This window comes from Spermophilus citellus (genome assembly GCF_964194105.1).
Source record: "Spermophilus citellus genome assembly, chromosome: 3".
Lineage (NCBI taxonomy): Eukaryota > Metazoa > Chordata > Mammalia > Rodentia > Sciuridae > Spermophilus > Spermophilus citellus.
Window position 1 is genome coordinate 150,966,489 of NC_138184.1, and position 144,179 is coordinate 151,110,667.

Consider the following 144,179-nt stretch of genomic DNA (forward strand, 5'->3'; position numbering starts at 1 on the left):
TTGCACTTCTCGGACTATTCCCTGAGGACCTTAAAAGAGCGCACTATAGGGATACGGCTGCATCAATGATTATAGCGGCACAATTCACAATAGCTAGACTGTGGAACCAACCTAGATGCCCTTCAATAGATGAATGGATAAAGAAAATGTGGCATCTATACACAATGGAATATTATGCAGCACTAAGAAATGACAAAATCATAGAATTTGCAGGGAAATGGATGGCATTAGAGCAGATTATGCTAAGTGAAGCTAGCCAAGCCCTAAAAAACAAATGCCAAATGTCTGCTTTGATATAAAGAGAACAACTAAGAACAGAACAGGAAGGAAGAACATGTGGAAAAGACTACAGTAAACAAAGACGAATGGGGGGAGAGAAACGGAGAGAGAAGGGAAAGCATATGGAAATGGTAGGAGACCTTCAAGGATACATAAAATTACAAGAGGCTATGAGGGGCAAGGGGGAGGGAAAAAAAAGGGAGAGAATTGAACAACAGCAGGGGAGATAGAGAGGGAAGATGGGAGGGGAGGGGAGGGGAGGGGGGATAGTAGGGGTTAGGAAAGGTAGCAGAATACAACAGACACTAATATGGCATTATGTAAAAATGTGAATATGTAACAGATGTGATTCTGCAATCTATATTTGGGGTGAAAATGGGAGTTCAAAACACAATTTGAGTCTAATGTATGAAAGATGATATATCATGAGCTATGTAATGCTTTAAATAATCAATAAAAAATTAAAAAAAGAAAAAAAAAATTCTTTTTACCCTGAAATATATATGTTAAGATTGTTGCTTTTGGTAATGGTATAATTCTGTTTTGCTTTTAAGATTCAATTAAAAGCCTACATTGTAAAAAAAAAAAAAAAAAAAAAAAAAAAAAAAAATGATAGTGTAAAAGCTTTGACATCCTTAACCTAAGGGTTTCTTTAAACAACACTATCTCAATCTCCAATTTCCCTATAAAATCACTGGTAGACATAATAATAGAGAATAAGAAACAGAAAAGAAAGGGCACAGATGAACTTGGAAGGGTCCTTAGAACATGATGTGATTTCCATTTACAACACTGAAATGGATTCTGACACTAACTAGGTCAAACTTCACAGATTATGGGCAGTTCTCCACAAATCTACTTTCATTTCAAACATGAGCTGCAATTTCAGGGAACCTCAGGATGCCCTTATTTTGGTTATAAATTCAGAGTTTTCACTACCCACTCAAGTGTAAAAATTTACTAGAATGACCCAAAGAACTCAAGGAAGCACTATACTTAAGATTATAGTTTTATTATAGCAAAAGGATATAAACCAAAGACACCCAAAGGGAAAGATGCAGAGGGCAAGTCTGGGCAGGGTCTCCTACCCAAAGCTTTGTGTATACTTTCTCTATGGGTCAGGATATATTACCTTCTGGCACATCAAGATGTTCCATTAAAATGTGTTAAAATACATATTAAATTAATTAAAATATGTTAACATACATATTGCTAAGCAGAAAAGCGCACTCAAACTTTGGTGTTCTTAGTGTACTGAAGTCTCATTAAATAGGCTGATTGAATGATTGGCCATATTTGTTTAACTCAGTCTCTACCCCTCCTTCTCCTTCAAAGTTGGGCTGATTAATACTTAGTTCAAAGCTACAACCCTCTAACCATATGTTTGGTCTTCCTTTCTATCTGCTACAGCTGCATCCTGAAACATCTCATTAACATAAGCTATCCAAGAACCTGTCTTGAGTCTACCTCATTAGCCTAAACCAGGTCTGGTCCCAGGGACCCCAAGGCAATAACAAAGAAATTCCTATTACTGCGGAAATTTCAAGAGTTTAGAAGATAGCTTCTAGTAACCAGAAACCAAGGCCAGTATAACTCTTCATTATGTAAAAGGGAACCAAACTATGACAGAGTTGCCACAAGAATAAAAGACCATCAAAGTTTGATATACCATTAAATTTTAGATTATTTTTGTAATTATATTTTCATAAATTATTACAATGCTGTTGGTGTTTAATAAGTAAGACTTCAAGGTGAAGGTATAGCTAAGCATTCATTGCAGTTTCTAGTAACAAAAATGCATTTTAAAAAGCTTTCATATTTTTGAGAGTTTCAAGTGTCCAATATTCATCTAATTATATGGAGTAGCCTGAAATACCAGGACAGCACAAATTATGGAAGGTGTTAGATGATTTTATGGGATAGAGCATGTGACAATTTTTAAAATAAAATATAAAAACTTTTATTTTGATTCAGAATCTGCCTTTTTGTATACATTAATCAGATTTTTTAAAAGTAAATCAAGATTAAAATTCTGACCTCTGACCTATTCTGTGTTAATTGAATTCTTGCACAAGAACCATGCTCCACTGAAAGACACTCAAACATTAATATTTTCCAATCTATGATTAACGCAGTCATATTATTCACTGAGTTTTGTATTTAAATGACTATAATTAAATATGTATGTTTAATATATATAATTATATATACATATATAATTAAATATATATAATAAATTATATATACAAATATATATAATTAAATATATGCTACCTAATTTCTTTATTTTAGTAGTATGCTCTACAATACATGGAACTTTTAAGGGTTGACCGAGCAGAATAAGAAAACCCCAGATGGTGTTCACTTGGTTCCAATTAAGAGATATGTTTCTAGTTTTATATTTTAGGATTTTCATTTCTCTGCCTGAAGATTTTCAGAACATTAGAACATGTTAATTTTATTTCATTTACCAAAAAAAGATAATCACAAAAGCTATTCCTGAATGATTTTGTAAAGTCTTAACTCCCTGGGGCTGAATGCAAGTTTTGAGCTTTAGTCTAAATTCTTTCTAAAGGTAATATACTTGGCAGCTTTTTCTGAGTTTCGAGAGGAACTTCCATCTGAAGAACCCCTGAAAAGGTTTTCCTCAAATATCTTAAAGAAAATGGCTTGCAGAAGAGTGTACTGATTAAAGAAAGTAAAAAATAAAATACAGAAGTGAAAATTAGATATGATTGGAAAAATCACTTAAATTAATGGTTATGTAAGAGTATCTTCTACTTTTTCATTTTCTTTGCTTATTCTCCCTCTCCTTCCTTTTTTTCCTTATTTTCAACCACATAATACTTGAAAGAAATTTTGAGTTTGCCGATTGTAGACGTACTTCTTCCATGTCTACATGGAAGAGTTCTTTAAAATGCTCCTAATCCTCTATCTGAAGTCATTTTCTTGTTCTGCTAAATTAAAGCACTTTTTGAATAACATTTAATGTCTGGAGCAGTTAGAATAAAAACTAATGAAGCTCTTTCTTTTGTATATGCTAATTTTGAGAAACTTAAAATAATGCTTTATAATCCAGTTGTACAGTAATCAGATCCAGAATATTCTACTATTCATGTGCTAAGCATGCAGCCGCAGTTGGTTCAAGAAATGTGTGGGTATTGGTCCAAGCTCCTTGTAAAAGCATTTCTCACTCAGTTCTTTCTTGTCATCAAGTGGAGTGGAGACAGTAGCCAGATCCAGGCCTGGGAAGAGTCCAGCTCCAAGAATGAAAGTTCACTTGAGATCAGGTCTTTCTGATTATCAGCACTGCAAAAGAAGGACACTCTTGGGCGTTTCCCCAGCCAACCTTAGCAGTTTTCATATTCTATCTTCACACACCTAGAAGCAACTCTTCACTTTCTCTTTCTCACAACAATTCTCTCCTCTCTCTGCTAAGTCATCTTAGTTAAATGCCCTCCTGGAAAGATTCTGATGAGTGAATTTGCACTATTAAGTGAAGGGTGAGTGATAAAAGCCCAAAACATCTCCACCCTAGCAAAGGTGGAGATGGTGCCTCAGGGATGATACTTTGGTTCAAAGAAATATATAATAATGATAGAATTTTATAAAGGCAGGAGAGGCAATGGTCATTTTTTTCAGGTGATTAGATTATAACCTATTCAGCACAAGAAAATAAGAAAAAAGTAAGAATGTAAAAAAAATAGATTGGATATAAGAGAAATGTATAAAAATTGTGACATTCTTAAAATTCAATTTGTATCTAGCTAGAAGATATATTAATAAATTGAGTTGGGGATATTCTTCATGAAATAGCAAAAAGGAAAAGCTTATAGTATACCCAACCATAATCTTCCAAAATATATGCATTGTCTATGAATAAAGCCACAACAATGCATTCAGAGTTGAAGATTGAATACAGAATTATGAGCAGAGATTTATATTAAAATACTGCTCTTGCTTTTACCCAGATCAATGCTTGCTAAATTATTATTTTTTGTAATCTTAAAATAATTACCAATAGAATGAATATCTTTTTGAGGTAGATACTAGACTCGATGAAAAATTCTGAAATGAATTGCATCTGTAAGAATGAGACAAGGTAAAAACATTCTTAAGAAATGTAAAAAACAGAGATTTGTCTTAAAATGTCTAACTACCATGATTAAAATGTGGCAGTTGTGCAAGAGCAGACTGACAAGAAAAGTCACCCTAGAGGAAATAGAATAGGTAGAGCAGAATAGATAGATCACTGTAGTAGGTATTCACATTTGACACAGCAATCAGTAGGGACTTTTCCTAAAGACTTCTATTTTAGTCAGCTTTTTTGCTTTTGTGACCAAAAGACCTGACAACAATTTGAGAGGAGGAAAAGTTGATTTGGAGCTCACAGTTTCAGAGGTATCAGTCCATAGGTAACTGACTCCATTTTTCTGGGCCTGAGGTGAGGCAGCATATCATGACTGACTGGCATGGAGAAGGAAAGCAGCTCAGGATATGGCAATTGGGAAGAAGAGAGAGTGCTGCTTGATCTTAAAAGCATGTCCCCAGTGATAGGCCTCTTCTAGCCACTCCCCACCTGCCTACAGTTAGTTCCCTCCCAGATAATCTCTATCAAGGGATCAATGCACTGATCAGGTGAAAACTCTCACAACCCCATCATTTCACCTACATTGTCTTACACTTGAGCTTTTGGGGAATGTCTTATATCTCAAGAGCTTCCCATAATTCAACAATTTATTCAAGATATTCTTCTATTTTTCAAATGGAACAGAAGCTGTCATTCCCATCCCAATCCTAAGGTCTCAATGTTACAGCAGGCACCTCTGGGCTGCCTCCCTCTGATGGGAGTTGCTACATAAAATCTCCAGTTCCTTTACATTACTAGTTGACAGTGCTCAGGAGCCAGGTCCACACTGGTGCCTAGAGAGCTCCCAGCAAGCAGTCCAGCTATCAAGCAGTGGAGGGTTGGTAATGCACTCTTTAGTGGTTGTTTTCTGTTTTCTCTTTTAATTCCCCATATCCCTACCAGAGATTCCTGAGATCACCTCTCAAACTACTTCTAACCCAATCTTTGGTGAGGAAAACTTTTTAAAGTACAAACTGACATACTAGCCAAAATTAGAGTTGCTGGTTGCAGGGCCAGGGCTGTGGAGACCAAGAACCTCATTCAACAGGATATATAATGTTGTGCTACAGGTACCACGATGGCATTGTTCAACAAAGTGATGGGGTTGTCCCTTTTTGGTATGGCAATATTCTTGAGAGATTTTTTTTTTCTATTGGAGTGTAAATACTTTTGTTTCTCACAGAGTGATGCTTTACCAACATTATCATAGTAGAATGTTTCCAAATTCCCATAATTCCAATTTATAGACAAGAATGCAACTTTAGTCTGTGTGATTTAAAGTAAATTCCATATTAGTGAAAGAAAGATATGCAATAATGGATGCTAGGATGATTAATTGCTTAATTGGGGCAAAAACAAGTTACTTCCAATTTTATATTCAGAAAGGAAAATACCAAATTTATCAATGAATTCAATAGGAAAAAATACTCTATATATTAATTCTTTTTTAAAAAAATTTTGTATTAGTTGCTCAAAACATTACAATGATCTTGACATATCATACATTTGATTCAAATGATGAATTTCTAGAAATAAAACATTTACTAAGAAAAAAACCCCCAAAACCCCCCAAAATTAACTAAATATTAACTAAAATATTAACCAAATATTAAACTATTAATGTTTAGTTTATTTTGGAAGTGGAAAATGACTATCAGGATAAAGGCAATAAAACTACAAGGCATTGTTGATTTCAGTATCATAATTAATAGAACAAAACCAAAAGTTTAAATGAAGAGTAGACTGTGTTTTAAGAAGTTTTGAGAAAGGGCACACAATCATAATTTTAACATTATGGACTTTGGAGACATAAATAGATAAATATATTGACTTAAGATCTGACTACTTCTTCTGGCTGTGTGATTTTTGGGAAATTATATTCATGTTAAGTCTTTATTTCTTATCTGTGAATTGGGGATAATAATAACTTACTCATAAGATTTTTTGGAGTATTAAGTGCTATTATCTAGGTAAATTACTTTGCAGAATACCTAAAATATTAAGAATATTTTATAAATTAGCCCATATTATAGTAGTATAATATTTATTTATTTATTAAGGAGTTTCAGTGAGTATCAAAAAATATACTTTGAAAATTCCTTTGTATATAACAAAGTACCCAAAGTTTTCTACTATGATTATGATTACTTAATTGTTAATAATAAATTATTAAATGTGTTCTGGTGAAATTGATTAAATACTTACTCTCAAGCTAACAAGACTTGGTTGTGGTATAAAAATTAAACTTGTTTGAGTGAATTGAGTCATCATATTTTATCTAATTTCTCCTGACACTCAAGAAACTAAAAACATTTAACATTTGTGGAGAAGGGACTGGATGACTGTGGATACAAGAGGGAGAAATACTTTGAAGAATTTTGAAATGTCTTTCCAATAATGGCCTAATGTAGCTGAATTTATTTTTTATTTTTAATTAATTTTTAAAATTTGTTTTAATTAGTTATACATGACAGTATAATACATTTATGCACTTTGATATAATATATGGGATATAGTTTCTAATTTTTCTGAGTATACATGTTGTAGAATCACATTCGTCATGCAGATATATCTATATATCTCTCTATATAGATATAGTAATAATGTCTATTTCATTATACTATCCTTCCTATCCCCATATCTCTTTCCCTTCCCTCCTTTCCCTTCCCTCTACCTACTCTTTGGTAACTATCCTTATTTGGTTCCCCCTTCCCATTGTTGCTGAATTTTTAAATGATAAGAATAGTAAAATGGGAGTGAAAAACAAGCTTATTTTTTATTTACAACCAGCTTCTTATTTATGTATAAAAAGGAATAAAATCCATTTGTGAAGTCCAGTTTACTGTTTAGAGCAAGAGAATGTTCCATTTATTCCACTCCTAATGTTTATGACTCAAAAGATCCATAACATACAAAATTGTAAAACCAGTTTATAGGTGATATGCCATTCTTTTCCCTAACAGAGGAAAATATTTCTAAACTGAATTATATTTAGAAATATTATGTAGCAAGAATCACTTGCCTTTCTTTTCCTTTGTTGGTTACAAAAATTTGCTTCTAATGAACTAATTGTACTCAGCAAGTGACACTGATAAAAATGTGGAGCAAAAAAAAATGCTCTCTTAAAAATCGAAAAGTAAAAATAAAATGTGTTCACTCTTTGTCATATTCTTTTATTACAGAGCTAACACTTTAATATTCCATTAATAATTTGGGTTTCATAATGGTAAAACAAGCCAAAAATAAGTAAGCAGAGAAGCAGACAAAAACAGTAATAAAATGGAAAACTGGCAATGTGAAGATTATAAAAGCAAGGGCGATTATGTAAGGAACATTAGCCAACTCCTATAAAAAAGGTTCATGTATGGGGAGAAACTTCATGGTGTGGTCATCAGTGTGGGGAGCTCAATAGTATCATCTGGAGTTTTCTGGAATCCTTAAATACCTTTCATTGCCCCAATCAAGGCAGCAAGGCCAAGCGACACTGGGCATGAATGATAGTGTGCCCAGTGGAAGCAACCAAGATGCAATGGTAGCCTTTAGGACACAACCAGGCAAGCTATCCCAGAGGTCACAGGACACAAAGACTCAGACTAAACAAAAATTCTCCAAGCTCATGATTTGCTGAGTCAATGTAAAAGAGAAGCACGAGAAAGAGATGGGGTCAGTTAATAGAGAGGGTGGAGGCTCAGGATCATGCTCACATAATACTTCTGTCTCATCGTTCTCTCTACCTTTTGACCATTTTCATTGTATGGTTACTAGAATCAGGGTTGAGGGTGGTCTAGGGACTCAGCAGATGGTAGGTGTCAAGAGTCAATAAATACTAGAGCTGTAGAAGAGAAACGGGGCTAGGTGGATTCTGGTCTCAATTGTAGCTCTCCCATTATATTATGGAGCAACTCTGGATTCTGTTTCTGTGTCTCAGGTAGAGGACATCGGAGCCAGAATGAATGTCATCCATGGGTGGGAGTCATTTAAGGTCTCATGAGTATTCAGTTTCTCATTAATATTATATTTGGTATCAGTTTTGCCTCATTAACATTTAGTAGACCATGAATTTTTGGTGCCTTCCCGTCTTTCCATTCCTGTGTTACGTTTGTCACACTCATGCTCTTCTTCACCTGTATCCGACGTGTCTCACAGGTCAATAACTTTGTGTCTAAACATCACACAAGTTTCTCCTGTGTCTCTCAAGCTACTTTTGTACTTACTATTTACATTTAATGTTTCTTATAAGTTTTTTTTCAGTCCTATTTGCTTTTCTTATATTCTGTAGGAGAATTGGATCTACTCAAATAATATAGCAAACTACCTTACAAAGAGGATGATGATGGAAAGACGAGAGATGGAAAGGGCGTAGGGAGTAAGAGAGGGTCGTTTTCTATGGGTGTGTGGAGATTGGATCCAGGTGTGGAATGGCTCAGCAGGGGCTGGCATAGGGTATGCCTGGTCGTCTTCCCTCCACTCTGCCTACATTCCCTCCTGGCTCTAATACACTGAACTGTCCCCACTGTTTTATGAGTGGTTTGTAGGCACATGGCTATGTGCCTTTTGTAAACCATATAATGATGTTTATTATTCTACCATTATATATTCTCTAGAGCTAATACATTATTTACTTAAAATTAACCACTCTAAACCAGAAAAAAAAATAACTTACCAAAAATAAGAGATTCAGAGGATCAAAGGAAGGGGAATACATAGTTTTTCTCAGGCTATGTCTTATCTGTTGTTCAAGATAGAATTAGGTTGTGTGTAATGCAGCACTGGGGTCCCTCGGGAGTGAAATTCTGTAATTTCTACTGTAGAGGACTAATGCTTTCTGTTTAAGCTCTACATTTCACTCTAGCCATGCAGTGCTTTATATTCCAGTTGGACTTTAGTTAGCTGAATTCTAACATAAGGGAGAAAAATCCCCATGATCACTGACAGTGTAAGACTTTATTCTTTGTTATTCATCTTGGATCATGGAAATCACCAAAGTTTCACAGTTGTATCTTAGGATTCGGATCTGAGGGTAGAAGTAATGCTAATCCAATGTTTGGCAATTTCTCTTTTCCCAGGCAGTTACTCTGTGGTATGTCTGCCACATGAACAAATAAATTTTAAAAAGAAATATTTAGCAGTTTGAAATTCCTTACCCAGGTAATTTAATAATCATCTGCAGACTGTTACTAAGGTCAACGCTGAAGACATCTAAAAACATAGATGGCTAAACCCTTCCACAGTGCTGCCAGTTTTGTCACAGAAGTCCTAATGCTCCCCAAAGCTGCCCTGTCAAAAGCTCCCACACTGTGTTAATTCTCAACATTGGTTTTAAGCAAGATGCTTTTTATCTTTAATTTTTAATGAAAACCAGTTTTTGATAATGAAAGTTGATTTTCTATTTAAAGAGTATGAGAGAATATTCCATAATTTAACAAAGGGTTGCATTTCATGATTGTTTGATAATGAAACTGGTGGTGTCAAACTATGTTAATGTGCTTATGTGACCAAATACTTTAGTACTTGTAAATTGAATCACACTTTTTCATGTGGAGAAACAACCTGAGTGCGTTTTTGGAATTGGGAACTAGAAAGGAGTAAGAATTTCAACACAAAGAATAAGTATACACAGTTCATTGTGTGTAACAAATTCAGAGATGTCAAAAGAATTTCATTTTTTACATCTTGTATAAAGCTTAGCAAAGTGTCTCATATAAGATGCTGCTGAGCATTTGTTGAATAAGTAACATTTTACCTTATTCTTGAATTGGTAGTTTTACAAAATATTTTGGAAGAAACAGCAGGTTCTGTTTATCTCTCCTGTTCCACAAAAAGAAAAGGATTACAGATTTCCAGATTACAGCTCCAAGAGCAGTAAGGGTGGGAGGAAGATGATTTGTGATCATAAATAGCATGACTGGAATCTCCCCGGAACTAAAACAAGCAATTGCCTGTATTGGATTAGGAGAAAAATACCCACGGTGGAACTTAAATATCTGCCCTGCCTCCCCGGTGCTCTTCCCACTGCCTCTTGCCTTCACTCCCACGTTCCTGCAATCCCTTGCCCTGGCAATATCTCCTTCTTCCTCATGTGACTTTTTGCAAATAAAAAATAAATTGGAAGAAAAATCATGTCCGAATGATCGGCCCATGGAGGTGAGAGTTAAGAGACTGGAGAAGCCAATGGAGGAGATGGAAGTAAAATTCCATCTTGAAGTGAGATAGGGATCCCAAAAATGAAGGGGGAGAAGTACTGAAGTTTAAGAGATAAGCACCAGCCAGGCTGAAGAGTGAGGAACCACAGCTCAGGGCTTGTGACTGTGCCTCCTATGAAACCTGGTGGAATGTGTAAAGTTATAATATGGAGGGCTGTACAAGCAGATGGACTGATTCAAACTTCCAAAAAAATCAATAAATATAAATCACCATATTAACATGCTAGAAAAAAAAAAGCAATACAAGTATGATCATGTTGTTAGAGGTAGTAAAAAGCATCTGACCGAATTCAACATCTGTTGTGAAAGACCTCTCAGTAAATTAGCAACAGAAGGGAATTTCCTCAACTTGACACAGGGAGCATAAAACAAAAGCCCACAGCTAGTATTTTCATTAATAATGACAGACACAATGCTTTAACCCAAAGCTGACGACAATGCAAAACATCTTTTCTTATCATTCCCACTCAACATTGTCCTGGAGGTCCTGCCCCAGATGATGTAATCATCTGCACTTAAAATACTAAAAAATCTCCAAAACAGCTACTAAAACTAACAAGTCAATTTAGCAATGCCATAGGAGAAAAGGTCAATACCCCCAAATCAGTTTTATTTATTTACACTAACAATGAAAAATTAAAATTGAAATTTATAAAACAGTACTATTAAAAGATCATTAAGGTATAAATACTGAGAGATAATTCTAACAAAATATGTGTAAAATCTCTATGTTTATGTAACGAATGAGAAAAATAAAAGAACAGCTAGGTAAATGGAGAAATATAGTATGTACATGCATCAGAGGAATCAATATTAAGATGCTATTCTCCCTTTATTGATGGATGTATTCAACAATCTCAATCTCAACCTCAGCAATCTTTTAAAATGGAAACTGAAAAATATATTTCTAAATACATATGGAAAAGAAAAATAGCTGAAATAGTCAAAGATGTTTTGAAAAGGAAGAATGCAGTTGGATGATTTAGATATTGAGATTTACTAGAAAGCTGGAGTAATCTAGGCAACAAATGTCATTGAAGGATAGACATATGAATCAATGGAACTGAACAGAATCTAGAAAGCCATACACATATATTCAGTCAATTTTTTGACAAAGGTGCCCACGTTATTTAATGGAAAAATAATAGGCTTCTGAGTATAATGCTGGGAGGATTAGATAACTAAAAATTGAACACACACTATGTAAGGAAAAAAACCTCAAAATGGATCACATATCTAAATGTAAAAACCTAAATTTATAAAACTTTTGCAAGAAAATGTAGAAAAAAAAAACTGTGACTTTTCATTTGGCAAAGATGTCTCAGATATGACACCAAAAAGCATGACCACATAAAAGAGAAAAACAAATTGGTTTTCTTCAAATTACCTACCTTCTTTTCTAGAAAGATGCTGTTAAGAAAATTAAAATACAAAAAACAAAAGAGAAGAAAGCAGAAAACTGATAAACATATTTACAGAACACAGATCTTAGAGAAGACTTATATCCAAAGCATAAAGAACTCTTTTAATTCAAATAATAAGAGAGTGAATAACCAAATTTTAAAGTTAGACTGAAGGCTTTGACAGACATTTTTTCCAAAGAAGATATGAATGGGGTGTTAGTTTTACTATAGCACAGCAATTAAGCTGCAAAGCTTGATGGCATAACATAAAAATAAGCACTTAATATCGCACAGGAAAATAAGGAATAATAATAAGAAGCACTTAATATCTCTCAGGGAAGAGATGCAGTTCGAGTTCAAAGACAAGATGCTGGAGAATTCCCTCTGCCTTGGTGACATCAGCCTTTTGTTCTAGTCAGGTGGTCAACTCACATGATGAGACTGTTGGTATTACAGAGGGCAATCTGTTTTACCTGGAGGGCACAGATTCAAAGGTAAATCTGACCCGAAAAACACCTTCACAGAAATATCTTGAATAATATTGAATCAAATCTGATCCTATGACCCAGTCAAGTTCACCCATAAAATTAACCATCACAGCAGGAAAGTAATTGACAGGAAAGGGGCATAAAGAGCACTCTAAAGAGAGAGCAATGTTCTTTATCTTAATTGAATGACACTTTCCTGGCTGTAAATCATTTATCAAAATGCATGCAATACTAAGCTTAGGATCTATGTAGTATGTTAGGTATAAATCATATATAAAGAGGCCCTAGGAAGCTGTGCCATGACTAATGTGATAGCTCATATGCATGTGTGTGTATGTTTATAAGTGGCATATGTGTGTATAAGCATGCATGTTTATCTACACTGTGTATATAAGCATGTATGTGTGTGTGTGTGTGTGTGTGTGTGTGTGTGTGTGTGTGTGTGTGTATGGGTCAGGTCTGGTAGTTAAATGATGTAGCTTTTTCCTCCTGTGACATTTCTGTACATTTGTCTCCCTTATTCTTGAGACACCCACGCCGATCTTGAAAATTCTCTGCCACCTTCACTCACCACCATTTTAAAGACAGCAGTTATTTTCTCCCCAACTCTTTGGAAGTGTGTGGGTTTCTTCTATTCTGCTCTTGTTTTCAAGTGATTACTGACTAATTAGGCCATTATATCCCCTCACCAGAATAGAGAGATAAGACTTATGCTTATTCTTACCAAATGACTAAGGAGGTGGAGGAGGCTTAAAATGTGTGTGTGTCTTATTAATAGGGGAAATTGAAAAGATGGCATATATAGTTACCATTCTACTCAGAGTTCTACATAATTGTCTTCCCATTACAGTTCCTGTCATCAAAGGAAAAGGTAATGAAGCATTATGCTTAATCATTGGTCTTTTTTACGGTTTATCCAAGGACAAAAGGAGAGCATGGCAGTCATTTTAAATACTCAGAAACATTTTGAATTTCTTTCTTTTTTTTTCAAAGGGCTTAGTCTTAAACAAAAAAGAATATGAAATTGCCAAAGGAAAAATAATCAATATTTGAAAAACCAATCTATGTTAAGGCAAATCTTTTATGCAAAGTAATCTCATAAATGGAATTTCTATAAAATATAAATGGTAATGGATTTTAGAAAATAATAATTTTATTGAAAAATATTTCAACCAATGTTTTTTGTTCGTTTCAGATTCTTTAGTCAGGGTAGGGGATTGTAAATTATATAGAACATCATTCCTGAAAAGAATGTGATGTTATCATTTTAATATTTGAAAGGAAAAAGATGGCACTTCTTTATTCTGTTTCAAATGGTAAACTTATCTATAGAAGGGGAAGAGACATTTAAATAGAATCAGGAAAAACACAAAAGTAGTAGCAGTCATTTGTGCCTTTGATTTTCCTGGAGGAGTGAGGAGACAGCCGTGTATGTTGTCAGTACTTGTCTATGAGTAATACTTTCTCTAGCATGAATCAGGCAGCAGACTTCTCTAAATCTTAACTATAGGAATTCATTTCAAATTTTCTATCAGTTCCTTTGAAGCCCCACAAGGCTGGTGGTTGGAAGGAATATATCTCACTCCATCCTCAAAGAGAGGTAGAGCAGAGACTCATAGCAGTGATATATGTATATTATATATAAACATAAAATATTTATACAAAGTAATTAAATATACAATATATATACTATATGTATGTACATATATTATATATATTTAATCTATCTCCTTCCTTCCATCTCTTTTCCTTTTCTCTCTTTATATTCTCCATGGCCTGAGGGGCATCAATTCCCAGAGCAGTCTCTCAATACCATTCCTTTTGAAAATCTTATTTTTTTTCCAGTACTGGGGATTGAACCCAGGGCTTCATGCATGCAAGTGATTTACTGAGCCACATCCTGGCCCATGAAAGTCTGAAAATGCTGGATGGGGTTCTCACTCACTTTGACACCCAAATAACCTTAGTAGGTGCCCAGTCCAAACCTATACATGTAGATTCCATTGCTTACATCCTGTGCCTTCATTTGTCTCTCTCATTACTGATGGAGACTCAAAGTAAATTTTTATAGCAACTGCCTACCCTTCTAAGTTTTTTTTTTTCTGACCGATTAAATAGGACATCAAAATTATACAAGAAATTATATTTCCTAAAAAATAAGAACTTTGTGAGAAACTTCAAACAAATTCTTGTTCTTTATAACAAATATTCTAGGCAGAGACCAAACAAATTAATAAATTAGCAGTGTATTATTAAGATAAAGAAGGGAGGAAAATTTGATTTGTCATTCATAATTACTCTATTATCCTTGATAAAACCAATAATCTTCAGAAAGAATAGACAGCATCTTTCCCTTTATCATCAGTGGGTTATTAGTTGACAGTATTTAAAATGGCACTCCTGGTCTTTGATTCTTTTTGCCATAATACTCTTGAAGGTGAAGTCCTAAGCTAACTTTGTAGCCCTCTCTAACCATCAAGCTAACGTAGATTCTTGTCCAAAATGAAAGCTACTCTCTCCAGCTAAATAGTAAACACTTGTAGGATGGAGTCTTTCACTTATATGTGCTGGGTCCTGCATCCATTTAGTATGTTGCTAGAAAAATGGAATATGCAAAAGCCTAACACAGCAGTTCAGCAGTTTCCTAGACACTAAACTTCAAGTTGGAGTGTCAGTAAAATAAAGTGGACAAACGTACAGGTTTTATTTTATTTTATTTTTTTCACATCTTCATACATATATTTTGTACAACCATGAAGGTCTCTGTATAATTCACATCAACCAAGTCCTCTTTCTTCCTTCCTTTCCCCACATGTTGATAGATGACCTCCCAATTATTATTCTGTCTTCATTTTTCCAAAGATGAGAAACACACCATTTTTTCCCCATTATAGTTCATTTATTCTTTGGTTTTGACTGACCCTTACATATATACATACACAATTTTTTTCTTTACCTTTTGCTATTCATTGGTACCCTTAGAAAATTTTTCCCTTTTTCAAGGCTCACAGTAAAGTAGATATGCTAACAATTTAAGAGCAAACTTTAGTGGGATAGAGAAAAATTTGAATGCTTGCTTGTAGATACTTTTATTTTCTCCAACTCTGGTAAAACTCTCTCTATACCTTAAGGATTCCTGATGCCAGTGTTTCTTCTTTATGAAAGTTGTTCTCAAACTTTGATGGGCATTAGAAACCACTTCGAAAGCTTGTTAAAACCCTTTTCTGGGCTTCATTCCCAGAGTTTCTGATTCAGAAATTGAGCTGGTGAACAAAAATCTGTATTTCCAATAGGTTTTCAGGTGATGCTGATGTTGCTGGTCTGGAAACAACCCTTGAACAGTTGTAAACTCATAAACTCATTATCCTTTTTTTTTCCCATAGGGGAAAAATTTTTAAAAATCATTAAGTAAAATTATTCCTTGTGACTTTAAATGGTGATAAAAGTGATTTTTTTAAAATTAGAACAAAGAAAAAATATAGAGCATGCCAAAGCCCAGTAAAGAAAGAGTTTTTCTCTAACCAGTCCAGTCTGAAGATATTTTCAGATCTTAAGACAATTCTCTGTAAGAATTCTGAAGAACACTGTATTCTTCCTTCCAAATAACACACCAGCTGAAATAAGTGCCAAAGGATTATAGCTTTGAAACCCAAGGTGACATTTATTTTTCTCAAAATGCTGTCCATGCTGCTTCCCATTATGACTACAATATTCATACATAAACAATTACATTAAATGAGATATTGCTTATCTTTCAGTTAGGTTTATTTTAATAATATTTGAAAGTATGATCATTGACACAGTTTAACAATTTCCAGTTTTAGTTTTGTCTGGCCAAATATTTTGATAAAGTGAGAATTTAGTCTAAAAGTGGATTGGCAAGAAGCACGATTTGTGAGACCAGATTGGGAGTTTTATCCAGTTTGGATAGAAGCCCATCATGACTTTTGAAGCTGGCATTAGAATTCTCTTTGACTAACTCCTTCCTTCATCACCTATAATCTAGCCAACTGCTAAAAGGAAGATTTGAAGTCCCACCAGCAATGTGCAAGTGTACCTTTTCCCCACATCCTCGCCAGCACTTGTTGTTGTTTGACTTCAGAATGGCTGCCAATCTTACTGGAGTGAGATGGTATCTTAGGGTGGTTTTGATTTGCATTTCTCTGACTGCTAGAGATGGTGAGCATTTTTTCATGTACTTGTTGACTGATTGTATGTCCTCCTCTGAGGAGCGTCTGTTCAGGTCCTTGGCCCATTTGTTGATTGGGTTATTTGTTTTCTTATTGTTTAATTTTTTGAGTTCTTTGTATACTCTGGATATTAGGGCTCTATCTGAAGTGTGAGGAGTAAAGATTTGTTCCCAGGATGTAGGCTCCCTATTTACCTCTCGTATTGTTTCTTTTGCTGAGAAAAACTTTTTAGTTTGAGTAAGTCCCATTTGTTGATTCTAGTTGTTAACTCTTGTGCTATGGGTGTCCGATTGAGGAATTTGGAGCCCGACCCCATAGTATGTAGATCATAGCCAACTTTTTCTTGTATCAGACGCCGTGTCTCTGATTTGATATCAAGCTCCTTGATCCATTTTGAGTTAACTTTTGTGCATGGCGAGAGAAAGGTGCAGCCAATTTGGAAAGCAGTATGGAGATTTCTTGGAAAGCTGGGAATGGAGCCACCATTTGACCCAGCTATTCCCCTTCTCGATCTATTCCCTAAAGACCTAAAAAGAGCATGCTACAGGGACACTGCTACATCGATGTTCATAGCAGCACAATTCACAATAGCAATTAAAATGAATTTAATAATATTAAATACTTAATAGTGTTTAAAGTATTTACATCTAGTATTAGAGAGTATAAAATTAAAGCTTAAAATTATATTATGTAGGTATATACCAACCATATTTAATTTCAATAACATCACTTTCTATGCAAAAACTTCAGAGTTTTCTCCTTCCTAGTAACCAAAGCTTGATCTTCTTAGCCTCAAATCAAAGTCTCTATAACCTAGGATCTGTAGTTACTGGTTCCCATGCTGTCTCATCAGAATTTCAATGTTCTTGGATGGAGTCCCTATTTTCTGAGTGTACTTAACATTTCATTTGTTATTTTGAAGGCCTGATTGCTTTTTCCTGTGTAGAATTTGTGCACATAATCTGCTGAACTTTATTTATCACATCTGACTTGTGAGACATAGGGATAAAAGTGATGAACTAGTAAACTATTCTCAAAATGAAATATGGTCAGTCATTTATGGAAAGAAAAATGGATCTGGGTAGAATCCTGCCTTGGTCATTTATTGGCTGCTTGCATTTATGTAAGATCCTCTGTCTTATTTTCCTTATTTAGAAAGTTAAGGAAAATGGTATTTGTGTTGCTGAGGATTCCGTGAGATAATTGCATAAATAATACATCATTAGAGTACAAATGATCCACTATAACATCAACTGCAGTGGTTTGGCTAAGATAGTCCACCTACCAGGTATTAGCTTTGAAGAAACATCTATAGATAAGGAGTAACTGACCACCCTAGCACAGACTTCCTTTGCTAATGCAGTGGCTCCATTTGTTCCATCCAACAAAAAAGGGGGAGAGGAAGTAAGACCCAAAGTTGCACCTATCACTTCCTCTTCTATCTCATTGTATCCACACATAGCTGCAAAGGAGTCTAGGCATTTGAGTCTATGGTGTGCTTGGCTGAAACTCAGGAGGTAAATACCTTTACTAAAGGAGGAAGGGAAGAACAGGAAACAGTAGTCATAACAAAATTAAACATTTTTGGAGTGAGTACTGGGAATTGAATCCAGAGGTACTTTCCCACTGAGCCACACTCCCAGCTCTTTTTATCCTTTATTTTGAGACAGGGTCTTGCTAAGGTGCTCAGGGCTTTGCTGAACTGCTGAGTCTGGCTTTGGACTTGGGAGTCTCCTGCCTCAGCCTCCTGAGCCACTGGGCTTATAGGCGTGTATCACTATGCCTAGCTACAAAATCAAGATTCTAAGCCTGAAAGACTGTAGTCCAGACAGAACTGGTATGAGTTCTCAAAAATAAACATCTGTGAGACCTTCTGATAGCTTCTGTCTGACCTCTCCAGCAAAACCTTCTATCTAAATGTGTGTTACACTGTTAAAAGCTCCTTAAGGACTGGGAGTCTGTGTATATGTTTTATTTAATGTTTAATGTGTCTCCTATACTTTTCCTTTATTCTCTTCCCTAGGATGAAGAGAGGAAAAGCACAATACAACAGAACTCAATAAATTTCAGTTGTTGAAGTATGATTCTCTAAAAGGCACAATTGAAGTTCATGTTATATATGTATTATGATTTATAACATATATTTAATGGCACAAACCCCTTGCAGGTAGAAAAATCTTGTTTTAACATCTAGCTAATTTCTCTTTCTTTGCCATAAGGAAGTCCCCCCTGTTTCCACCATTGGGCAGCTATCCAAAGGGAAAAGGGCAGTCAGGACGGCCCCACTTCTTCACCATTGGCCCCACAATAGTCTAAAAGTAGTAGTTTCTATACATGAGGAAGTGGCCTCTGCCAGTGATGGTGTGTGGTCATTACTACACATTCTTAAGTGACAATGTGCTGCTGTCTAGCAACTTTGAGGGTCATAGGACACGTGGTAAATAAAGAAGCATTCTGTGTATTCTTAGCCTTTACATTTTATTTTAAAACAGAAAATTTCATGTCATTTATCACCTACTTTTAAACAGAATGGTGCATTAATTGAATGCCTTGTCATAACTCCTATAAGATCTGTTAGAAAAATAAACATCTCACAACAATCTACAGTGTCAGCTCTTTAATAAATACATAAAACAGAAGTTAGTAGTCAGAGTTACATGAACAGGTTCATAGCATATTACGTGAAATTAAAACCTCAATCTTTTGTATCATTTAAGGCAACTTAACTTTATGTATAATCCAAAGCCAGAAATAATATGAAACATGTTCAGTAAGAATTTGTTTCTTTCTTAGAGCTATTTAATACACAAAAATTTTAATTTAAAAATACATCTATATTAAATTTCTTTTTTTACAAAGGCAGTACATGTTAAGTGAAACAAAATAAGGTTATGTTACTGATAATTTAAAAAACATTTCTAATTTTCTTGCAGAGGTTTAAAAAACCTTAATAAAGTAGCTGATAAATGTAAAATAGTTTAAATGTATGTTAAATATACACAAAATGAATTTCTATATTAATATGTGCAAATTTGTATTTTCTTATAATTTAGAATTAAAATATTTTATACTAAGTATTTTTAATAAAATCTATGTACCATACTTGTCATTGTGTGGAATTCATCAGAATCACATTTGTCTGTGGCATAGTGTAAAGTTAGTCAAAGATCTTTACACGTGTCACACATTTTCCATCCTTGATTGCAGTGGTTATTTTATTGTGTTAGACAATTTTAACTGAAGTTGATCATAAAGACTAGATATCTCATTAATAGAGTTAGCTTCCAAAGATAAATTTTAAGCAGAAAAATATTTCAGGTAGATACAAGAGTAGTGTCATTACTCTCAGGTATTTCAAAAAAAGCTGCCCAGAGAGCTGAACAATTGTTTCACATAATCAAAATAATTTAAATATGCAGTTTTAAAACAGTCATTACATGGGCTTGAAGGTAAATGTATCAGAACCAAGGAAAACATCAAAAGAACAAAAAGTATAAAGAAAAGTTTAAAAAAAGTAGGAGGACCCAAGAGCAAAGTTGTTTTCCACAAGACTGGTTGTTTCATATTTTCTTCCATTGATAAAAGACAAACAAGATGCTACAAAATCTAATTACGATGGTTTCATGGAATATTTTTCCAGTTAGTTTTGTTTACAAGTGAGATGATCATATACAAAGGATCCCTTTAGAAAGGAATAAAAAAAAAAGTTAAGTAAAATAAACTTACCCATTCTAGTCAGTTAGTGAGGATTGCTGAATTAATCATTACTTAGCATAGAACATAAAGGGGAGCCTGAAGGAGCTTTTGCAACTTAAAGATCTGCAGAAGCTGACTTGATAATCAGACAGTTAGGCTCCCTATTGATTTGTGATTCAGTTGTATTGAAAATTGGCTTCAGATGTTATCAGACATTAATTCATAAACATTTAAAAGAAAAGGATTATCCCATACCTATGAATGTTTATTTAAAGGTGAATTAGTGTAATATTTATTCAAGCACACTTTTCAACACTGCACCTAAGATGCCAACAATTTTAGAAGACATGACAATTTTGGAGAGGTTAATTGAAAAACTGTCTTAGAATCAATGAGACACATATAGATGTGTATGATCAGTTAGACATAATAAATTGCTATGGAGGAATTTTAAAAGAAGATGCAAATGATCCAAAAGAACGTTCTGTATTCATTTGAAAAGGTTTGCGATGGATGAAATGGAGTTCTTAAGGTCAATATAGATAAGAATAGCCATAAATTGGATATTAAGAGTAAACAAAAGAGAGTGCAATATGCACATGAATAGGTCTGTCTTTGTTCAGGAGCATAAATTCAAAGGAGTGTTAAAATCAAGAGGTGTTTGGAAATGAAGAATTTAATTATGCCATTAAATTCCATTATTTTTCACAATTAGACTATTTGAGCCTGAAGCTTTAAGGAAATCTTGGAAAAATCGAATGGAAAAAAAATAGGATTTAGGATAACAGGAACAATTTATAATTTGATGGAGAGAAGCAATCTAATTTTATAGCTCATCCTGAAATATTTCAGTATCTCATGGATGCCTTTTGTTACACATCATAATATCTTCTGGGGAGGTTAAGTGAATGCTAAAAAAAGAAAAAAATAAGGAATTTATTTTTTAGTGAAGTGTTGAATGTGATGCACCCACTAATGTTAGTATTTTGAGTTTTTTTTTAAATGCCTCCAGAGATATCTAGTATTGTTCTTGGTGTGGTGGTGGTTGTTATTTTTATAAATCAAAGCTAAAATGAACATTTAGAACATAATCTGATTTCTAGTAAATTTTTATGTCTTCCAGAGAATGTCCATGGCTTAATAAATACTAGCAAATTTCAAAGAATATGTTGAACACTTATGAGCACATGTGCACTGCAGTGTAAAGATGCCCTAGAGAAATAAGTTGCATCCAGTTGTGTCATAGTGTACATGGGGCACATTTTCATAATCATTACATACTTGAGGGCACAAAATTGTTGCCGTACCAAGACATGTTGTTCAAGTTCTAAGTTTTGTTAATAATTTAAAATTGTATTTAATATCAATGAATACAAAAGGCTCCTGTGGTCATAGTAGTTGAAAATAGGCTCTATTTACATAAATTATTTAATCTAAGAATACCCTGTTTCCCCTTATCTTTTAATTAATTCTAACTAGTCAAATATTAATTCACTTCTCAGAAACCATTACACAGAAAAACATCAATTATTCAAGTAAAGTATAAGCCCTAAAACCTTTAAGAATTAGCTCTTTAAGTAGGAAAAAAGAAAAAAAAAAAAGAAAACAGGAAAAAAAAGCATATGACATTCAGAAACAGCTACAGTCATCACTTAGCTTTAAATTGCCTACAAGGAAGTTTGTCTCTTCCTATGTTAACAGCTTGGTCCATTTTAAAGTTAGTGCAAACTAGTGAGATTAAAAAAAAAATCCTTGATTTTTAAGGACTTCATTTTCTTAAGCTCTTTTGCTCATTTCCATATGGAAATTAGTTTGTAGCTCATAAACACTGAACTATTAATTTTTAAATTGCCAGCCTTTTAATTAAAGGATGTCTCCCACTTTTTTCATTTTGGGAGGTTGTCAGACATACATTTATTTATATATTTATGAAAAGATATTATATTTGATAGGCTTAAAATTACAAATTTTACATTATCTTTAGTTACCAAAGTTTTCTTACATGAGTCCCAGTATTGAATTATGTCAATGTTCCCAAGTTTCTCACTTGGAATGCATTCATTTTAGTATTATAATTGCTTGGCTGCAGAGAACAGCTCATGGAGCTGCTGTCCGCTGGCTCCAGAAAAACTAAACATGTTTTTCAGTTCTCTTTAGGGTTGAATATAGGATGGAGGTAAGTCTTCATCTAGAACTTTCACTGAAGTTCTGGAAGACAGAAAATCTGGGAATTACAAGAAGATGTTTTAAATATATTGTTTGGCTGTCAGAGGTAAAATTCTGGACTACTCAGATGATAGTGGGACAGCTAGTCTATGATTCAGACTGAGTAAGTCTGTAGGGATATGGTAATTGTGAAGAAGTTTCCATTGGGGAAGGTAGAGATGTATTCAGGTCTTGAGTTGAGTAGGGTACAACCCCAGAGGGTGCTGTTCGTACAGATTTATAATGTGAAGGATTTCCCCATATTTCCACCACATTGCTGTCCCTTCTCAGAAGCTGATTAGCAGGAAAGACTAGAACCCATTATGGACAACTCAATTGGAATTACTCTTCTCTACTTCTGAAAATTTCTCAGGAGCATATAATTAAGACTTCAGTAAATCACATTTAAAAATATTTGCCAATTGAATATTTTAAAGGTCGAGAGGTAGCATAACATCATGCAATGAACACTGGCCTGCAATTAGAAGTCAGGACTCCTTCTCTAATGCTGCCACTTTTATCTCCTGGGTGGTTTTTAAGTAACCACTTAAACTTTGTAAGCCTCAATTCCCTGGCTAACTAAAATGGAGAATTATCTTATTTTTAAGATATTACCTTCCCTCTTCCAATTTTATATTCTTATGAATCCTAGTGAATAGGTTTGGGGCAATTTAGGGAAAGAATGTCCTTAGGCTGCACTGAAGGGCAAAAATAATATAGTTTTTCATCTGAAAAATGTTGATATCAACTTGGACTCAAAATCTAAGAAAACTCATTCAAAAGTGTAGTACATTGCTGAGGCAGAGTTTCTAAATACCTTGTGAATTCCAACCTACAGATCAGGCAAATGAAATAGTGAAACAATCCATCCAGTTTACCAGGTAAGAAGATACCACATCTTCAAACAATGAAGCTATTCAGGTTTACATGCTACTTTACAGTGTCCCTTATTAACATTCAGCTTTTAAAACCAGTATTCTAATAAAGTGACATTGTATTACAGGTTTTTTATGGCAGTAGTAACTTAGCACTTATTTAATCCAGTCATCTGCAATATATATAAACTTATCCTGGAAGGAGGAAAAACAAAATATAAATGCAAAGAAGAAAGAACATTGGCATTAGTATCCATTTTGTGAAAAGAAGGAAACAAACACACATGCATCAAACTACAACAGTCTCAAAATAGTATCCCTTATGATTAAGGTTCTATGCTGTTCACCTCCTGAATGAATGAAACACCAATTGCTGAAGCATTTGGCCACTTCGGTATGTAACTACCATATGTTTTTTATCCATATGTTCTGGCAGGAATGACTTGCACCCTTGTAGGGACACGAGGCTTGCCTGTCTCACAGCATCGTGTCTCTCTGGGACGTGTAGGAATGGCAGGTACCTGTAAAGTGTAATCAGTGCTCTTCAGAGGATCTACATTCTATGCTGATCTAAATAAGTTATATATTACAGTAAAGTGCTACAACGACACTAGTCTCAAACAGTAGTAAGACACATTTTTCTCTGAAAAGTTCAGCAGCTGTGTGAGTCACATGACAATGAGGATGCTTGTCAGTCTTCATTTGAGTATACAACCAGGAACTGGCATGACCTTGAACAATTTTTCTCCTCCTGTGACTTTTAAAATTTTACTTTTTTAGGAGCAATTATTTTAAAAATCCAGTTTTCCATAAAGTTTTCTTGTATCTTTGTTTAGAAGTTACACCTGAAATTCTCATGAGCATTTAGTTTGCTGATATCCAATTTTATTTCTTCAGGTTTCTCACGGCGGTAGGTTACTGTTCTTGTGCAAACACTTTGCAGAAGCAACTTATCCTTGATGGAGAAGAAATATTGTTATCAGTTAAAGACCTAAGTACTGCAACTAGACAATAAAATACTGATAATTACATTTTAAAAATTCACTGACCTTTTTTGAGGCAGACACTCTGTAATCTGATGAGGACTTAATTTTATTACTGTTCCATTGTAGTATCGCCTGCCTAATGATAAGGACTTTAAGCAGCCCAATCAAGAATGTAACTATGAATATGATGAAAAATATTCTTAAGTAGCTTGGGCTAGATAAACATTCTGTAATAAAGTAAACAAGTTAACATTAAACAAAGCCAGTCAATCAAAGAATTCTAGCAAGTAAACAGTGTTCACATCTTATAATTAATAGAACCAGAGACTTGTACAAATTTGCATTTTCAAAACAAAGGACTGACATTACTGTTGACTCAGAAAAGTAAAGTAATTTTTATTGCACATTTATTATTAAAATATTTTCAAAAGAAAACTTCCCTTTGGGAACAGACACAATGAAAATATTTAATAACATCATTTCTTTCCAGCCTGATTCTATAATTGTCTTAGCTGGAATATGTCCAAGTCCCTTACCCAGATATAATTATATCCATGACAGAGAGAGGGGCAGCTTTTGTGATGTGTACTTTTGAACACCAAGTGGAAAATCAGATTTTAAGAACTGCTCAACAGCTCTGGGCATCAGCATGTGTTCCTCTTGTTATGCTTTCTCTTCATTTGTTGCACACCAGTAATGGAAAATAAAGTAAACATTTGCAGAAGCTGAAATCAGTACTACTCTAATAGATGAATAAATATTGCCTCTGAAATTGCAGTGTAAGGTTTCATTATTATTATGCATGGCTTCAGCAGGAAATAGGAGTGTCCAATTTGGGATAATACACAAATCTTTTGCTTTAATTTTACTTCATTTACTTTTTACTTCTCTGTTAACTAAATCCGTTTGCCTTTAAAAATTCATTATGTGCTTTTCCAAAGACAAATCATTAATTATTCTCTGGGGAAAGAAATGCCCTGTTAAGATGAGGGCCATGCTGGATCTCTCTTTTAGCACCAGGCCTTTGGCAAACTCTCATTGGAAAACCTGCAGCCTCTGTTGTTGCCAGAGGCATCCCCCTTATCGTAGAGGAACATGGTTGCATAACAGCAAGTATTCCACAGAACTCAACAGCTACCCCAGATTCATAAAATTACTTCCGGGCTGGAAAAGACATTGTGTTCCTCTGCCCATTTTACAGACTTTGGGGGACCTTATGTTAATTTTAGAGTCTCCCTGGAGAAGGCCACTAAGAAGAAGACCTGCCAATGCATTATGGAATCGTGGGTGATTTGGACTCAATTTTTAGCAGTGACCAAGAATGCTCGCAAATAAGGCCAGAACTCTATGACAAGGGCCTCTCTGAATGAGAAAACTTAATGAAGCCCCAATTCTTTTGGTCAGTAATAAGGGGTCTTGAACAAAAGGTCAGAGGCAGACCCCAGGGCTACTCATCAAGTGGAAACACCAGATTCCAAAGCAAGTCTTCCATTGTCACAGACCTCAGGGAGACAGAATCCAAAATGCTGTGTTGGAAGGTGGCACCTTTGAGTCTTCCACAGGAGAATGATCCCCAAATCTTTCTCCCCCAACAGATTGCCATTTCCCTTAGATGATCTGACTACTCAAACCAGCTAAGGCAGGTCCTCAGAGGGAACACGTGGCTTGATTCCACTTACTGGCTTCTTGCCTGGTGGGCACTTAGCCAGAGGGACTGAAAGAAGTGTGATTGAGAGGATAGATAATAAAGGTGCCTAACCAATGCCCTTTCCCTGTCCTTGCACAACAGAGGTTAAGGGGAGGGGAAACCCTCTAGCTCCTCATCAAGTTCAGAAGTATTCCTAATAAGTTAGCAGTTGTAGGGCAATTGTAGGGCTCAACTCTGCCTGTATTTTGAAAGGTTGCTGCAGATGGTCAAACATCTACCCCCAGCCTATGCTTTTCTTAGTTGAGATTGGGTCAGAGCTTTTCCTAGGAGCTTTAAGGGGATACTATTTGTAACCACCCTTCAGTCACAGTAGTGTTTACTTAACATAATAAATGACATGTTGATAGGAAGGGCCCTATTTATTAGAAAGGCACTTAACTTTTGGGAGTGATTGCTGTAGCCCCAGCTGGCAGCACATGGGACTCTGTTTGGAGCCAAATTCATCATGAGCTAAGATCAGTGCAGATGTGAAACCAAAAGGAAACAAAGCTCTGGAGAATGTTTATTCTTCTCGGCAGTCTCTAAGGGCTGGGATTTTTTCTTACAGGTTGGAGGAGAAACTTGAAATAATAGAAGCAATGGAAATGTTTCCTATAAAGATCTAATTTTTAGCTCTTATGGAGTTAGGAATTCATTTCTAACTCCTTTGAACACCTGTGCAAAAATGGGGTTCCAGCTTTTTGAGTTCTAATGAACTTTCATTTAAAAACAGACTTTGCTCATAACTCTCACATGGTTTTCCATTTATGAATCATCTTTTGCTTTAGATACTTGTTTCACGTTCACTGGCTCATTAAGGTCACAACAACCCTTTGAGGTGGATACTATTTATATCTCTATTTAACAGATGAGGAAACTGAAGCTCAGGAAACTTTTCAGGAGGACTGCTATTTCTTAACAAGTAATGCTTAGGGCTCAAGCCAAGGTCTTCAGACTAAAAGTTCCATATTGTTTTCATTGTGCTACATTTATCATCATTCCCCCACTAAACTACATGCTATCAGAATGAGAAGTACAAGGAATGACCCTTTGGATGTTACACAGATTACAAAAGCAGTTCATTGCTCCTTGAAATTTTATAGCTTCACCTGAAACACGAGAGTAAGTGTGAGTTAAAGGAAATAGGAGTGTCCAATTTGGGATAATACACAAATCTCTTGATTTAGTTTTACTTCATTTACTTTTTACTTCTTTGTTAACCAAATCTATTTGCCTTTAAAAATTCATTATGTGCTTTTCCAAAGACAAATAATTGATTATTCTCTGGGGAAAGAAATGCCCTGTTAAGATGAGGGCCATGCTGGATCTCTCTTTCAGCAGTTCTGAACTGGAAGCAACTTTGGATAATGAAATAAAATTACGGCTCCACAATCTTTATCTCTCAGTGAAGGGCTCCTCTGTAGGGAACCTGTATTTTTTGGCTCATGGAAATCTTTCTAGCCAATTTATTTGGATGCCCTTCCATGGAGGTACACGGCATGGAAATAGAGCGGTGAAGCAGAGGTGTAAAACATTAACTACTCAAGAACATCATCTCTGGGAGATTTCAAAAAGCAAATCACAAACTCATTACATTTTGTCCACGAATGTATGCAGACTTATTTATTGTATTTCCATGTTGCCTCAATAAAATTGTATTAAAAAATAAAGAAGTGTTTTATATTGAAACCAAAATTGAAGTTCTTAGTCTTTTCCTTAGCATGGTTAATTATGAGAACTTTGGGGGAATGTGGTCCTCCACAGATACACTATAGTGCTTTGATTATGAGTCTTTCATTTACCTGATGTTTGATGCCCATAATGCTGGTCCATGAGAGCACATGAGGTTTTGCACTGATCAAGTATAGCTTGAGATAGATTGTGAGGGTGAAGGCATTGCATACAATTCCTGTGAGAGGAACTTAAAACATTAGTTCTTTTAAAAAGAGATAGACTATAATATTTTCTAGGAAAAATAAAATAACAACTTAACAACAAATAGATACTGAAAATTTAGATTAGTTCCATTTGAAATAACTCTATCATTATGTTGAAGTATTGCATTTCCAAATAATTTAAATAAGTGACTATGCATAATAGAATTACAGATTTGAGAGAGAAATCATTTTAAAAATCTGAATTATGCAAACTGGAAGGTACACTGATGTTTAGATTGGTGGTCTGTGAGCAGGTCTCAGACTGCCATTGGAAAATTAATTACTAACACAAAACAATTATGTCACTTTCATTTAGCATGTCACCTTTTGTTTATTTATCACTTATTTCTAGAGTAAGTCACAGCCACCATCATTCTTTATCATGAAAATATTAAAAGTAAAGCACAATGATAACTTAGTCAACATTTATTCTACAACCATCAGGCACCAAATACAAAGGTGTGCTTTTATTCTGCTTTTCACATTTAATTTAATTTAATAATTCTTCCACAGAATTTTAACATTATTATTTTTATTCATCATCATCCTTACTTTCAAACTCAGGAAACTGAGACATAGAGGATTTTTAACAACTTGTCTTACACAATTAATTAGTCATCAGCTTTGTAGCAGACAGCCTCTATTTTCTAAAACTTATTAAAAAAAAAAACTAAGGTAGTGAGTGTCTGGATTTATTGTGATGCTCTACAGCTAGTTATTGGGCTGAGATTGGAATTCAAGTCCCCTAATTTCTAAAATGTCTGCATTCACTTCTTTTTTAGCATGAAGGTAACAATTTGTCTGGCAACTCTGAGATTAAGAAAGGCAGAACCAACAAAAACAGCAGCTGCAGGGCTGCTTTATGACTGTGGAAGTCAGAGAGCTCATACCAGTTTTCACTGCAGGCTGTGTGACAAGTGGGACAATGCTCACAGAAGCGGCCAATGCTCCGGGGATCTGTGCACTCACACCTGCCGCACACACACGTGCCTCTGCCGCTGCACACCTGGCCTTTTGAATTGACACAGTGCTGAGATGATGCTGAGGGGCACTGGCACCGATCCCCTTCCCAGCCACTGAAGCACTGGCATCTGCCTGCTTCACACTCTCCATGCCCTGCAACCAAGACACACCAGGACCCACATTAGAGACGCCACTGACTTGTGAAGAGTTTCCACGTGTGGATTCACTTCCCACCTCCACAGAAATGAACAGGCAGTCAAGTGAATGGAAACAGCATCATTTTCTATTCATCTGACCTAAAGAGTGCCAGAATTTAGGAAAGATGTCCTATTGTAGATAATCTCTTGTACTAATATTCTGTGCTAACAAATGTGAAGGAAGTCCCTCCTGTGGTGGCTGCTCAACTCTCTTAAGTGTCATACGTTCAGTTTTAAATTAAGACACAGAAATATAAAGAAGTTACAAAAGCTAAAGTAATGTTATGTGACATGAGATCAGAAAATAAGAGTATTTGATTAATGACTTCCATAATCTATTCTCATAGTTGCACTATTGCTAAGGGCTGGGAATGACTTGGAAGGACTAGGAGGCAAACCCTCTTAGTGCTTCAGTGTGGTGAAGGCTATGTTTAAAGATAAGATTTTCTGAGGAGTTGAAATAATTCTCTCATATCCTCAGAATAGTATTTAGTAGATTATCAGTGCTGTTCTCATCTCTGTTGCGAGCTATGATTAGGTGGCAAATGGCAAGAAGAAAGGAAGATGGTGTGTGTTGGGGCTGGGGAGTGTGCAGTGCACAAGGGGCCTTTATGCACACAAGCTGAGGAAACATTGGTTATACATAATTAAATGAATTTTTGATTGCTGAAAGTGTCCAAAATTTAATCTGCCAATGAGAATTAGAAATCTTCAAGAAGGGGTACATTTTATAGGATTGTGCAGTATTTCTCAAGCTTTTTTAGCTACAAGTCAATTAATCTTCCCTTTCTCCTTCCTTCCCTCCCTTCTGTTCCTTGCCTTCTTTTCCTCATTTCCTTTCTCTCTTTTATTGCTGAGCACCTTACAAGTTAACTGTCCCACAGGGTCCACTGCTGGATCAGCTCAGCTTGTTAAGTGTAAAACTAATGAAGTCCAGGCCAAACAGATGTCCTCCAGACCCTGCTCCCCCATACAGCCTGCAAGTCGAGTCCTCGCCAGCCGACCTGGGAACATGTGCTTTTATTCCTCGGGGAGACTAGATGATGCATGTCAGCCCTACAGTTTTCTCTTACATACAACCATTCAAAGCAGATTCTCAAGTGCTTGAGGGTCAGTAGTATCATAGTCACAAGGAAGGGTCAGTACATGATTTTTGGATATTTTGCAGCAGAGAATAGGAATCTCAATGTATTTGAAATGTCTTTGAGGAACTGACAGCTGTGGAGAAAGTCTTTCTGTTCCCTGTAAAATAGCATTTCCTTTCCCTATAAAATATAGTAAACAACTGCTGATTTATTCTAGTTATCTATAATCCATCTTCTGTATGATTCCAGCTACAGTTGAATAAATGTTTGAAATACAAAACATTCCGTGTATATAATAGAATAAAAAGATAATTTGCCATCACACATTTAGGTAACATATTTTGAATTTTTAGCTTTTGCAACAATATAAAATTTATTTTTATAGGCTGTTACTTTCCTTAGCCTTACAGTAATGAAATATTTTCATTCATCAACAACTTAACAGATATTTATCTACTACAATGCAAATGCTAAAAAGGCATTTTCACAGTAAGTGAAATTATTCTATGAACTCAGATGGCAGAGAGTTTAATATATTTAACAATAATATTTTAATATTCAAGTGTTGCACAGTTATTGGACTCTAACCTGTAGGTGGCAGTAAACTGAATTAGACACAAAGTAACCTTGATATTTTTATTTTAATTCATTTCATTTTAAAAATGTGGTCTGTGTGTGGCCACAAAGACTAATCTTCTAGATTGCTTAATAATCCAGTATTTTCTTGAAGAATGCTGTCCTCTGGCAATTCTGTTGCTGGTGGTGGTCCAAAAATAAACTGCTGAGGTTTAAATTACCACAAACTTACAATACCATCTATAATGATGCTTTAAGAATTTTCCAATGAATGAAAAGTATATTTTTATAGCTCACTCCCCCCTCATCCTGACAGAAATAAAATCCTCTGAGCAATCTGGAGTGAGTAACCTTTTGCCAGAATGAATCAGACCCTGTGGAAGAATACCCTCATTCTTTTGGAAAACGTGTCAGCCATCATCAGTAATTTCCCCTTCTGGGATGTTCTTTCCAAGATCAAAGAATATTTGAGAATTACAATTAATTTTAGGTTTTTATTTAGAAGTATATCCTGTATACTTTAAGCATAAATATTAAAACCCCTGCTGTGACTATTGTGGTGACCTAATTTTGCAGATTATGAAACTGTGAGTATTAAATTCAGATTCAGTGATGGCAATTTGTAACATATTTTTAAAGATACATGAGACTATATGCTACCAGGATAGTGGTTAGTAAAAATTACCTGTATGTATTTATACTCACCAGCACACAGATTTCCATGGTGATATGGACAAGAAAAATCATCCTTTTCACAGTATTTTCCATACACTTTTCCAAGCTTAATTTTGTGACATACACATTTCCCACAAATACAGACTCCTCGACCACTGCAAACAGGTTGATCCTTGTGTAACCTGCAACTCTCAGATGGAAATGCATCTTCATCAAAATGGCATTTACTCTCGTCACATTGCAAACACTTGGAGTCCAGGAAAGTTTCATCCTCACACTTTCCTTTAGGTCCTCTGTGGTCCTCACACTGACAGCTGCAGCGCCTGTGTATGTGAATTTTAGTGGTTTCATTGAAACCAATAGGTTTGATTTTTGCATAGTTTTTTCCTCCTGTGACATCACATTTTTTCATTGTAACTGTTACATTGAAAAGAACCTAAATTTAGGAAGAAAAAGGAAATATAATTACATCCTTTGATATTTTTATTGCCAATATTTTATGTGTCCGTATATTTCAATCAATAATACAATAGCATCTTAGAGTAATTGTTTATAAAATACCCAGGCAAGTTTTTTCACATGAAGATGCAAAATCCCTTTTAGTGTCTTTTATTTTCTGATTAATAAACTAAAGAATTAGAGGAACCAATGATTGCTAATTGCCTATAATACACCAGTAAACAGACTTGATCCTGCTTATATGAACTGCCTACTCCACCTTCCTATTTTCAAGTTGGACTAAAATCATTACAATTTAAAAATAATCTGTGTTTTTGGTTGGAAATTATGTTATATATGATGATACAAAAAGAACTAAACTTAGGCTTCAACATGTATTAAGAGTTTGACTCAGTCTTATTATAAAGTTGGTGTTGGTGCTTAAGAATGTTAAGGATTAACAGATGTGTAGGATAACGTGGTCATTGCCATTATTAATCATAGAGCAAAACTTGGGGTTTATATAATTAAGAGGTCAGATGACTATTCCTTAGAGTCACGTTGTTTATACAACTTGGTTGAAAGTCAAGGGGGAAAAGAAATGTAGGAAAAAAAGAAAGAAAGAAAAAACCCTAAGATATAAGAAAACTATTGCTCCAAAATTGAGATTTTTGAAAGAATTACTTCATTCTTCAGTAAGTAACTAAGTGTTATCTTATGATAGAAAAAAATTTCTTTATATTTAATGAAAATCAAATGTGTATTTTGTAAACTGCTGTATGATGGCTTTTGAACAAAATCCAAGGACTGATTATAGAGGAAACTACAGAATTAGAAACTTGCAGTAATTAATTTAAAATGTACAGCTTGTAGGCACAATTATACTACCCACAGATTCTAAAATTCTCAAGAGGGAAAATATATTCTAACTACAGAAAAGTCTCCTTTTATTGAGAATGTTCTACCTCTTTCCATCACTTTTTCTCTCTAGGACCTGACATGTAAGCGATTAATAAAATTATAGAGGAGGATAGGGATGTGGCTCACGGGTAAAGCACTTGCCTGGCCTAAGTGAGGTCCTGAGTTCAATCTCCAGCACCACAAAAAATTACTACTACTACTACCAATAATAATAATAAATAAAACAAATACAATTATAGAACTTTGGAGTTAGCAGGGAGATGAGAAGTCTTCTAGTCTAAGCCATCTGTTTAAAAATTAGATAAGTCATGCCCCTAGAGGAAAATGACTCACTGGAGATATCTTTACCCCACAAGGATCCCTGTGTGTGACTCTCTGCTGTGCCTCTCTACTGTGCCAATTCTTGGAGAATCCTCTGGTCCTGTTTCCTGATGCTACTGTGATTTATACCTCTTTTCTTTACATCTCATTTCAACTCCTCCTTTTTTATTGTTCTCAGTCAATTTCCCTACCTGATTATGAATGGACTGAGGCAAACACAAAGTGAAAGATTTTGAAATTCTTAGACTTTATCAATTGTGTCATTCTTCCCTATAGCTTATTACTTTCAATATCACATTTACCCTTGAGAATAAGCAGATTTGAATCCAAAAGTAGATGTGATTTCCTCTTCTATACCAATTAGGTCACCTATGTTGGAAGTTACTGTTATTAAACAAATGTTCAACATAATACATATTTATTTATTTTAACTTGAGGGTTCAAGAGAATAGTTAATTGAGTTAAAACAAGAAGGTAACTTTGAGAAGAGACAATGAAAGTTACTTTGAAGTATAAATAAAATTCCTGGAGTCAGCAGTTAAGTAAAATTATTCAGAATGGTTTAGTTTTTCTGTGAGGAAAGCGTGCCAAACAAATTTAGCTTATTTTAAATAAGAAAAATGCACACCCACATACTTCATCATTGCTTGTCACATTTCCACATCCAATGGTGCCTGGCTTTCTGGCCCCATCTGGACAAATGGCTGTGATGTTGAAATAGACACCTTGTACCTGGTTTTCCACCTGCACTTTCACTTCTGAAATGAGTTTCTGTGGAGACATCATCTTTTAATTAAATGCTGTAATGGTTTCAAATATGAGCAATGAAGCAGAGTCAAGCTTATACAATTACTCTAGGTTTAATTTTTTACTAAGTCAAAGAGTCTGTCTCTGTAAAAGGATGAATAAATACAGTGTTTCCACATAAAGACCCATTAAGTTTGAAATATGTAAGAAATACTGAAAGATTAGATTTTCTGCATTTAAATGGTTCTGTTTTCCCCATTGTGCATTTTGATTACTTCAAAACGATTTCTCACTCAACCTGTTATGAAAATTATCTTTCAAAATCCAGTGCTACTTACATATTATGATACAGTTTAAGTAAAACATTGAGACCATATATCACAAAGGGTGAATTTCCATAGCTAAAAACATGAAACATGCTTTTGACAGATAACAGCTATTAAAAAAAATTTCAATTTCAAACACTTTATACTATCATGAAAGCTAAAATGCCTTATTGATACAGAGTTGAAAGGTACAGTTCCTTTAAGAATGGCTTATAAATTGTGTTAAGACCTGAGGGCTTGCTTTTGTTAGTCAAATTTGTACCAAGCCTTCATTCCAAACTAGGGCTTCTAAACTAGACATAAAAAAATTCATTGATTTACTCACTCATTTATATGCTCATTCAGTATATGATTTAGTGGCTATCATGTATTAGATATATAGTAATTTCTTCTATCTCAATCTCTTAAGTTCCAAAGGATCTAGCTACTTTAATTATGTCTTTCAGATCTGTGTGCATTTTATCCCATAAAATAAAGAGTCAACTAAATGCAAAAACTCATAGCTTATACTTGTAAACAGAGGAAGAAAAGTGGCAGTGTAGGAAGAAAAAAATACTTTCAGAGGATTCTAATCCTTTACGGGAATAATTTTTCTTTTCCAACGGTATAATCAATAAAGGTACATGGGCTTACTGATTAATAATTGAGCATGGAATTCTGGTAGCATATCTTTAGAACAAAATATTTTCCTCAAATTCATGAGTATTATTTGGATTAAAAAAGACCATCTCAGCCCCATTTTGAGGCAGGGTCTTACTATGTTGCACAGACCGGCCTCCCACTCGCAATCCTCCTGAGCAGCTAGAATTACAGGCCCGTACCACCATGTTAGAGAAGTCCCACACTGCAACTGTTAATTGAATGATTTTGGCAACCCAAAAAGAACTTTCAAGGATATGCAAAGATGGATATGCAATAATATGTCAGATCAGAAGGAAATACTTAATTCAAGGAGTGTGCTCAGTTTACCCTTCAGAAATTCTGTTTTAAGACTTTAAGCCAGTTAGGCCCATGTTTTTCAAGCAATGTGTAAAGATAGATCTCTAAAATATTTCCCAGTTTTAGGATGTAGGAATTAATCTCCTGACACAATCTGAAGCTTCTCCTTTAATATCTAATCAGTAATGAGACAGATTATTTTTTCTGTTTTAAGATTCTTCAATGAATTGGGAATTGTTTCTGTTGTTTCTGTTGGACGGTGAAGACAAGATAAAATTTCAGAAGAATTTTGAAAATATAGACACATAAAAAATGACAGAATCTCAACCTAAGGTAGTTAGCCAGAGTTGAGTTTGTTTTGCTTTTTAATTGATGTCACTGTAAGATCAGTCAGAACCACAGTGGGATCAGACATCCCATATCTGTTCTAGACAAATAAAGAAATTAAAGCAGATACTTTGGTCTCCTTTCCTTGGATACTGTATGACACATAGGTGAAAAGTTGTCAGTTTATGCTCCTTGCTTGGGGTAATAAATGGTCTCATACTATAGCAATTCAGTCCTAACAGTATAAATTCCTTTCTTATTTGGATTCTTCTCAGAAACACACTCTTGATGGGAAAAAATTATATGCACATTTGATTTTTCTTGATAAAAATCCCTAGTCATAGCACTCTTCTGTAAGTGAGAGATGTCATTTAAGATGTTCTTCCTTATTTCATTCTACACAGTTTCAGACACAAAATAAAAGTTCTCGGCAAAAATAATCTAGCAAGGTTTATTTTCCTTTTAAAGAATAACTTTCAATAATTCTTCATTGTATATCCAGTGTCTACTTTCTGCCTTTCCCTTTTGTACTCATGTTGAAGGCAGGTGCTCCTTGAAGATGATTAGAGAAATCTGAGATTTTTCTCCACGTTTTGGCTGTTCTTTACACTATTCAACTCTTACATGTTTGGGAAGGGAATCAGAGAATTTGGGAAAATGAGACTTTATAACTGGCCCATAAATTCAAGGTCTAATCGAGCAAGCTTGATACTACATAAAAATGACAAAAGAAAAATAGGTGATATCACAAAGCAGGAAACACCTGGGGCATGACGCTGAACACCTGGATTCTGATCCTGATTCTTCTGATTAGCTGTGTGACCTTTGGTTAATTTGCTTCACTTCTTTGTTTCTACAAATATACAATGAGAGTAGTAACACCTGCCTAGGTGAGGATTAAACGAAGTCATGTGTGAAAAGTGTCTGGTTCTTAGTGGTATTACAACATTACAGCACATATGACATGAAGCCATGACCCAGTTTGAGAGAACAGATGTTTCTTTAAATTCTTTGCATTCAGTTGCCCATTCTTCACAGGATTGATGAGAGCATATGACCATAAATAACAGACCATACTTGTCAAGGTGATTCTTTTACTCAAACTGTTTTGATGAATGTGCTCAAATAATTGACTGAACAATCAAATAATTGATCATAGAGAACAAAATCATCTTAGTAATCTCTATGTCGCAGATAATTCATTTCCCCTGGCAGGTTGTTTCTTTAAATAACAGTGTGGATTTCATAATTCATGAAAAAGGGAAATTATGCAATTTCTTGGTAACAAAATGCTTTCTGTAGCCATGAGTAGGTAACTCATTGAGCATTGGATTTGGAAGGAAACTGAGAAAGTCTCAGGCCCAGTGTTGGATGGCTATCAACGAGACCACATAGTCTCCCAAGGGACCATGGTAGTTTGTGCTAACACCAGGCCTAAATGCCAGATTCCCTGTTCCTAATTTTATGTTCTTTCTACCACTCCTCTCAGGATGATATAGCACTAGTTGGTATGTTGTCACAGAAATGTTTATTTGGAAAGTTAAAGTTTATTTGGCAAAAATCGTATATGATATATGCATACCTTGTAGGCTTCTACTACCAAATTGTTGAGGTTAGCAGCCTTCGATTCTATCTCACCAGCAATGGTGCCAGGCAAAAGGGGTAGAAGGTCCTAGAAAACACATCAGTTGAATTTACGTAATGGCAAACTCTGCAGTGGTTCAGTGATCAACAAATATTTAATATTTTTCCATTACCAATGGAAGATGAGACATTATATGCAGGAAAAATATAAAACATGAAAAATATAAGCAACCTGGTAGGATTGCAAGCCCTTATACTCATGAAAAGGTAGGGTGTATGTGTGTGTGTGTGTGTGTGTGTGTGTGTGTGTGTGTGTGTACAAATGCAAATAAATATGCATGAGCATGGGTGTGTGCATCCTGAATTACATGATGACCTAAAAATATCATCAGAATTATATCAGAATTTCCAAAGCATCTTCCATGGAACACAGCCCTAAGAGACTTAGAACATGAAAAATGTTCTAAGGGCAAATAAGTTTGGGAAGTTCTGCATATCTTTATTCTATCCAGAGATCCAAATTGCACATTTTCAAACTAAAACGTTGAGCAGTCCTGTAATTTGTAAATAATTCGACTCAGTTTAATGCAGCATTCCCCAATGCTTCTTTAAATGCCAAACTCTTTTCTTACATAATATATATATATATATTTTATAGAACTGCTGATCCATGAAATGACCTTTGGGGCATGTTGTATCAGACAGTAGGAAAAATCAGAGTTACAGGTGGAGCTTCAAAGAACAGGAGTTTGTGATGGGTAATGCTTACTAATTTTGGAGGAGATGTATTACCAGGGAGAATGTGAGAATGAGCAAAGGCTTAGAGGGCTACAAGAGGAAGAAAAGCAGTTGGACTAGAATAAAGGTGCATATTTATAAGAATTCAGATTATGAAAGTCTTGAAATCCACTTATTCATTCATTTTTTTTTCAGTTCACAAGCATCATTAACTTTCTTCCATATACTATCCATATTTAAACACCAACAATTTGTTATCTCAAGTCATGGGGAAAAATGTATCACAGATTTTTAAAATTCATTTATTAACAGATGCCTTTATTGAGCATCTATTATAATACTACTTTGGAAATGCTAACTTACTAAACCATATAGTTTCTGTCCTTAAGGATCTCACAGGTCTATAAATGATAATTCCACAAAATATAAGCCACATGAAGCATTTGTGCACAGAAGCTATTAAGCAGGATGCCTGGCAAGGACTGCAGAGCTGGGGAAAGTTATCAGGGGCCGTTTCCTTAAGGAGCTGACTTATAAGCTCTTCGTAGAGGATGCTGAGTGGGAGTGAACCCAGTCATGAGAGAGAATGACTTCCACATATGGGTGTGCAGTGGGGGCAGCAAGAACAAAAGCACAAAGAAAGAAGCAGGTTGGTGAGTGTGTGTGTGTGTGCAGGGGAAGATCAGGCACATTGCCAGAGGGACAAGGGCAAGTTAGGGAAAAGAGGCCCCAGAGAGAGGTAGATAGAACCAGGTGCCAAATTAGAAACTCAGTCCTCTAAGTCATAGGGAGCCCCTAGGATATTTTGCTCCAGAAGGTACTGTGGACATACTTGTGATTTCAACACATCATCTTGCACCATGTGGAGAATGGATTTAGGAGATGAGTTTCAATGCTGTTAGGGTGATAGAAAAATGAAAAAAAATGAAAGATGGGTGATAGAAAAAGATCCATGAGCAGCTAAAGTAGGTGCCTACAAGGGCGCGCATGGGACTCAGCAGGGCTCATATCCGGCTTTTGGAGCCTGATGATGTTTACTTTGCTTACAATTCAGTTAATAATAAACCCGGTTTATGGTTTATCAGTCAGTGGCAAATTTATAAAGGACAAGGGAGAATGTGGGAGAACCAATAACACTCTGAACAATAGGCAAAGAGGAAGCAAAAGCTATCCAAAGCTACATGGTATTCCAAAGTCAACTATTCAGCTTACAGGTTAAGATCACAAGATTTGAGTTGTTAGAGAACTCTGGGCAAGTATTTATCCTCTCAAAATGTTTCCCCATCTTAAAATGAGCAGACTGATAAAACTGCCCTCACTCAGTGAGATGGTAAGATCTCAGATGCATTGGTGTTTCTGAACTCAGTACCTGGCAATAGTTAAGTACTCAGTCAGTAGACACTGTTTCTCTTGTTATTAAAATGGTTAAAGTCATTTTATTTGGGTCAGAGCCCTACTTCTGTGGATGTTAATTTGTTATCACCTTAAAACTTGGCTTCATGGTATATGGAAATCAGGGAGGGACTAAAGTTTCACTACATATTTCTAAAGGAATAAGTGATATGATTAAAGTGGCACTTTCAGATGACAAATGTGGCTGTTAGGTGTTAGGTAAATCAGAGAATGTAACACCAGTTTGTGGACGATGAAAATGATTTTAAGTATCCGTTGAAACCAAAAGATAATGCAGTTTCTCTAAAGTTTTAAAAAGTAAGTAAGGGTGCTTGCAGCTAGCCAGTGAGAGAAGTTTGCAGTTGGAAAGTAGAAGGAAGAAATAAAGATAGTAAAGAGATGAAGATCTGGTGGATAGCGATGCATGTTGGAAACAAGGACACCACAGCATTACAGAAATGAAGAAAAGAGATTCTAGAAGACAGACCCTAAAAAAAACAAAAGACAATTATAGTAAGGCACAGAAGAGGAATTCTATGTTGAGCAACTGCCCCGGAGGATTCAGGACACCACTGAAACCACACCTGCATAGGGAATTTGGCTGGCTCAGTCACTTCTTAGGCTCTTCCTGGTCCTTTAGTAGAAAATATACACCAAAGCTAGATGTCCTGGTGTTATGGAAAATCAAGCAGATAATTCTTTAACTTTAGCCTATGGTAAGAATATGTCCGTGGCTAGATTATAAGCAGGAATCTGGACATGAAAGGTATAGATATGAAGTGTGAAGTACTTTCACCTGATAAGAATCTTTCTTGTTATTGTCACATCCATCATGTCCTTCAGTGTTAGGCTATGCCTATGTATATTAGATATAATTCTCAAACAGCATTTAGTGCATGACTTGTTTCTATGTGTTACAAACCTAGGTCGAATTTGTACTTAAATGCTAATTTAAGATACAATAAAATGTACTTTAGTTAATACATTATTAAATTCAGATTATATAATTTCAAATTCTTATCTCTGGTTCCAAGAAGTGCCCTAATTTCGACTACTAATATAAACATTCTAATTCGCATGTTTAGGAATTGACATACCTTATACCAATGAAATTGTTTTCCTTGAACTGCAAAAATGACATTAATGTTGTTGTCTATTAGTTTTTCCGAAAGTTGGCCTAGCGAGGGATGTTCCTGCAATGGATAATGAAATAAAGAAAGGAATGAAAATTTGTAGCTCAGCCCCACACACATCCAAACAGCTACTATGAAGAAAGCCTTGTGACTTATGCAACAACATACACTAGGGAAAGGTTATGGTTTTACTAGAGATATTTAAATTCTTTTCATATATAACATCAATTTGTGCTCTATATGTGTTATATGAATTGTGATGCATTCTGTTGTCATATATAACAAATTAAAATAAAAAAGAATAAGCTAACATGCTAAAAAATATTAATGCGTTAGGGACAATTTATAGGAAAAAGCTCCCTAAAAACCTCATTCAGCGTAGTACAAAAAATGACCAGGACCTCTTCTGATTAACACTGGATTCAAAGTGATATAATTGAAACATAATTTAATATTCAGAAATAGAGACACATTAGTGACAACCATATTCTGAGGCAAAATTCAGCAGCATGTGTTGAAATGCAAAATGCTGTGTACATGTATATGCCTGTAAACACATGTGTGCAGGTGTACACACACACACACACACACATATTTGATTTGTAACCTGATTCAAATAAATTCTCTTTAGAAGCCTAAAATTCTGTGCTCAAATCACAGGTTTGTCACTTTATGACAAAAGGTCTCACTTCCGTCCTCTGTATCATGTGACTGTTATCTGCCTTCTATGACTACTGGCAAGATTAAAGAGATAACAATAATATGTGAACTATTTAGTGTAGCTTCTTGCATCTAGTAGGTACTCAAAACTAATAGCCATTGTGACTTTTCATTTCTAACTTCTCATACAAAGTGTAGATTAAAGATCTTTTAATTTATTATCATACTTAATTTTTCTTGTCAGATGATATATATCATAAACCTGTTTTACTTAGGTGAATAAAACATAATGCAGAGCTGTTTGTGGCATTCCTTGTGGTGATGAGAAAGCTAGGGTTGAGGAGGAGGAAGGGAATAAAATTTATTTTAGAAAATATGAGAAATTGACAACCATAGAAATTGCCATGCAATGTTATACAGTTAGACTTAGTAGCTTTTTTTCTTTTTATAAATTCTCTTCTAGGAATAAAAGTGATAATCTCAACTTATAAGTTCGTACTAGACATCTCTCAGAGAGATGGTGTCAAACTCCACTTGCAGTAGCCTTGCCTATTTGTTGGTGCTGATTGCATGAACCAAGGGTTTTGTGACTAAACCTAACCAGTATTATATAATTCAAGTTCAAATTACTCCAAGGTTTTGCTCCAGGTTGCACTATCCAATATTAACTGTTTGCTTTAAGAGAAAATTTCACTAAATCAACTTGGTGAATATCTCTGTATTTTTGTAATGACACAAACTTTGTACAAAAGCTAAATTAACTACTTTTGCTTATAATCCAAGTTCTGTGACCCACATATTAAATTTATGTATATAGACCTAAGAAGTAGTGTTCAAAAAATCCTATCAGGGCTTGGGGTAGCTCAATGGTACATCATGTACATAGCATGCATGAGCCCTGGGTTCAAATCCAGGAGAAATCATAACAAATATACTTTCATTTCTATATTGTCTACTGTGATAGAGGCAACCCAAATTTTCATGAGTTGCGTTTAAATGTGATACGAAACTAATTTATAACGAGCTTAGCATACCACATGGTTTGCATAAGAAAAATTCTACCCAGAAAAATTCTTAAAAATGTAATTTTTAAAGCAATAGAAAAAGAAATTCATCACATATAAATTCTGCCAGCTAAATTCTCATTCCTTTTCCTAACAAAATGTATAATCTTAAAATAGATTTATGATACTTTGCATAATGCTTAGTAAATTAAAGAGAACAAGTAAATGCAAGGTAAGTGTTGATGTATGGGATTTTTGTCTTGATGGTAAAAACTACTTTTCAAATATTTTTGCTTTCAGAAAAATAATTGCAACTCGTCAAGTACTTACTCCTCTTAATTTATAAAACCATTCATATTTTGAGAAAAATTTAACCCATATAATTTTAATCAGTTTATATTTAAATCACATAAAATCAACATTTAAAGAACAGTCATGAGTGTATGCAGCTTTTGGAGCCTTCTTAATCTCCTTCCTTCCATAAACAGGAAGTCACATTGACCAAAAGTACACAAAATTTAAATCGAGAATGTTCTAGTTTGGTCAGAAGCTCATTAAAAAGTCAGATTTTTAAAGTTTGAAAGAACATGTTTTTTGAACCCTGAAGCTAAATCAGTTTGAAAAGAAAATTCCAAGTACCTTGAGGCAGATTTTTTTTATTACAAATGTATAACAGATGCTTAAATAAACCACTGCTGACAAGAGACCTCAGAATGAATAGACCTTTCCAAAGTCCCTTCCCCTTTCCTCAATGAAGCATATCCTTTAAGTATCTTATCTCCTATGTCTTTTACTTTGCTGGCAGGAGAACACACTCCCTTCTAGCCAGCTGTGCTGTTCGATGATGTCACTGCTCCTCAAGTCTCACTCCCCCTCTGTCTAACCTGGTTCACATTGTTTCTCCAAACTCTGAGAATAATTAATAGAGATAACAGGCATTTCAGGGGCAAAAGGGAGAAGGCAAAGCAATATGCCAAAACAGCTACTAGATAGTGAAGGCAGTGGGAAGTGACTCATAAATTTCAGAAGGCAAGAGGGGCATGAAAGGTTCATTAGGAGCAAGTTCAGTTACAGAGCTAACTGTGGAGATGTGGTAGAATTTTAAAAAATGTGTATACCTGGGGGATGAAAGGGAAATGTTTAAGAAACCTTTAACCTTCAACAAAATTAATAATTAAAAGTTTATAAAATAATTTCAAATTTGTAGTATTGGATATTGTAATATTTTAACAACTTAGTTAAATAAAATATTTAATTATCTGGTTTATTTTTTAGAGTTCACTTTTTAGAGAAGAGAGACAAATAATATGCAAGCAGTCTGATAGCAGAGATTTATTTGGAGATAAAAAGTTTGAAGCATACATTTTCAGTTCACATCCATTGCCTTAGCCTGTGTCCTCTTTGAGTGGCAGCATAGTGCTAACTGCACAGACCAGGGTTTCTCAGTAACAGTGCTGCTGACATTTGGGGCTGGATATTTTCTAGTTTGGGGATTGTCCTCTGCAGTATAGGATGTCTAGCAGCAACCCTAGAATCTACCCAGTAGAACGTAGCACCTCCATTACCTGATTGCAACCACCAAAATGTGTCTGGATATGGAAAAGGTCCTATGAAGGGTCAAACCTGCAACAGGTGGGGCCTTTTGATAGATCGTTGAGGTGTGTTCACTCTTTTGATCCCTGACCACAAGGTGAGAGGTTATGTTTCACCACTTGCTGACACCATTATGTGCCACCACCGGTCCAAAGCAATGTGAGCAACTTATCATGGACTAGAACCCCCAAAACTAGGAGCTAAAATAATCCTTTGTCTTTATAATTTGATTATTTCAGTATTTGTTATAGTGACAGAAAGGTGACTAATATACTATGTTACTGGGCATCTACACTTTTCTGGAATCCAGTTTCCATGTGCATAAACTGATAGAAATAGCAGTAGCTGCCTCTCACACTGACAGTGGGGATAAGTGGGTGAATGCATAAAGGCTTTCACCTGTCTTTCCATAATTACCAAGCCCAAACTAAAGTTGAGTGTGTGGGGGGGGTTCTATCCTTTTGTCACTTTGCTTGGCATCCACAGCTATGTAGGGGAGTGACTACAGGTGAGGGACTGATTCCTTAGTACCTCCATTTTCTCATTTTTAAGACACAAGTAAAGCAGTAGCTCCAACTCAGTGGGTGCTGAGTGCTGTTACATGAAAGTTAAGGGACAGACATCACACACTGATCAATAAAAGACATGTTTTAACAAGAGACGCTAAATAAGAGACATTTCTACATATGCTAGATATGGTCCTTGGATTTGCCTTAATGGACCCATCTCACTTATTAACTCTTCATAACTGATCCCTCAGGTGTTTGAATTTGTGGTACTTGCCCCAAGTGTAGCCATATACTCTACTTAATGAAGTAAGTAGACATCACAGTAGGAAATATTTGGTTTAATGCTGTCTATTGTTTGCATTAGTTGTTATTATTATTTGTCTCCCCCTAAACAGTGAGGTACTGGAAATCTTCAGGGACACTATAAGTCCCCAATGTAGAAACTCTACTTCTTCAGATCCATACTGTGAGATGGCTGAACCCACAAATAACATGAAAAAGCAAGGGAATAAATTTTCCCAAACAAATCAAGATACTCCAATAACAGAATCCATTGGACAACACAGTGGAAGAAATGTCACAGAGGGAGTTTAGAATGTACATAGTTAAATTAATCTGAGAAGTAAAGGATGGTATAAAAAATAAAATCAGAGAAAAAATAGGAAGTGAAAGATTACTTCAATAAAGAGGCAGAGTTTCGGGGGGGGGGCGGGGAAGCATAAATCCTTGAAATGAAAAAAAACAATAAATCAAATTAAAATTTCAACGGAAAGCATCATCAACAGACTAGACCACTTGGAAGACAGAATCTCAAGCAATGAGGACAAAATACATAATCTTAAGAACAGAGTTAATCACATAGAGAACATGTTAAGAAACCATGAACAGAAGTTGCAAGAACTATGGGATAACATGAAAATACCAAATTTAAGATTTATAGGGGTAAATGAAGGCACAGAGATATTAACCAAAGGAATGCACAATCTTTTCAATGAAATAATATCAGAAAACTTCCCAAACCTAAAGAATAAAATGGAAAATCAAATACAACAGACTTACAAGACCCCATATGTACAAAATTACAATAGATCCATACCAAGGCACATTATAATGAAAATGCCTAACATATAGAATAAGGATAGATTTTAAAGGCTTCTAGAGAAAAATATAGATTATGTATAGTGGGAAAACAATTTATGTCTCAGCTAATTTTTCAACTCAGACTCTCAAAGCTAGGAGGTCCTGGAATAACCTATACTAAGCTCTGAAAGAAAATAGATGCCAACCAAGAATCCCATATTGAACAAAATTAAGTTTCAGATTTTAAGATGAAATAAAAACCTTCCATGATAAACAAAAGTTAAAAAATTGCAACTAAAAAGCTTGCCCTACAGAACACTCTCAACAAAAAAATATTCAATGAAGAAGAAATAAAAAAAGTGAGAACTAGCAAAGGGAGGAATAACACTAAAGGAATAGTTAATAAAGGAGAAACTAATTCAAATAAAAAACTGGAAATAAGCCCAAATGACCAGGAATACAAATCATATCTCAATAATAACCTTGAACATTAATGGCCTAAATTAATCAATCAAAGCACACAGACTGGCAGACTGAATTAAAAACAAGACCCACCAATATGCTTTCTCTAAGAGAGTCACCTCATAGGCAAAGGTGTCCGCAAATTGAATGTGAAAGGATGGGAAAAAACATATCACTCACATGGACAGTTAAACAGGGGTTTCTACCCTCATATCAGATAAAGTGGACTTCAAGCCAAGGTTAATTAGAAGGGACAAAGAAGGACATTTCATACATGCTTAAGGGAATTGTATGTCAACAAAGCATAACAATTGTAAATATTTATGCCCCCAAAAATGCAGTATCTGTGTACATCATACAAACCCTTATCAATTTCAAGAATCAAATAGACCACAATACAATAATGCTGGGTAACTTTAACATGCCTCTATCACCACCAGATAAATCCTCCAAACAAAAACTAAACAAAGAAACTATAGAAGTCAAAAATATAATTGATAATTTAGACTTAACATATATAGAATATTTCATCCATTAATGACTGAATACACTTCCTTCTCAGCAGCACACAGATCCTTCTCTAATATAGACCATGTTATGTAAGCTATCACATATGTTGCCATACATTTGTAATATTACCTTAAAATACTTTTAGCATCTGTTGGGTTATTTTGATAGCTTCCTTTCCATTGATATTAATTTTTGTGTTCTTTCTATTTTCTTGATTAGACTTTTTTATTTTTATCAAATTTCACCTGTATTATTTCTTTCTATTTCATATATTTCTGATCCTACTCTTATTTTTTCTTCCTACTACATAATTTGATTGAAAATAATTTGATTGTTATTCTAGCTTCCTTCTAATACAAGTACTTTAAGTTATAAATGTTCATCTGAGTACTGTTTCATCCCACAGATCCTGATACTTTAGGCTCGTATTATCACTTACTTCAAAGCATTTTTAATTTTCTTTTCTTGTGCTTTCTTCCTTGACCTTTGAGAGACTTATAAGTGTGTCATTTAATTTTGAAATAGTCGACATGTGGGGATGGGGTTTTATATATCTTATGGTGATTGATTTCTTTCTTTTCTTTTCTTTTCTTTTTTTTTTTTTTTGTGCTAGGAATTAACTCAGGGGCACTCAACCACTGAAACACACCCAGATCCCTATTTTGTATTTTATTTAGAGGAAGGGTCTTACTGTGTTGCTTAGCGCTTCACTATTGCTAAGGCTGGCTTAAAATTTGCGGTCCTCCTGCCTCAGCCTCCCAAACTGCTGGGATTACAGGCACACACCACCACGCCCAGCTAAGGTGGTTGATTTCTAGTGTAATAAGTCATTCAGGAAACACAATCTGCATGATTTCAAATTAAAAATAAAAAGCAATGAAATGCTTTTTATGTTGATTGTATTGCTTACATTACATGTCGAACTGATTAAATTGCATACTTCAAATGTGTGTATCTTATTGTACTTTAATTTTCCCTCAATAAAGCTATGACAAAAAATTTAAAAATAAGTAAGTATAGTATCTTAAGAGAGAGATAATAACATGCAAGCAATCTGATAGTACAGATTTAGTTAGAGCTGAAAAGTTTAAAGCAAACAATTTTCTGGGTAAATATGATTTAATCAGAACACCTGAATTAATTAGAATATTTCTTTCCATAAATTTTCAAGTCAAATTTGGATTTTATTGGGCTACCTTTTCGAACTTTCATATTATCCTATTTCAGAGGTGCACTAAAAATCGTCAGGCTCCTCTGAGCCTGTGATAAGAAATTTCTGCCTATAACCTTTGCATTCCATGAAAAAGAAATCCAGATGAATATTGTTTGCAGAGATCATTTCCTGGCTACTCTTCTGAGGACATGAAAAGCATTCAAATTAGGTTTCAAAAAAATAAAGGTAGAAATATTCTCATGGCATTTACGATTTCAAATAGCAAATTCAGCAAGCTGAAGTCAGACATTTCGCTAGTCTTGCTGTTGCTGTTACTATTGTTACTGGGGATTAAATATGGGGGATTCTACCATCAAGCTGTAGCCTCAACCCTTTTTAAAATTTTTAAGAAATTTTGAGACAGAGTCTCACTAAGTAGCTGAGGATGGCCTTGAACTTGTGATCCTCCTGCCTTATCCTCTCCAATAGCTAGTCTTATATATTTTAAGTGCCTGGCTCAACACAAATGCTCAGTGAATTAGCATTTTTATAGTATGTGTTCAAGACACAAAAGCTCAGAAACAGGAAAAGAGAGAGCAGAGATTTAGTTAGAGCTGAAAAGTTTAAAGCAAACAGTTTTTTTTTAACACTTTCTGAAATTAAAGAAGCTATTCTTGGTCAAGGAGCTACAAAACGTTAACACATTTCTTTACTAAAAGATTACAATTATCCCCTTAAGTGGAACTCTGTCTGATATCAATATTAGTTATAAATATCATAGACAACGTCAAAAATGTCTCTATCAGATGAAAAACATCCCCTGAAATAAATATAATAACTTTATAAATGTTTGTTAACTCACATAGCAAAGTTATGGATAAAATTAGTTCAATATGTTCCCAAACTCTCTTTAGCAGCAATTCTAGAAAAACTGTGTATAATTCATGGTAAAAGAAAAGTTCCCTAAACAAGTATACTAAAAGTCCAGCACATCTTCAAAAAACTGCTGGAAAAGAGGCACAGTGTTGACTATTGCAAGGAAATGTAAGTGTACAACAATGCCTAACATGCCCTCTGCCGACCTGCCTCATCATCTAAGATGCTGATCCACTTGGCAACTAGTCTATCCCAACACACTGTAAGGAGAGGCATGAGCTCTGGAGCCAGCAGTAGGGAATTATAAGGAGGTATGTGGGAGAAAATGAAGACCCATTGATCATAGAGTGATGGGGCACAGGAGAAGCCTTGTGGAAAATGAAACATTAGGCCTAATCTATGGAGTACGAGTGAATACATTGTATGCACTTGTACATACCATAAGGATAAGGTAGGCTCTTGCCTATTTGAATCCCTCTATTCAGTACCAAGAGTCATATCAACATCTGAAAATCCCATTGATGAGGTTCGCTGGATAACCCCCACATTCTTGCTCCCTGGTCTCTTTTCAGTGTAACTGAAGGTCATTGTGCTATTCTTGGTTTCTACCAAGGGTGGGGTGAATGGTTTCTGGGAGGGCTCTGACAAAGGATGGGAATAACCCTGGAGGAGCTGGGTGGGGAGACAGGATGAAATTCTAGGCCCTTAGTTTCTACACTATTAACAATTTTAAATTAACATCTACCATCTCAGAAGCAATGCCGTACTTGAAACTGTCATTTTAATCAGGCAAATTATAGAACTACATTATTACTCAAGCTTTATATTCTGGCATTTAATCTTGCAGAAAAAGCAGTGGGAAATATAATTTATTCAATGGTGTAAAACCATTTGCCAATAACCATGTACAAATATGAAAAAGGTGTAAACAGAAGTTACTTTAAATTATATCTTGTTATGTAATTTACATCAGCCAAATCATCTGATTTATAGTTCCATGAGTCAAGAGTTTAAGAGTGGACACTAGAATTTAGAAGTGACTCCAAAGACATCGTTTCCCTATTTCTTCTTCTTTTTGGTTGAGACATTGACAAAGTGGTTAAGAGTAAAGATTTTAAAATAAAATTTGAGATGGACCCCGCCCCAGATTTGCAATTACTAAGTTTTAAGCTCTCTGTCCTCAGGCAACTTTTACTTAACTTTTCTGACCCTCAATAATTCTGTTTGTAAAAAGATGATAATATGACCACCCTATAGAGTTGTTCAGATAAATTTAACACTATATGAAAAAAGTTTGCTATGGTGCTTTCAATTAATACATACTCAAAAGTAATTTCTGTTACTCTGGGATTCACATTGATCTTCATGAAATAGCTATGTGTTCAAGACTAGAATTCTAGCCCCTATATTTTAGACATACAAAAGATATTTTATTAATTATTTCGCCTCAGAAATCAAAGAACCAGAATGTTGGACCAAGAAGCTTGGATTCTGCTCAACACTACTGGTATTGGCTTGGAGATAAAGCCAGGAATCAAAGTGTTTGATTACTTGTTTAACTAATAAGAAGTTTGACATTTCTTCAGAATAGACAAACAGGAAAGAAATAGGGTCATTTCAAAACAAGTAGGTAACTATGCCTAGAGTCAGGATCAAGGTAGCTTTAGATACAGGGGCTATAGAGAAGTTGCACATATTGTATGTATAAATAAATGCATGGCCAAGGGATCCATCAAAATGTTTTAGCTTCTTTTGGTTTAGGGATGCATCCCTAGAAAAGAGAGGAATGAGAATTCTTAGGAAGAGAATCCTTTAAAACACAGACCTGAGATAACTGAAATAAGAAGATTCCATGTTATTAACAAGCACATTCCTTTTTGGATTCCTCAATCTCACCAGTGAGTGACATGTGGAAAGGTCATTTCCTAAACAGGTGAAAAGATGACGAAGAAGGTAAAAGAAGTTCACAGTAGTTGGTTCAATTTCCTGACATGGAAAACCCCAAACACTGTCTAAAATTCCACCAGAATTGCAATTTACTTCTTTAAGGTTATCTATGACGTGAGATAAATCTAAACTTACGACATCAGTTTTTCTTTTCTCTTTCCCTCACTGCCTATCTTTTTCTTTTTTCTTTTCCCTCCCTCCCTCCCTCCCTCCCTCCCTCCCTCCCTCTCTCTCTCTCTCTCTCTCTCTCTCTCTTTCTTTCTTTCTTTCTTTCTCTCTTTCTTTCTTTCTTTCCTTAAGCAATCCTCCCTAGAGAGGCATCACCATCCTTTCAAATACACTTATGAAGAGATGACTTCAGTAACTTGGCAAAACTTCAAAAGAGTATTGCAATTTGAGAATAATGCCATTGTTACTTCTCCTTTTCTTAAAAAAAAAAAGCTTCTCTTTTTCTCAATAGAATGGCTCCTCCTGTCTCCTTCTCTACTCCCAATAAGTAAATAAGAATTCTACCTCAGATGAAAAGAGGTTAAACAGGAGAAAAGATAGATAAGAAGTGACTACAAAGAAGTAGGCAGGTCTGCCAAAGTGAAAGGAGCCTGGGTAGAAGAGAATTTGCAAAGGGAAAGGCTGTGTTGGGATAACTCCAAATTCCAAATTTTAGATACGCTATCCAAGGGTCGGACTTGTTTTGTCTGGTCATACATTCGTACCCCTTGACTTTCAACATGTCTGGTAGAACGTTCTAGATTAACTAATGACCTATTTAAAGTTTATATATGGGAACCCCACAAATTTAAACATAGTTCATATGCTTCTACTACTGCATTTCCCAAAGTATGGGCAAGGTGTCTTCAAGCACCACAGCATACCCATAGAAGAAGACAAAATGTTTCAAAATTACAAGGGCATCAATATAGTGGTGGCATCTGTCAAGTAGACATACACTACTACCTGGAAGTAGGTCACAATTTATCAGACCTTACATCAGACCTTAGCCAAGGTGGTCAACACAAATATCAACATGGAACTGGAAATTAGTGTGGCAATATCCATTCTGATGACAAAGTTTAGGAAATTCCTGTTCATGGGTAACTTGTTAAAAATGACATAAATATAGATCTATATATTCTATTCAATCAAGTGTAATGTTTTTAACTGATTGCTAAGTTGTCAGGCACAAATAGGTAAGGTATTTATATCTAGGTTCTTAACGAAGCTTCTTTCGGCCTAAGGGTACTGTAGGAAAAACCTCCCAGACATCAGTACCCATGAACTGGACAATTTTACAATTTCTGTTATAACATTTTCAAGAATGTATAAAATAGGTGTCAACATCAGAAATAAATGATGCTTTGTTGTCCATTTTTTATATATATAATAGACTAATGCTGGGGAAGTTGTGGCACTAAAAGACTGCACTTAAACATAGGATTCAAAGCTTATACTACCCCTCAGGAAGCAACTTAGGCACCTGCTGATCTAAGAAGCGGCCCTACACAAAGATGAGTGTCAGAGGGAGGAAGTGACATACCGACTAGACTAATCTCCTTGTTTAGTTAGCTGTTTCATTTTCCTGGTTTCTGTTTAGCTTCTACCTATTGTACTATGAAGATTCCTTCAGCCAACCACATTTCATGAGCACTCCTTAGTATGTTTGTAGATAGCAAACATGTATCACCAGTAAGAAGTAAAGGCATGTGTTTTTTACTTTAAATAAATTACATGAAAAGGAAACTCTTGTATCCCTTTTATTCTAAAGTATTATACAGTGGCTTGCAGCTCATCAAAGACTCACTACTAGATGCTGTCAAAATAATTAAGCCATATATTTAATTGGGCAACATTTATAGACTATATGGTTTCATACGTCCTCTTTCCTGGCTTATCTTGGTTCTGTGTCTTGCTTCTTTATTTGCTGGCACAAGAACAGCTGAGTTGCCAATTTAAACTTGTACTTTAATCCAAAGAGTCATAGCTGCGGAGGAGCTCTTGCTACATTACCATGGTTGTCGATTTGACGTAGACATTGTTTTTCAGATGGCAGTTTCCGTCATTCGGCACCACGATGCCTGCCAATTTGCTATCAAGAGCAAGATGAGATGTCTGATCTGTCATCACCAGCAGCAATCTTTTAGCTTCTTTTCGCCATCCAATGTGACTCTTAAAATAAACATGTAATTAGATCTTGTACAATAACATGGATCTGGACTGTGGTCTTTGCCTCAAGTAAAGGATACGTTTGAGTTGACAAACATGAAGTCAGGCTAGAATGATGTGCCCATGTACAATGCTGCTTCATCAATAGCATTCACGTTTATTTCTCTAGCCTCTGTGTCACCACAGTCATTGGACCACACTTAGTTCCTGGCTAGAGACTGCTAGTTTCCACTGGAGAAAGAAAAAGCCAAGTTACAAGGCAGGGCCATAGCGTCGTGTGAATGGGACCACAGGCCATTTATGATTTCTTAGAGTGTGAAGCAGGGAAAAGCAGCTTAATCAGAAAGGCCTGAGCCATGTACGCAAGTTACTCTTTCCTTTGTATATGCATGTCCCTCTCCCAATTTAGCCCCTCTGTAACACTGAGTAACAATGAGTTACACTGGGGACCATAAGAGGAGAAAGTATTCTTCTGTACTATGTTTTCACTCCATAAATCAAAGACAAAATAAAAACGTTGATTCTTGGAACATGTGGCATCTGAGCACTAAAACACACAACAACGATGCAGCTTCTCACCTCACAGACAGCTGCCTGAAGCATGGCGTCAAACCCTCCTTCAGGGGTGTCTATGTTTCCAGAGATCTTTTGTCTGTGAACTGCTTTTTCAAACTCAGTGATGTTTTCTGTCAAAGACAGCACATGGATGTACCCATGGGGAGGCATACAGTCCAAATTGTAGTCACTATATGGGAAAAGAAGAAGTGCAAAGTCTGTTTTGCTTTGCTTCATAAAGTTTCAGAATACTAATAACAGTAAAATTTGTGGAGATGGTAGGAGATGGAAGTAGAATCTTTTTGCCAGAGAAATTTTAAAACTCAAAAATCTATCAAATTAGATAGAAGTTTAACATTGGTGAACATTTCCTTGTGAGCAGGAAATAGAGTTATAAGGTTTGATGTTCAAAAAAACAAAAAGGTTTAATTTTTTTTAAATGTAGGACAACTAAGGGCTTTTGATATGCTGTGAATTCCTAAGAGGAGCATAAGAATTTGCAGTAATTTCCTATCAGAATTTGCCACTGATAACTTTGCAAACATCAGTGACAAGGAAGAGAGAGGAGGAGAATACATTCTTCTATAATATGTTCTCACTTGAGAAATCAAAGAAAATGTAAAAATCTTAAATTCTTTGAGAGTGCTGAGAAATATGTTTGGGGAAATATTTTTGGAAATTTAGTTGAAATATCATATTTTTTAATTTCTAAAAATACAGCATTGCACTAATTTTTAAAGTGGTGCTTGTTGTTGATTATTGATGAGCTATCAAAATTCATTAAAACTGTTTTGACAATCCCATGATATCTCAGAAAGTAAGAACCACTCCTCAGGGTTATTCACCTTCAAGGAGAGACTCAGGAAGCTTCATTAGGAGATAAATCAGCCCTCCTCTGGTCAAACAGATAACAGAGTTATTTTGGTACATTGGAATGTGCAGTGTACGATGAGTTGAGCAATTATAAAAATAGGACATGTATCAAAATAAAATGACTTTTGAAACCAGAACTATACAGATTTATTTCTCTGAATACTCAGCAGGCCATAGGTATTATGTATGAGAAATTGTAACTTAGGTAAGTTCTCTTTTCACGCTAAGCATGTACTCTGTAGAATCCAAATTGCAAAATGATAAGAAAAAAGTCTCAGACATCAATTCCATCCTTTGACACCTTTCTGTGGGATAACTGAACTTTCTTTGAGGTCATGTAAGAAGGAACATAATTAAACCCAATCACGACAGCAATAGTCAGATAAATGAACTACTGGCAAGAAAAAGACTATAAATGTGTCAAACCTTAATTTCACCAATGTGGAACAGTCAGAAAGGAGAAATATAGAATATCCAGACAAGTAATCTATATGTGACAGCATGATTATTGGAAATTAATGCAAAGTGACTAATAAAAAGTAAGGTTTTTTTTTGTGGTGATAAATACTGGATAAATAATATTTGAAGAAATAACAAATTTAAAACCCAAGGTACAAATAAAAGTTTCATATAGGAACAAACTTCTTCCTGAAAATTTTTTTATTCTTACTTAATAAGAAAAAAATATAAATTTTGCCAAGTTCTTCATATAGAAACAAACAAATGAGATTTTACAGGGAAAAATACATTTACTATTAACAGCATCAAGCATTAGATACCTGCATTGATTATGAATCCTTTCAGGGTGGACACTAATGTATGGTGAAACAGTTTTGTCCACATATGAGCCAAATCCAAGGCGGAAGTCACGGGAGAAAAATGCCATTTTTCTAGATAAATCATTTCCAACGGAGTTTAATTTTTCTATGTTATTGTGCATCGATGCTGATACATCAACTAGATAATAAAGATCCACAGGATATTTCTTCAGAGGATGAATTTTCAGCATAAAATTAGCTTCAGCTCCTAATTCAAAGAAAGAAAATGATGATATAGTCTTCATTTTACATATCACAGGATATGCTGTCAATAATTTAGTTGCATTTTAGCACCATGAACAATTATCACAAATTTGCATATTATGAAGTTTAGAATATGCTTGAATAGTTATAAGGCACTTCAAAAATCAATCTATTAGACTCCAAATTCTACAATGCATTTCTCACAGTTCTATAGGCTTGACAAAGATGATAACAAATAGACCAGCTCCATATAATGTAACAAGATACCACCACACAAACCTGTGTGGCCTATTGCCCTCAGTAGCTAAAAAAGCACAGTGTCTCAAAAGGGTATAGATGGTATGCTTATGGAATGATTTGAGGCAAACCAGAAAGATAACTTAAGATGATTGAATGATGCAGGTGTAAATTCATTCTTTTGAGTTAAGGCATATTTATATATGAGATGAGAAACTCTTGTATGAACAGTATGTTAAACTTTTCAAAATAATAAGCATTTCATCAATGAATTAAGTGATAAAGTTCTTCTCATCAGTTATCGAATGAGACAGTGACCTAAAGAATCATACCCAGTGGTACCATGTTGAAGACCTGGAAGATGTCCACCTAACACATAATGGGGATTAAATAAATGCATACTGGAGAGGGATCACTGAGGTGAGGCTTTGGCCTTGATATAAATATAAGTGGATGTGAAAGAGAGTCACCCCAAGGAGAAATGGGGAGTGATTCCCAAGGACAACTGTCTGTAATGTTTAATTTAGTTCTCTGTTATGTCATTTGATTCAAGGACTTGGACCATTCCCCTAGAGTTGGCAGGTCTGCTTTTAATTTAAAATATATTGGGAAAAGTAATTGTTTATAGTTTTAAACAATAAAGGAAATACTTTTAATTGATTAATTGTTCCTGGAGATTATTTTGAGTGGAAAGCATTTTTTTAAACATAAATTTGAATTTGTATACATAATTGATAGACAGGTATTATTATTAAAGGAATCCCCAGATTGACCAAATCTTAATGAATTTAAAGTAGCAGTATTTTCTTTTAAATCATTTCATGAATCAAATGTTTTCAAAGGAATTCCAAATAGTAAGGTTTACCGGCATATAATAATAATTATGGGAAAAGGGGACAATTGATTCATTCCTGATTTTCTGTATGTACAGGAAACCCCTTTAGTACAATGCTCCTAGGGTTGTAGCTCAAGAGTTTGGAAGGAGAAATCAGGTTTGTTTAGTCCAGCCCAGCCCATTCCCTCACCGATTCCCTTTAGATTCTGAGCTGTCTCCAGAGATTTATTTTGTTTAGTTTTGGGACTTCTTATGAACAATCCTGTTCCTGTGAAGTGTTCTGCAATTTGGGTGGATAAATTAAATTTAGGAGAATATTAGAAACTGGTATTCAGGGCCAGATTAATGAGAAATAGCACAACTGTGAAGCGTAGTTTGTGGGACTTGAACTTGAATATGTAATAAAGGGACTTGCACTTTAATGTGTAGTCAGGATTTATTCTTAAATTTTTTAAATTTATTTATTTTTATATTGGGGATTATATCACTTAACCACCAAGCCATGTCCCCAGCCTTTTCTATTTTTATTTTTTAATTTTGAGACAGGGCCTCCCTAAGTTGCTGAGTCTGGCTTTGAACTTTTGATTCTTCTGCCTCAGCCTCCTTATCAGCTGGGATTACAGGCATGCACCACCATGCGTGGTGTATGGTCAGGATTTTTCAAAAAGGTAGAAATGGTTTAGTTGATTTTTTTAACTGTTGGTTTAGGTGTCTTGCTGAAGGCCTGAGGCACTGGCCACGTGGTAATTTTATCTTGGTGAATCACTGCAGTTTATGGTGACTGCCTAAACATGAATGGCTGTTTGTTATTAAAGAGGTGTTACTACATGCAACAGATATTCATCATATTGCACAGGGGTCTCTAAGGTGTGGGTTGGTGACTTTAGCAGAAAGGAGGAGTCTATGTAGTCCCAGCAAAGGGACAGTCCTTGGAGTCCTGTGCTATTCAGAGCATTCCAACCAAATACTAGCCACATGGGGACCTCAGCAAATGCCATCTGTTAATGGTCTAGGAAGCAAAACCTGTCTTTTTGGCCTCGGGAAAGAAGAAGCTATAAGGAAGTCTTATCAAATGCTCAGGATTTAAGGGTGTTGGTTTCTGTGGCTTGATTTTAGATTACATAGATGCTAGCCTTCACATAGGTGCCCTGGTCAGCCAAACTCTTCAGTGTGGACTGAAAGCTCAATAAGATGAGCTTTCAAGATAAGAATGAGAAAAGAGAATCTTTCCATACACAGTCCTTTTAGTCATTGCTAGAGAGAGCAATAATTGCTACTTTTACATGGCAAAGCCCCTGAGTTTCCTGTAACATTCTGGCTTTAAGTGGTCAGCTTAAGATAGTTAGCTCTAGATAGGTTGACCCCAAATCCCACTTTGTTTGTTAAGAAGGAAATTGAAGAGGTCAAACTTGGATTACCACATCTTGCCCGAGAGCTTAAAACATTCCCCACAATGTGCTCTCAAGCTGGCCTTAGATTGTATAATTATATATGAGGGAGAAAAGTCTTGAAGACATGTTTTGTAGGCATTAGTATTCCACTGTAAGAGGCAGCAGAAGTACCTATTCATGGCAGGGTGAGTACTGTGGCCCTATGTAAAACACCAACATAGTTCATACCGGGGTACTACCAACACAGGGATCAAAGACCAGGTGACATTAGAGAAGGATTTAACATATTGGCACAGAAAGAAACATACCTAAAAATATGGCAATGTCTGACTACCATCATCATGAGGCTATTAAAGAAGACAGCAGTGCCTTAGATGCTACTCCGAGAGAGGAGCTATGCAGAGCTGGACTGTGCTTGTGTATTCCACAAAACTGGCATAGATTAGTTGATAAAAACAAGAAAAAAAATTTACTATCCAGCTTCAAAACTACTGAGTTTCTGCCAAAGTCTTTGGGAACTGCCTTTGAATTGGAATATGCACTCAATTCTGAGAATATAATTTAGTTTATGGAAACTACAAAATGGCTTGGAATTGACTTGTTTTTGAATTGGGGTTGGTAAGGGCCAGTGATATGATAGGTAAATGTTAAAAATCTATTTGGGTGTGTGTTTATGCGTATGTCTTTAAGTTATCATCAGATTCTCCTAGATGCAGCACTATCTATTTTCCTTTTTTCCCCCATGGGATTTAAATCACAGTTTCTCACCAATTTTAGGACTTTGTTTTTCCATCATTAAACAGCCCATTCTTACCACTAAACATAGCTGAAGACTGGCTAAAGCCAACTATGAAGAAAGTAGTTATACCTGACTATAATTTGGGGCTAACCATGACATTTCCTCCTTGGTTTTTTTTGTGTAATTTTTTTTTCTTTTATGGATCTAGACTTCTAAATACAAGGTGGAATCAGGTTATTTATAATCTTTTAGCATAAACTCATACTGCTGACACATTTAGGGGCGTTAGAGTAGAAATCTTGTAGCTTATTCTTGAGTCAATTTCCTTATTATTCATTGAGTTAAATATTTGAAATGAATTCCTACAGTATATCACAACATGAGAAGAGATTCCTATCCATTCCAGCCTTTCTTGGATTTTGCCTGGATTATTTCCCATAGTCTCTTCATTTGTCTTCCTCTAGCATGTCACGTTCATGCAGTCACAACACCAATGAGTCCATCTTTTTAAAACTGAAAATTGCTCTGTCATTCCCTGCTTAAAATTTTTCAGTAGCTCTCCATCAGATGGTTAATGTCCAAATGGCTAAACATGGTGTATTAAAGTGCCTCTGTAATTTTGATTCTATCTACATCTTTAGCAAAACAGAACTGCTTATAAGTGCCCACATACACACCACAAATATATATTCCTATTCCCTGTTTATGTTACTTCTTTTGCCTGTGGTGTCCTACCCTCCCTCTTTTTATGTAATTACTGCTTGGAGACACTGCTCAGTAATCTGCTCCTCCCTGGATTGGGGTTATCCCTCCCTGTGTTTCCATAACAACCAGATCATACAACCATTATAATGTTTACCATATAATTATGAGATTCCATACAGAACATCTTTATCTTCTTTAGTAGCTAAGAGCTACTGAACAAGATAGCTTGCGTAGAATATTTAACAGTATTTGGTACCTGGTAAATACACATGTGTAAGTAGTTATTACCATTACTACTACTAGATTCTAAACAACAACATTGGGGTAAGAAGTGTTTTTGTCTCTGAAGTCTTTGTGTTTGGCACATGCATAGTCTGTAACTGTACAATATAAAAGTCTTTTCCATGTTCTATGACTACATTGTGTTTGAAGTACTTTGGGGACACCATATCTAAAGGACGAGAAAGAAGCTAGTATCTAGAACTTCTTTCCCATAATGTAGGAAGAGTTTGGAGTTTCTTTAAGAGGAAAAATATCACCTGGCCCCAAAATGTTCACACTGCCACCTTTATTATTGCCAGGGATGCTCACTCCTCATCTCTTTTGAGATTTTAAAGGATCAAATCCTTATTTTCTTCAATGAACTTCAAAGGGGAGAAGTGAGTCTGTGACACAGAATGAGAAAAAGGACTTGGAGGAAAGTTGATGACCTACTTAGACATATTGCCAGTGACTAGTTTGAATAGCCCCAAGAAACAAAAGAGGTTAGAATGTGTTCTAAACTACTCAATAATAATGTGAGCATCTCTGATGTTCTGGCTACAATAAACATGGCTGGCACTAAGAAAAGACAACTGAAAAAAAATGTTCTGCATAAGATGAAATTGAAAAATCACAAGAAAATGTGGAAAACTGTAGGAGGAAGAAGAAGCCAAAGTTTACTCATTACATTTGAGCAGAGGAAGGAGAAGTCCTCTTGACACAGGATTGGATTTAAAACAGAAAGACACAGACTGGAGCACATTTCTGAATTTGGGGGAGGGGGAAGTAAATGGGGATATGTGCCAGGGTCGGGGAAATGTATGAGTCTCTGTTTTTTGTGGGGAGGGAGGTTAACTTTGAAATTAAGAAAGAATAAAACATTCCAGATTTTTTTTAAATTAAATTTCCCTAAATTACAGGAATTTTCCCCTTATAATATTAAAATAAATCAAGGTTGAAATTTTTCTTAAATCAGTAGAAGTCTAATCTTTATCACGTACAAGTATTATTTCCAAATTAAAATTAGAGAATTCCCTTCTCTCATTTTTCCTAAAGTTTGAATCTCATTGTCCTTAGAGAACAACAACTAGAATCAATAGTTTATTTTTGTTATTATTTTTACATAAGATTGATATGTAAAAATAAGGTAAAGTTGAAGGAATGAAAAGTAAAAGAAAATGTCATTTTTTCAACCTCATTTAAAATACTCAATTTTAAATATAGTCCTATAAACTATAGATTCTTTAAGGACTCTAGTCAGTGTGTTATAATAAAAATATCCATAAAAATTTTATAATAATAACTGTGCTTCAGGTTTTGAATTTTTATTAGATAAGAAGAAAGTGATAATCTATAAACAAATCAAAGTTAATACTGTGATAAACATTTTACATTTAGGTGTGTGTTATATCAAGTCTTCAACTCTTATATGTCTCATGGTGGAAAAGACTTTTACATTGTACAGTTACATTTCTATCTGTAGGTAGTAAACTACAACTATCTATGCTACACCCCAAATCTGGTATGTCTCTGATGATAAGACTCATTATTTATACAAACATATTTCAACTTAATAAATACCTGTTATATATGAAGATTTTAATGTATAGTTCTGCTTTAAGGAGCTCAGAGCTTTGTTGGATAAATGATTTATACATATTAGACAATTAGGCTAATTTGTACACAGAAATTCAAATAGTAGTGGTTCATGGAATAAAATCAAGCTTCATAGTGATTAGAATGGAATGGATGCCTATCTCCCCTTTTGTTCCCTTACTCCCCTGATCTCATCCATATTTCCTCCACTTGCCATCTCCCATGGATGTCTCTGACACTTTTCTATCTCTAACCCATTTCTCCTCCCTGAGCTTCAGCCTCACATGGTCCCAACTGAACTCAACACCAGGCCCTCCATATGGGGCTACATATCCTACCTCACCTATTTGCTTGAGCCTGATCCCTGGAGTCCTTCACAGCTTAACAATCACCAAACCTGTGGATTCCACTCTCCATCCTCCCTCAAGTCCATCCAGCTTTCTCCTATCTCATTCTTATTATCATTATTTCTGTACAGCACTGAAGCCATTTCCCAACTTTTCAACTGGTAATCTATAGTCTGAGAAAAACTCAGACACCTTTATATCTTCAAAAGGGAAAAAGCCAAATTCATTACAGTGTATAAATTTAATGTAACACACAAGTAGAAAAATGCAATTTAATTTTAAAATCTCATATTTTCCAAAGAGCAAGCCATTTTAAGGATTTGGTTACATTCATTAGAGGCAAATAATAAATAAACTTCATATATGATAGCTTGCTAAAAATTAGTATTTAATTAGAAAAATAATAATAATAAAAATTCTATAGAGAGGTAGATCACATCAAACACACACACACACACACACACACACACACACACAGAGAGAGAGAGAGAGAGAGAGAGAGAGAGAGAGAGAGAGAGAGAATAAGCTTAGGAAAGGTATTTGGAATTTTTAGTACTAGGAGAAAGGCAACAACAACAACAACAACAAAAAACAGATAACGAGACAAGTAATATCTAATAAACTGAAGACATTAAAAAAATTGAAGAGGAAATGCTCACTCATGAACGTCCAAACTAGAGTTCAAATATTCTTGTGAATCATATGATAATATACATTAAAAACCTAAATAAATTTACATACATTTGACTTAGTGTTATGGTTTGGATCTTAAATGTCCCCTAAAAGCCCACATGCTAAAGGCAGCCTGTGGTGCTATTGGGAGGTGGGGAAGCCTTGGCCTAGATGGAGGAAGTTAGGTCAGGGAGTATGCTCTTGAAGGAGACTGGGATTCCCTGCTCTTTCTTCTTTTTCTCTTTACTCTGTGGCCATTTGATGTGACCAGGTTTTGTGCAACATGTTCTTCTGTCATAATGTTCTGCTTTGACCAAAAGCCACAGAGTGACCATGAACTGATATTTCCGACACCATGAACCAAAATAAATTTTTCCTCACTTTAACTCATATTGTCCTTAGTCTCAGAGGTGAAACATGTATAAAAATGTAAATATAGTATATAAAATATAATTAAATAATAATGAGAATATAGTTATAATGTAACCATTATAATTATATTAATATTAGTAGATATAATATATAAACTCTTGGTTTTATTTCCAACATATTTTAATGCATGTGTGTCAATTTCATTAAAGTAGTCACAAAACTGAAAATTTGGGGTCTACTGGGTTAAGTCAATTATCTCAGGTACTTCTTGAGAGTGATGGAAAACTGATTGATACACCCACCAAATGTATTTCTATAAATGTATTCAGAAGAAATATGCTGTTATGTATCAAAACACACTAATAATGTTTCAATAAATATTTGTTTAAAATACATTTGAATTTGATTGAAATTGTCTGATATTTATGGATTTCCTTGAATTTTTTTTCGTACCAGGGATTGAACTCAGGGACACTCACCACTGAGTCACATCCCACCCCTATTTTGTATTTTATTTAGAGACAGGGTCTCATTGAGTTGCTTAGTGCCTCACTTTTGCTGAGGCTGGCTGTGAACCCTTGATCCTCCTGCCTTAGCCTCCCAGCCATTGAGATTATAGGCATGCACTACCATGCCTGGCATTGAATTTTGTTATATTTATGGAATATGTTTTTGAAGAACTGCCTTGGTTATGATATTATCTTCCTATTTAAGTATATAAAATTCTTTTCTATTTATTCATAACTTGCTTTACATAGTACAATGGATTCTGCCATATTTTTTTTTAAAGTTTGTTCCTAGATAATTCATATTTAAAGGTTTTTCCTATGAGTTCATCTTTTATCATAATTGATACTGCATAGCAAATTGAGTTTGAATATTGTAAAAAACAACATGCCACAATAAAAAAAAAGTTAATAGTTTTAGTTGATTTGTTTGGATTTTTCAGGTAGATACATAATGATAAGTTTGCTTGATTTTCACAAAATGCTTAAAATTCCTATTTGGTTTTCATATCTAATTATGTCTATGTACAACTTCTAGAATAAATATAAATATATATAATATAAATATATATTCCTTAATATACATTAAGTAAGTATTCTTTAATTTAAGTGCCAGGAATGGGCACTAAATTTTATTAAATGATTTTTCAGTAACTAAAGAGATAACAATACATTTTATCTATTTTTACCAGACTGAGATTGCAAAAATACATCAATTCCAAGAATCAATTATCTTTGGTTTATTACCTTAAGCTTATTTGTTTGATGATATTATTTTTAGCATATGTAGTCTAATTTATTTGCTAAAATTCCATTATAACCTTGATAGTGGGATAATACTAATCTTATAACAATTGAGAAGCCTCCAGGATATACCTAAATTTACCTGTTTATACGAAATAGGATGATATATTTCTTGAAAATTTGAATGTACATGAAACATTTATTACCATAAAAACATTCAGGCCTAATATATATATATATATATATATATATATATATATATATATATATATATAAATATATACAGGCATATATATTATATAAAATATGCTATAATAAATATAAGTAAATAATTATGTATTTATTGAAAAATGTTAACATTTTTTAAAAATTTAAAAATTTTTACCATATATTTTATGCTTAATATTTTATTGTTCTCTTTTTAAATATTTGTTTCTGTGACTATAGTTTACATAAATAGATTATTCATTTTTTGTTGTCTTAATTAGATTTGCCAATAATTTACTTATTTTATTATTGGGCTTTAGCTGTTGGATTATACATCCATTTTGTATTTTTCTTTTTCTTTTACATTTCATTACTTTTTTAAAATTTATGACTTCCTTACTCTTTTTTTATGGCTATTTTGTTTCTTGCTGTTTTTCTATCTTTGTTTGAATACAAGTTCATCTTTACTTATTCTTTTTAAAAATTAGAGTATTTAATGTTTTGAATTTTCCTGACAACAATTTTAGTCACATCCATATATTTTAATGTTTTTGTTACTGTTATTATTAGTCTATAACTAGAGTTTTGATTTATTCTGTAGTTGGGATTATTTAGAAGAAGTTTTTCTTAATTTTTATGTTATTTAATATTTATTTATCTTTTTGTATTGATTTCAAATTTTATTGCAGTGTGCTCAAAGATGTTGGCCTATAAAAATAGTTTTTGTTTTTTGGAACTGAGTTTTCTTGTTTAAAATATGATTAATGTCTAAAAATATTCCATGGACTTTATAAAATAATATTCTATATATCAAGTGTTACAGACTGAATTGTATTTGCACCAAATATATATGGTAAAGCTCTAATCCCCAATGTGATGATATTTGGAGACGGGCCTTTGGAAGATAATTAGGTTTAGTTAGGTGAGGTCATGACAGCGACCTTCTAAGAAGAGAAACTAGATATTCTCTCTCCCTCTTTCTGACATGTGCCATGTGACACATCAAAAAGGTGGCCCACTGTAAGCCCTCTCCAGGAACCAAATCTGCTACATTTGTAGCCAATCTAGAACTCTGAGACAATAAATTTCTATTGTTTGTGCCACTCAGTATATGGTATTGTTATGACAGCCAAATAAAGTGTCAAGTTTATTGATTATGTTTAATTGTTGAGCTGTATTATATAGTTCCTATGTACTTTATCTGCAAATATTACCAGTTGTATTTTAAAATTCCCTTAAAATGAGCACCTATTGAAAGAAAACGAAGAGTGGAAAGGCTAGAGGCTAGAATACTGGGAGAAAGATTTGTAATAGAGATAAATATCAACAACTTGTCCTCAAATTCAAGTATGCTCTGGGGAACATGCCCAGACACACATCAGAAAGTCAAAATATAACTGAATGAAGTGGATGTTACTGTTTGTTGTTGATACATACAGTCTGAAAAAGGCAACTCCCTGGATTAAGACCCTGAAGTCTTTTATGAACAGTAGAAAAGCCACCAGATGAGAGTATTACTGGGGATATGGAAATGTTTAAGAAATTGGGGATTTTGGAAGGAGTTTAGGGGAAAACCTAGGTCAGTTTATATAGATTAGAAAACTGGGCGGATGAACCTTAGAATAACAGGAAGAAAAAAAAAATCACTAAAGACCATCGAGCAACCATAGCATTAAAAGGATGTATGTCAATAGAGCTCCATGTGAATATCTAAGGGAAGATTTTAATGAATATATTGAGTTAAAAAGAGCACATCATTTTTGTTTCTCTCCCTCTCTCTTTCTAAGAACTCAACCACACTTTTTTTTTTCAATTAAAGGTGGCAAGAGCTGCAATCTCTCTAACCTAATTACTTTCCTTTTTGTGTACACCCTTCTACCTTTCCAACTGTTGCTCATGTATGTCCATCCTGGGCTATGTCATTGCTTTATCTGATGAAGAGCACAGTTTTAATTGAAAGCTGGGAACATGCCTAGGGCCAAGAGAGAAGTGGACTTTGTTTTTCTGGTAACCAAAGAGTCAGGAAGAAATATTGAGCTTTTGGAATGGGATATGGAGTGTTTCAAGAATGATTATTCAAAAAAATTAATGACAAGATATGACCACGCACACCAAAATAATGAAGGCTTGAAAGTAATTTCATACTGAGCTAAACCAATTTATCTAATTGAATGATGCATACTCGTGTACCTTGACGTATCTGCTGTATGTAGTTTGTATAGTGGAATTATCTGGAGGAAATGAATACTTTCCAGAAGCCTACAACACATGCAAACTGTGGTAAACTCTGTGATGGAAGGGGAAGTCCTGCAGAAGTATAGGAGCAAAGGTATACATTAATGTCAAGGTTATTACAAAGCTGGTCAAGGTAATAATGATAATCATGACTTCATGTTTTGTGTTGAAAAATTCATCCCAAAGGTTTTAAGTACTTAGTTTAACATCTGCTAATTAATCAATCAATCAATCCAGTAAACATTTATAGATTTTTTTTTACTATATACCAGCTCTCAGCTAAGAATGGAAGAATGAGTACAAATATATTTCCTTCTTGCAGGGGAGAAGGAACACAATTACACCACAATGTGATTGAATTATAGGATCAGAACACATAGTTATTATATGTGTGGGTCAGGTTTGCATGGTGTCTAAAGTCACAGAGCTAGCTAGAAGCATAATAAAACCCAGAATTCTAATTTCTTGATTCTGAGCTCACTGTGGTCTCTACAATAATACTGCCTGCCACATAATGTTAAATGCAAGCAAATTATTATGAATTGCAATTTCAATCATTATAGGTTTATTTGAAAAAAATCACCAAACCTGGACGCAGCTGAATTGACACTTCTCCTGGTGTCACTTGAGTGTTAATTTCATTTTCACTTGGTATGATTACACGCACAGATGGGTATTCTATCGAATCAACCGAACAGCCTTTGCTTATTAAATTGGAAACAATATCACAACGTTCGATTCTTGATCCACCTGAAATAAAATCCTGTTTAAAAAAAAGAAAATCACTGATGTTTTCAGTTTATATCATCTCAGTTATAACCAAAGAAAGTATATACATAGCAAATATTTAAAATAAGCCATTTTCAGGGCAGAACAAATTATGCAACTGTTTAAATTAGTTGCATGTTTCCAATAAGAACAGTGGCATATTTGTCATAAATAAAACTTTAATTTCTAAATCTCATTTTAAAAGAATAAAATGAATTATTAAAGAGGAGATTGAACTCAAGCACTTTAAATGTTGTTAACTGATCACTGTAAAGTTATACTGTCTTGATTCTTTCTAAATATTTTACTTTGGAAAGACAGATCCAGAAGAAAATTCAGCCAAAATAGACCACTCATTGGTTCCAAATGTGAGTCTCAGTTCTCAAAGGACTCAACTGGTGTGTTTATTATATACTGTTATGTTTGGAATATGAAAGCAAGTCCTTAGAAATACATGCCTAATTAAATGCCAAAAATTCATAAAAGAATAAATTGGAAATCTAATTTCTTAGACCATAAAGTTGTCTAGCCTCTTATACACACAACAGCCTAAAAGCAATTCAGTAAACTAATGGAGATGTTCATGATGACGTGGAGAGATATAATATTGCAGATCAAATTCTCCTGACTTTGCAACTGAATCTAAAATTTTCACTACTTAGCCTTGAGTAGTTGAGAGTTATCTAAGAGACATGCAATAAACTTGGAATTAATGCAATAACCTTATTAATTTATCCTTAGGGAAAAAAATTTATATATTTATTTTTCATGTAAACATTTGGGATTTTTTCCTAAGAATGGAAAGTGTATTGAAAATATGAAAATATATTTTATTATGCATAACATTGGCCTGAGTTATTTGGGGTATTTGATTACAAATGAGCTGGGTATTTGCTCAGCAATATTCCTAGCAATGGCTATATAGATTCATCATTCAATCATTTCTCCTTTAATTAAGATGATATAAAGAATTGGATTTTTAATATATTCATAACTAAATTAAAGAATGTTGATTGAATATGTGCTGAAGGACAATAATTTGGTAGGTGCTGGGGTAATGAAATGGATAGAGAATGGCAGATAGAGCTCTTATCGTCAAAATCAACAGACTATGGGTGAATTCACACATTAAGAAAGTAAATATAACTGTTATGGGAATTAAATTTAGGGGGAACACAGAATATCACAGGGCATGGAAGAAGGGGATTATCAAGTTGAGTGTTGAATATGAGGTCACTAATTATAACCAGGGACAGCCATGGCACATTCATACAAAATCTTCATTCTTTTCTCAAATAGAGCAGGGTATGGCAAACTAGGGTCAGTGAGATGATCCAGACTTCAGCTTATTTTTCTATGGTTTAAGTGCCAAAAAATTATTTATACATTTTAAAAGCCTGTAACATAACAACAAAAGAAAACTGTGTGATAGGGATGGTGTGTGACCCACAGAGTCTAAATGAATTATGTAGTCCTTTATAGTGCTCGTCCTGAATTAGAGCCTGCCTCATCCTGTAATACATGCATTAACTAAAAGGCAAAAGGGAACATGTCTTTCTTTCCAATCAAAATCTCCAGGTGACATTTGATAAGTTCATTATGGAAACAGAAACATTCAGTTTGCTTTGTTGATTAATCATATTCCAGAAATTGAAAATAGCCAAAGCCTTAGTTTCTTTTATCTGAATTTATTCTATGTACTCTTAAAACATTCTATGCATATGTGATAGAATTTATAAACAACATGGAGTTCCCTGGAGGGAGGTAGCAAATAACTGCTATAGTATGTGTCACATTCTTCCCCACAGGCTAAGTGGGGGACCTCATTTCTCCCAAGTAGGGGATACTTATAGTACACAAAGCTTGGTACATGTGTGCTTGATCATGTGTCAGATGACATGTTACAAAGACCACATGCATTTTACAGATGTAAAAACCTAGGACTTCAAGGCATGGAAAGGAGATAAAGTACAAATAGCTTTATTTTCTTCTTTTCAGCCGGTCAGAGACTGTTATTTGTGCATACAGAATGGAGAAGAAAGGAGGGGTGTCATTTACTGTAACTATACATCAGTTTATGCCATGTGACCTTTAAATGTCAAATAGTTTTGCTGAAATCGGCAAAATGTTCTCTATTATTTTGCAATATCTGAATCAGCACAGCTGTTTTTATCCCATTGTAAAAACTAAGTCAGAAAAACATTGCCAATTGGCCAATTAGGTTTGAAAAGGGAAGAAAAGACTGTGGCATCATACTCAAGAATGGAATGTTGCTCCTGCCCATTGTGGCCTACTTTTCACTTTGTACAAAAGAAAAGCAATTTGAAACCACACCCTTTTAATTTTTGATATTTTGTGTCATTTTAACTTATTCTAATCTTTATGCTTTGTTTTTTTCCTACAAGAAGAACAAAAGCAAATTCATAGTCTAAGTTTCTACATCTAAAATGTCTCTGAGAATGAAAAGGTCAGGTTGAAGTTACCCTGTCAAGTTTTTTTTATCAGTTGTTACTTTTATCTGTTTTCATATAGTATTCTGGTGATATAAATAGCTCAAGTTTTCCCCCTACTAATGTCTGAGTCTTTTTGACTGTCAAGCATGGCAACCTGAACAGAAATGGAAAAATTCTATCATCTTCCTTTTGACAGTGAATGTCCTTCACATCATAGTTTAGAATAACTATGCTCCTCTAAGCTTCTGGCTGTGCTGTGACACTCTATATCAGAGTGGCAGCCAGGGGAGGAGGATAATTCTTCAAAACTTAACATGTCTTTCCTAGACATTAATTAACAAGACACATAAGGTATTAAACCTAATACTGATGAGGTCCTTTGTATCCCAATTGTTTTCTGATTACTTCCATGTATCATGGAAGAAAAGAGAAAGTAAAAGACATGGAATGGCGGATAAAAATGCTACATAAGAAAACAATCTAAGGGAGTATCCACTGTCTAATTATTTTGTTATTTTTAATTTCTACCAGCCTTGAAAATGATATAAGCCAGGCTTATTTTATTATTGTTTATGTTCTCATCATGAATAGGGGAAAAACAAAACCTCATCCTTCCCTTTCCCTTCAGCTTACTGGCTGAAAAATCAGAGACACCAGTTGCATCTGTGCCTAAATGATGGGTGATCTTCCAAAATTCAACAATGCTTTCTGTCTCCCGATGATGTCAGGTAAGCCTGAAGGGAGTGGACAGCTCCTCTCAAAAATATTGCCAACACTGGCCAGAGCCCTAAGACTGGGTGCTTGCTCTGAGGTAGTTATCAACACAGGCCATCATCTACATTTTCTAAGCCTCACCAGAGCTCTATAGAATTATGACTCCTACTCTTAATTATGACTCCTATTTCTTAAGCAGTCCCTATATGCCACATGTTGCTTTATTATGTCTTCAAAGACTGTGAGGCAGGTGCAGATAGTAATCCCATTTCGGAGGTAGGGAAAACTGAGGTTCAAAGCGATGAACATATCCAAGTTCACAGAGTTAGAAACTGGTGGAACTGGGATTTGAATCCAATTCAGTCTCTCTTTAGGGCCTGTTTTTCAATATATAAATCAGACTATACCACGTTGTACAGAAGAAAATTTAGTGACATGAACAGTCAAGTTAATTTCTTAACATGTTTCCCTGAGTAGTCTATCTGAGGGTTTGCCCACTGTGGACAAAGGACCTGCCCCCCACCATCCCTCACTGGGTGGGTAGCCACCTTTCTCTCCCTTAGCCCTCCCTCCACCTGATTACTGATCCTTCTAAATACCCCAGATCCTTCCTTCTGTGTCAGGACTGATTGTTTTCACGGAGTTGTGGCTTTTCTGATGCTCTGTGTCAGTCAGAACTGTGAGATGGAATGGGGCTTCCTCTGGAATCTGCTGTTCCAGTTGGCTGACAACTGGGCTTCAGAACCATCTTTGAAAGTTTCTCCAAATACCCTCCCCAAAGCACTGCAGGTCAGGTGGGCAAGTTTCAGGGCTCTAAGGATCTTTCTTAGTGAGGAAGTAAGAATCTAAAATAGCATGATGTTGCTTAGGTCAGAAACATTCTTAACAGAGAGAATAAGTAAACTCCAAGTTCAAGGTTTTACAGATGAAGACAGACTCAGAGAATGGAATGAAGTCTGCTGGTCTTTGGCTCATAAGAAGTCATGAGATTGTACCCTAAGACTCAAATTTTCTTGTCTGTCACATTGCTTGACTCCATGGGTTGTGTAAAGCCCTTCTGAACTCAGGAAAGGATCTCATCTTTTTGCTGGTGGAGCCCAGAGTGCAGGTGGGGAGCTTCAGGCTGTCAGGCAGAAATCTGTTGATTTACAGATGTGGCTCTGTCTTGTGTACCCCACCCCTGCCTCTCCCCTGACTTGTTTCATCGAGAATAGTTATGCCTACTATCCTTGATTAATTTTTCCTGCTGGGGGCTGCCTCAGAACAAGCAGTAACAAGAGAAGGTGGAAAGATGATGGTACTTGTAGTTGCTGAGTTAAGTCAGAGGAGATCAAAGCCACAGTTTTATCTCCATATCAAGCAAAAGGCCCTTAAAACCCTATCTGTTCCAATTCCCAGGAGCTTCATAAGTAAATATAAAATTGCCTAGACAATCTCACAACAAAAGAAACCCCAATGTAAAAGACAATTTCTTTAGTGCAACTTATTATATATAGATAGTTTTGATTGAATATAATTGACAAAGGAAAAAAGAACTTTCAAAACAACTTTAGAGCCAAGAAAGAAGAAATACATTATAATTATTACACTAAGAATTTTGTCATTAGGATTTTTTTCTCTTATAGAATGCAAAGATACTAATTTTGAAAAATAACATTTTCTGGATTATTCTCTATTCCATAGAACATAGTATATAATATTTCATGAACAAGTCACATGTTAAAAGCATCATATTTTCCATATGTAACCAATAAATTGATGTACAATGTCAGGAAATGAAGTAAATAATTTATCTTCAAGTAGTTCAAATAAAAAAAAAATAAAATGGACCAATAAATTAGCTTGCTTTTCTTTAATTTGGAAGCATAAGCTAACACTCCAACTTGAGTATACGACCTTGTGCCTCAAGCTGCAGCAAGAATTTCACACGGAATCCTACGGAACTATCAAAAGTTATTATCAGTGTTTGCCATTTCTTTCTATAGAACAGATGGAAAACATGAAATGGTTTTCACTTCATTTCAAAATTACCACAATTTTCCCAATAAAAAGTTATATTTGATTTTATATTCAGCCAAATATGCCATTTCCAAGCATAAAACCAAATAAAAAATTCCTGTCAGCATTATCTTTTTTTTTCCTGATACACCTTCAAGGCACAAAATAGTCAGGCAATGAAATCATCCTAGAGAGAAAGTCAACTGTGATGAAAAGAAAAACAAGGAAGAAAAAGAAGAAAAATGGCACACCTCTTGAACACACCATCCACATTCTGGACCCAGCTCAAGGCACCTGGCGCAGGACACTGCGTCTGAAGATGTGCATCTATTGTCTTCTGTAATGAAGGATAAAATGAGCTGTTATGGTTGATCTCATATTAGGAAGTGTAAGCAATTCTAACCAGAATGCTTTTTAAAAAATATTTTTAAAATTGTCAATGGACCTTCATTTTATTTATTTATATTTGGTGCTGAGAATCAAACACAGTGCCTCACATAGGCTAGGCAAGTACTCTACCACTGAGCCACAGCCCCAACCCTAACCAGAATGGTTTTGAAAACTTAAATAAGATGACCTTTTGTTTTAAATACATAACATCAAATAATGTATATTTTCTTTAGGAACAGTCAACTTAATTGTAACTATCAGATACCCAGATAGGTATTACTTAGTTTTATATGGGAGAAAGGAGATGATGGAAATTGATTTTAGATTTTGTAGTTTGGCTTGAAGTCACTGCAGTAAGAGGGGATCCTCCAAATTATTTAGCATGTTCAAGTCTCATTGTATTTCCTATTCTCTGAACCAAGTAGTTTTGGGTGGAGAGATTCTAGAGTTATTCTTATAAAAATTAGCATATGCAGACATCATTCTCCACGTGAAAAGCATGTTGAGTCATAGTGAATGAAGCGTCAGAGAAATAATCTTGATGGACATTTAACATAGTTAAAATGGAAATTCCGATTGTGTCAGTATTGATTATTTTGGTGTGAGAAATATCAGGGCCAGACACAATGGCATGACTCAGTAGTTTATAAGTGGTCAAAAAAATTTTAAAAAGTAAGGTGGTCAAAAGTAAAGTGGTCTAATTGAATGAATGAGTTGTTTTAGTTAATTCAATTTTTCAGATTGGATCACTTGAAGATCATGTACGATTCACTTTTCCACATGTGGGCAGGGCTGGGGAGTAGGACACCCTTAAGAATGGCTTCTGGAGGCAGTGACATCTGGTACCACTTTGCCATCTCATTTTGTTTCTTCTAAACTGTGTTTCTCTTTAACAACTCTAATAGGAATTAAAGAAAACTCACATGCACCCAGATGTGTGGTTCTGTGTACATAACCACACATTGACATGTAGTTTTAAAAGGGATAGGGACAATTCCAATTGGTTTCTTTTTACTTTCTCTTTCTCAACTTCCCCAATATTCTGGAATCCAGGGTAAAACAGTCCTGCCTTGGATGTGGCTCAGCATGGGTGCTGGCAGTGTCAGCAGAGGTGATAACTGGGCAACAGTACCCTACCCTGTATGTCCCAGGCCTGGTTTGGGTTAAATGAAACATCCTTCTCTAGAACCCCTGCTAATTTGTTATTTACTCTCCGAGTCTCCTTATACCATTTGTACTTGGCTTTATAACATCATTTTAAACACATTATCTGAAAGTCCTTCACTGGTCTTTCCAGATGTGGTCTAGAATTCCAAGAACTAAAATTTACTAATGTTTTAGTTAATTCACTACAATCATGGCCACCTAAGTGTGAAGGCTCCTTAGACTAAAAATCTTCCATCTGGTTTAACTACAAAATGTGAAATCTGCTTACCCCTAAACATATTCAGAAGAGTGAAAAACCTTTCCAGTTTTGTTCTCTGAAAGAAAATTGATATAGGTCTAGAAATCAAGCACACTGGCAGAGTCTTATGATCTCAGTGTGTACCCAAAATTTGTAAGTTAAAACTCAGTCTCCAGTTCAGTAGTTAAGAGGTGGGACCTGGAGGAGGTGATTAGACCTGAGGCTCCTCCTTGGTAAATAGGACTAGGCCCCTGAGACAAGAGGCCTCACACCTGTTCAGCCTTTTCCACCCACTGCTTTTTTTTTTTCCTGTGTGAGGCAGAAAGCCTTCATCAGACTCTGAATGAGAGTCTTTATCTTGGACTTCCCAGCCTCTATAAGAAATTAATTCCTGTGAAGTTTGGCAATGTAGCTCAGTGGTAAAGCACTTGCCTACCATGCATGAGGCCCTGGGATCCGTCCTCAATACCACACACACACACACACACACACACTAAAATAAAAATAAATTTCTGTGGTTTATAAATTACCCAGTGTATAGTATTATGCTAGAGCAACATGAAAGGATTGAGACTTAGATGTAACTTGATTTTTACAAGCTGTTGGCCTTGAAATAAGTAGATCATGGAGTAAGAGCTATTTCAGTTCACCCTTGACCAAGTTTCTTACTCAACAGGTAGAGCTTTCTTGTCAGTAGTGAAAACAGCATTCTCATGGAAAGGAAGCCGCTAACTCTAAGACTCTAGTCTTTTTTTTTAAAGAGAGAGTGAGAGAGGAGAGAGAGAGAGAGAGAATTTTTTTTAAAATATTTATTTTTTAGTTCTCGGCGGACACAACACCTTTGTTGGTATGTGGTGCTGAGGATCGAACCCGGGCCGCACGCATGCCAGGCAAGCGCGCTACCGCTTGAGCCACATCCCCAGCCCCAAGACTGTAGTCTTAATTCTAATGGTTGTAGGATTTTGTCCCAAGTTAATCCAAATTCAAACTCAGATTGGGCTCCTACTCCTGTAGCACACATGATACATAACAAATTTACAAGGAAAAAAATCTCTCTTTTCTTTAAAAAGTTCCAGTGCCAACTTCTGTTTTAAACTTCAGACAACTAAGGATGTTGACTGAGAGGGATAGACACTTTGGTCCTGTCAATACTTCCCAGGTTCCGGGGCTGACATTTCTCAGACTCTACGTAACTACAGGGGGGAAAAAATCCCATAAATGGACCTGGAGGAGGCAGATCATATGGTTCTGCAGAACTGGAGGGAAGCCATAAATTGAACTCCATGGGAACTGTGTCAAACATTATTTCTGGAGAGTGTCATGGTTATACTTCACAGAAGACAAGCTAAATACAATTTGACAGGCAGAATTTTAAAGGTTTTCTTTTTAATTTTAAAATGTGCAAGTTAGTAAAATACCTAACATGCAAATATCACATCAATTATAGCAATTCTTGTCACTGAATGGGCAAAGTATTATAAATGCTACCAGTTAGCATATACTAGGAATCTCTCTCTCCCTCCCTCCTTCTCTCTCTCTCTGTCTCTCTCTCTCTCTCTCTCCCACTCACACACATGTGAACACTCACACACCTTTCTGTGAGAATAGAATCTAAGCACACGCATCAACTTCAAGGCACAATTGCTGTTTACAGACACTGGCAATTTGTCATCAGCCTTTGGGTTTGCCCAGCTCATTTGCCCTCTCATCTCTGACGCAAGAACACAGCAGGAAGGCTGCTTTCCTGTGGTGGTTTCTAGAAGCCCTGGGCACTGCCCTGACACCTCATCAGAGCATGTGCCTGACTGGTTCTGCTTCCCACTCTGTGATTGGGGTGGCTACGTGCTCAGATATTAGTCCCGGAATGGCACACTAAGCACCCTATTCTCCATATTCTAGCATTGAATTTTTATGAAGGAACTTTTTATGGATCCTTATGAAAACTCATAAGGACTGGAAGCAGAATGACATTGTTTAAAACTAACTATCATAGAATTCTTCATTTTGTGTTCATTTGTTTTAGCCCTCAGTGCCTCGGGAACTCCATGTTATTAAAAAATGTGCTGCCTTGGCACAGTGGTAAAGGATTTGACAGTCTATTGACAACAAGTGCATACATTCTAAATAATTCTATTGCTTGGTCTACGAGTGTGGGAGCATGGACAGGAGGCTTGTTTTTTCTCATTATGTGACTACTGCAGGTAACAGACTGATGAGGCAGCATTGCTAACAGACTAACTGGGAAGGAACCTCCAAACCTCCATCGCACTGCTGCTTATCAGCCATGTGCCCTTAGGTTAGCTACTTCAAGTCTCTAAGCCATCATTTCCTACACTGCAACACAGGGCTAAGTACATCCACATCAAGCTGCTGATATGAAGATGAAGTGAGACAAAACATGAGAAGCGTAGTGCTCAGGGCACAGAGGGCATTCAGTAAAGAAGCTGTTATAATCTCATTGTAATAAATCACATGTACATATACATACACTTATGTATGTATTACCTATTTGTGTGACTATGTGTGCATGTATTAGGTTCTAGGCTCAGAAAAAAGGATGATGTTATATGTCTTTACATTTGTAGTAAATATAATTTGCTGTCCTTAATGTGAAAATCCCTTGGATCAAAAAGACCAAGTTTGAAATACATAGCTAGTATATAAAAATTGCTATTAAATAAAAAGTTATTGTGTTTTGTTTAATTATTTAAAATGACTCTTAAAATCAAGAAATTTAAATATAGACAAATCAGGCTGATTTATTACAAATACACTTTTTGTCATGACCCTGAAATGCTCTTAGAATGCTTTAATTTTATTTCTATTTGGAAGGTAAACATTGATTGAAATCAAGCAATTTTTAAATTATTTCCCAGAATTAAATGTGTGTGACACATGTGAAATGACCTAACTGCCAGTCAAAAATATTATAAATACCCATCATCAAAAGGATAGAGTACCCAAATATCAGAAACTACATATTTATGATCTATGCTTAATTATTTTTTGTTTTGGATGATGCAATTTTTTCATATTACTTTGCAAATATTTAATCTACAGAAGTGAGAAAGAGAAACAAATACACAAAAACAAAAATCTCCAAAACAAAACAAAACAAAACAAAAAAAGACAATGGAAACTTCAATGTTTGCATTGGGATCTTTCCATAAATCAATGATGAGATAATCGAAAATTACAAAGAAACATTCCTTGTTTTGTGTTGTTGTTAATCTTTATAACAATCTTTCAGTATAACATAAAGAATATCTACAGTTATCTGGAAGAAGGGACATATAAAGGCTGATAAAGATTGTAGTCCATGATATTTAGAACCAATTAGAGTCTCCTATCATGCCTAGACAGAATTATTTGTGAGAAATGTTTTTTTTTCCCCAGGCAGTATCCCTTTCTTAGTTGATCTTACTAAACAAATTAAATTAATCTCGATAATTGCATAAAGCTACTTCATTTTAAAAAAGCAAATATTTACAAAGAATACATATTCTACTTTGATAACAGTTGAAACTAGACAAACTGGCCACATTCAAGTGTAAGGTTCAAACTATAACTCTGAATTTTTTGTTTTATACATTATATACATATCTATATAATTATGATGTTACAGAATATGTTTATATATTGATTATGTTATACATATGTGTGTATATATTATATATAAATAAAATCATGGTCCTCTAAATGTTACCAGTACCTTCAAAAATATAGTACCTGATCATTGAAGTTCTCTTTTATGCAGAAATTTAATGCATGCTATTATTTGATATAAAAATTAAGACAAAGAAATACATTCAAATTCTAATTATTTTCCATTAGCAAAAAACTCTCCAAGTTTTGGATTGAAGTTTCCTAAAGTTTCTTACAAAAGAAACTGTATCTCCAAACAAGGGAACAAAAAATCTACACAACTTCTAGTTTTCCTTTTTCTCTGGGTGTTCTTGTGTTTTATAAATACATAACACAAACCATGTTATTTCATAGCATTTTCTTTTGCCATTTTATTTAGTATTTAGAATATATGAGACGAAATTTTACTGGCAAAGAAGAAGAGTTTAAAAATTGCATAATGTCTGTGGTGAAACTTTAGCTACTAAAATGATTTCTGTGCAATAAATGTGTATTTCAACTGTGCCCATAGAGAAGTGGTTGGAAAATTCATCTTGATATTTGTAGTTATGGTCCTAAGTAATGGGTTTAGAAACCACTACCCTCTATAGTATCATCCAACAAATTACTACTGTTTGATTAGTTTCAAATTTGTAGAAAGTGGCCATTCAGCCCATAATAATGAAAATGAGTATCTTACTGGGGAAAATTATTTTTTTTTTTGAAATAATTTCCACTCTTCTTTGATTTGAAAAAAACATATAACAGTATGTATGTTGAGTGAAAGCACAATTTGGGGTTCTGGTGATTAGGTTTGGCAGTTCGAAGGTTCATTTAAAGGAAAGGAGATGGCATAATGATGTTGCAGTTTAAGAGAAATGTGAAGGAATGATAAAACTGTAAGAAAAAATAATTATCAGAGGAAAACCTAGATAGAGATCCTTGAAAAGTGATTTATTGAGAAAGGAAGTGAGGTAAGTGGTCAGGAGAGGACAAGGCACTAAGCAAAGTACAACTGAAGTCTGCTACCAGACTGATCCTACCCAGGGCTCTAAGGATAAAAGATGCCACAGTGTTTTCCTGTCCTGAGGCAAGGAGGCCTGGCTTTAAACCCTGAGCTGAGTGTTACTAGGCAGCCTGGTGAAGGGTAGAGCAGGGTTGACCTCCCAGACACTTCTAAGCAATGTGGCTTCTTTTGGTGGAGGGCAATTCTTCTGAGAAGGCGGCAGCTGTTAGCCATCAACAGCCATAACTTAGAGCAGCTGGGGATGGGTGTGCCTGCCCTATAAAATAAGTCCCAGTGGGCTCCAACAACATCTACTACAATGCTCTACCCCATAAAGTGATAAACAACCAAAGTATTGAGGTAGAAAATTGCTATTTGCCTGCCTGTGCTATTTTTTTTTTCACTGACAGTGTCCTATATTTATTGAAGATGGCACTAAGAAGAACTGAAATGCCACAATCCCCAGCTTCTCTTGCAACAATGCTGGTTGTATGACTAGTTCTACTGATTGGGATGAAGCCGGAAGCTGCTTAATGAGGCTTCTGTGAAAGCTCCTCAAAAAAAGAGTGTTGCCCTTTGCCTGTCTTCTTTCTTTCTGCCTGGAACATAGATGTGGTGTTTTGACCTGCAGCACCATATTTAGAGGGAAGTTGTCTTAGGGAAGCCACTGCTAAAGATGCAGTGTACCGGCCTCTCCCGGTACACTAAGTCTGTCGCTCAGAACTGTCTGATGGGAAGAAGACATTTTACCCCAATCCTATTTAATGTACTGCTTTTAAGGGCTCTCTCTTTAAAAAAAATATTAAATTGATTAATTTATTTTAATTAGCTATATATGACAGAAGACTGCATTTTGATTCATCATATGCAATTGCAGCACAACTTTTCATTTCTCTGGTTGTACATGATGTAGCATCACACCATATGTGCAGTCATACATGTACCCACAGTAATGATGTCCATCTCATTCCACCATCTTTCCTGCTCCCATGAACCCTCTCACTTTCTTGATATTGTCCTTTTTTAAATGTTTTTATTTGTTTTGTTTTAATTAGTTATACATGACAGTAGAATGCATGGGAAATAATTTCTCATTTTTCTGAGTGTACATGTTGCAGGATCATATTGGTCACACAGTCACATATATACATAGATTAATAATATCTGTTTCATTCTATTATCTTTCCTATCTCAACATCCCCTCGCCTTCTCTCCCTTCACTTCCCTCTACCTGATCTAAGGTAAGGCTATTCTAAGAGCTCTCTTAAATTTAACAGATTAAAACAATGTCTAACCCATGAATTTTCATCTGAGTTTGGAAAGATAAGAAGAGAGTGACAAACAGAATTCAGCTTAATAGTTTTTTAAAAACTTGTTAAGCCTAACTTTACTCTATGTGAAGCAGACCCCTCATATTGAAGAGATGTAATTTTTCATGTTTCGTTAGTCTGTTTTCCCTTGGAAAACTGAGATTACTAGGCTCTCAGTTTCTGGCCTCACAAAGGCTTAAACTCATTTTCTTTATATTCCCAGTACATGAGTCTCACACCTGGATCACACTCAGAAAAAAATGTAATGAATAAATGGAATTCTATGTTGAGGTTAATTTAGCAATTTAATTACTGAGATTTTTCTAATTTTTGACTACTCGTGTTTTTAAATAACCTTCATTTCCAAAAGCAATTTATTTCAAAAGGCGACATTACTATGTTTACTTAATGATATACATCTGGATGAATTTATCTTGATTCTTCCAAATCTTGAAAACAAATTTACCTATAGTGACACTTTTTTGTTTGTTTGTTTGTTTGTTTATATTTGGTATTCTGATATTGTTCAGTTCTGCTGATTTATTTTAAGACAATCAAATTTCTTTCTAAAGAACTTTGGATATTTAATAAAATGATATCAAATTGAAATAACTACTACATTCCTTTACATTTTGTTGTTGCTTAGATCTAAACCAAATTTTGGTTCAGCAAATGTCCCTTTTCCCTCTATGTTTAAATAATTTGTTACTGAGCAGAACTTCCTCATAATGCCAGTATTAGGAAATACCAGTAATATCTTTGCTTCTCTAAATTTGAGTTTTTCAGGCTTTGATTATATGCAACCTGTATGTTCCAGAGACAAATTTCAACCTTTCCTGTTACACAGCAAATAATTCATGTGATTATAATAATGTTTATGCTGGCATAAAATCGTTGGAGAGCAAAAAAGAAAAAAAAAAGTCCCTTTTGATCCTGGGCAGATTAGGGAAGGATGGAGCAATGCTACACATTCCACTAGTCTGCCCTGCCTTCTTTGGGGCAATCCCAATGTGAGTCAGAGCTTAAAGGGCTGGGACGGCATCAATCATAACTCTAATTCATGATGGAATTTACAAGAAGAACCACTGTATAGCCACTAATGACACTCATTGGTATTGAAATCCATTATCATAAGAAGCTTGGTCAGATGGGACCATAACAGAATTTTGTGTTGTAATCCACTTATACACATTGTAATCAATTTTGCTCTGAAAATGCTCCAATTGTTGCACATAGTGGGTGACTGTACATTTTATCGTTTTATGCTCTACCCTAAATATCTTTTTTTTTTCTTGAAAGGAAAAAAAGTTCTACAGGAACAACAAATGTAAATTGTTGTTTCTGAGGTAAGTGGAAGATTAAGGTCACCCTAAATTCTTAGTAGTTTTGGTGTTGTGGAATGAAAAGCAAAAATAACCAAGACACTTTATTCAAAGATTAGAAAGAACATGAAAAGAGAAAAATAACCCCAAGTGTTAGCCATGAAGGACTGTCAATATAAACATGTTGGCCTGGAGCTGGTTTTGAAGAATAAGTAAAATGCAGAAATCTGATTGAAAGTTGATTATGTTTAGATCACATCCTATGTACATCTTGACATATATTATTTGATGTGCGAAGCAGATGAAGGAAAATAAAGAAAGTTTGTCATTTGCATTTGAAAATGACTTGGCAGTTCTTATTTTTTCCTAGGCCATGACATTTCTTTGGTGGGCCAAATGGTCACTCAGCATAGAAGAGTAGCTCCTGAAGAGCATCCCATTCAGTTTTGCAGTTGGCTGTTTATCTAAGCACAGCAGTTTGTCCTCTGACACCTGGTGGGAATCTGTGAGAAAGTAAAGTGAGAGAAACTTAAGTGGAAAGATGGGGGTTCTGGGCTCTCCACATGTCCTTCCTAATTCAGACCTGGAACTTCAAAAAGCCTCAGCATCTCAAGACTCAAGGAGGGTTCCAGAGGCCCTCGAGGTAAATTCTGGTTAAAGCTGTATTTGTCTAACTTGGAAAAGCAATATTAGTCATGTGCTTTGTTTCTTGTTTTAACTGGAACTTTTCCATACATTCCAACTGTCCTGTTTATGAGGCACACTCCCTTTCTATAAAAGCCAAAGTATTCACCGTTTCCCACTCTGTTCCTCTAAATAATGTTTTCAATTTAACATACTAGATTGAAAGAGTTCCAGGGGCTCTTCCTATTCTCCTTTCCTCTCCAACTCTTGGCAGGTATGAATTTCCTTTCTTCCACTTTAAAAACAAAACAAACAGAACAACAAAAACAACAACAACAACTGTTTTTCATGTCGAATTTAAGTGCCTTGGTTAAAAAAAGATTAAAAATAACAGCTCTTGGATAGTAGGAATGCATTTACTAGGAAGTATCTTTAAAATCTGACGTCCCATTGCAGGTGTGCATTTGATTAGAGCCACCCTAAACTGTAAGGAATTTTGTTTCAAGTAAAATAAACATATAAAACTCAAAGTGAATTTTAGTTCACTTATGATTTGGTTTTCTTTGTGTTATATTGCAAAATTCAAACAAGTTAAAAAAATTGGACACTGCCACCTTGAAAAATGAAATCCATATATACAATAGGAGAAAATCAGAGAATATTAAAAAATGGGTCATATATCAAGCATTTTGTAAATTTATAAAAATCCAATGAGGAAAGCACTAATGCCCATTTTGCCGAAGGGAAACTAAACTTCAGAGAGGCTAAACTGCATCCCAAAGTCACACAGCTAACAAGTACAGGGAATGCGTTTAACTGTAGAGCCTTTCCTTCTGAACACTGTCCAAAAAGGGAATAACATAAAGACAGCTATTCCAAATTAAGACTGGAAACCCTTTGGTATTACTATTATTAGTCCTTAAGTGATCACTCAATAATAATAATAATGATAATTCCTGTGTACCTCAAGATAATTCTTGAATGTTGTTATTTTTCCAATGATCCATACCAAGGCAATCTCATTTTCCCACTCTAAAAACAGGGATGTTAGGTTCTCCTCAGCAGGATTATGTTACCCCCACAGTGCCAAAGACCTCCCCAAATACTTCAGTGCCCTTTTCAAAAATTCATTTTTTTACTATGCACAGGGAAACTCTGAGTTTTTAGCATAAAAGTCCCAGCCTGAACGTCTCCCTGAGCGCATGAATCAGATTGGCTGGTGCTTGTTCAGCATGGGAGAGCAGCTCCTTTTACAACTGTGTTTCCCCATCTCCTGCCAGGGGATGTCTCTGAGCTGCATGCAAATTAGGCAGAAGCACATGAAATGGTGTTCACAGTTGCTGTTTCCATTTATGAATTTCCAGTTCTGCCCTGGAAGCCAAATCTGGAACAGGGAAGAAGGCAACTTGTTCTCGTCCTAACCCTGTAGTCTCCTGACCTTGGTTTGACAATTTAACTCTGCTGAGACTGTGCCTGCCAGCTGATGAAGTGGGGAAACTGATCCCCACCCCTCATTCTGTGCTGCATTCATCCACTGTGCCATGAAAACACTGAAAAAGTAGAGTATGAGTTAAAATGATTGGTGGGGAACTCCGACTTTACAGCACATACAATTCTGTTAGTTTATGGATTATTTTAAGGATACTTGTACAAATAGAAAAGATTTATTTTAAAAGGTCACCAAAATCCTTATACTTCAGATTTAACAGTTGCCCACAATGCAAAATGATGATTCACGGTTTCATGTTCAACATTGTCAGCAAAGTGATATGAGCAAATTTTGGGGGGTTCTACATATTGACTGCAGCAAGAGTTTCACAGGCCTATGTGTCTGTCAAACCCTATACATCAATATTTAAACTGATGAAGTTTATTGGTTAAATTATATCAGTACAAGCTATTTAAAATAACATCATAAATAAACTTAGATGGAATCCTATATGTACAATCTGTGCATAGTGAAGAAACATGCTTTTTCTGAGGCTACAGAGAAAACATTAAATTACATTATATAGCTTTTAAAAAGTAAACCAATGACACATTATATAAGTCTTTTGGCTTACAGATTGCTTAATGGTTAATTAAAGTTATTCATCCCTATACAGTATTTGATTGATTTACAAATTTTCTTCTGTGAAGATTAAGAGGTAAATTATTTAAATGTTTTTTTCATATGGATTAAGCTCAATTGAGATGATAAAAATATTTTCAAATTCAAAAATTTATTTCTTATATTCTACTTGAATTTTTTGTAAACTCTCAGCAGCATGAGAAATTAACAGAACATGTAGTGATACCAGTGTAAGATCATCATAGTAATTACTGCTATTATTAATAGAAATGTAGTAATACCAATGTAAGATCACCATAGTAATTAATGCTATTACTATCACTATAATACTAATGTGATTTGAACTACACAAACAATAATATAGTTTATATCATATTCTCTAAAGTAAAATTTCTTCTATCCACAATTTCAAGAATGATTCTAAATATTTATATCTATTCTACGTTTTATTTTATTTAGGTATTCAGGCAAAAGAAAATTCTGAATTATAATCAAAAGATTTTAACCTAATTGTACCTTATAGGATAGATACTGAATCTATTATAATAATTAAATTATCTTCAACTATTCCAATTAATATTTGTCCTATTTAATTTTGCTGGAATTTGAAAACATACACATGGTAGAGCTAGTATACATAGGAAATTTTATATTAATGCCATATTATCCATATTGTCCTTTAAAATTCTTGTTTCATAGTCCCCATAATCCTAAAATAATCCAGCTATGGCTTCCCCTTCATCATAACTCATCTTTGCCTGGAGTCCATCATTACTTAGAGAAATTTTCAAACAGTTTTAATGCTCTCCTTGCTCTGACTACTACTGTTGGGATGCTGCCCCAACCCTCATCTGAAAACTTATCCACTTTTTTTTCTTTCTAAATTCACAGTTTTGATTTAATAGACCCTATTTTGCTATCATCACCAGACACATTTAATGTGTTCTAACTTTTACAATGGATTTATCACTTTGCTCCAGGATTTTCAGCCTCACCCAATTCACTCCCACACCTCACTGCTTCCACCATGGACAGAGCTACTAAGAATCCCCGAGGCCAGTGGCTTCCACAGGAATTCTCACAGGCCATTAAGAGGACCACTGGATCATAAAACCGCGTAGGAGAATTTAGGCTCAAGTAACCAAAGAGAAGCTAAATAGTGACAAATTCAAGAAGAATCAGAGAATGAAACAGAAAGCATGCTACTGCGCCAAGAACTCTAAAATATAAAGTTGAAAGTACACAGAAGTAGGTCAGACACAAATGGGATAACAAGCAACAGCTCAAATCTGTTTGAAGTCGCCTTGAGGTGCCTTGGGGAACATAGCCATTAGCCAGATAAGGACGAAAGAGACCCTTTTAAAATTTCTTTCTCATCTCATTTGGCTCCTAAACCCTACTTTTACTCAACATGTTTTTTTTTTTCACATTCACTATTCTAATTCTTTCTTCTGAATCATTCAAGAAATTTTAGCATATCTTCCGACTTAGATATGACCTTAGATTTACTTTATATTACAGAGAATACCTAAGTGATCTTCATTCTTTTCAACTCAAAATTATCTTTGTTCTCTGTTTGGAAAAGGAGATTTCTCTTCCTTGCCAAGATCATTTCCTCTTTGCCTTTGAATGAATTGCTCACTCAAAGGCAAACAATAATTTCCTAATTATATTTAGCAACTAGGTTTTAGCAATGTTTAAATGTCCTCTGCCTTTTAACAGTGAGTGGGCACTCTATTACTTCAGCCACTCTCACACTACTCCCCTATTCATCTCTTTGGCTATTTTTACATCCTCTTCCTCACCTTCACACCTCCAGGTTTCATGAGCTAACAAAACTTTAAGACTCAGCTCCTCACACATGACTACCAAATTAGTATCTTTAGTTCCAAACTAGCACCCAAGTCTGTCCAGAATTTTCAGCAATCTTTTGGACATCCCCCTTAGATTCCTGATGCATCTTCAAAATCCACAGGTTTCAAATAAAAGTCATGTTCCTCTTCCTAATTTGAATGACCTATTTCTGTTAACTAACATTATTTTCCCATTTACACTCATCTCAATCTTTGTGGTCAAACAGATTTCTCCCCCTCAGGGTACCCAAAACCTGTGAGTTGCTAGGACTCTACCTCTACTTCTGTGTCTTCAGCATTCAGGTCTCCCATTTCTATTTCCACTGATTGCATTCTAGTATAGATCCTCATTTGTCATTTGCTTTATTGCAACAACCTTCTTAGAATCTCTCACAATCAGCATTACCACTAAAAATCATTATATGCGTGGTTGCCAGTTCTACTCGCTGATTCAGTGTGATCACATTATTATACTACTGATACAGAAAAAAAAAAAAAAAAAACCCTTGGGTGATTGTCCACCACTGGAGAAATAGAAAAGTATATGAAATTGTTCTGTGGGCAAAATATCTTAGACTGAGTGATTTATTAGGAACAGAATTTATTGCTCACTGTTCTGGAGACTGGAAAGTCCAAGATCTAGGTGCCAACAGATTTGGTGTCTCATGAGGGCCCCTTCCTAATAGATGATGGCTTCTTGCTGTTTCCTCACATGGCAGAAAGACAAAAGGTACAAACACACTTCTTCAGGCCTCCTTTATAAGGACAGTAATCCCATTCATAAAGACTCTGCCATCATGTCCTAGGCAGCTCCAAAGTCCCTTCTCTTTAATACTACCATATGGAGAATTCGATTTTAATATATGAATTTTGGAGGAACACGAACATTCAGACCACAGCAAAATGTTCTTTTAAAAAATCTACTATTTTGAAGTCTACAGTCTCTTCTTCCATGGTTCTCTTGATGCCCTGTGCCATAGTCAAGTTTCCTCCCTGCCAGCAGAGGCACCTTGTGCATTTCCCTGTTACAGTTCTGCTAATAGATACTTATGCCACTTACACAATATTTCTGCCACCAAATCCTCCTTCCTCTCTTCTGGTAGAGTTGATCTCTTCACTATCAAATCCTTACATGATTTGTATTTTGACACTTCTGCAAAGTTATTTGTATGTGTTATTTATTTGTATATTGAGCATGCTTCTGTAATTTACATATTATACATATGCAAGTATATATATCAAGAATCGAAATCCTCAAAGAGGTAATAATAATAGGTAATTTGGAAAGTATTCCCTAGACCAGTTCACTGTGGAAGCTTTGTTGGTCTGTATGACCTTCAGGTATAACCACAGGTCCTGTGCCTCTTTACAGGGGATCAGTTTCATCACCTGGAGTTAAGAGTAGCTAAAGGCATCTGTAGAAAGCCCATCTCCTCATTGGGAAGAGACAGAGTGAGTCTTTCATGCTGGAGGCCAAAAAGGCTTCCTAAGACTTCTTTCCTTTCTTGCACAGGAATTGACAGCGAGCCCCAGAGCCTCCCCTCTCCCTCACCACTATCTACCTTGAGTTCCTAATCTCACTGATGTTGTTTAATCAGTCTCTACAAGATGCCCCAAACTCCCAGGCTTGCCTTCATCTCCCCGCATGTCCTAATCCTTCTAAGCTTCTGCAAAACCCTCTTTGCACATCTCCTTTACAGCTCCAAAATCCCACCCTAGTGCCCCCTGAAATTCATGGTGCATTTCCAAAAGAACAGCCTCTCAGTCACTTCTCTGAATGTTCCCTTTCCCTTTTAACAGAATGATGCCTCACTTTGACTCCTCCTATTAAAGGCCTCTCACGGCTCTTGGCATCCCTTTTTTCTAGCCTCCTGTATTCATGGGCTCATCACCCAGTGCCTTCAGGTCCTCATTCAAGCTTCGCCATTGCTAACAAAAATGGGAACCCCTGAATTTGCCTCTGATATCCCCACTCTCCAAAAAATGAACCTCCAACCCTCCTCTATTTTTTCCCATTGCACTTATGACCTTCGAACACACTAGATAATTGCTTACAACCATGTATCCATTATTTATTTTGTCTCCACTCTCCCAGAATTTAAGACTCATGAGCACAAGGACTTTTGTCCTTTTGTTCCCTAATCTTTAAATGCACCTTGAACAGTGCTTGCCACACAATAATTATCAAATTATCAACTCATGAATTAGATTTTAGTGGAAATTGGAGTATCTTCTAAATGGTATGTATGTTTGAGTGCCGGTTTCCTCCTTTAGAGTGATGTATTGAGATGGAGACCATTCTGTTCGTATGTGCCCCTGAGGCCCAGGGACTTGGCTCAGATATCACCTTCTCAGTGACAGCCTCACTGTCACCTCCCTTGCCAGTACTGCTTGCTGCCCATCGAGGGGTGCTCTCTATAGATGGTGGAAGGCACAGAGCACTGGCTAGTATGCTGTACACTCTATGTCTTTGTCTATTGTCTCTCTCCTGTCATTAAAATGTAAGCTCCAAGAGTGCAGATATTTTGACCATTTTGTTTACTTCCATCCCCCAGGGCTTAGAGAAATATCAGGTACATTGTAAAGACTCAGTGTGACTTTATTGAATATGATAAATGATGTCTCCTCTGCAGTGATCAAAATGCCCTATGTGCACACTCTGTCTCTGATATGATGTGTTTATTTCCAGGTTATTTACTTAACTTTCTCCCCACCGTGTTCCCCTTCTCTCAGTCAGCTCAGGAACTCAGGACATGTGCCTTGGAGAAGCTCTGCTTGGACCCTACTCTCACTCCTCGAGCTGTTCTGCACTGCTTCTCTGCACACATGGTAGTATTTCTTTTTTTCCTAAATTTGCCTCTGATATCCCCACTCTCCAAAAAATGAATACTCACACATTTGTTCTTCCTGTCTTTACACGCACATTTCACAGTGTATACAAATAGCTAAAAACAACGCAAGTTTTCATAAGTACCATTAGGGTGCAGAATGCATATCCTGGGATCCACTTTATATTGATGGGTTTTATGGTGTCTCTAAGGACATGCTGTACTTACAAAGGCAGACCATATGTACTGTAAAATCAAAGTTGCTGGAACCTTCCATTAACCAGGGCTCTGCCCTCTAATTCTTAGCTGAAGGAGAAAAAAAAGCTTAGAAATTAAGTATTAATATTTATAAGAGACTTTGAGGTTCTGTCTTGCATCAGAACACATCTGTCCTATATCCTGTCTGATTGAGAAATCTACAGCACTGGTAGCCAAAAACTCCTCCCAGACTACGTCACTCTCCTGTAGTGTGTACCCACACAGTTCCTCAGAAGAAATTACACTGTCCACAAGAAATCCTCTTTGTCTCCACAGCAGCTGGTCAATGCCAAGTACTCTGAGTAGGTGCTCATGCAATACTTTCTGATTTATTGAGTAAGTGGTAACTGTGAGGTTTTGCAAATCTGATCAAATGATAACTGTGAGGATATTCTCAAATATCAAGGAAATTTAAATAATGTGCTTGCCAAGACATGAGAATGAGCATATTCATCTTAAAAAGATTTGAAAAGAGTCAGAATATGAATGATCATAGAATTTAATTAATTATAACTCTACCTTTCACACATACTGTAGGCAACCAGAATTTTACTTTGTTCTTCACCTTCTTATGGGAAGCTCTGTTTGTATTATTAAAAATTGCTGGATTAGGGGCTGGGGTGCGGGTCAGTGGTAGGACACTGGCCTAGCATGTGTGAGGCACTGGGTTCGATTCTCAGCACCACATAAAAATAAATAAATTAAATAAAGGTCCATCAACAACTAAAAAAAATTATAAAAAAAGGAAGACACATTAAAAAAAACTGCTGGGTTAGAATGAAGAGAAGGATAAAGAATTACTCAAAAGAGAAATAATGATTATTTGGGAGCACAAAGCAGAAAAATCTACTTCTTATGAGATTTTTGAGTTATAATGATTTCAATGGTATTTCTCTATTCATGATTTTTATTCTATTTTTTATTTATATATGATGGAAGAATGCATTACAATTCTTATTACACATATAAAGCACAATTTTTCATATCTCTGGTTGTATGCACAGTATATTCACACCAATTCGTGTCTTCATACCTATACTTTGAATAATAATGATTATCACATTCCACCATCATTAATAACCCCATGTCCCCTTCCTTCCCCTTCAATCCCTCTGCCCTATCTAGATTAAAAAGATTATTTAATGCCTGCTATTAATTCATGGCATTGTGGAGGATCTTAAGGATATGATAGGTGCCTGTGTGAAGCTTATGAAGTAACAGCAAAACCTGACATAAGGCAGAACCAACAAGTGTGTCACCATAAGGAACAGGCAGCGTATATGGGTCAGATCACAGGAGGATGTTGCCTCCAGGGGAAACAAGGAGGTACAGAGAAAATGTCCCTGTGGAATTCCCTCAGTCCTTTTTTTATAGGATTGCATGTCAATTCAGTTTGGTTCTCCAGTAGATTCTGACTCTTAGAAAGAACACCATATTGTCAGGCTGCTGTTGAGAGCTGGCCCATTCAGCTGGATTAGTAATTAGTAGCAAAACAGCAGCAACCTGTTCGGAGACATGAAATCATTCCCCCACATCCAACACCCTAGGTATAATCTTTGATTCCTGAACTCTTCTAGTTCCTACTCCACTTCCCATTAGACCTCAGATCTCTTTTGTTTTCCAACACTTGAAAGGGTTCAGGTTCAACCCAACACTTCTGCCTAAATCCCTAAGTTGCCTTTGAAATTACAGTCAACCATAAAGAGGCATTACAGGAGAAACTGCCTCACCTTGACAGACTATAGCATGCCTATCTTCTCAGATTCATGTTTCAAATCCATTGACCCATGCAGAAGTGCCTGGATTTATCTATCCCTTCTGATCTGGAAGGCTCTGCACTGTTCTCATGTGCCAACTAAATTCCAAACTCAAGTGTTTTCAGGTTTCTGTGCTCTCAACTTGGCCTAAGCTTGTGTTGATTTTGCCTCCAGTACAAATCTGAAGCACCCAGAACCCCACTATACCTCATCTTTGCATGGTAACAATTTAGAAAATAAATGGATGAAAGATCTTTTACCAAAAGTGCCACAGGTATGCACATGATTGGAACTGCCATCTTGCATTTTGAAATTCTCTGCCAGTCTCACAACATTCATGCTGCTCCTCTTGTGATCCTTTGGATAGAGGAGGTCACTGTGTATCTGGGCGACATCCAATAACCTAGATTTCTATGACTAATGCATTTGGACTATCTTGTGCCACTTATCGTCCATCCCCCTGAAAGCTCTAGAAAGCTGAACTTGCACAGTTGAGGGTAAAGATTTTGGGAACCCAAATTCCTCCTAAGAAAGTCAGGTTTAAGAGTGACACCATGCTGCAGAGGAGTGTTAGTCCAATTTTTACTGCTGTGGCCAAAATACCTGACAAGAACAACTTAGAGAAGGAAAGGTTTATTTTGAGCTCATGATTTCAGATATTTAGTCCATAATCCGCTGACTCCATTGCTCTGGGCCTAAGGTAGGACAGAGTATCAAAGCAAAAGATCATGGGGAAGAAACCTACTCCACTCGTGACAACTAAAAGGCAGAGAAAAATGGGGAATGGGCCCACAGGGAAGATGTATCCTTCCAGGGCATGTGTCTAGTGACTCACCTCCTCTAGCCATGCCTCACCTCTCCAGGTACCACCCAGTTAGTCTGTTCAAATTATTAATCCATTAACTGGATTAATCCACTAATTATGTTATAGCTCTCATGATTAAATCATTCAACTCTGAACATACCTAGATTAACAGAAACTTTTGGGGGACATATCACATTCAAACCAGAACAGATGGGCTTCTGAAAGTCAAGGTCATTCAGTAGTTATTGGAAGTTTTCAGGGTATGTTACTTCTCTGCTTATCAGTAAGTACCCTTAATGAAGATTTTCAAGTAGATTGACCATTTAGTAGGTCCCCTGACATTATGGCAGTTTTAGAGAACTCAAAGGCCCAACTCTGGTGTATTTTGTGGCCGAATGTTCCTTAATACAATCCTAGGAAAATCTAGTTGTTCAAAATGCCAAGAATACCTGCATTCCACACCTGGGATTTTTTTGTTGTTGTTGTTGAAAAAAAAATTAAACACAAAGATTTAGAATTATCTGGTGTAGGAGAAAAAAATAGATTCATGCCATCAATATTTAAGAAGTTCATCTGTAAGAAAGAAGAGGGTAACATCCAGTGATAGTTCTGAGTGACCAAACATTCCTACACTGCCAGGAAGTTCAGTCAGAGGCAACACTTGTCTTTTTTTGTTGTTGTTTCAAAATCAAACACATCCCTGGGAGGCTGAATTTCTCCCACAAGCCCTGATTTCTGATTTTTCGCAATATCCGTAAGTCAACCTCTGCCCCGAAAAGTCTGACACCAGATAATCCAACCTCAGAGTACTGTGAGCTCTGGCACACAACTGATGCTAAGCTGACCTCCAAGCAGCCCAGGGTCAGCCCTGGATGTGTAGATTCACATCAATGTGCACCCTAATAAGGAGGGCTGGGCCTCATTCTCCAGCTGCACAGAGTCCCTGTCCCTTCTCTCAACCCTTCACAGACCCATCAGATGCCATGGAGCATCAGGACATTGAAGGTCTTGGATTTGCATGTGCTTAGATTCTTCATGAGGTATCAAATATGGTACATCCTTGGAATTAAGGACTGTTACTAAACATTTAGTCCTCATATTTCTATTACCAACCTCAAAGGTCAGGCACTATGATTCTAGACACTGGCTCTCACCTGATGGTTCTCATTCTATCTATATAATTGAAATTCTCATTTAAATGGAAGTTTTCAATCAAAACAGGATAGCTGAGACTGTGATTTCCATCTTGAGTGTTGTGTTTGTTTTTACTTTCATTGTTACCACCTTGATACTAATTTTCTTGGAACCTGAATTCTATCTATCATTTGTAGAGGGTTCTCATTTGCAAGTTATGACCCATTTGTGTTCAATTCCCCATAAAAAATCCAAACCAAATGCATAAAGACAATGGAGCAATACCTTGGGAGGTATGCCTAGTGCTAAGAAAGGGACCAGCTTGGACATGGTCTTTTTTTGCCAACAATACAGTTTGCTACAATGACTTCTTTGTTTCCAACTAGAACATCCAGTTCTACAGCAATTGCTGGCCATCCCACAACTTTCTTGTATTCTTTGTTCAGCTGCAGTCAATGAATAACTTACATGACCAGGCACAGCCAGACTAGCCTTTTAGCTCCTCTCCAGCAGGCTATTAGAAAAGCCTTCACCTAGTCTGACACTCTGAAAGGTACATTCTGTCAACCCAGTCCTTGTAAAATAATTTTGAAATAAAAATTAATTACTTTGTTTGATCCAAATATTCTAAAATTCCTTTATAGCAGAGTGATCACCCCTAATTCATAAGGATGATGCATTCCACCAAAAGCCTGTATCTACCTAGTATCTGCAACAGTTCAATTCCAAGGAAAGGACCTTAAAACCACACTACATTCAACTGGGACTTCATTTACCACTGGCATATCTTGAAATATCAATGGAAGTTTAAGTTCAAAGTAGTACAAAATATCAAACCATCCCTGAACAAAATCCCCTGTACACCTCATATTCCTGGAAGACATATTCTTCACAGTTTTTCAGAGCTAAAATGCTTCTAGTCTCCCCTTCTCCTGCCTTCATTGCCAGCCCTTCTCCTCACTTCCAAACCCAATCCCTCCCCAGGGATTTGGCCAGGACTATTCCTGTTTCACCTTGTAGACTATCCAGGGACTGTGACAATTTATTTACTTAGGCAATACTCTAGAATAATCAAATTACACCAATGCATATCTGAAATTGCAAAGAATCTGTCTTTGACAAATAGAGCAGTATTTGACGGTGAAAACACACACACATACACAAAATCTTGAAAGGAGAGGTAATGTATGTCTGAAACCAGTAGTCAGTATAGTCATGATAGTCGGCTCACTGATAAGGTCAGAATGAAAGGTCACTTTTTAAGACCTTATCTAATGTTTCAGAACATGATGAACTTTTAATACTTCAAATAGCAGCACTCAAAAGCATCTTTTAAAATCATCTTAAGATGATCTTCCAGAAGACCACTATAATTCAACATTGTAATTTTAATTTAATGATATTAATTTTATTTGCTAAGTTAATTTCAGTTAGAGACATTTTAATTTTATTTTTATTTATGGAAAAAAATATTTTGTGTGTGCTGATCGAGATCAAACCCAGCACATGCTGGTGATCTACCACTGAGCTGTTCCCCTAACCCAGGGAAATAACCTGAATATATCTGTTTAATATTATAATTGTCTAGCAAGTACTGGTCCCTGCACTTTTGTTGAAAGGTGGGATTGTTTTAATTAAATTATAAACTTGCAGTGGAAATAATTCAGACTTTCATTACAGTTTTTTTGGTGTGTAAATTATACCAATTTTCTGACTGTGAAAGTACAAAGAAGGTCATATTAAGATTGATTTTATATTGAAAAATTGTCCTTTCACTCCATGAAGGCAGTGTGGTGGTGTTTCTCAACACATTAACTCATTTATACATATTAAACATGTCAGCTGAATAATTTGACCAAATTTAGTTCATTCATGTCAGTAAAATGTTCTTGCCCGTGACAAGTTTTAAATTAATAGCAAAAATAAAATGTAAAACTAAATTAAGAATATGCACACACTAGCTCCTATTATAACACTCTTCATAAGAGGGTGGAACTCTGTTATCTGTACACATCCCAACAGGGATTTTTTATGGAAATTTAAAAGCTCATTGACACAGGTAGCTCTTATACAGTTGACCTGGTACTTCCATTGCTTGTCTGCCCCACCCCCAGAAATATTTCAACTGCCCTAAATTTTTTCAGGGTTAAGAACAAGAGAGATCAAACAGCAGTGAGCATAGCAAGACCAAATATTTAACACTTATAAACTAGGCCAAGAAATCATTAAATTCAATAAAGTTGATCTTTCTTCCTTGAAAGATTATGCACTTATAATTTAGGAGGCTAGATCTCTGGCTTTAGATCCCTTTAGATCTCTGGCTGGGAATTTGGCAGTGAGCACTGCCTCTCCAGTCTAGGATCCATCCCCCTCCTATTCCACATTTGAACTTATTCTGCACCACAGGTAGCCTGGGCACTCCAGCCCACATGTCTGAGCTCCATCTACTTCTCTTGCATCAGCCACCTTTGGTCATCCTTGCCCAGGATTTGGAAACATGGGTGATGTGATTTACCAAAAGAAAGAAGGCCCTGACAGTAGCTTGGGGCTGTTGGGCAGAGAATTGTGGAGATGATCTAGAAGTGGGTGACAGACCCTAGATGGGTGTACTCTGTGGACTTCTTGCCCCTGGTTGGGACCATAGTAAGAGGAGGACAGATGCAGGACTTCCAGGGCGGGGGTAGGAATTGGATTCACCCTTGGAATCCATCTATAACGGAGATTCAGAATGATGAGTCAAATCCAGAGCTTAGGTCAGAATTCTGATTCCATTACTTATCAGCTAAGAGATCTTGAAGATGTTATTCAATTTCTTTGTAATTAGTTTGCCTACTTATAGTAGTAACAGTTCATAACTTGGAGGATTGTGGCATTCAGGACTATATTATATTTTCAAATCATGTTTTCAGGAGGGTACCTGGCCTATAGAAATCCTTCCCAAATTTTAACAAGTCTTATCCTTTTAACTACAGAGCTCAGTATAATGCCTATCATAAAATTGAAGGTGCTTTAAGGAAACCTGAATAATTCCTAAGTCGTTGATCCACTTTTAGTTGAGTTTTGTGCATGGTGAGAGATAGGGATTTAATTTCATTTTGTTGCATATGGATTTCCAGTTTTCCCAGCACCATTGTTGAAGATGCTATCTTTTCTCCAATGCATGTTTTTGGCAACTTTGTCTAATATAAGATAATTATAATTTTGTGGATTAGTCTCTGTGTCCTCTATTCTGTATCATTGGTCTACCAGTCTGTTTTGGTGCAAATAACATGCTGTTTTTGTTACTATTGCTCTGTAGTACAGTTTAAGATCTGGTATAGTGATGATACCTGTTCACTCTTCCTACTAAGGATTGCTTTAGCTATTCTGGGTCTCTTATTTTACCAGATGAATTTCATGATTGCTCTTTCTGTTTCTATGAGGAATTCCATTGAGATTTTTATTGAAATTGGAGGGGCAGGGGATTAGCAAGGATGGTGGAATGTGATAGACATCATTATCCAAAGTACATGTATGAAGACACTAATTGGTGTCATCATACTTTATATATAACCAGAGATATGAAAAATTGTGCTTTATATGTGTAATAAGAATTGTAATGCATCCTGCTGTCATTTATTTTTTTTAAAAAATCAATTTAAAAAGCCTGAATAAATAATGATTAAATGGGTTGCAACAGTTTGTCTTTTTATTACTATTTTTTTAGTCTTTGGTTAAGAATGACTACAAATTCTATAAATTTATAGAATTTTAAAATCTATAAAATTCTACAAATCTATAACGTAAATAGAAATCCATTTTAAAAATCAACACCAACTGTACAATATCAAAAGTATTGTCATACTTATTTACCTATAATAGGACTAACTGCTACAGAAATTTTGAAAGAAAAACAAAGTTAAAAAAATAAGATTCAAAAATATGAAGTCTGAGCTTTTGATCTTTGCTAAAGATTTGCCTGGAAGGTCAAGAGATTACTTTCTGGGGTGGACTTGGAAAGCAGAAACAAGTGTCTTTTATGTTATGACCCACTTTCAAAAGAAAACTTCATTTCTCTTAAGATCAAATTCTAGTAAAGATTAGAGCTGATTAGGGTTTATTTGCTTAGCTGTGCAATTTTAAACTCCTCACTGCTGTCCTCACCTCATTTGTGAAGTCATTTCATTCCAAATAAGTTATGAGAACTCGCTCTGTGCCAGGGATCGGGCACACGAAAACAACAGGCTCGGTGTTTCCCTTCAAGGAGGTCACAGGTGGGTGTAGGGATGGGACATAAGAAAGGCACAGAGAGTTGAGCAGGTGGTGCTCTGGGAAGGGGCTGGATACCATGCTGAGAAGCCTGAAGACAGTTGAGAAGCATGGCAGATTCTGAGTAGAGGGAGTAGGCATGCAAGGTCTGAGATGTTGGAGCCTGCCTAGCAAGCTCATATACTAAAGGGAAATTCTACTTTAGTGGAAACCATTGTGAAAAAAAAAGTCATGTTAAGATATGTGAAGAATCTCTGTTTTCCTTGATTCATTTTATCTAGTGTCACCCTCTTGCTGAGTTATAACAATTTTCTACCTAGCCCTATGTGAGAATTTCATTATCTTTAATAGCAAAAAGAGGAAAAATATTCTTCTCCATCTATCAAACTTGAAAATATATGCTTTTATCATCCATTTTCTTCTTCTAGGAAAAGTTAAAGTCTAGGAGAGATTGTGAAATGCCTTATATGGTCTATAGAAAAAAAATTAAAGAAGTTTAATGTTACCTTATTGGTCTATTCTGCCCATTTTAAATATAATGGCAGTCTGCCCTTCTCAAGTCTATTCAATTACCTTGCTTCGTTTTTCTTTTTTTACTTCTCTCTCTCACACATAAACACACACATCCCTCACACATTCCTCACATATATGCGCGCGTGCACACACAAGTACATGTATTAGTCCTTCTCAAGTACAATACATGCCTCATGAGAGCGGGACTTTGCTGTGCTCTCTGCTATATTCCCAGGGCTCACAACAAAGCTGTTGATGTTTTAGCATCCACTGCTGCCTGAAGTGGAGTAGCACATGCATGGGGTCCAGGACATCCTGGAAATCCCAGGATCTAGGTACCTCTCCTGCTAGAGGTGACTAGACTACAAAAGCTGGGCAGCCAAAAGAATGCCTAATTTATTAAAGATGTGTGGGGGAAATGATTAGAACATATTAAAAACACAGAACTTCAACATATAATACAATGGCTCCAGGCAGCTCTGTGTTGATCTGATCATATCATGAATGTGTCCCAAAAGGGTTTTAATTGAACTGGCAACCAGTTACTTAGTTGGTCAATTCTTTTCTTCTTTCCTTTCTCTCCAATAACCTCAAGTCATGCACATTTATGACACATTGGAAATCCAAGTGTTACAGGGAAAGCCAAATTTTACTCCAGGTCTCTCCCCACAAAAACCACTTTTTTTTCTCCCTTTCTCACTCACATATGAAAACTCCCATACTGAGAATCTTAAGGTGAGTTGAGAGTTTCTGGGGGCTTCCACAGGAGGTATGTTTTCACCAGGCCCATGATTCACAAATCCACATCTCCTCTGAGGTGACTCTGTGGGTTGCAAGGTTCCCATAATTTCCCATGCTATGGGGTGGGTCCAAGGAATCACCAGGTAAAGCATGTGTAGTGAGGTCCTCTACCGTCTGACAGTCACGCCAAATGTATAATATCCAGGAATGTTTTGAAGAAACTGTGAGTCCATACAAGTGAGAACAAATCTCATCTGTTCTGTTCACTAGCTAGATGACACTGAACAAGTCACTTATCTCTTCTTTACTTCAATGTCCTCATTTCTAAAACCGGGATTGTAATTTGGCTTTCACAGTGTTATCATAAAGATTAAACTGAGATGTTAAATCATTTACATCAATGTATGGTATAGGATGAGAGCTGTCCAAATGTTTGTTAAATTGTATGAGCATTTCACTTTCTTTTCACTGTATGTAGAAGTCATACCTACATGATATTTTTAGGATACAATTGGAAAAGTTACATTTTTAAAGATTAGCAATTAGGTCATCTACATAAGGAATTTAGGATTTAATTGTTCAGTTTAATACAATCCAATATGAATTAGTATAACTTTTTCTATGGTTTATTTTCAATATGTTTTAATCAATATATGGTTTATAGCCAGTATTTCATGTGTAATTGGATGATACCAAGGGCCTCACAGTCTTTTGCTAACAGAACCCTTTAAATGAGTAGATCCGAGTTGCAACAGGGACTAAAGCTTTGAAGACAACAAGGATTGAGAAAGTACACACAAAATCGATTATAAAGTTGTTAGTTTATTGGATAAATAAACAAAAAAAGACTATTTTCTTGTGTCAGTTTGTAAAGGCCAGATTTGAGCATGTCATAACTGACACAGTTTTAGTATAAGTTAATTACTTATGGGTCAAACCAGCAAAAAGGACATCATTGCAATGTGTGTAGATGCTGTATAACAGGCACTTTCAAGGAGGAGACTATGGGCAACTTGGCTTAATAAGTACAAACAAGAGAAAGACTGCATCAAAGGCAAACAGTATGCTGGGTCGCCTCTTTAAAGTTTAAAGAAACTTAGATCAAAACAGTAGCCTCTAGTGTTCCAGAAAAAACGGGGGAGGTTCAAGAGCAAAGTGAGGAATTTAACACCAAACTATTTATACCTGGATATTTCAAATTTAACCCAGTGGAAGCAGAAAAGACTCTAAACTGTTAAAGAATAAAGATCAGATGATCTCAAATGCTATATTTTCTACCAGAAAGTTTCATTTAAAAAGAAGTACAGGAAATTTGGAAAGGCATATAGTGTATGGTATCACAATATTTCTCAGATCTCATAAAAAAACCTATTTGGAATGAAAACTAATTTCAAATTTGTCTTTTTAATTGCCTATATAAATTAGATCTTATTAGGAAAAAAAATCTCTTTCTTTTCTGAGATATCCCTCCACTTCTCTTGATATATTATAATACTTACCTTGTTTTCAGTCTATTATCAAGGTATGATTAGCTTGGTAGGAAAATATATTCATGAGTAAATATTATAATATCTTTAAAACTTTAACATTCATTTTTTAAGAATTATCAGTTGATAGAATTATTCTGAAAACTTTTTTTTTAACCCAGTTAGTGTTTTTAGGGTTCTATTAACAATTCTACCACCTGAAAATATCATATACTTTTTATAATTCTTGAAAAAACAGAGGTTATAGGAATTGATTCCACAAAATATCACAGCAAAATTGACATTAAGGTCCTCTTTTCCCCTTATGTTTTTGCTAAATGTAGAAATACCTTAATTAATTTTTGAAGAAGATTCTGCTATTTTTCTATTAAAATATAACATAACCAGATTCTTAAGTTTATCTGTTTATTTCAAAAAGAAGAGACTGAGAGAAAGTCAATGAAACCCTGTCTTGGAATGAATAGGGAATCAATACGAGATTCAATTGAGACAAAACTTACTTATTTGTTGTTTCATTCCTCAATAAATGTGCATTGGGTACATTTACATGATTGGCATTTATTAAAGGAAGACAACAAAGCACCTTTCCTCATAAACTGTATTCTAGTTTCAGGATTAGGAGGAGCAGAGAAGGACAGTAAGCAAAGCAATACATAGTACCCGGCGGTGCAAAGGGCCAGGAAAGGAAAAGAAAGAGGCAGAGTAGGATTGACAGGGAGGAATGGATAGCCCTTTTTGATACAGTGATATCTGAATGGACTGGGACAAAATGAGGAAGAAGGATCAGCAATGTATTTCAGAGAAGACCGTTCCAGGGATAGGGATGAGGACATTCAAGATTGGAGGCAGATCTTGCTTGGTGCATTTAGGGCACAGAAAGGACCCGTGCTGCTGGAACAAAGAGAGGACAGGGAAAGGAAATGAGGCCAGACAGTCATCAGGAATTAGTTCATGTGAGATTCTGAATGTCGTGAAAAGGCTTGGCCTTCAATCTGAGAGATGAAAAGCCACAGAGAGTTCTATGTGGGGGGATGACAGGATCCATGGTGCATCTTTTAAAAGTAGGTCTGGGTGCACTGTGGAGCAGGAAAGATGGCTTTCAAGAGTTTAAGCAAAAGATGGCCCACTCTGGTATGGGCCAGAGTGCTGGCAAAAGAGGTCATAAAAGGACTGAGAGAGAGAGAGAAGAATTGGGATACCACCAGAATATTAGCTTGAACTACTGGGAGACAGATTTGCCATTAACTGAGTTGATAAGAAGTGTGAAAAGAGCAAGATTGATGAATAAAATTGAGTGTTTGACTTTGAGTAAGTTAGCGTGCATTTTGTCTTTGGAACCACAATGGAGATGTTGAATAGGCAGTCTACTGAACTCTCTGAGATCAATGAATAGTCAGGACTGGAGGGAGGTTCTGGGAGGTGTCAGCACAGAAATCATATTTAAACCCAAGACTCAGTACAGAAAGAGAAGAGCAATTTCAAAGACTGAGTTCTCGACATGCTTACTTTTGGAGTTTGGAAGATGAAGAAGAAACAACATCAGAGATGAAAAGGAACCAAAACCAAGAGATTACAGGTCCAGGAAGCAAAGAGTAGAAGTGTTTCCAAGAAGGGTAAGGTCCATGGTGCCAAGTCCCTGACAGACAAGAGGTCAAACAAGATGAAGACTATGAATTGGCCATCAGATTTGGTGGGGAAGTGATGTGATCTGAACAGAGTGGGACTGCAGAGGTAATCAAGAAAGCCTGGCTGCTGCAGAGAGGTGAAGAGAAGGGCTGGAGAAAGTAAGTATGGACTTACAGCAACAGGAGAATGAGAAATAGAGGACAATGCCAATGAGACGGGAGGAGCATCCTTAAAACTGAAACTTTAGCAAGGTGTACTTGCAGTGAGTCCACTGGGGTAGAGCAATTTAAATTTGTCTTGGAAAGTAGATTTATTCATGTTATGTTTTCTTCTTCTTCATATGCTTGCATACCAAAAAGATGTTACCTATGCATACTATTTAAAGACAAATATTTTTAAATAGATTCCAAACAGAACTTTAACAGAAAAGTAAATGGTTGAAACTGTGTTTCTGTCTTTTCTTGTTCCACTCTCTTCCATGGCTCTTCCTTTTAAGCTTGTGAACATTCTTATGGTCCTAAATTTCATTGAAAAAAAAATACAAGCTTTGAGATAAATGACAATGCGTTTCTCCTCCAGTAGTGTTTAAATTTGCCGGAATATTTTTGGATAAAACGTCATGAGAAGTTTGTTTCAAAATAATTTAGTTAGGGTAAGGGGGTGAACTGGGAGGAGATGTGAGTTACTTTTAAGTTAATAGTGAAGCTGGCTGATGGGTGGTTCCTTATACCATTCTCTCTGCATCAGTCTGTGTTTGAAAATGTCCATAACACAGTGTTAAAAACTAAAAGAAACAGAGGGTCAATACTATGTTAACACAAAGGGATTTATGAAGTGGTAAAATTTGAGATGATCTGGCAGTAGGTTAAGAAGATATTTTGGTTACATAACATTTTTTTTTTGCATTTTCAAATAATATGAGATGTTTATTTTCATACACAGGGAAAGAGTAAATGACTTTTAATAGATCCCAAATTTTTTCAGTTGCCATAAGATATAATTAATTTGTATAATTTATATGCAAGTAACTCACAAGACTAGATTTCACCTTTTAAATAAAGCCTTGGTTCTCTTAAATATCAGGTCACTGTATAAAAGCATGAAGAATTCCGAGAAGACTTCATGCTGTGAGATGTGTTTTGAGGGAGATTAATGCTAATCCAGTTGATAGTGATTTAAAAGGCTAAACACTTGATAGTTGACAATATAGGAGATGAAATTTCATTGTAATAATAAGTATCACATTTTTTAAAAAATGTGATTTTTGAAATCTGTCACTGTTATTGCTACATAAGCTTTTAATAATGCTGTTACTTCCACATTTGCTTATTTTAAAATAAGCAAATGTGGAAGTAACAGCATCATTACAATAACTCTTCAAATATTAATCAATAGGTATTTTTTATGTTTTCCAGTTACTCATTAACCACTTCATGGTATCACTGTTATTAATACTATATTGCTGATAATTTCCACGAGGGAAACATTTTTTTAAATGCAATAATTTTCTGCATCAGAAACCTTTAAGTTTTACTTATAAACCCTCCACTCACTATACATTCAGCATTAAAAATCAACTATGTATTTGAGACCTAGAAATTCTACTTCAAAAATCACATACAAAGTTATGTTGTTCTTGTGCAGTTTATGGTTTCTTTAGTATGATTTTATTGCCCTCAACATTTTCTTGGTGTAAACTACTGAGCATGGGAATAAGATTTCCTTTGTAACTGACACCTAAATTTCTATCCTGCTTTAAGCATCTAATTTGCACTGTAAAGACATATAATTTGAGACTTGTAGCTATATCACGAAAGTACAACAGTTTACGCTGATCTCTAATTTTCTGTGTTGTATTGGCTATAATTTAAATTTTTTTGCATGTTTTCAACTGCCATTCAAATCAGTATACATCAGAAACCTTTGTATATTGACAGAGACAGGGGAAAGGATGCCTTATTCTGATTTCAGGTAAGCATTCCCTTTTCAAGTCAGCAGGTGCAAGGGGGACCCATTCATAACATTGGCTTTAAATCAGTTTTGGTCACTGGATGGAAATGCAATGCTATTATAAAAGAACTTGACTAATCTTTACAAGCACATCAAATTTTTAAAGATTACTATTATTAGAAAATTCTAGAGGCGAGTAGGACTTTTTCCTTTGACTATTTATTAGGAATAAAATATACTCTGTTGGTTATTTTCCTAGTGTAGATATGTGTATTTTACTAAAAGTAGAAAAAATCTCTGTTACTTATTGATACAGGTTGGAATTATACACAGTGGAAAATCTGCTGCAACAAATACCTGTTCCAAAGATAACTGATAATAAATGTTACCTTTTCCTTTGGGTTAAGTTTCATTTAATTTGAAATCAATATGTAAGCCAAAAAAGTAACCACAAGATAAAAATTTCAGATAACTGGGTAAATCTTCCTGGAAGAAATGTTAGACAACTACACATGTAACAATTAAATGAAGTTATCTGAATATTTTCACTATAAACTCTTATTTATAAGGTTATGATGATTATTTTAATTAGCTTCAGGCAGAAACTTTGCATGTCATTTCAAGGCACAGAAATAAATTTTAGTCTACAAAACAATTAGACAATTATTAATTAAATACTCCTTGAGCTAAAGAAGTTAGAGTAAGGTTCTTATAGAACTTAAGGACTTGGTGACAAAACAGAGAAAAGTGAAAAGAAAACTTTAAAGTATGGAAATAGTCATTACATTTGTGAAAACAAATGTTGACCAGTATGAGAATCCAATAAGAATTCATCCTAAGTGGACTATTATCATTACTTATCTTGTTTTATGGTTTATTAACAATACAATGCTTCAATCTTATATTGGATTTTTATTACATAAATCAAAAGCCCCCCAACCCCTTCTCATATGATATTTGACTTGGATTTTCCTTTATGGAAGGCAGGTATTCTTATTCCTATTTTACACATGACTACCAAAAAAAAAAAAAGGTTTATGAAGGACTAAGCTTTCCAATTTAAGGTAACTCTTGATTTTAACATCCTAAAACATAGAGCAAGGTGTTTCTACTTCCAGCCTAACCAGGATTGGAGCTCACCATGCTGCCTGAAGGGTGGCTTGCCTGGACTAAAAGTCAATCCTTGGTCCAGGGTTCTCACTGCTTCTCAGTCAGAGAGTGAGCTCAGTGAAGGATCAATTAGCTTCAAAAGTATTTTTGTTGTTGTTGAAGAAAAAGTTGAAAGGATGGTGGCTTAAAGCACGAACATTCCTCAAGAGTATTCAATTTACTCAGAATGAACCTTATGATACAAGAAACTTGTGTGTTGCTGCTGTCTCCTTTCACGGACTAAAAAAATAAAAAAAATAAAAATAAAGGAAGACTATCTCCTATAACAACCAGTTTATCCACAGCTCTGCCTCAAATGGAAGTGAAAGGTTGGTGGACCCAAATACTAGAGAGATGTGGAGCACATTATATACCGATCATGTCCTCAAGGATGTACTCCAATTCCTAAATGCAACCCTCTCCACACCCTCCCTTCGGAACTTCCATTCAGGCGCTGCTTTCTTAGCACCCTGGAGCAATACACAGTATAGTTAGCTATTGCTGTCACTCCGGGCGGAAATGCTTGACACCTGGTTTCTCTGAGGCCGCCTGCGGTAGAGGACGCTGACACACACACACACACACACACACACACACACACACACACACCTTTCTTGTGTTCCCAGGGCAGACATAGACTGACATCCCCTACTTACCTGGCCAGGATGCTCAGGCCAGGAAACTCTTGGTGCCAGCCCAAGACTCGGTGCAAAGAGAAGAAAACAGAACAAAACAACTTACCACTTTGTCCCAGTCCAAGAACAAGTGAAAATACCCAGGCCGCCCGAAGAAATGAGGCAGCACCTCGCCGGCAGTTTTGCAGGCAGACAAATGCAGCGATAAAAAAAGCCAGGGCCGAGCCGCACATAATGCAAAGCAGCCCTACCCGCGCCTGCCGCCAGGCTCCTTCCCTGTAGCGCGCTCTGGCCTCCCGGGCGCACCTCGGGTCCAAAAGACTGGGAATCTCTAAGACCTTTCTCTCTGGCCGGGCAGACGGATCTCGCGGCTCCGAGCAAGCTGTGCAGGTACGTGGGCCCGAGCACTGCTCTGCATCTCAGGGCTCCCGCGGCCCTCCCAGATCCACTCGGCCAGCCCTGGAGTCTCCACGAAAAGCACCTCCTCCGACGGCCGATGGCCAGCGGCGGCGACGCGATCGAGGGCTCCAAAGCCCGCTCCGGGACAAAGAAAAGAGCTTTTGTTTCTCTCCAGCCGATGGGGCTCTGCTGCATAAATCAGCTTAGCCAAGAGCCAAACACAATCAAACCCAAACAAAGCCCGAGGCTGGGGGGAATCACCCTAATGTATATTCACTGGGTGATGCCGCGTTTGTGGGAGGGGACGCCAGAAGGCCGAAGGGGAAAAATGTCGATGGCGCATCAATTTGCGCGAGCTTCTTCCACAGGTGGGCAGGGAGGCCAACTCCACTTTGTAGCAGCTTTGCAGCCTCCCCAGCGGAGCAGCGGGCGAGGTCCAGGCAAAAGCGTTCTGACTGGTGAAGGTTGAGGCTCTGGGTGCCAGAGGCTGGGGAGGCGGCCCCGGGAGCGCTCTAGAAGTGCCTGTAGACGCCCCCAAACACAGAGCAAGGCATTTCTGCTTCCAGCCTAGCCAGGACTGGAGCTCACGGCGCTAGCGCAGGAGGGGAGGTTCCGCGGGGGTGCGAGAGCCCAGCCTCGCTGGGCGGGGGCTTAGTGCCCTTGTCCTTTTGGCTCCAGAGTTTGGCTCAGGCGTCTCACTGCCCAGACCCCTGGCAGCTGCCGTGCTCTGGGGTGCGCGCAGCGAGGATGCAGTGGAGGAGGTTGGGGTTGAAGAGGATTTGGGTGGTCCTTTCCTGGTCCCCCACCCCACCCCCGAGGGGGTCCCAACCTGCTGTTAGCTGGGCGCGCTCCGGCCGGGAGTTGCTAGGAAACCGCCCCACGCTATAGTGCGCCTTGCCGGGTTGCCCGTAGGGGCGGCTGCGCTCGGGCAGCGGCAGCAGCAACAGCTCGGAGTAGCGTGGGCGGGACATTGGTGAGGCATGAAGTCACCGCGGCCCACACTCGCTCTTTGTTTTGCTCACTCCAGCTCTTTTTCTTCCCCTTGGATCGGATAGTTGCCATTCCCACCGTTCACAAGAATTCCTGGTGCGTAGCCGCGCAACAGGAATAGCACACCGCTTTCCCTTTCCCTCTTCCCTGGAATCCTGCACCCCCAAAGCTCGCCCAGGGGGTGTGGTGGGAGACTTGCTCAGCACGAGTGGCAGCTGTGAGCAAACCGCGAACTCTCACCCCTGCACTGCGCGCTCTTTGTTCAGAGATACTCACTGCCCAGCAGCTGCTGCATACAAAGTGGAGTCTAGGGGCCTCTCCCCGCCTCCAGTGCTCTGCTCTGCGAGTGTGCACTGCCCACTTTGCTTGCATAGTTAGGAGCTCGCCCTCTGTCCCATCCCGAGGCAGTCCCGGGTCTCCCCAGCCTTTCGAGAGTTGGACGATTCCGCAGGGGCTGTTCCGGGAGCTACTTGCCGAGATTTCTCGCTACTCTTTTACGCAGAGCCTAGCCCTTGAGTTGGACAGCCTTGCTTTTCCCCAGGGTCTGTTTGTGGCTCCGGGCTTTTGCTGGTTACAGTGGGTCTTTTGACCTTAATCGCCACCTTCCCAGTAAACGGAACAAAGAAGTTACACAAGGCAGCAAAGGAGCAAGAGAGAAGCTAAGGAGACAAGGTGGGAGGGGATTGACTGCTTGCAGCTCAGAAATTTAGGTGCTGGAGCAAAACGGAGTTGGGCTGGAGCAATAGGGGAAGCAGAGTATCTCGAGTCCTGTCACTACCCATTTAAGTCCAGGGAGAGAAAGGGAACCCAGTCCCCGGAATTGGAAACGAGACACTGTTCCCAGTTTGAGACTAGGTAATGAAGGTTCCCTTTTCCTTTCGGAGCTGAAGTTGTTTCCCCATCTTGAAGTCTGACCTCTCACTTTTCCACTAGTAACTTATCCGTTTTCTTTAATAGAACACCCACCTCTTCCAGACATCAGACCAGTCCAGCCAGGTCAAGGTGAAATATGCGGGAGTTTCCCTCCTTATTTAATAGTTTCCATCTCCTTGTTTAGAGTAAGAAAACAAGTAGGAGGCTCTCTTTCTTTTCTTTCTGTTTTCTGATTATTAACTGAGTGAATGGAAAGTACCTGTTTAATACACTGCAACATCAAAAACTCCCCTTTTCTCAGGTGTAGATTGCACATTGGGGTGCACAAAACAAGCTCATCATTCCAGAAGCCCAGTTGGAAAAAGTGCTCTAGAACTACAAAGCAGACCCTTTTGAGAGACTTGAACCTCAAAAACTGATTCAATTCTACTACCAGCAATGCACACTGAATAAAAATTAAATCCAACTCTACATCATTAATAAATTTATTTTGATTTCAAATTTGAATAGCTATGATTTTGTTTTTGGAAGCTTCAAAGGAAGGGCCTGAAAAATAGTTGGGATGGGAGTGAAGACTTGAAAAATTGAACATACATCCTCTAGATCTGATTAGTGACTCTTCAGTTGGGCAGCATGCATGTTTTCCAGAGATGATGTCACAGCCTAAGGAATGCAGTCACCCTTGAAACAATACAAATGTTGCAATTACGAAAAAAAGGTTAAATTCCCAATTTACATAGATATGTAAGTCCACTCTATAAAGTGACAGTCACACCAAAGTTACATGATGGTAGTTTTAAATTTTACCTGTTTACGCTACATTGTAAATGGCAGTTACAATATTCAATCAAATATAAACATGCAAATAAGAATCGCTGTAACTTTGTGAAACTTATAATGTATGCACTATTTTATTTGTTGTTTATTTTTAGGTGTTAATATATGTTAATATATTCTATATAGAAGACAAAACCAACTGTGTAGCAAGAGGAATAAAATGAAGCTCACAGTTTTGTTTCTGGAAAGTTTGAAGCCATTTAGAAAGAAGGGTGTGCACATTTTGTGATGTGAAGCCCATGCAAATAAATATCAGGATGCCAGTTCTATAGAGTTGTTGAAGAGTAAGCACCGCACCATTTATCACCACCTCCCAGTTGGAAAGAGTTTGTAACTCTGGTTATTAAAATAAAATAAAACACAATATTCTAGGTGTTAGGTTGTAATCCTGCAACTTATTTATAAACAAGTTATTTGTACATTTTGAGCTATAAAGATAAAAGTAAATTCCTGTGAAATCCTGAAAATCAGCTATAGGATTTTCTTACAGTGAATATAGCTAGCAACCTAGGAACACAATGTTTGCTTATGTCCAATAAATATCATTGATCTCCATAACACATGTTTTTTTTTCCTTCAAAAATGTATATAATATTGTGAAGAATTGCAGCATTATTCTCATCATATTACTTGAAGAGAAAAAAAAAACTGTTCAAGACATGATGACACCAGTAATTCCTGTTTTTCTATCATGTTTTGCAGTCTAATTTTGAAATTTCTGACAGCTAATTTTTCATCACTTGTGGTAAAGAGAGCAAATGAAATTCACAGATAGTCTAAAAATAACATTTAGATATTCATTCCAGACTTCCTATCATCAGATTCTTTGAGTTGTTAATAAGTCATGAAACTAGATGACATAAGTTTCTTTGCTACTTCTTTAACCTTGATTTTTCACTAACTTTGTTAATAGTGAATAAAGAAACTATAAGTAGGTAGCAGGAGTAAGGGGGACATTGAAAACCCACTTCTTTTATTGAGTATCTAGACTTTAACCAAAGTTTGCTCACATTATTGATCCTATGGTTGCATCTATATTCACATTTAATATTATGTCTTTCTGAATTTGCGATCATAGCTACTCAGTAGCTTTACAGTGGTTACTCACAAGTTGTCTATGAACTTGCCTCATCTATTGCTCATAAGAGATGGTGAATGGTCTCACTTGTGGATAAACTATTGAGATTATGACTTCTAGCTTCATCTAATGATAAAGGACATAAGCCAATGAAAGATACTTTCCACAAAAATGTTCAATGACACGGTGTTTCTCATTGTATTGCAGAGTGAAGATGAAGGCCTACAACATAATCACCTACAGAGTAATTCTGAGCTTTAATTCTTTGTGTCTATTTCAGGAGATTCTGAATTAGTAGGTCTTGTATATAGTGCTTAGTAACCTATACTATAGTAACATATACTATAAAAAAGCCCCTTAAATTGTCCTTAAACGCAGAGAAGTTTAAGCATCCTTACTATAAAAGGTTAGTACAGAGACTCTATGTGTGTTTACTGCCAAAGTCCAGGGTCAGGTGCATGCAAAAAAAAAAAAAAAAAAAAAAATCAAATGAACTGCTGCAATCAATGTCTCTTGCCAAGATAGCCTATTAAATGTTAATGTTTTCTGAAACAAGACTTCCATGATTAATCTTGGAAAATTCTGGGTTAAAGTTAAATTAAATCCTTTCCTGGATAAATTTCCAGAAACTCAAATAGGCCAACATGTTCTAGGTTCTCTAGAAAAAGAAACTTTTTTTTTTTTCAGGAACAACTTGCAGACTAATTTCCCAAGAATCAAACTTGTGAGCTGTTCCCACTTTATAAATGTAGAAACTGAGACCCAGAATGACAAAGAGACAAAACTCAATTTTTTAAGAGAATTTCTGATGAGGCATGAATCTGAGATCAGATTATTTTCAATCACTCTTTTATCAGTGATGACTTTTGGTTTCAAATAGTAGAGTCATATTGTGGCTATTATAACTGAAAACCAAAATTATTAGAAAGAAATTGGGAGCCCACAGAATCAGCAGGAAACTGGGAAACCAATATTGAATAAGACCAGGAAATAAAGGAGGCCTAAACCCCAATAGTAAGTGTCTAACTCACCAGAATGAGTTCTAACCATCTCTTCATCTTTGGGTAAGTTATTTAATTTCCCTGGGTCAGTGAAAAATATGGATACTTTAAATGGTGCATTTTATCTGTGCATAGCCTAATCCCAGTTTTCCTATATCCTTTTATAGCACACAGAAAATGTATGCTTCTTTCACCTTTAATTCATTTTCACAGTAATTGTAGAGATGTGATGATGTTCCAATGGATTTCTTAGCTTTATTGACTCACCTCTAGCAGGTGACCTTCTCATGTCTGAGTCAGCTCACTGCTCCACTGCACATCCGCTTGAAGTGCTGGGGATGAAATTTCCTGAATATTGTCTCAACTGTATACCTATCAGACAAGAAGTGAGGTATGAATACCTCAGTTCCCTTGCTCTTTGTATGGAATCATTTGGGGCATGAAGTTCTGTACTATTTGGGGGCTAGGGTTTTTTTTTCCCCCAATCATAGACAGATACTTTAAAAAATAAAAATAAAATAAATTATTAGAAAAAGGGAAGACACAAAAATGTTAAATTGCTATGAAAGTTTCTAAACAACTTTAATCTTTGTAGATGTATAAATTTATAAATCCTGAACCAGTCTCAAACAGTATAAGGAGTCACACTGTCACACATCACATTGTTAGTAATATTGAGCAGTAGTATTGAGAAGTAAATCGTAGTTGCGCACAGTGATAACTAGATTCAAACATTTCCTTCTTTGGCTGCCTTTCTCTCCTCATTTCCCACTGCTCTGTGGCATTTCCTGGTCTCAGGATCTTCTGGAGGAACTTAAACTGATACAGATAAGAAAAGTTACTGGAAATTAACACCTGGTGTCCTGCATATGAAAATATGAATATCTATTCTTATCTGGCTAGGTAACCACAGAATAAAAATCACAAGGACTTTGGAATATGAAAAAAGCTACTCAGTATTCTTAGAATCATGGGAAAATAATTTTCCTATACTTCTGTTTATTCATTTATGTGATAACAATAGTGAAGTAACTAAATTGCAAATTAAAATAAGATAACACTTCCTTCTTATTGGAATGGCTAAATTCCAAAACACTCACAACACCATATTCTGATGTGGAGCAATAGAAACCATAAATCCGTGTTTGCAGCAATGCAAAGTGGCAGAGCCGCTCTAGAAAGACAGTGTAGCATTTTCTTACAAAATTAAACCATCCAACAATTGTACTCTTTGGTATTTACTCAAAAAAGTTTAAAACTATGATCACACAAAATCTTGCACATAAATGTTTACATCAGCTTTAATTGTAATTGCCCAAACTTAACAACCAATCAAGATGTCCTTCAGACAATAGAATAGTATTTAGCACTAAAAAGTGAAGTATTTAGCATTGAAAAGACATGGAGGGATCTCAAATGTGCATTTCTAAGTCAACCAGGAAGGGCTACAGACTGTGTGATTCCAAATATGTGACATTTTGGAAAAAGCAAAATTGTGGAGACAAGAAAAAGGTCAGAGGCTGGGCAGGCTGGAGGGATGAACAAGTAGAACAGAGAGGATTCTTGGGGCAGTAAAACTATTCTGTGTGATACTGCAAGGGTGGATACCTGTCATGATACATTTGACGAAAACAACAAATAGATGTACAATAGCTAGAATGAACCTGGATGTAAACTATGGGCTTTGGGTGATGACATGATAGTGTAGGTTCATCAGTTACAGCAGTGTAACATTGTAGTGTGGGATGTTGATAGCAGGAAACGCTACCCAGATATAGGGGCAAGGATGTATAGAAACTCTTTGTACTTTCTCTTAAATTTTGGTGTGAATCTGAAGCCTAATCTAAAAAAAAAAAAAAATAGTCTACAAGAACATGAGCACACCACACACAAAAAATTTAACCAACAAAATAATTGTGAAAATCAAAAGATAGATCATGAGAGAAACATGTTAGAATTCACCATGCACTACCCTGAGGATTTTGATAATGGTAGTTAGGATTCTTTTTAGCTTCACAATATACGTAACATTGAAAATACATAAATATTTATTTTCATACTTGTACATTGTCAGAAAAATAACAAATATCTTTGGTTTTGCTGAATATATACCTTTCTTTTCCCAGTAACTCTACAATTCTTTACTCACATTGATGGAGCTAGTATGTCTTCATATGGAAGTCTATACCTCCAGCGTACTTTATTGCAATCTAGTTTTATGTTTACTTAATCCAACAAAATTCTTCTGTCATTTTTTTCAGTCTGAAATCATTCTTCTGCAGTTTGATATACAACTACATGACAACTTCACTTATGTGTACATGACAGGGGCATGCATACTTAAATAGTGACTTTTAATTAAAATTCAGCATGTTTAAACTTATGTATAGTTAGGAGTATAAATGAACATGTAGTATTAAATGTCATGGCTTTCAACATATAGTGGTTTTTAAGACCTGACATCTAGTTCTCTCAAATAGAGGTATCAGCAGGCATTATAAAGACAATCTTTCACCATTGACAGAATTGTCTGCTGAGCCACTGTGGTATGTGGACTGATTTGCACATCATTGCACAGCTAAAGGGCTTTCTAAACCTCAATAACTCAGAATGAGCCCAAGACTGCAATTCTCCCTCTGAGCATTTTCTCATGATCACATGGCCTCTGGAGAGTGAAGTCACCACGAAATTCAAATTATTCTAATCAAATTCACATGGAATTTTTATACTTGGAACACTGCCATTCTCAGCCCCCTTCTCTAATTTCAAAATTACTTCATGTTTCACCTTGAAGAATGTGACCTTTTAACATAGCGAGGAAATTCTTTGTAAATGAGGCACAGGATGTTTGATTTAAGCACTCGTTTAAAAAAACATATAAATATTTATTGAACATTTGCTATGTGTAAAGTGATAGGCCCTATAGAAAATAAAAGCATCAATGAAACCTAATCCTTTTTCTCAAAGATGTTGTAATCTGATTTGGAACAAGAAACGACTCAGTTGGTAAATTGGTAAATAGGGTAGCTCAAGAATAGAACTCAAAATAAGTAATAATTTCACATAACAAAAAACATGGTTCAGTGGTCAGTGGAGAGGAGATTAACTATTCAATAAATGATGTTGGGACAATTGTTAGCTCTCTGGGTAAGAGACTTAATCCAGAAACTTACTTTATGATGGAATAAAAGGTTTAGTGTAAAACTATAAGACTGTATGTGACACTTTTTTTCTAATGCTGCAATAAAATTTCTTTATAAATGTAAAAATAATTTATTCAATTTCAAAAGAACAAACTGACAAGTTGGATGATTTTTTAAATTATATGCTTCTAAATATTGCAGAGGAGCATTAAAAATGCAAACCATACATATGCCCATACACATGAATTAGAAACATTTAGTCTACAATAGTTAAAAAGGATAGGGAATGTGTAAAAAGGATAGGAAATACAAATGCTTAAAGACACGTGGGAAAAGTTCAGCTTCATTAGACATCCAAAAATACTAATTTAAGAAATAAGCCAGGCGTGCTAATGCACGCCTATAATTCCAGTGACTGCCTATAATCTCAATGACTGGAGACCGAGGCAGGAGGATCACAAATTCAAAGCAGACTCTGCAATTTAACAAGGCCCTAAGCAATTTAGCAAGACCCTTTCACAAAAAAAGGGGTGGAGGCAGGGGATGCAGCTCAGTGCTAAAGTAACTCTGGGTTCAATCCAGGTACCCCTGCAACCCCAACCCTCCCAAGAAAAGAAATAAGATGCCACTTTCACACATCAGATGCTCAAAGACTTTTTTCAGAATAACAACACTTAATGTTAGCAATAGAGGGTTGTAATAAGAATGCATTTATGGTGGGATTGTAAATTGTGTCTAACCTTCTTGCAATCTGTTGATCATATGTAATAAAATCTTTTAAAATATTTCAAACACTAATCCCAGGTCACATAAATTAATCCTTTAATGATCCAGAAATACAAGAAATTTATAAAGATGTGCATTTCAATATGATATGCAAGTGCAGTGAAAGATAGAACCTTTTATTTTATTTTTATTATTTTTTTTACATAGAATCCTCACAAGCTAAAGCAACAGAAAAGAATGGAGCATACCCTAGGTATTATTCTTCCCTTTTATGGGTATATGCTAGATAACATTGGTCTGTGACTTTATCAGCTGCAATCCTTCTGTAATGAAGATCTTTCCACCATCAACTCTTAGTTAACCTCAAACTGGTCCTCATAGAGAAGGTCATCTTTTCACAATGAAAATATGGTTATCTCTTCCCTGAAATTAAAATACTTAAATCATAATCTATTAATTACATTAAAAAATCCATGCCTATTCACAATCAGACTCATCCAGCCCATCTCCTTGAAACTTCAATGATAATCACCTTCGAAACATGACACTGTCACCTTACACAGAATCATCTGCTGCTCCATGAATTCACCATGGGTTTTCCGACCTTTCCTCCTTTACCCATACGCTTTTCTGGAAAGTGATTTTCTCCACATTCTATGTAAGACTTCCCATTTCCGATATGAGCTTCACCAACTCTAAGCAGCATGAGTGCTACTCCCAGGTGTATTTGCTTGTCCCTAATTTGCCCCTCCCAACAATGTGTTCTGCTTATATTTCAGCTATTTTTCCACTTTAAGCTCAATAGTTAAGCTATTTCTCATTTTCCAAGTCTGAGTTGCTAAAATAGCAGAGACTTATTTAATTCTATGTTGAGTCCCCAGGACTTAGCACAACTACAGGTTGGCATTAGTTGCTTAATAAACATCATGCTAGTTATTCCTAGTTAGTTGAGTATTACAGAACATTCATTTCTGACTTTCTTTTTGGAAAAAAAGGAAAGAAAGAGTAGATGAGTAAGTGTAGTATACAATGGGTGGCTGGATATTTATATAAATTTTTAATCCATCTAAATAGAATATGGAACAAGTATTTGGTGGAAAGGCTAACAATGTATTATTGTGAAAATCATTAAAAGCATGTCCCTTTAAGTCACTTCCCCATTCCCCAGTGATTAGTAATTCATAATGACCTGGGGAATATTGTTAAAGAGATGGGACCATGACTTCAGCAGAAAGCAGGGGCAATAGCCTGACCCTGCCCAGAGGTGTCAGCACCAGGACATGATCACAGAGATCTATATCCATCTCTTCTCAGTGGGTGAGCACATCTGACCTAGGAATCTGGATGAACCCTGTTAGATTTTCTGTCTTCTCCTTGAAGAACACTATAGGATATTGAACATAAGTCATGGCTCTTTTCTTAAAATGTCTTCTGATTGTTCATTCTGTTGGGTGCTTTTGAATATTAATAGTTTATGAATTATGTAAATTCCATTTTAGTGAGGTATCCATATCTTTTCTCTCTACTGTCTGTCTGTCTGTCTGTCTGTCTGTCTCTCTCTCTCTCTCTCTCTCTCTTTCTCTGGGGGGGGGGGGGGGCGGTAATCAGGGATTGAGCCCAGGGGCACTTAACCACTTAGCCACATCCCCAGTCCTGTTTTCTATTTTATTTAGAGACAGGGTCTTGCTGAGTTGCTTAGGATTTTGCTGAGTTGCTGAGGCTAGCTTTAAACTTGCAATCCTCCTGCCTCAGCCTCCCGAGCCACTGGGATTACAGGCCATACACCACCATGCCTGGCCTCTCTACTCTTTTCAGCAAATCTCCTTAGTATAGTCTTTGTCATCCTTCTCTGAAACTCCCAGCCACCCCTTCTCCAGTGTGCTTGAAGAGCATTTCTTCTAAAATCCAAATCTATAATAGTTCTCCTGTCCTTAAACCCACCTATGATTCATTTTATTCCACTCCTTGCCTTTCTCCCAGGCCATAAAGTGGACATTTATCACCAACAACGAAACCATGGACATTCTGACCCCAAATCACATTCCCAGTGCCCTTTTCTATAAAATTCCCCTGCCCCTTCCCAACTCCAACTCCAGAGCAGAGTCCTGGCCTACTTCTGGACTTTCACTTGCCTTTTCATAGGCTTAATTCTCTGCCAGACATGTTTTTCCCCTTTTTCTTACTTGTCCTGTGTGATTGTCAAGAATCTTGCTCATTTCACTTCTGCGGTCTTTCCAGATTCTTCTGGGCATGCTCTTACAATGCCTTCACTTTTAAGTCCTTACTTCTTTTTGCATTGAAAAGGTTATATGTTTATACTCTACAAAATTTATAAGATTAATGGCATTTTCATGATGAACTTCGTTTGCTTCACTTTTATGTAGTTGTGTTCATACTGGATTTATAAATGTTGTTGTATTCCTCATAAATATCTTCTATGTTAGGAATTAGTCTGTTGTGGATAATACTTGTTGCCCCATGCACTTAAATATGCTATTGATTCCACCAGATTCTTGATGGTGAAACATATTTAAATTGGATAATTTAAGGAGGATTTGCTAACTAAGGAACTATTTACAAACCTGAGATATGGAGTCAGTGATAGTACCGTATCCCTGAAATAAAAACAGGGGGAGGGGGACTCACCATTCTTAGGCTTTAAAGGGCAGGAGAAGAGCTCTTTACTGGAACTTGGGGAGATTGAATTGAGTATAGGGTCACTGTACAAGCACTTTCACTTTTTTTCAAGGGTCACAGTAAGCCTGAGATCTTCTGCAGGATAGGAACAAGGTTAACTATTTCTACTTTACTCTTCTTGTCTTGTTTAATTTCCTACAAAAACACATCATTGGTGAGCTCATCCCAAAGTCAGAGGGTAGCAAAACCCTAGCCTGAGTATTAGGAAGGCTGGTCTCTCAGGGCAGAGAGTAGTTGGAGAGACAATCTGATAGGCTAAACAGAAGGCACTTGGTATATCCTATAATTGGATGTGCCTCATTTACAGTTTGCAACCATATTTGTTATAGTTTAGGTATGAATAGTCCACCAAAGATTCAGTGTTGAAGGCTTGGTCCCCAATGCAGCCATGTGCAGAGGTGGGGCTTTTAGGAAATGATCCTATCAAGAGGACTCTAGTTTCATCAGTGGACTAATCCACTTGATGGATTGATAATCTGAATGGACTATTAGGAGGTGATGGAAACTGTAGGAGGTGGGACCTACTTGGAGGAAATAGGTAGCAGGGGATATGTCATGGAAGGATATTTCTCCCTCCCTCTCTCTCTCTCTCTCTCTCTCTCTCTCTCTCTCTCTCTCTCTCTCTCTCACACACACACACACACACACACACACACACATACACACACAAAACTGAGCATACATCCTTCCAACGTGATATGGTGGAAAGTACCTCACCTTGTGCCCAAAGCATCGGAGCCAGATAAACCATGGACTGAAACCTTTGAAATCATGAACCAAAATTATATCTTTCTTCCTTTAAGTTGTTTATGTTAGGTATTTTGGTAATAATGATGAAAAGCTAATACAATATTTATGCAAATTCTTGAATATTTAATATTCTTCCCTTAGGAAAGTCTCCAAGGTGAAGTTACTGGATCAAAGGTAGACTCTCAAGGCTCTCAACACTTACTGCCAAATAACTTTGCCTTCCCAAATGATTATACAAACTCATCCTCCAACCAGAAGAATATGAAAGCATCTCTTCCATTATATCCTAAACTTTGGGGTTTAGAAAAAGCTTTCTGACAACTAGTAAAAAGGAAAGAGTGGGTGTGGCTGGTTTGGTTGGGAGGAGACTTTCTAGTCTAAATACAGAGGAAGACAAGGCCAGCCAAAAATCCCAGAGAAAGAAGAATTAAAGGGCTTGATGAGAAACTTTGCCCAGTTAAGATCCCAGCCCTGGGGAATGACTGTGTCCTTTGAAATGACTTTTTAATTTAGGCTCCCAGAAGGAAACAAAGCAGAATCAAGCTGGTGTTTTGAGGTCTGTAGGACCAGTTTTAAGGGAAAAAATAAAACAAAAGATAGTATAGTCACCTGAGGCTTATAAAATTATGGAGACTTTAGCACCCCTGGCTTGAAGGGACAAAAAAAGTCAATATTTCTTTCTTTCTTTCTTTTTTTTTTTTTTTTTTGGTGTGGTTTTGGGGACTGATCCCAGGGCCTCATGCATGCTGAGCAAGCACTCTACCACTAAGCCACATTCTCAGCCCAAAAGTCAATATTTCAAAGGACACACACACACACACACACACACACACACACACACGTGGGGGTCTATATAAGAGGACCTCCAGATAGGAAGAAGGGAGCCATTGACCAGCTGTGAAAAAGCAGGCAAATGAATGCCCAGACTCCTGATTTCTTCCTACCCTCCTAAGTCCTACCAGTGTCCTCAGAGGGGCCAAACACAGTGGAAGCCAGAGGAAAAATAGTCCCTTGATGCAATCTATACTATCCTAGGTTCCTGGGACACAGAGAGAGTAGAGAGGGGTATGGAAAATAGAAAACATATAGTACATTTAAGTTTAAAGGAGACCAAATGACCCAAGGGAAAGGATATTGTTTTTAAGTTAGCCACAATCTATCCTGACAAGTTTAGCACAATTAATATAAAATTGCACTTTAATTAAAATTTCATATATTGGACTAATTATTAAGTGTTAAGATTGCTGTTCACTAATGTCCCTTTCCTCCCAAATACACACTCCTGACTTTTTATTTGGACTTTCTGGATCTTCTTGGGAAACACAAGTCTCAGAATCAACAAAATAAAAGAAGGAAGAGAAAAAAAAAAAAAAAGGTCATGAATAGTTCTAGAACCCCATCATGAAGACTAGTACGTTAGCAGCTCATTGACCAAATTTTGCCAGTAGATTTGTTTTTTGACTCTTAAAGTTATCAACCCATAGAGTGATTTTAAAAATTAATGTTTTTGCTAAGTTTTTAAAATCAGATTTTATAAAATCCTAATTTCAGTTGCTCTTAAGTAATCAGAATATTGGGGACAACTGCCATAGAGCAATAAGCAGGAGCTGTATGTTTTCTGTCCACTTAAGACATAGTCCTGATTCTCCAGTTTGCCATAGTCCTCACCCTTCTCTGCTGTCTAGTAAGAGTCAGTTACTATTTTTCATGATGATGTTTTTGTTTTCCATATACCCAAGCTGGGTTCACTCCTGTATGCTACATGCAGAAGCCCTCTAATCATTTACATTTGTGATCCCTGTACTAGTGGTTCAATGGGCAAAGGGGGCATTGTCCAGTCTCCAATTCTTAATTTCCTTAAGATTGAGTGGACAATGAAAATCAGTGCAATAGGAACTTCACTATGACCAATGGCATGTGGCATAAGTATATCACTAGTGATCTCTCCATCCTGATTCCTTTTACCTGCCCTGGGTCTCAATCCTTAGCACTCTCCTATGTGCTGCTTCTCTCTGTACTTTATTTGTTGTGTAGGAAGAAATTTCAAATCATAACAGTTTCTCTCCCATTAAATTGGATTTACTTTTCTGCAGTTGAAAGTTTCATGTTTTGGGAGGACTTGGTTTTTCTTGATGTTCCGTTGATTTTTGGATCCTCCAAAATATGTCGTGCTCATGGCAGTTGCATAAAAGTGGTGCTTCTTTGTTTTCAGAAAGTATTGTTTATTGAATTTCCTTATGAGATAAAAATGGGCATCTCAGTGAATAACTACATTTTCTTAAATCCTATTAAATGATTATTTAATTTCTAACCTACAAACTTGGGCCTAGCCTAGCTCTATCTACCTGAGGCTATATCCACCCCCCACCCTTACCTCACCCCCCCAGTCTCTATAAGAAAAGGCCTCAGTCATAGACTTTGCCCAGTTGTCCAAGTCCTGAAGCTAAGTAATAATGTGACTCTCCATCATGAACACTGAGAATAGTATAAGAGAGCTGCTCAAGATAAGGTGTACATACAACTGAGCAGCCTCAAGGTTTATTACTTATGTAAGATGTTCAGGAACACCTTAGGCACCTTACTAAGAAACCATTACAAAGAATCTTCAGAACATTAGAAAGTTTAAAAGGTAACAAGGGTTTGAAGAACTTAAAGGGTACATAAAGAACTTAAAGGGTCATTTAAAATATTTTAAACACTGTTTGAAGAAAATTATGCCCCTAGAAAAGGGAAAACATAACAATTTAAAGTATAATTGTCATAGTGCCTTCATTTAGATGGATTCCATAGCTTGAGAAATCATTTGAAACACTTCACTGTATCTTGGTAAAATGACATTAGTTATTAGAGTTGTAGGGTATATGAGAGGAAAACTAATATTTATGGGGGGGGATCATTTGAAATGGCCTGAGGAATTTCAGATAGAGATACACAGAAGGTAGTTGGAAATACAGGCCTGAAGCTTAAAGGAAAAGTATAGTTTGTCATTATGGATTTGGGAATGAAGATATACTTATTCACTTAGTATATCTTATGTGCCAGGGAATATGCTAAACATTTTCTAGCCATTTTATCTTTTAGTTCTCAAAGGAATTATGAACTCAGTACTATTATTTTCACCATTTGTAGAGGGGAAAACTAAATCACAAGAGTTAAATAACTCTCCAAGGCCACGTTATAAATGGTGGAATTAGGATTTAAAACTGAGCAATCTGAATCAAAAACCAATGTGCTTAATCATTGCTGACTTCTAGGTAATATATGCAAATGCACTGTAGCTCTCAAAATTATTCTAGATAGTCAGTGAGCATAAATGTGACATGAAAGATCCTTATTTTGGCTTAAATGGTAAAGACTTAAAAACAGAAAAGTTACAACTTGTTAATTATTGATAAATTTATTAAATTGGTGTTTTCCTTTGATGAATATGTTTTGGAAAGGAAAACATAGTTTCGATTGTGTTTCTTTTTACCACAACTGTAATGTAATAATAACATGTTCAGAAAGCTCATTGTCATGATGAAATAACACATTTTTGCTGAGGTAATTATTATAATAATAGGCTATTTCACATTTTTCCTTCTCCACCCATCTTTTTTTTTTTAATAAGCAGACTTTCATCTGCTTAGAATTTGAGACAGATGGCAATGCATTTGCATCGCAAGGGGGCAAGCTATGTCCTATTTAGAAAGAGATGAATGGGACTTCTGCAGAATCACATTCTATGAGCAACTTTTGTCATCATCCTTAGCTATGTAAATTACATAAATTATCTGATTTAGCTTGACACTCCAGTAGTGAAATTCTCAGAATGCAGACTAATGTTTTTACATACTTTTTAGATAACTAATGGACAGTCTAGCAAACAAAGTGATTTTATTGGTGAGAGGTACACAGTATACTGAACCCACTGTGCATCATTTGGCTGTTGACAATTTACTAAATGTTGCTTCCCACTGGCTTAACAAGAATTTTGCTTCCACCCAGATACATGCACAAGAGTGAAGGACGAATTTGACTCAGGTCTTTTTCTTGCCAGAATATGGTAGGCTAAATGTAGAGGGACATGTAGGGCAAAGGGTCTCAGTAGGGGAATGGAAAAGGAGTCAAAATCACCCATTGGGATTTTCCAGTTTTACCTTCTAGACTTTCCTAATGCTCCTCTTCAATTAAGAGTCATAATCTCCAGGTGTAGAGGCCAAAGTGTCTAATTCTCGTGCAGAATTGCACATTAGGGTGATACTAAGAGGTTTTGTTGTCATTGTTCTTGTTTTGTTTTTAATTACTGGCTTCTGGTGCTATTTAATTTGTAATCTCTGGAGTTGAGGATTGAGCCCTAGTATTTTGGAAAAAAGAGGTTCTCTTAATTTGTAGCCGTGGTTGAGTACCCTAGCTTCACTTGTCTTAGGCCGTTCCTACTGCTATAACAAAAATTCTTAGACTGGCTAATGTAGAAACAACAAAAATATAATGCTCCCAGTTCTGGAGATTATGTAAGACCAAGGAACCAGCAGACTCCAAGTCTGGTGAAAGCCCCTTCCTCATGGATGGCAGCTTACAGCCATGGCTGTACATGGCAGAACAAAAAAAAAAAAAAAAAAAAGTGTTCCCTCAAGCCTCTTTTAAGATAGCACAAATCCCATTCATGGGGGCCTTCATGACCATATGACTTCTCAAAGACCCTGTCTTACAATATTGTCACATTGTGGATTAAATCCCAACACTTGAATTTTGGAGGAACACAAACATTCAGACCTAGTGCTTATATAGGTTAAAAATCCCCCTGATAATCCTTCTGGTCTAATCCTCCCCTCCATCTCCAATACATGCCAAGTTTTTAAATTCCTGGTTTGAGAACAATAGATATATGGGATGGTGAAGAAGATTGTGAGTATGTGCAGAGTAGCTCACAGCTGTTGCCAGATCTAGGTCAGAGTGCTTAACCTTGCCACTCTGTAGGCTTCTTAGTTCTTTGTTCCTGGGAGAGAGGCTGTGCTAGGAATCATAGGGTTCAGCAGCATTCCTAGCTTCTACCCACTAGGGGTTATTTGAATATCCCTCCCCAGATGTGACAGTCTTTAAATGTTCCCATGCAATGCCAAATGTTTTGTGAGGAGCAAAATCTTTCCTGGCTTAGACGGGTAGATCTAGGGAATTTCATAAGGGAGGATCCAATAAACTGATTGGGGCTGGCTGTGGATTTGACTGGTAGAATAGAAAATCTTTAAATGCAAGCTGGAATGCATGAGGGTTTCTCTGGGACTTTACATTGCATCTGAAGAAGTTGCAGAAGTACTTGAAATTTTTTTCTGGCTTTGCTGCATAATAAACCATTTTAACTTCTAACAATGACAACATTAATCATATTCACAAACCTAAAATTTTCCCAGAGCTAGGTGATGAGTTTTTCTTTGTTCTGGTAGGATAACCTAAACCTAGAGGCTAGAATCAGCTAAAGGCTCACTCACTCACATTTTGGTGGTTGTTGACTGCCTACTGAAGCGCACAAAGACCTTCACAGGACTCTCTTCCATGTGGCATCTTGGCTTTTCACAGTATGGTGGCTAGTCCAAGGGCAAGCATTCCAAGAGAACCAATGGAAGCTATATTGCATAGTTGGTCTTAGCAGTCACATAGTATCACTTTCACACAGTCCAAAGTATATCCAGAATCAAGGAGAGGTAGCTTAAATTCCATCATTTGGTGGATGTTGATATCATCTTACAGGAAGAACATATAGGGCAGTATAATTATACATTGAAAGGGTCATCTTGGAAAATTAAATGCCACAAATTTGAAAAAGTTATTCATTAAGGACTGCTTACACTGGGTCAACCACACTGCCATCTAAAGACTCTTCTAAGAAACACCTGTATCAACCAGCTGGGAAATATCTGTTTCTAATGCCAATTTTTGGACCTCTTGCTCAAGGATATCATTTGGCAGGTTTGCCAAGGACAGCTGGGATCTGTTTCAATAGGCACTCAAAGTAATTTTTATGCATGTTAAGAATGTTCTTTGTTTATACTAATTCTTTGATCATGTACATATTTTCATTACACATTCACACATTTTCTTTTATGAAACCAAGCAATGATACAGAGATAGTTGTAAAGAATGTACCTATTTTGAAGAGCAACTTTGAAATGTTGCCTTTAGATATATAATATGTACATGTTGCTTGTCAAAAGACAATTTAAAAAGGGTGTTGTTGATTAAGGTCTTGTGGCCATTTGATTTATTTGAGTTTCCATGCCATGTCAAAGTGAAAAAAAAAAAGATAACATTATAGTCTGTGTCAAGGCATTGGAATTATTTTTTTAAGTCTATTTTTATGATCAAATATTATATGCTTTCTTATGACACTTGAAAACCACACTTTAGGCATAAGATTAGAAACTAACATTTAAAATGATGTAGTTGAAGCTATATCATAAGGGAGGGAGCCTTTGTAGAAACTTAAAATGATAATGTATATGGTAATGTGAATTCCATTTTCAAGGAGACTTATGAAAATGTGGGAAATAAAATGCTAGTATAGGGACATTTCTCTGACAAAAAATGTTGCTGATCAAGCAACTTCAATATCCTAAAATATACTTGAGAAATCAGCATATGAAAAAAGACTTATGCACAATCAAAATAGAAAACAAAACTTTACATCCTTTACTTGGAGCCTAATGACAGTTGGTTTGCATGAAAATGTGACAGCAAGTTGCTAGTTTCCAATATAGGGGAACAGCACATAAGAATGGCTCAGAAGTCGGCGACTACAGTGAGGAACAATGAGCCCCAAAGCAGCTGAGGCAACAAAATGAAAATTTAATTATTTAAATTCAGAATAGCATTCAATTTTTCAAAGTAGGAGAACTCACTATTTTTATGGGGCCCATTATGTTACTGGGATGAATTTGAGCTTATAAAAAGCTAAATTTATATTAAATAAATTCTATTTAAGATATTAGGGAAATGTTGAAAAATTAGACAGAATTCCTTGAACATACTTTAAATAATCTTTGCTGACTTAATAGATAGACTTCCATTATCTATAAAATGATTTGTGTGTGTGTGTGTGTGTGGGTACTACAGCATGTGCAGAAAATACTAGATAATAATAGTTTCCTTCTTGATTACAAAGTGGTCTTTTTATTAAAATATTTCCTCAGGGGCTGGGATTGTGGCTCAGCAGTAGAGCGCTCGCCTAGTACGGGCAGGATCTGGGTTTGATCCTCAGCACCACATAAAAATAAAGGCATTGTGTTGTGTCCATCTACAAAAAAGATTCTCTCTCTCTTTAAAAAAATATTAATATTTCCTCAAAACTTAGCTAAATTAAAAGTTTATGACATAAAATTTAACAAGGAAATCTAAATCTAATATAGAAAACTATATCAGCATCTCAAAGCTATGGTGATAGCAGCAAATGCAAGAAACCCAGGGGTCACATGATCTGCCACTAAGTCCTATTGATTCCAGCTCCTAAACTCATTTCCAATGTGTTCATTTCTCTTTGCCTCCACCACTACCATCTTTGTTTCCCATCACCATCATCACCTTCTCTCTCTTCTGTATTCCTGTGCTCTGGGCTGCTTCCAATCCCTTCTGCATGCAGCCAGCAGATCAAATTACTCCCCTCTTCAACCTGCTGCTGTGGCTTTCCATTCTCTTTGACATGAAACCCCAAGTTCTTACTGTGGCTTTAAAACCCATGCCTGGTTTGGCTCCTTCTTACTTCTCTCATCCCATCCCATGACACTCCTGTGTGTCACTCTTCTCTGTTTCCCTTTGGTTCTCTCTTAGCATTTTAGATTTTGCATGCACAATCTCTCTGGCTCTTTCTGTTCGTGGAAGAGCTGGCTCCTATTCCTCAGGTCTCTGTTTAAATGTCACCTTCTCAGATTGCTCTTTCTTGACTTTCCTATCTAATGTGGTTCTGTCTCACTCCAACATTATTCTCTATCTCTGGTTTCTTTGAGTCATATCAGAACATTTTTACTTATGTATTTATTTTCTGTTTCCTTCGCAAGCTCTCTTTAGAACAAAGCCTGGTGCACTTTACTGAACATGTCAATAGAGATGCTTGACTCACAGTAGGATCCTAATAAATATTTTCTGATTAAATGAATGGTGTTCTATAAATGAAACAAAGGCTAACTGCTTGGAATTTAAAATGGCAAGTTCATGTGCTCATATAACACATCTACATGTTTAACAAGAACTTAGGTGATATATAAATGTTCTAGCCATATGGACTTTGGAATGAGAAGTTTGTAGAAATCATACCTCACTTTTCATTATAGTATCATAGATAGCCCTGATTCCATTCTCCAAACTTGACTTTGTAAAATTCCAAGTAAGAAGTTGGAGATAGCTGGCTTTATCAGTCAAACGTTTCTTAAGAGGGAATAAATGGAATGAAAATAGGATTTGGGCAGGGAATCATTAACTCTAATATCTCATCTATTATCAAACATAGCCAACAGATTATACCTATTATTAATGTTCTCTATGGAAGTTGAGGTATTTAACATTTACATTATACATGGCAAAAAAAAACCCCATGTATTTAGTTGAACTGACCTTAGAAAGTTGGAAATGAGAAATATTTCTCTGTTTAAGCTTCTTTTAGATTTACTCACTGGTATACCATTAAAGGTAATTTATATACAGATTATGACAAAGGAGGAGGCTGTGATTAATTATGCTTCTTACATAAATAACTATTGCCTGCTTCTTGCAGTCAGAGACCATAACTTAAATACATCTCTATTTCAAAAGTGGACCTAAGAATGAGGGTGGTACATAATGAAGACAAACTAACTATTTCTTGAACAAATGGAAAATTCTTAACCACTTAGAGGACCTAGTTAAAATTGCTTTTTAGTACAAGATAAAGTGAAAAGTAGACACAATTACACATGCTTTTCCTTTAAATTCATAAAAGTAAAAAAAATGCTAAAATAAGTCTCTTTACCCTATACTTATATAGAAACCACAATTGTATTATAAAAAGAATGCACAGTAGGTCTCATGTAAAATAAAACAAGAAACAAACCTTTAGGTGGCGACCAAGAGCTATGATTATGAATTCCTTAGTCTGCTTTTATGAGAATTTATGATTATTTGAAAGTGGTCATGTAGAACAGCCTATTTAAACTATATTAATTCAGTGCAAAGTAAATACAAAAAACAGAATTGGGCCTCAGAAAAAAAAGCATGTGAATGTTAATATCATTAAAGAACCAGATTTTAATTTAGATTCAATTTGACAATTGGCGATTTAAATGGGAAAGAACCAGACCTGGCAAGATAACTGTTTTGGTTCTGTGATTAATTACTTTTGCCACTAAAGTAAAGATAGTTCTAATCTTTAAATAGGTTATCTTTAAACAAGATGATAGCTTTTAAAGACATCAGAGAGCATAGTAAAGATGTCAAAATTGTCCAATGTTTCTGTGCAATTAGAAACTCCACTCAAATTTGACACAGACCTCAGAATAAAGGCCACTTATGCCTTATTCTTGCAACATCTAGCAGAAGCTATGTCTTCCTGGAGTGCTAGTATGCTCTTCCTCTCTTTCATTGTGCTCTCAAATGAGAATTTAGATCATTGCCAACATATTCCTCTTTCAGCTCTAGAAACACAGGAAAGGATAAAACATTTCAAAGTAGGCATGATGATCTTTGATAGCACTCACTAGTTTTAAGTTCCAACTTGTTCTTTGCATCGGTAGGCATTCATCTGCTTGAAGAAATCATCTTAATTATAATTGTTAGGTATTGTTTTATGGTAATTTTTATTTAAAAGTTTTCTACTTAAAGACCAATTCCATTCTGTTAGCATTTAGAGTGAGTCCCCACTTGCTCTTCTCTACCCCTTCATTCTCCCTTAATTTGCTAGTCAACTTTACACAAATCAAAGTTGAGGTCAGTTTATATTAGACTCTTTTTCTCTGTAATAATAACATACAGCTTATCAAAATCTGTCCTTACCACTTTAACTAGTTTCCAGCTTCATCTCTGACAGCATTATTCTTGCTTCTAATCACTATATTGTAGTTAGTCATTCAACTGCCACTCTCACTCACTATCCTGTGCTCTTTGTTAGACTCCAGCTGCCCAGGTCGGTAAAAAGGACTCCCATATTAGAAATGGCAAACATTTTTTTTGTACTCATAGGCTAATAAAGTAAAATAATAAACAACATTTTGTTAAATAAATATCCATCTACCAAAAAAAGGGGCATTTCCTTAGAAGCAATCTTTAAGTTCAAATCACTATATGCACAGAGAAGGGGAACTGTGTTAATTAACCAACTCAGAATAGGCCTTGAGGAAAGAACCTTATACATGACTGAATTTTTATTTCAGCTTCCAAAGGATGAGACATTACACATTACCTTAAATTTTATAGTGTAAAAGTGATTTAAATATCTATATGAGCTTGCTTTCCTTTTTTATCATTATAATCATTATCAACACATATTTATTGTAAAGTGTAATGGATTCATTGTGGTGTTTACACACACACACACATATATATGTGTATATATATATATATATATACATATATATATCATGTATTGATCATGCTTCATCCACCCTCTCTCTCCCATCCAGTTAGCTGCAAATGTCAGGATTCCACTTCCTTTATGGTTATATCATATTTTCTTTATCCATTCATCTGTTGATGGACACCTGAACTGATTCCATTTCTTAAATACTGTGAATAGTACCTCAATAAATATAGGTATGAGACATATTTTTGTATGACTTCATTTCCTATGGATATATATACACAAGAGTAGGATGACTGGATCATATGAGAGTTCTTCTTTTTGGTTTTTGAGGGCACCATTCTATTCTCCATAATGGCTGCACTATTTTACCTTCTCAACAACAGTGTAAAAGGTTTCCATTTTCTCCATATTCTCACTATCAATTGTTTTGTTGCTGTTGTTTTTGATAATCAATATTCTAACTGGATTGAAAAAGCATCTCATTGTAATTTTTATTTGCATTTCCCTGATAGCTAATGATATCGGACATATTAAAATGTATAATTTTTCCACTTTTATTTGAGAAGTGTCCATTCAGATCTTTTGCCCATTTAAATATTTATTACTTGAGGTGTTTTTTTTTTTGTTGTTGTTGTTCTTTGAATTCTTTAAATATTTTGGATATTAACCCTTTGTTCAATGAATAGCTGGCAAAGATCTTTCTCCCATTCTGTAGACTGTCTCTTTACTCTGTTGATTGTCTCCTGCTCTGTTCTGAAACAACTTCGTTTAACATGATCCCATTTGTCAGCTTGGGCTTTGCTTTCAGTGCTTTTGGAATCCTGTCCAGTAAATCCTGTCCTGTCTGTACTTATACTTCAAGTGATTCACTTATGTTTTCCTTTAATAGTTTCAGAATTTCAGATCTTACACTAAGGTCTTTGGTGCACTGTGAGTCAGTTTTTGTACGGGGTGAGATACAGGATTAAGTTTCCATCTTTTACATTTGGGTATCCAGTTTTCTCATCACAATGTGTAAGGGGCTGTTCTTTCTTCAGTGTAGGTTTTTAGTCTCTTTATATAGAATCATTTGGCTAGAGATGCATGGATTTATTTCTGGGCCCTCTATTCTGTTCCATTGTTCTATGTGTCTGTTTCTATGTCAATACCATGATGTTTTGATCACCAAGGCTTTGTAGTAGGTCTTGAAGTCAGGTATTGTGATGCTCTAGTTTTGCTCTTTTTGCTCAAGATTACTTTGACTATTTGAAGTCTTTTGTGCTTATATATGAATTTTAGGATTTTTCTTTACAGAAATATGATGTCATTTCCATGGAAAATGCATCTGGTAGTATGGACATTTTAACAATATTAATTTTTTCAATTCGTGAACATGGAAAAATTTTACACTTTTTACCATCTTCTGCAATTTCTTCAATGTTCTTTAATTTTCATTGTAGAGGTCTTTTTTGTCTTGGTTAATGTGATCTATGAGTCTCTCTCTCTCTCTCTCTCTCTCTCTCTCTCTCTCTCTCTCTCTTCTCTCTCTTTATCTCTCACACTCTGTGTGTGTGTGGCTTTTGTGAATGCACTATTTTCATTGTTTCTTTCTCAGTAAACTTACTAAGGGTACAGAGAGAAACTATTGATTTTTGTATGTTGTTTTGTATCTTGCTACTTTACTGAATTTGTTTGTCAGTTTTAATACTCCTTTGATGGAGTCTTTTGAATTTTTCTGCCTTTATTTCAATGAGTAGTTTTCTGTGACCTTAATCTTAATTTCTTCCCATTTGGATATGCCAATGATGTGGCTATTGGGTCTTTTTTTTTTTTTAAGTTGTGATGGATACAATGCCCTTATTTTAATGTGGTGCTGAAGATTGAACCCAGTGCCTCACATGTGCTAGGCAAGCACTCCACCAATGAGCCATAATCCTAGACCCTGGATATTTGATCTTTTAATGATATCCCAAAGATCTTGAATGGTTATTGTTGTTGTTGTTATCTGGAAGTGATATTTTGATAGACCTGTCTTCAAGCTTTAACTTCCTTTCTTTCACTTGGCCTAGTCTGTTGTTGAGGCTTTGTTGAAATCCTAAAAATCCTAAAAACAGTATTTTTTATCTGGCATATTGGGCTCTTCATTTTCAAGATTTCTGCTTGGTTCCTTTTCAAATTCTCCATCTCTGCTGAATTTCTCATTCACATCCAGCATTGTCTTTCCTTATAAACTATTTTTTCTGTATTCTCTTGGATCTTGTCGAGCTACTTAAAAATCATTCTTTTGAAGTCTTTATCAGGTACTCATCTATTTTGGTACATTTAGAATCTGTTACTAGTGACTTACAGTCTTTAAGAGATGTTACTTTACCTTGTGTTTTTCATATTTTTTTGTGTTCTTATGTTGAGATTTATACATTAGGAAGAATAGATATCTGTACCACACTCATGGGATGGTCTTCTTAATAAGTGGCTTCCAGCTAAGAATGTGTCTTAGGGTGTCCATTTACCATGCAATGTTAAGTTTATTTCCATCCAGGTACCAATGGCTGGAATATTCCTGTAGCTTCTTTGGCTATGATTAGTTAATTTGGATATGGTATAACCAGACTCAGAGAGACCCACAGTCTTTGTGGGTCCTTCAAGACTAAGGACCCTCTACCAGTTCAGACAGGTGTGGTATTGACAGTAGCTTGTGTGATGTGCAGTCCTCATGGTTATTCCTACAATGGAAGAGGTTGCCCTAAACAGAAATGGGGATTTCTTCAGGCACTGTTGATATTGGCTCTGTTACTTGAGCAGATGATACCTGGTCCTGGCTGTCCCAGTAATGGTGTGTGGCCTGAAGCACTTGTCCTCTAATTAGATACTTGTGTGGCTCAAAGGGCTTCATGGGGAGAAGTGGATATAGAAATCATAACACCTTGTTGGTGACACTTATTCAGTATTGTCAGCAGGGCAGGAGCAGAAAAGATGTAGTCACAACTGATGCAGGGCACCCGTATAGGTACAGTGGCAGCAAAAGTTGTTACTCTTTTCTTTCTTTTTTCTTTTTTTATTGTTGGTCGTTCAAAACATTACATAGTTTTTGATATATTTCACACTTTGATTCAAGTGGGTTATGAACTCCCATTTTTACCCCGTATACAGATTGCTGAATCACATCATTTACACTTCCATTGATTTACACATTGCCATTCTAGTGTCTGTTGTATTCTGCTGCCTTTCCTATCCTCTACTATCCCCCCTCCCCTCCCCTCCCCTCCCCTCTACTCTCTCTACCCCCTCTACTGTAAATCATTTCTTCCACTTGTATTATTCTTCCCTTACCCCTCACTTCCTCTTGTATGTAATTTTGTATAACCCTGAGGATCACCTTCCATTTCCATGCAATTTCCCTTCTCTCTCCCTTTCCCTCCCACCTCTCATCCCTGTTTAATGTTAATCTTCTTCTCATGCTCTTCATCCCTACTCTGTCCTTAGTTACTCCCCTTATATCAAAGAAGACATTTGGCATTTGTTTTTTAGGGATTGGCTAGCTTCACTTAGCATAATCTGCTCTAATGGCATCCATTTCCCTCCAAATTCTATGATTTTGTCATTTTTTAATGCAGAGTAATACTCCATTGTGTATAAATGCCACATTTTTTTATCCATTCATCTATTGAAGGGCATCTAGGTTGGTTCCACAATCTTGCTATCGTGAATTGTGCTGCTATGAACATCGATGTAGCAGTGTCCCTGTAGCATGCTGTTTCTAATGGGGCATGCCCATCTTGGAGCAGGACCTGGGACTCATCCTAGCTGTACAACCAGAGGCTTTTCTCTTGCTGATGTTTTCAGGATCTTCCTACCCGTCACACACACCCATACTGGGAATTTAACACAAGAATGCTCTACCACTGAGCTATATCCCCATCCCTTTTTTATTTTTTTAATTTGAGACAAGGTCCCCCTAGTTGCCCAGGCTGGCCCTTAACTTGCGATTCTCCTGCCTCAGCCTCATGAGTAGCTGAGAATACAGGCATGCACCTCTGCACCTGGCTGATATTTTGAGTCATGGTGCTCATCAGGGATAGAGCAGGAGTGGATTACAGCTGGAGTCACACAAAATTCCTCTCTGCTGAGCTGCCTATAGGAGTGAGCAAGAACAGGATGCAACTGGCATGAAGCAACCTTTCTCTCTGGGCTTTCTATAGGCTTTGTGTCCTGTTAACTGCCAAATCTGCATGAAACCACATGCCTTCGCCATGACCTGGCCTCAGAGGGCAATCTCCCCAATCTGTGAGTTCCTGGTGTGGGTGGGAGGGGTCCCTTATTCTTCTCCACTTTGCAACATCTGTTCCTCACAGCATAGCACTCTAAGAGTTTGTATCAGAGTCTCTCCACTGAGACCAGTCTGGTTCCTGAGGCTGTACCTGATCAACCAATACAGTGGAATATTCACGGGGTCCCAGAGATGGGAATATACAGGGACTTCAGATTCCTAAACCAATCCAAATTCAGATAATACTTCCCTTCTAAAGGTGATTCCTGGATATAGCACCCTGAGGGGGGTGGGAGGGGTGCTGGGAAATAAAGTACATTCTTTTTTCAAAGCCAGAATATGGTGCAGATTTCAGGCCTCTTATCTGTTCAAGCTGTAGACATGCAAAGGCTGTGAAACTTTGTAACAGCTAGGATTACCACAACAAGGATTACAGGTTATCAATGCTGATAGTTTGCTGGGACTTTCTCTTTCACATTTATCCTTGCTGAGGGGAGATTCCCCCCTCCCTCAGCTGTTGAACTTGGGTACTGGGACATTTTGTTTCTCTTGCTATGTTGTTGTCCTGGTCTCTGGATTTTACAAGGTTTCCATTTCTCTATTATTGGATTCCACATGTTCCTGTGGTCATTGGCTTCAAAATGCAACCTTTCACCTTTTGCTTTAGTTCTTCTTTGTGAAGAAGCAGGTGAGCACTGGTTTCCTTTATTCTGCCATTTATTTCCAGCCCCTACTTGTTCCTTCTTGATACGTTTTTATAGCATTATTGTTTTTTATTTGTTTGTTTGTTTGATACCAGGGATTGAACTCAGGGACACTTTACCACTGAGCCACATTCCCAGGCCTATTTTTTTATTTTTTTATGTAGAGACAGGGTCTCACTGAGTTGCTTAGCACCTCGCCATTCCTGAGGCTGGCTTTGAACTCGCAATCCTCTTGTCTCAGCCTCCCGATAGCATTGTTTTTAGTTCCAATTTTTACATTATACCTCATACCTTTCTCTTTTTGATTTCTGCTTCCTTTTAAATAACAACTGTCAATTAATATTTACACCATTTGTTTTAAATCAGTAAAGGTATTTCTGCCCTGATAGCACAGGGAATGTACATACAAGTTATAGGAGATATTGGGTTTTTACTTTAAAATTAGTTGTGCTTTATTTGCTTCCAACTTAAAAGGTGAGAATGCTATTTTTTTGTGGAGGCCTATTTTATTCCATAAAATTAAATTAGCCATAACCCAAATGTGCAATGAGACACACACAGCACAAACACATTGATTTTGAAAGCTGAAGATTTGCCAGTCCATTGAGCTCAGACTTCATGAACCACAGTTCAATTCAAATTGTTTCCCTGCAGTAGCTTTGAGCATCTGCCAAACAGACACTGCTAAACTCTGAAAACCATGGGTATGGAGATGGCACCTAGGCACAAGTTTAATTTGTTAATTTTTACTGATGTTTATTTTTTTGCTTTTATTAGAGAGGTCAATGTCACATCAGATATTTTCTCACTTTAAGATAACAAGTAATAATTGCTGGGATGGCATACTATTGAGACTGAAAGCTGTGTAGCACCTGGGTGGGAGTCCCTTTGCCAATTAATTACAAATGAGCCATGTACAGTGAAGTGAAAACTAAAGAGTAAAGATGGAGTTCTTATAGTGAGTCACTATTAGTAAATCGGATTTTCTTTTTGTTTTCAGTTGCTGCCTCTGACAGCACCACACTGTCACTTAAAACTCTCTTGTTTCAGTCTCTATTCCATCCAGGTTGAGTCAATCCCAATGCAACCAGACAGAATTAAAAGCTGTATCCACAGTAAGTACATCGAACTTGGAATTGACCATTCCTTCTGGGGACCAGTGTCCTGTCCAACAAGCTGCAGCTACTCTCCCACCCCATGATTCTTCTGTTGCCTAAACCTCACTGTAGGATGCTTGTTCTTGTAGGTATCTTCCAATCTTGGTGGTGCCACTGGTGCCCTATGCTACATCTCCACCTATTTATTAGAACCCCTACTCTCTAACTAGTGTTTGCTTGGAATTTCATACCCTGTTTCCTGGACATTGATTGGAGTGCGCTCTCAACTGAATGGGCCTTTGACATCCCTTACCTGGAGCTAAACCCCTAGCTGGGCCTGGAATTCCTATTGTCATCTCTTCCCCACCAGATTATAATCCCATAAAAATTATTCCGGTTTAGAAACCTAGTTGTACCACCCTCAGATACTGTGACTTGGAAGCTTGGCAATTCACCCTGACTACTTGACTGTTGGTCTCCCTGCATTACCACCTTTTCTTGCTTACTTTTATTTCCATTACTGGTGGCCTAGCACATCTCAAGCTCATGTGTAGGTGTATAAGATAACATCAGTGTGCAAGGAGCACTCATTATGTAAAGGAAATCCTGAATGAATCTTTTTAGTGAATGCAAATAATCACCACAGTTAATTTGGTGGTTTTAAAATCTTAATGGTAAGTAAAACTCTGTTTTCTCTAAGGAGAAAACAGTATTTGACAAGGCATAAGAGCAGTTTATTGTTGCAGAGATGCTATAATATGCTGGTATAGGAGAGCCAGCAAGCATTGTGGAATTAATGTGTTTGGGGCTTGAGTATTTGTATAAGACTTTCTGTATTGTCTGTATTTTGTACTATCAAGTTTCCATGGCAATATGTTTGTTCCCATAGAGAAAAAAAAATTAACCATATCTGAATTTGAAGATGCAAAGTTCACTCAATGGATAGTTTGCTCAGAGTCCATTAAGGAGGAAAAGGCAGAAAAACAGAAAATTTATCTAGGTTTTAAGTCCCAGTTCAAAGATAAGAAACCATCTCTGATTTTCTTTTCTTTTCTTTTTTTTTTAACCTGCTAAGTAACAAATCAATGCTGGTGTCATTGGTAACAACTTTAAGCAGATTTTTTTTCCCCAAAAAAGCAATATTTAAAACTTACTCTTTAAACAAAGTGCTCCTTTTAGTAATTTGTTTTAACAACCTGGTTCTTATAGCAGCAATTTTTATTTCCATATTTCAAGAATTTGGGGATTTTCATGAAATTGTCTAAATTTATATAAGCTTCATTTAAAAATGAGTTTACAAATTAAAACAATAGCTGTGAGCAGATGAGCATAAAAATTTTTAAATATAAAAACATTCCTTTTCGGGGCTGGGGATGTGGCTCAAGCGGTAGCGCGCTCGCCTGGCATGCGTGCGGCCCGGGTTCGATTCTCAGCACCACATACAAAGATGTTGTGTCCGCCGAGATCTAAAAAATAAATATTTAAAAAAAAAATTCTCTCTTTCTCTCTCTCCCTCTCTCACTCTCTCTTTAAAAAAAAAAAAAAAAAAAAAAAAAAAAAAAAAAAAAACAAAAACAAAAAACAAAAAAACATTCCTTTTCTTGATGTCTAGAATTTTCCTTGCCTATCTATCTCTAGCTTAGAGCCCTTGAAAAGAGCTTGTAAGCTGCAGCAGGATGTAAATTATGCTGCTTTGGTTTAATGGAAGGAAAAGGTAGCTTTAGTTAAGTGTGACACTCCTATGCCAAATTCCTAAGAACATTACAACAGGACTTCTAACACCAATAAAGTAATTCACATGCATTTGCAAGCTCCATTCAAGTGACATAAAATCCCTGGACTTCTGTGACCCTTTGTTCTGCTACCATCCTCCCTCCTGGCTTCTTATAGGCACCTCCCTGCCCTTTTATAATCTGGACACTTGTTCCCTTTCTATTTGATATTTTTTTGTTTGTTTGTTTGCTGTAGCCTTTTTGTGCTTTTCCTTAAACGCCTCTTTTTCCCACTCTGTCCTGCTGTTGCTGCCCTACATTGGATCATTTTTTTCCCCTGGCTGAACTCTTTTTTTTTTTTCTTACTTACCCTCTTCCATTTTCAATCTTTAGCTTTCATCCTATCCTCCTTAAATTCAGCCTCTGCCTCTGTTGCAGAATGGAGTTTATTTTCATTCTTATCCTCTTTTATTTCTTTGTACTTTCTCCTCTGGAAGTCTGTATATTTTGCTCTGTCTTTTAAAATTATTACGAATTTTCCCTGGATGAATTCCTTTTCTTTCTCTTTCCATGTAAAGTATTATTTTATTCTGATTGTTTGAGCCCAATAACTCTGACCCTTTTCAAGGGATTATGATTGAAACAATTTGAAGAATTTCTTTAATATAAAAATGTTTAGAAGTTAGCCTTACAAAATAGTATTCTAAGTAGCAGACTGCTTTTTTTAAAAACAAAACAACAACAACAAAAAAAAAACAAGTCTCTTTGTTCCCTGCTTGGTTCATGGGAAATAAAACCAATGTGATATGCCATCTCCAGTACTTGTTTACGCCAGACATTATTCACACTAATCAAGTTGTAAAGAGCAGGACTCAACCAGTAAATCCATCCTGCCACCACAAGTAGTTGCAACTACAGCAGAGAAAATAACTTTGCACATTATATGACTGACAAGGAAATGGAGGAATAAAAATTTAGACCAGGATTAATTGCAGTTTTTGAAGCAAAAGCTCCATGGACTCAAGACACAAGGAGTTTTTTTTTCCTATTTATTTCTGTATGCTGATGGAAATGAGAAGTAATCTTGCCATTTTTATATCAGTCATTCTATATGAGAAACAGAATGATAAAAGTTTCTATAACTGAATTTTTTATTTGATCCCCTGCCATCAAGTGGACATACACTGATTTTTTTTCAACTTTTGAGAATTAAATGGTCTTTCTTTTATAGATTTTCATTTAATTTCCAAAAGTATGCACTAGCACTAGCAGATTGCACATAAAAGTAAATGGTCCATTCAGGTTCAAATGCATTGTTTTGAATTTAAGATATATATATATATCTTAATATCTGTATTATTCGTGATTATTTATCTACTAAATTCTTTAGCATAGTGGCAGGTTCATTATATTTGGGACACAATTGAAAGTAAATTTTTATTTACATTGCATTTATTAAGCACTTAAAAGTCTCATATTCATTCATTATTTTGGAATTGCTGATAAGTTTTCAGTCTTTTAAAGCTATGAGAAAAATATCAATGCACCATAATGGCTACTGGTTTTATAACACTCAGTCTTGGTCTATCAATTACACCCACCATAGTTAAGATAATCTGTCCTTTCTGTTTATCTCAGTTAACTACTTTTACATTTGACAGATTTTTTTAATATTGCTAAAACCCCCAAGTTCTGGGAGAGAAAAGTTGGAAACTAATTCACTCCTGCATAACATTTTTAGAACAGAGAAACTGTGTCTTCTTGTATTCTTCTTTTACTGATATAATTATAGAATTATAGCACACATCATGTAGATTAAGGACGGTAGAATGCCAGGGGTCATTTTTGAGCCTTGTATACAGTTTAATTCATTTTGCAATTCTCATGGAAACTCTGCTGGTAGTTGACTCATCAGATGGCCCAAATTTTCTATTCAGATAATATTCAATTAAGTCTAGATTTACTCTCTAAAAATAATATATTTTGGAGTTGAGGTGAAACTTGGAGATCATCTCGTTCTCCTCTTCCATTTTAGAGAAGAGGATGTTTCTCCTCCCCCCAAAAAAGGATGCATCCTGACCACAATTTTATTACCATATATGCCTGAAGAGTCAGGACTAGCATCAACTCTCTTTATCCCTGGCTTTGGGAATATCATTTGGAAGACATTCATAGCAACATAAAAATATTTTAGTTCTACCTTATAAATAGCATGGATGAAACTTTCTTGGACTTCAGCCTAATTTTATTCCTATATAGATTTGTCTTATAAATAGCTAGAGAACTAATGTGATTTCTGGGTAATTCTCCATGCACAGCCTTCTGTGTAATCCAGCAACATTCTATATAGTTGTTTGAGAGGGGATTTCCTCATCTCCATTGACTAACAAAGTAGAAAACGTACAGAAAAGGAACTGTTCAATGCTATTGTGGCATCTACATTGGTATAGTTTAATTTTGGAAGTCTGACATTAAGTAATGGAAATAGTGTTTCTTTGAAACCTAAATGCTTACTTTCTTTTCCATTAAATGTACTGGAAAAATTCATTAATTTACTCTTCTCTATGGAGTCTTTATTAATATCAACCCATACTTTTACTTCTTCACTTTTTTTAGTATTCAACATCCATATGTAGTCTTGCTGTAGTACTTTCATATGTTTCCACTCCCATGCCGCATTTAGAAAGTTGTCAACTCATTGAGCATCAGGTTTATCCTTTCCTTGTTTTTTCTCTCCCATGATTCTGAGTGTACATACAGCTGGTATTAAATGAGTGCTACTTGAGTGACAAGAACTGAAATAGAGACACTTGTCACAGAAGCCCTGACTGGACTAAAATAAGGATTTTTTTTTAAAGTGGGGGGAGGGGGAAATTCCATCACTTTAGAAGAGAGATCTGTAGAGTAAGGAAGGGTATTGAGGGGGAGGGGGAGGGAAGGGAAATGGGAAAACTGGTGAAATGAAATTGAACAATTTTTCCTATGTACATATGTGAATATACCGTGCTGAATCTCGCCTTTATGTGTATCCACAATGCACTAACTTAAAAAAAATATTAAAAAACAGAAGAAAGTTCAGTAGAGCAGAGGGAAGAGAACAGGGAAGGAGGAAGGCAGAAAAAAAAGGAAGTACCAGGGACTGAATTAGAGCACATTATATTCCATGTTTGTAGAATTATGTCAATAATTCTAATATTATGTATAACTAAAATGAACTAATTAGAATAAACAGAAAACATTCCTGATTGATTGGAAGCAAACATCTAAATTTAGTCTGTTATTAAAAAAAAAGTCTTATTAAAAAAGTATACATCATTAATCTACAGAAAAAGTTAAAAATTACAAAAAGTGAGAAGTAAAGCTTGTTCCTTGAAAAACTCATCTGGCACTTATTTAAGTGGTTCCAACTCTTTTCAGATACTGTGAGATAAGGACCTTGTTTTCAGGTGCTGAATAAAACAAAGAGAACATTGTTTTGATAGGGGCAGCCACATCAAGTGGGGGCTAGCTTATAGCTACCTGTCATTCATCCCCCATAAGGATGCAGTTGTGAGCTATTGGAAGCTGGTAATGTTTGTTTAATCTGTGAACTCCAAAGTAGAGATCTGAGGAGAGAACTCAGAAGAACCTGACTAGAGTGTGGTCAAGAAAAGGACCTTGCTCTGCTGAGAACAGTGCCTGAGTGGGGTCCCTGAAGACTTCCCAGGGAAACCTCTTGAGGGAAATGAAGAGTTTTCTTGGTAGACCTCATGGGGAAGTACCTGGGGCTAAATATTAAGGCCTTTGCTTAGAATATGGATAGGCTTATGGGATGAAAGGAAATGACATTAAAAGGTAGTTGGGAATAAGTTTATATCAGACTATTGATCTTGGATTTTATCCCTTGGTCTAATATTCCTTAAAGTACATATGATATTTTGGTTGTACATGGATAGAGCGTTAAATCATACTGTCACATGATAAAAAATTCTTTTCAATTATATTTTAATTCTTCTGATTACTTTAAGAAGAAAGTCAGGCTGATGTTAATCTGTCTTAAGAAATATTTGCTATTCAGCTTTAAAAAAATAGGGGGCTGGGATTGTGGCTCAGTGGTAGTGTTCGCTTGAACCCGTGAGGCACTGGGTTTGATTCTCAGAACTATATAAAAATAAATAAAGGTATTGTGTCCATCTAATATATATTAAAAAATAGGAAAAAAATTCTGCTAAGATTTAACAACTTTATAAAAAATTAATTTTTATTGTAGAAATTGATTGTCATTTTCCATTTTAATAAGTAATATGAAGTGTTCTCTTCAAGTACATTTAAGTAAAACATGAAGTGTCTTTTAAAAGACTTTTAAAAGCATGAAGTGTAGTGGCAAAGGGAAAGGTAGAGATGATTCACTTGTTTCTGAGATGCTCCAACTGGGGGAAGGAGTGGAACCATGAACTGAGACAAAAAATTATAGGAAAAGAGCCAGAGAAAAAGGAAAGAAAAATAAAACCAAGACTAAGAAATGCTTTGCCTGTTATTACTGGATGTCCAACAGAGTTTACATAAACCAAGATCCCTTAACTTCAAGGTCATATCCAACATGACCTCACATTCTCTAGCACGAAGCCAATGAAAGCAGAGCATGAAAACAACCTTGTCCTGTGCAAAACCCACCTCACAGCCTCACTTCACCCACAATACGCTCAGGTTACTTTTGGTTCTGTTAGACATCAACTCTAGGTTATGTTCTTGGTTCCTAGTTTCATCTTAGTCAAGTTTGGTTTTGACTTTAAACTTCAGGGCTTTCACAGGTCTTTATTTCACAGCTTTCACTTTGGGGCACTTCTAGAATATTTCATTTAGTCAACTTTTTATCTCCTGGTACCTGTATTACTATGGTAAACAGCTAGCTTGTCTTTATTCTCTTTCTCAAAAAATGATCTTCCTCTTGCCTGAGGGCTTATCACTGATTTTGTTATGGCTATAGCTTGAATGTTGAATGTCCCCCCAAATTCGCATATTTAAGGGTTGGAACCCATTGCTAGCAGTGATGGAAGCTTTAACAGGTGGGACCTGGAAGGAGGTCTTTGGGTCACTTGTGGTGTGCCCTTGAGGGGGATGGTTGGACCTCAGTCTCTTTCTTGCTTTCTTTTGCTCCCTTGCTCATAATGTAAGCTATTTTGTTCTACCTCTTGCTCCTGCCGTGTTGTGCTGATGCACTATGGGATGAAAAGCAGTGGTTCTGCCTGATCAAGGACTGGAACCTCTAAAACCAGGAGCCCAAATAATCTTTTTCTCCTTATAAGTTAATCATGTATATTGTTATAGTGGTGGAAAACTGACTAACATAGAAATGTATAGTTTTGGGTTTTTTTTTTAAATTCATCATACATCAAGATATCCAAAGTGAGGAATGCCAAAGGATTTCTTCTTTTCTTTGAAAATCTGTCAATCCAGTTTTTATTGTTGTTTTTTGTGTTTTGGTTTTGTTTTATTTTATAATAGTAGTTCCAAGCAAGTATCTGTTGGAGTGAGAACTCCAACTTTTATTTTTTCCTCTGAAATAGATTTTTTCCCCTTTTGAGCTAATTTTTGAGGCATATACCCGAAGCTATTCTCTGTCTCCTGAAATGCTGTGCTTTATCATGTCAAAAAATACAGTGTACTAGACACCAATTCCACGAGAATGACTTTTTCTTACTGAACGTCTATAATGAGATTAGTCTGCCACTTTATAATTTCAATTGACTACCTCAAACTGAGTCTCAGAATAACTAAATTTTCGAGTACAAATCAATGCATCATATTTTTACTTAACCATACTGTATTTGTGGTCAACTAAAACATTTCATGGTTTCTCATTTTTAACAATTTTGAAATTTTTGCTGTATGTAGAGGTATCATGTTATAATACATGCATATGTTTAAATAAATAAAAATTTAAGATTTTGTATAAAATTTTGAGGTATAATTAAACCCAAGAATAGGTATTCTTTTTGCTGATAATTTTGACAGAAATACCCAAGAATTAAAGGGCTGAAAATGAATTAGATTTATAAAAATAAAGATCCATACTTTCTATATTATAGATATTTTGATGGTATTTTTATATTATGTATTTAATACTTCTTTTTTTTAAAAAAAATGAGTCATTTCCTCTGTCTGGGGCATGACTGTGAGTGGCAAAAGTCTGGGTACACATTTTGAGGTCACAGACATTTGTGAGAGTACAGGATCCACACTTGGTTTCAAATTTCATTTTGACTTTAAAGACACAGTGTTATTAAGGCATGTTAATGAAAGAGTGATTGATGTCATAAGAAGACATCTAACTGTGTCCCCTGTTACTAACTCCAGTAGAATTAGATGATATCCCAAGTGTTGGATTTGAAAACTCATCTTGGGTCTGTAATTAACCTAAATTTTACCAAGGCATATCCTTCTGCGAACATTTTGGTTTATTATGCAAAGAAGAAGAGGAAAGTTGTGTTCAGTGTCACAAAAAAAATGTTAAAAAAATAAAAAAGCTTATGCATCCATTTCATTTTTTTAACTCAGCATTTTAGTAGAATAAATAGGAGTACCTCCTACCCTACTTGAATCCCAGGGTTTTTAAATCTCAGGATTCTCATCTTCAAAACAAGGTTTAGCACTTGTTTGCTAAATTAAACACATTAAGCATAATACTTGTAAAATGTCAAGTATGTGACCTAGTATATGTCTGTATTTTTCCCAAGTCTGTCAATTCACATTCTCATCTTTTCTTCTTACAAGACAGATGACATATTTACTATAGTTTGAATCTTGAATGTCCCCAAAGTCCCATGTGTTAAAGAGTTGGTCCTCAAGATGATATTATTGGGAGGTGATATAAACTTTGAGAGGTAGGATCTTGAAGATCATTCTTAGGTCATTGGGAACATAATTCTGAAGGGGCTATGGGTCTTTCTTCTTTCCTCCCTGGTGAGTTACATGGGTAGTTTTCCTTCACCATACCCTCCTGCTATGATGTGCTGCTTTACCACAGGTCCAAAACAATAGGTCTAGTCACTCATGCTCTAGAAATTCCAAAATTGTGGAGCCAAAATAAGATTTTTCTCTTTATAAGTTAATTATCTCAGGTATTTCATTCTAATGATGGAAAGCTACCTCAATATTTTTCTCTTCAAGTTCATCCATTTCTTGATGGAAAATAATATGTTAAAATCTGTGAAAATGAGTGATAATGATAAATAGTGATGAATAATGATAAATACAAGACAGATTATGATCTGGGTAAAACATCAGACCCAATTAACCTCATATTGGGTTTTTTTTTTGCATTTTTATGAATTGCACATAAGATGAGATGGAGCAATTTTGTCTATGTAGGAGATGGAGAATAGGATTTGTTTAGAAAACTCCTTATGAATTTCTTAGAAGAGGTAAAGGCTTGCAGGGATGTGTTTGGCCTCACTAGAACAGGAATCATTAGGTATGTTCCATAGAGATGAGGCTGTTGGTATACAAGGGACAGAGGAGAGCAGAAAGGGGTCTTATCAGAGGGATGAGATTAGAAACAAAGCAGAAGCAACAGGAGAAGTAAGGCAGCCGCTCTATGGATAATGTTAATTTCTTATAACCAATAAACTTACTAGCTCACAGAATGTTTTTTGGGAGTTGATTTTTTTTTAATACCAGAAAAGTGACAGTTTCATGTCCAAATTCATACCAGGCTAACAGACTGCACATATCTAGGAAAGGAAGCAGGGAGGGACTTAATGAAATAAATCTTAAGAAATTTACAGATATCAGAGAAATTGCAGCATCAAAATCAAACTTATGGTGTGGGTGGGACTTATGCAGATCTCTGAACTGGGTGAAGAAGAATGGAGAATGGATATGAAGGGATGATGGGAGAAGTCCTGCTGGAACCATTAACTCATTTATCACAGACTCGACCATTATTTTGGATGTAAAATTTTTCTATTGTTAGAATTCTAGTTTCATTAGGTTGATCAATCTTATGACAAACTATTTTTAAAAATTATACTAATGACCTGATAATTTCTAAATGATTTTCTAATGACCTTTACTGAGATGGCTTCTCTTTGGACTAGAATAACATAAAAAGAATTGTGTTACTAGCACAAATGTGATTTTTACTAACCAATAAGAACAGTACTAAAATTTATTTGAAGTTTAAAAGAAGATACTACTCTATTCCATTTTATATTAGATGATATCAGTATTTATTTTCAGATACTTAAAAAGTTTTTTCTTTGTTAAGTATCCTAAATATTTATAAGGAAAAGGTGTGTGGGTATAAAGGATAAAGTTATAAAGAGACAGTATTTAATATACAATCTGGATGATATTATAATAATGCAGGAGGGAAATGACTACTCTTTGAGTAAGCAGCTATAGAAATAGAAAAGAGAGCTCTGACTTCTGTGAGATTTACTTTAGGGTCCTAGTCTGTTTCTTATTTGGGTGGCATAATATCCTACATAGACACATGGAGAAAGAACACATGTACACTAATGTTTCTGTAGTACCTTGAAGTAGAGATTTTGGGGGGGGGGCTGGGGATGTGGCTCAAGCGGTAGCGCGCTCGCCTGGCATGCGTGCGGCCTGGGTTCGATCCTCAGCACCACATACCAACAAAGATTTTGTGTCAGCCGAGAACTAAAAAATAAATATTAAAAATTCTCTCTCTCTCTCTCTCTCTCTCTCTCTCTCTCTCTCTCTCTCTCTCTCTCCCCTCTCTCACTCTCTCTTTAAAAAAAAAATTCTCTCTCTCACTCTCTCGGTCTCTCTTAAAAAAAAAAAAAGAGATATTTGGGGGGCAAAGGAAACCTCATCTGGAACTTGGGAGAGCATCACAAGTCTGATGTAAACAGTCTGAACTGTCATTATTCACACTGATATGTGATCGACTGGCACTGGTAAGCTGTTATAGAGGAAGAGGATGCATAAATAAGAGTAAACAGGTGGAGCTCTGGGAGAGACCAGTGGTAAAGGGAAGTTTAAAGAAATAAGTAAGGAATTGTCAGAGAAATGAGAGGAAAGTGGAAGAAAGGGGAGTC

General features: G+C 36.0%; 1 protein-coding gene across 2 annotated transcripts; it reads right to left on the reverse strand.

The window, feature by feature from the left end:
• Positions 1-19,159: 19,159 nt before the first annotated feature.
• ITGB8 (integrin subunit beta 8) lies at positions 19,160-106,010 on the reverse strand. 2 transcript variants are annotated; one of them, XM_081283764.1, is made up of 14 exons: positions 104,467-106,010; positions 71,876-71,961; positions 66,280-66,454; positions 54,602-54,848; positions 52,974-53,139; positions 52,239-52,397; positions 40,405-40,500; positions 37,176-37,265; positions 33,891-34,025; positions 31,605-32,010; positions 28,969-29,194; positions 27,944-28,050; positions 24,518-24,681; positions 19,160-24,423 (listed from the first exon to the last, which is right to left on the reverse strand). In XM_081283764.1, the coding sequence occupies exons 1-14, from the start codon at positions 104,591-104,593 to the stop codon at positions 24,301-24,303; spliced, it is 2,307 nt and encodes a 768-aa protein (XP_081139890.1). In that variant the 5' UTR covers positions 104,594-106,010; the 3' UTR covers positions 19,160-24,300. The 2 variants fall into 2 exon arrangements, with proteins under 2 accessions (XP_081139890.1, XP_081139889.1); XM_081283763.1 differs by having other exon boundaries at positions 27,944-28,062.
• Positions 106,011-144,179: the final 38,169 nt, after the last annotated feature.

What these genes read in the sequence shown, in the direction of transcription:
- ITGB8 (XM_081283763.1), bottom strand. Translation starts at nt 104,593, where the DNA reads ATGTGCGGCTCGGCCCTGGCTTTTTTTATCGCTGCATTTGTCTGCCTG. An exon ending in TGGTAGTAGAAGCCTACAAG is followed by an intron (nt 34,026 to 37,175) that starts GTATGCATATAT and finishes ATGTCTCCACAG; the next exon opens with AAACTCATTTCAGAAGTGAA. An exon ending in TTATGGGCATCAAACATCAG is followed by an intron (nt 24,682 to 27,943) that starts GTAAATGAAAGA and finishes ACTTTATTACAG; the next exon opens with AATGTTTATCTAGCCCAAGC.